Source organism: Mus musculus, chromosome X, assembly GCF_000001635.26.
Source record: "Mus musculus strain C57BL/6J chromosome X, GRCm38.p6 C57BL/6J".
In the NCBI taxonomy this organism is placed as follows: Eukaryota; Metazoa; Chordata; class Mammalia; order Rodentia; family Muridae; genus Mus; species Mus musculus.
This window is the reverse complement of record NC_000086.7, coordinates 112591439-112735617: the sequence shown is the minus strand read 5'-3', so window position 1 is coordinate 112735617 and position 144179 is coordinate 112591439. Positions and strand designations below refer to the sequence as shown.

Sequence of the window (144179 nt, the reverse complement as noted above, 5' to 3'; positions counted from 1 at the left end):
AAAAAACCGACAGGGACAAAAACTGAGAAAATATGGAGGTAAAAAGAGGTCCCGTGACAGGCCCAACTTGGGATCCATCTCTTGGGAGGCGCTAAGGTCTGATGCTATGGTGTGCTTACAGACAGGAACCTAGCATGGCTGTCCTCTGATAGACACAACAAGCAGCTGACCAAGACAGAAGCAGATATACCCAACCAATGGACTGAAGTTGGGGAACCCTGTGGTTGAATTAGGAAAAGGCTGGAAGAAGCTGAGGAGAAGGGCAACCTCATAGGAGACCAGCAATCTCAACTAACCTTGACCCGTGAGATTTCTCAGACACTGAGCCACCAGCCAGGCAGCATGTACTACCTTGTCCGAGGCCCTCAACACATATACACCAGAGGACTGTCTGGTCTGGCCTCAAAGTGAGAAGAGGGGTTTAACCCTCAAGAGATTTGAAGACTCAGGGAGTGGGGAATTCTGATGCAGTAGCGGTTGGGGAGTGGGGACATCCTCTTGGAGACATGGGGAGGAAGAATGGGATAAGGAACAGTCACAGTCACAGGGCAGACTTGGAGGGCAGTAATGACTGGAATGTAGAAAAGTAAATAAATAAAAGAAAAAAAAGAAGAAAAATAGTATAATAAAATAAATAAGTACAACAAAAAGGATAAAGCTATCTGAGCAGGATCTCTCATTATTCTCATCTTTCTGACTATGAATAATACATAATTAGCTCCCTCAGTGTCTTGCCATAAGGATTTTCTCTTCGTGTTAAAAGGTACACTCAAATTCTGAGCCAAAATAAAGGCTTTATCACAGAAGCTGATTTTATTGGTGCATTTTGTCACAGCAATGGGAAAAGTAACTAAAGACATTGGTTTGAATGAGAATGGCATGCATAGGCTCATGTATTTGAATGCTTAATCCCCAGTTATTGGAACTGTTTGGAAAGAGTTAATACCTACAGGTGTTGTCTTTGTTCAGGCATTGTTTATGCAACAGGGTTGTTAAGATTGCATGGGTACAACTCAGTCATACAGATAACACTGTCTTGAAATAGTCATTCTTTCCATTGTCTCTTTTTTTTATTATGAATATTTTTAATTAGGTATTTTCTCCACTTACATTTACAATGCTATCCCAAAAGTCCCCCAATACCCTCCCCACACACACAACCCTACACACCCACTCCCACTTCTTGGCCCTGGCATTCCCCTGTACTGAGGCATATAAAGTTTGCAAGATCGATGGGCCTCTCTTTCCAATGATGGCTGACTAGGCCATCTTCTGATACATATGCAGCTAGAAACACGAGCTCTGGGGGGTACTGGTTAGTTCATATTGTTGTTCCACCTATAGGGTTGCAGACCCCTTTAGCTCCTTGGGTACTTTTACTAGCTTCTCCACGGGGGGCCCTGTGATCCATCCAATAGCTGACTGTGAGCATCCACTTCTGTGTTTGCTAGGCCCCGGCATTGCCTCAGAAGACACAGCTATATCTGGGTCCTTTCAGAAAAATCTTGCTAGTATACGCAATGGTGTCAGCATTTGGAGGCTGATTATGGGATGGATCCCCGGGTATGGCAGTTTCTAGATGGCCCATCCTTTCGTCTCAGCTCCAAGCTTTGTCTCTGTAACTCCTTCCATTCTTCTTCCACTTCTGTGATATTTCTGATCAGCTTTGTCCAATCCAAGCGCTCAACCACACACACACACACATACACACAGCGAGAGAGAGAGAGAGAGAGAGAGAGAGAGAGAGAGAGAGAGAACATCACTAAATGGACTTACATATATATATATATATGTATGTATGTTGTATTAGTCAGGGTTCTCTAGAGTCACAGAACTTACAGATAGTCTCTAGATAGTAAAGGAATTTATTGATGACTTACAGTCGGCAGCCCAATTCCCAACAATTGTTCAGTCGCAGCTGTGAATGGAAGTCCAAGGATCTAGCAGTTACTCAGTCTCACGCAGCAAGTAGGCGAAGGAGCAAGAGCAAGAGCTAGACTCCCTTCTTCCAATGTCCTTATATTGTCTCCAGCAGAAGGTGTAGCCCAGATTAAAGGTGTGTTCCTTAAACTCAGAGATTGAATCTTCTGGAATCCATAGCCACTATGGCTCAAGATCTTCAAACCAAGATCCAGATAAGGATCTCCAAGCCTCCAGATAAGGGTCACTGGTGAGCCTTCCAATTCCGGATTGTAGTTCATTCCAAATATTGTCAAGTTGACAACCAGGAATAGCCACTACAATCCACCCCTTGTCAACTTGACACAAATAATATCTCATGTTCACATGAAACAATAACAAGGTTGTAAATACGCCTAACATGATATAACTATCCCTCGTACAATCGCAAACGCATTAGTAAATTTACAATGGGCATTCATATTACTTTATAATCCTCGTTTCTGCAACTGGTTACGTGGCCTTAATTGGTATTTATAACTACCTTCCTCTACTACCCATTCTGTATTTCCTTCTCCTTCAGCCAGCACCTCAGCAGGTCTTGGCTCTTTTCCTGGAGGACTGACCCATACCTTCATTCCTGATGGGTCTGTGTCCTTTGTCATCCTGCTTGGATTAGGCTGTTGTAGTTTCCCATTGACTTTAATCACAGGACATGGTAGTACTAAGAGACGCCCTAAGGGATCTCCTACACTCCAGACATAGTCTTGCTTACCACCATTGTGAAGAGGTAATCCAATTTCCCCATGGTAATCTGGATCTATCACCCCTCCTAACACTGTTATTCCTTTTTTAGCCTGTTGGTTTAAGGGCATTAGAAGCCCAAAATGACCAGGGGGAAGTCTGAGCTTCCAGTTCAATGGAATGTTTGTTGTAGCTCCTGGTAGAAGCACTCCCCTCTCTGGAGCCAAAACTTATAGGCCAGCAAAACCTAGAGTTATGGGGACAGGAAGCAAAAATTTTCCTAGAGGGTCACTAGGAGTGATAGTAAGTGGAACTATTCCCTTTTCCACCCCTTGATTCCTGGACCCATGAATCCTGGCTATGGGTGAAACTGTACCATATATCGAGTGCTGATTCAAAGCATATACTGCCTTCTGAAGAACTCTACCCCAGCCTTCCAAGCTGTTACCACCTAATTGGCGCTGTAACTGCGTCTTCAAAAGGCCATTCCATCTTTCTATCAGACCAGCTGCTTCAGGATGATGGGGAATGTGGTAAGACCAGTGAATTCCATGATCGTGGGCCCACTGTCTTACTTCTCTGGCTGTGAAATGAGTTCCTTGGTCAGAAGCAATACTGTGTGGAATACCATGACGATAGATAAGGCATTCTGTCAGTCCGTGAATGGTGGTTTTAGCAGAGGCATTACGTGCAGGAAAGGCAAATCCATAACCAGAATAAGTATCTACTCCAGTAAGAACAAAACGCTGTCCTTTCCACGAAGGAAGTGGTCCAATGTAGTCAACCTGCCACCAGGTTGCTGGCTGGTCACCTCGAGGAATGGTGCCATATCTGGGGCTCAGTGTTGGTTTCTGCTGTTGGCAGATCTGGCAATCAGCAGCAGCTGTAGCCAGGTCAGCCTTGGTGAGTGGAAGCCCGTGTTGCTGAGCCCAAGCATAACCTCCATCTCGACCACCATGGCCACTTTGTTCATGTGCCCATTGAGCAATGACAGGGATGGCTGGGGAGAGAGGCTGACTGTCCACAGAACGGGTCATCTTATCCACTTGATTATTGAACTCCTCCTCTGCTGAAGTCACCTTTTGGTGAGCATTTACATGGGACACAAATATCTTCACATCCTTTGCCCATTTGGAGAGATCTATCCACATACTTCTTCCCCAGATGTCTTTCTCACCAATTTTCCAATTGTGATCTTTCCAAGTCCCTGACCATCCAGCCAATCCATTGGCTACAGCCCATGAGTCAGTGAATAATCGTACATCTGGCAATTTCTTCTTGCAAACAAACTGTAATACCATGTGCACTGCCCGAAGTTCTGCCCACTGTGAAGATTTCCCTTCACCTGTGTCTTTCAAGGTTGTCCCAGAAAGGGGTTGTAATGCTGCAGCTGTCCACTTCTGGGTGGTGCCTGCATAACGTGCAGAGCCATCAGTAAACCAGGCTCTAGTCTTCTCCTCTTCGGTCAGTTGATCATAGGGAACACCCCATGAGGCTATAGGCGCATGCTTGGCAGCAGATGGCATTGTAACAGGAGTAGAAACCATAGGCATTTGAGCAACTTCTTCATGTAACTTGCTTGTGCCTTCAGGACCTGCTCTGGCCCGATCACATATATACCACTTCCATTTGATAATAGACTGCTGCTGTGCACGTCCCACTTTATGACTTGCAGGGTCTGATAGTACCCAGCTCATGATGGGTAGTTCAGGTCGCATAGTAACTTGGTGTCCTATTGTCAAACGTTCAGTTTCCACTAAGGCCCAATAGCAGGCCAAGAGCTGCTTTTCAAAGGGAGAATAGTTGTCTGCAGATGATGGTAGAGCTTTGCTCCAAAATCCCAAAGGTCTTTTCTGTGATTCACCTACAGGGGCCTGCCAGAGGCTCCAAACAGCATCTCTATCAGCCACAGACACCTCAAGTACCATCGGGTCTGCTGGGTCATATGGTCCAAGTGGTAGAGCAGCCTGCACAGCAACCTGGACCTGTTGAAGGGCCTTCTCCTGTTCCAGGCCCCACACAAAGCTAGCAGCTTTCCGAGTCACTTGGTAAATAGGCCTAAGTAACACACCCAAGTGAGGGATGTGTTGTCTCCAGAATCCAAATAGACCCACTAAACGTTGTGCTTCTTTCTTGGTTGTAGGAGGGGCCAGGTGCAATAACTTATCTTTCACCTTAGAAGGAATATCTCTGCATGCCCCACACCACTGGACTCCTAAGAATTTCACTGAGGTAGATGGTCCTTGAATTTTGGTTGGATTTATTTCCCATCCTCTGATACGCATATGTGTTACCAATGAGTCCAAAGTGGTTGCTACTTCCTGCTCACTTGGTCCAATCAGCATAATGTCATCAATATAGTGCACCAATATGATATTTTGTGGAAGATCCAAACGATCAAGATCCCTTCTAACTAAATTATGACACAGGGCAGGAGAGTTATTATATCCTTGAGGCAAAACTGTGAAGGTATACTGTTGGCCTTGCCAACTGAAAGCAAATTGCTTCTGGTGGTCCTTATGGACAGGTACTGAGAAGAAGGCATTTGCCAGATCAATAGCCCCATACCAGGTGCCAGGAGATGTGTTAATTTGCTCAAGTAACGAAACTACATCTGGTACAGCAGCTGCAATTGGAGTTACTACCTGATTTAGTTTTCGATAATCAACTGTCATTCTCCATGATCCATCTGTCTTCTGCACTGGCCAGATAGGAGAGTTAAACGGAGATGTGGTGGGAACCACCACCCCTGCATCTTTCAAGTCCTTGATAGTGGCAGTAATTTCTGCAGTGCCTCCAGGAGGAATACGATACTGTTTTTGATTCACTATTTTCTTTGGCAAAGGCAACTCTAAAGGCTTCCATTTGGCCTTTCCAACCATAATAGCCCTCACTCTACAGTTCAGGGAACCAATATGAGAATTCTGCCAATTTCTGAGTATATCTATCCCAATTATACATTCTGGAACTGGGGAAATCACCACAGGATGTGTCCGGGGACCTACTGGACCTACTGTGAGTCGGACATCAGTCAAAACTCCATTAATCACCTGCCCTCCATAAGCCCCTACTTTAACTGGAGGGCCACAATGTTTCTTGGGATCCCCTGGGATCAGTGTCAACTCAGAACCAGTATCCAGCAGATCCCGAAAAGTCTGATTATTTCCTTTTCCCCAGTGTACAGTTACCCTTGTAAAAGGCCGTAGGTCCCTCTGGGGAAGAACTGGAGAAAGGGTAACAGCAAAACCTTTGGGTGTCTTATCAGGATCCTTCCTCAGCGGAACCTGGCCACCCCTTCATTCAAGGGGTTCTGGATCTGCAAACTGTCTCAAGTCTGGAAATTGATTCACTGGCCGAGATTGCTGTTTACCACGATCTAATGTAGCCTTTCTTTCATTTGGCTGTTTACCATGATCTAATGTAGCCTTTCTTTCATTTGTTTGAGAATTTTTCTGCTTATACAGATCAAACAAATATGCAGTAGGCTTCCTATGTATTTCATTCCTGGAAACACCATGATTGGTTAGCCAGTACCAAAGGTCCAACCGAGTCATGCCATTATAAATTTCACCTCTCCTGTGCTGACCATTACTGGGTATGTTATTATAAACATTCTTTTGTCTACACTGTCCATTATAATAACTAGAATCACCTTGTCTCCGGCGATTCAATGCTGCCACCTGGCCCTTGTTACCTCGGAATCCAACTAAACCCAGTGAATTCAATTCATCTAATTGAGCAGAAGCATCTCCAATGCTAAGATCTGGCACAAGGAAAAGGGAAAGAACAAAACCCTTCAAATGTGCTGGTGCCCCTCTCACCAATTTGCGTCTTATAGAGCTAGTGAAAGGCATATCTTCTGGACCTTCCCATTGTGGACAATTATGCTTTACACAATATATCCACTCTAGCATTGCAATTTCCCTAAGTCTTAAAATCCCTTCATCAACACTAAGCCACGGAATATCAGGCATCTCCAAGTCATTTCCAGTAGGCCATCTTTTGATAAACACCTCAGCCAACCATTCAAACAAACTTTTGACACCTTTTTTAACTATGCGAGCTTCTGTATTAAACCTAGAATCTCTACTCAGAGGACCCATGTCAATAAATTCAGCCTGCTCTAGTCTTATGTTCCTTCCACCCTTATCCCACACCCTTAAAATCCATTCCCACACATATTCACCAGGTTTCCGCTTGAATGAATTAGCAAACTCATTAAGCTCCTTAGTAGTGTAGCGAATTTCCTCATGGACTACACTTTCTACCTCCCCTCTAGGAGCCTGTTTTGCTTTGAGTCTGGTTACAGGTCTAGAAGAAACTATTGGTGGGCCTTGAGAAACATCAGTAGTGAAAATCATTGCTGGTTTATCAGACTCTGCAAAATTAATTTCCTCATGTGGGGAAGGCATTATTTCAAGGGGTGGGGCTGAGGGTACTACTTCCTCAGGTGGGGCAAACCCTTGAGAATCTGAAGATTCAAAATTCTCAGCTTCAACATGGTCTTCCCACACATCCCCGTCCCATGTTGTAGGATCCCATTCTTTGCCAATTAGAGCCCTTACTTTAACTGTCGACACACTCTGAGACTGAGACTTGAATTTTCGCTGTAGTTCAGCCAACCTTACAATGAGAGTTTCTGTTTGATTTTCTGCAACTTGAGCTCTATTGCTACAAGAGAGAAGATTCTCCTCAAGGACACACTTAGCAACTTTTAGATCGTTTACTTGTGTCTGGAGCCTTTCGATTTTATCACACAACTCCTTCCTTTCATTCATCATTTTTTCCACAGATACTAAGAGCAGCCAGCCAGTAAAATCATTTTCCGATTTTTTCCCCATCTTGTAGAAAGCTTTGTGCACTGAATCACCTAATTCATTAAGAAAATCAAGGTCATTAGCTTCTTTAAGTTCGGAATATAGTTTCAACCATGGGTCTTCAAAATTCTCTGAGCTCCCAGGAGGGAGAGAATCTGGAGAGGTTTCAATAGTTGAAAGTGCTGGTGAATCAACAAGCCAATTCCAGTATTTTAAAAGATTCATCCTTGTACTTCTGTTACTCTAGAACCACTCCTGGTACCAACTTCTGTATTAGTCAGGGTTCTCTAGAGTCACAGAACTTACAGATAGTCTCTAGATAGTAAAGGAATTTATTGATGACTTACAGTCGGCAGCCCAATTCCCAACAATTGTTCAGTCGCAGCTGTGAATGGAAGTCCAAGGATCTAGCAGTTACTCAGTCTCACGCAGCAAGTAGGCGAAGGAGCAAGAGCAAGAGCTAGACTCCCTTCTTCCAATGTCCTTATATTGTCTCCAGCAGAAAGTGTAGCCCAGATTAAAGGTGTGTTCCTTAAACTCAGAGATTGAATCTTCTGGAATCCATAGCCACTATGGCTCAAGATCTTCAAACCAAGATCCAGATAAGGATCTCCAAGCCTCCAGATAAGGGTCACTGGTGAGCCTTCCAATTCCGGATTGTAGTTCATTCCAAATATTGTCAAGTTGACAACCAGGAATAGCCACTACATATGTATATGTATAATAATTAAAGATCATGAATTTGAGAGTTTGTATAAGACATGAAAGGAATTTGGAGGGATAGAAGATCAGTTAGAAATGACATAAATACAGGATTTCTATATGAAATTTTCAAAAAAATATAATAAAAAGTTTAAAAAATATATTTTGAGATTGCATTATCATAAAAGTCTATTACTTTTGCTTGGTTTCACTCTTGATCTACATTATATGGGTTTGGACAAATATATGTCAACATTGTATATCATACAGAGTAATTTTTTTGCTCCAAAACATCTACTTGCCCCTTCTATTAAACCCCTTCTCACCCTTCCAGTGGGCACCTGAACCTGGTCACCTAGGGCGTGGAGTCAGAGGATAACCCAACAGTCCCTATAGGACTCGCCACGTAATCTTAGGATCACCAGACAGCTTTACAGTCCTCAAACGAGACACCACTTCCAGGCACTGAACAAGCCTGGGATCTTAGAACAACAGGATCCCAGGATAACAGGAGCTAGGTCACACCAGTATTTCAAGGTCTCAGAGGAAGCTTGAATTCGAAAAACTCTGACACACCCAGAATCTCAGGTTCACAGGAGTCCACAATCAAAGGATCACAAAGAGAGCTGGACTATGAGGAGTCCTGAATCAACTGGGATTGTAGGAAGGACAGGCTCCAATCAGATATATTGAGGGCAGAAGGCACTTGAAATAATCAGATGGCAGGAAGCAAGCATAAGAACAGAAGCAACAGAAACCAAAGTTACTTGGCATCATCAGAACCAAACTCTCCCACCTTAGCAAGTCCTGGATAAACCATCACACCAGAAAAGCAAGACATGGATCTAAAGTCACTTCTCATGATGATGATGGAGGACTTTAAGAAGGAAATACAGGAAAACACAGGTTAAACAGCTAGAAGCCTTTAAAGAGGAAACACAAAAATCCCTTAGAGAGTTACAGGAAAACACTACCAAACAGATGATGGAATTGAACAAAACCACGCAGGATCTAAAAATGGAAGTAGAAACAATAAAGAAAACCCAAAGGGAGACAACTCTGGAGATAGAAACCCTAGGAAAAAAATCAGGAACCATAGATGCGAGCATCAGCAACAAAATACAAGAGATGGAAGAGAGAATCTCAGATGGAGAAGATTCTATAGAGAACATCAGCACAACAATCAAAGAAATGCAAAATGCAAAAGGATCCTTACTCAAAACATCCAGGAAATCCAGGACACAATGTGAAGACCAAAGCTACGGATAATAGGAATAGATGAGAATGATTTTCAAATTAAAGGGCCAGCAAATATCTTCAACAAGATTATAGAAGAAAACTTCCCACACCTAAAGAAACAGATGCCCATGAACATACAAGAAGCCTACAGAACTCCAAATAGACTGGACCAGAAAAGAAATTCCTCCCAACACATAATTATCAGAACAACAAATGCACTAAATAAAGACAGAATATTAAAAGCAGTAAGGGGAAAAGGCTAAGTAACATATAAAGGCAGGCCTATTAGAATTACTCCAGACTTCTCATCAGAGCCTATGAAAGCCAGATGATCCTGGACAGATGTTATACAGACACAAAGAACAAAAATGCCAGCCCAGGCAACTGTACCAAGCAAAACTTTCAATTTCCATAGATGGAGAAACCAAGGTATTCCATGACAAAACCAAATCCACACAATATCTTTCCACAAATCCAGTACTTCAAAGGATAAAAACAGAAAAAAAAAGCAATACAAGGACAGGAACTACACCCTAGATAAAGCAAGAAAGTAATCCTTCAACAAACCTAAGACAGCCACAAGAACAGAGTGCCAACTCTAACAACAAAAATAACAGGAAGCAATAATTACTTTTCCTTAATATCTCTTAATATCAATGGACTCAATTCCCCAATTAAAAGTCATAGACTAACAGACTGGCTACACAAACAGGACCCAACATTTTGCTGCTTACAGGAAACACATTTCAGGGAAAGATAGACACTACCTCAGAGTGAAAGGCTAGAAAACAATTTTTCAAGCAAACGGTCTGAAGAAACAAGCTGGACTAGCCATTCTAATATCGAATAAAATCGACTTCCAACCCAAAGTTATCAAAAAAGACAAGGAGGGGCACTTCAACACATCAAAGGTAAAAACTTCCAGAATGAACTCTCAATTCAGAATATCTATGCTCCAAATGCAAGGGCAGCCACATTCATTAAAGAAACTTCAGTAAAGATCAAAGCACACATTGCACCTCACACAATAATAATAATGGGAGACTTCAACACCCCACTTTCACCAATCGACATATCATGGAAACAGAAACTAAACAGGGACACAGTGAAACTTACAGAAGTTATGAAACAAATGGATTTAATAGATATCTACATAACATTTTATCCTAAAACAAAAGGATATACCTTCTTCTCAGAACTTCATGGTACCTTCTCCAAAATTGTGCATATAATTGGTCACAAAACAGGCCTCAAGAGATACAAACATATTGAAATTGTCCCACGCATCCTAAGAGATGACCATTGACTAAGGCTAATCTTCAGTAACAACATAAATAACACAATGCCAATATTCACATGGAAACCGAACAACACTCTCCTCAACGATAACTTGATCAAGGAAGAAATAAAGAAGAAATTAAAGACTTTTTAGAGTTTAATGAAAATGAAGCCACAACATACCCAAACTGATGGAACACAATGAAAACCTTCTTACGAGGAAAACTCATATTTCTGAGTGCCTCCAAAATGAAACTAGAGAGAGCATACACTAGAAGCTTGACAGCACACCTAAAACCTCAAGAACAAAAGGAAGTAAATTCACCCAAGAGGAGTAGACAGCAGGAAATAATCAAACTCAGGGGCGAAATCAACCAAGTGGAAACCAAAAGAACTATTCAAAGAATCAACCAAACCAGGGCCTGGTTCTTTGAGAAAATCAACAAGATAGATAAAACCTTAGCCAGACAAACTAGAGGGCACAGGGACAGCATTCTAGTTAACAAAACAGAAATAAAAAGGGAGACATAACAACAGATCCTGAGGAAATCCAAAACACCATCAGATCCTTCTACAAAAGGCTATACTCAACAAAACTAGAAAACCTGGATGAAACTGACAAATTTCTAGACAGATACCAAGTACCAAAGTTAAATCAGGAATAGATTAATGACCTAAACAGTCCCATATCCCCTAAAGAAATAGAAGCAGTAATTAATAGTCTCCAAACCAAAAAAAAAAAAAAAAAAAAAAAAAAAAAGCCCAGGACCAAATGGGTTTAGTGCAGAGTTCTATCAGACCTTCAAAGAAGACCTAATTCCAGTTCTTCTCAAACTATTCCACAAAATAGAAACAGCAGGTACCCTACCCAATTCATTCTATGAAGCCATAATTACTCTGATACCTGAACCACATAAAGACCCAACAAGGATAGAGAACTTCAGACAAATTTCCCATATGAATATTGATGCAATAATACTCAATAAAATCCTCGCAAACCGAATCCAAGAACATATCAAAATGATTATCCATCATGATCAAGTAGGCTTCATCCCAGGGATGCAGGGATGGTTTAATATATGAAAATACATCAATGTAATCCACTATATAAACAAACTCAAAGACAAAAACCACATGATTATCTCTTTAGATGCTAAGAAAGCATTTGACAAAATCCAACAATACCCATCCATGATAAAATTCTTGGAAAGATCAGGAATTCAAAGCCCATACCTAAACATAATAAAAACAATATACAGCAAACCAGTAGCCAACATCAATGTAAATTCAGAGAAGCTGGAAGCAATCTCAGTAAAATCAGGGACTAGACAAGGCTGCCCACTTTCTCCTACCTATTCAATATAGTACTTGAAGTCCTAGACAGAGCAATTAGACAAAAGGAGGTCAAGGTAATACAAATTAGAAAGGAAGAACTCAAATTATCACTACTTGCAGATGATATGATAGTATATATAAATGACCCTAAAAATTCCACCAGAGAACTTCTAAACCTGATAAACAGCTTCCGTGCAGTAGTTGGATATAAAATTGACTCAAACAAATCAATGGCCTTTCTCTACACAAAGGATAAACAAACAGGCTGAGAGAGAAATTAGGGAAACAACACCCTTCTCAATAGTCATAAATAATATAAAATAACTTGATGTGACTCTATGGAAGTGAAAGATCTATATGACAAGAACTTCAAGTCTCTGAAGAAAGAAAATGAAGAAAATCTCAGAAGATCAAAAGATCTCCCATGCTCATGGATTGGCAGGATCAATATAGTGAAACTGGGCTATCTTGCCGAAAGCAATCTACAGATTCAATGCAATCCCCATCAAAAATTCCAACTCAATTCTTCAACGAATTAGAAAGGGCAATTTGCACATTCATCTGGAATAACAAGAAACCTAAAATAACAAATTTCTTCTCAATGATAAAAGAATCGCTGGTGGAATCACCATGCCTGACCTAAAGCTGTACTACAGAGCAATTGTGATAGAAACTGCATGGTACTGGTATAGCAAAAGACAAGTAGACCAATGGAATAGAATTGAAGACCCAGAAACGAACCCACACACCTATGGTCACTTGATCTTTGACAAGGGAGCTAAGACCATCCAGTGGAAGAAAGATAGCATTTTCAACAAATGGTGCTGGCACAACTGGTGGTTATCATGTAGAAGAATGCGAATTGATCCATTCTTATCTCCTTGTACTAAGCTCAAGTCTAAGTGGGTCAAGGATCTCCACATAAAACAAGAGACACTGAAACTTATTGAGGAGAAAGTGGGGAAAAGCCACAAAGATACGGGCACAGGGGTAAAATTCCTGAATAGAACAGCAATGGCTTGTGCTGTAAGATCAAGAATTGACAAATGGTACCTCATAAAATTGCAAAGCTTCTGTAAGGCAAAAGACACCATCAGTAACACAAAAAGGCCACCAACAGATTGGGAAATAATCTACCAATCCTAAATGAGATAGGGGACTAATATCCAATTTATATAAAGAACTCAAGAAGGTGCAGTACAGAAAACCAAATAACCCCATTAAAAAACGGGGCACAGGGCTAAACAAAGAATTCTTAACTGAGGAATACCGAATGGCTGAGAAGCACCTAAAAGAAATGTTCAACATCCTCAGTCATTGGGGAAATGCAAATCAAAACAACCCTGAGATTCCACCTCACACCAGTCAGAATGGCTAAGATCAAAAACTCAGGTGAGAGCAGATGCTGGTGAGGTTTTGGAGAAGGAGGAATACTCCTCCATTGTTGGTGAGATTGCAAGCTTGTACAACAACTCTGGAAATCAGTCTTTCGGTTCCTCAGAAAATTGGACATAATACTACCAGAGGATCCAGCAATATCTCTCCTGGGAATATATCCAGAACATGTTCCAACTGGTAATAAGAACACATGCTCCACTATTTTCATAGCAACCTTATTTATAATAGCTAGAAGCTGGAAAGAACCCAGATGTCCCTCAACAGAGGAATAGATACAGAACATGTGGTACATTTACACAATGGAGTACTACTCAGCTATTAAAAACAATGAATTTATGAAATTTCTAGGCACATGGATGGATATGGAGGGTATCATCCTGAGTGAGGTGACCCAATCACAAGAATTCATATGATATGCACTCACTGATAAGTGGGTATTAGCCCAGAAACTTAGAATACCCAAGATACAATTTGCAAAACACATGAAACTCAAGAAGGAAGACCAAGGTGTAGACACTTCGCCCCTCCTTAGAATTGGGAACAAAACACCCATGGAAGGAGTTACAGAGACAAAGTTTGGAGCTGAGACAAAAAGATGGATCATCCAGAAACTTCCCCACCTGGGGGTACATCCCATAATCAGCCACCAAAAGCAGACACTATTGTATAAACCAGCAATAATTTGCTGAAAGGACTCTGATATAGCTGTCTCTTGTGAGGCTATGCCAGTGCCTGGCAAACACAGAAGTGGATGCTCACAGTCATCTATAGGATGGAACACAGGGCCCCCAATGGAGGAGCTAGAGAAAGTACCCAAGTAGCTGAAGGGATCTGCAACCCTATAGGTGGAACAACAATATGAACTAACCTGTACCCCCAAAGCTCATGTTTCTAGCTGCATATGTAACAGCCTAGTCGTCCATCATTGGGAAGAGAGGCCCCTTGGCATTGCAAACTTTATATGCCCCAGTACAGTGGAAACACCAGGCCCAAAAAGTCAGAGTGGGTGGGTAAGGAAACAGGGGGTGGGGAGGGTATAGGGGACTTTTGGGATAGCATTTGAAATGTAAATGAAGTAAATACCGAATAAAAAATTGGAAAAAAATAAAAAAAATAAACTCCTTCTCCCTCCTAACCCCCAAACAATAACTGACAGCTTTTTATTAGTTCTATCTTTTTTTCACATACCAGAATTGGGGTCAAATATGAGGCAACCTTTCATATTGGTTCTTTGTTTTTGAAATAAGGATTTCCAATCCCTTTAAGTCTTCCTATGAGTTGGTAGCTTCTTTCTACTTATTGCTGAATATTCCATTATATGAATACCACAGTTTATTCCATGGTTTATAAGTGAATTTACTTACTGATAGACACAATGGATGCTTCTGTTTTAACAATTAAAATAAAATTCATAAACACCACTCTGTATCTTTTGCATGAATGTTTCCAACTCTTTTGGATAAATACCCTGGAGTGAAGTTGTTAGTTCCTATGATAAATTATGTTTAGGTTCATAAGAAACTATAAAACTATTTTCAAAAATGGATGTGCCTTTTTCCTTATCAACAAAAATGGGAGCTTCTATTACTCCAAACCTTCACTGGCATTTCGTTTTGCCAGTGCTCCAGATTTTGACTACTCTAAAAAATATGTAGTTGTGACCCAGTATTTTGATTTACATTTTTCTAATGGGATAAATTATTGAATGTTTGTTCATAGGCATATTTGTCCCTCATTCATCTTTGATATGTCTGTTTGATGAAGTGTCTATTAAAGTTTTGGGTTCACTTGAGTTGGGGTTTTATTATTGAGTTTCATAATACTTTATTTATGGTGGCTTTTGTCAGATATGCATTTGAAAAATATTTTCTCCCAGTCTGTGGGCTGAGTCTTCATTTTTTGATGGTATCTTTTATAGAACAAAATGTTATGGTTTTAATGAAGTCTAGTCTATCAATTCAGTCTGTAGTAGATTATTCCTTTGATACCATATCTGAAAAAAAATCACCAAACCCAAGGTTATCTACATTTTTTACTTTAAAATATTATAGAAGCTCTATAGCTTTGCATTATACATTTAGTTGTGTAAAGTCTTTTGAAATAAATTTCTTGTGCATGTAAAACCTTGGTATATATCATTTTTGCACGTTTGAATATCAAGTTGTTTTAGCACCATCTGTTAAATATGTAATTTTTGCTACAGATCATTCCTTTTTTTATGATTTGAAAATGGGATATACTCTGTAGGTCACTGTGCTAAAGTTTGGTCTCCATCTAGCACCATTATTTTGAGAGATTGTAGAAATTTTAACTGATAAAACCTACTTAGAAGGTGTATGGCATGACACATCTTTGATTCTTTTTTTCTTATTAGGTATTTTCTTCATTTACATTTCCAATGCTATCCCCAAAGTCCCCCATGCCCTCCCCCCACACACCCCTACCCACCCACTCCCACTTCTTGGCCCTGGTGTTCCCCTGTACTGAGGCATATAAAGTTTGCAAGTCCAATGGGCCTCTCTTTCCACTGATGGCCGACCAGGCCATCTTTTGATACATATGCAGCTAGAGTCAAGAGCTCCGGGGTACTGGTTAGTTCATATTGTTGTTCCACCTATAGGGTTGCAGATCCCTTTATCTCCTTGGGTAATTTCTCTAGCTCCTCCATTGGGGACCCTGTGATCCATGCAATAGCTGACTGTGAGCATCCACTTCTGTGTTTGCTAGTCCCTGGCATAGTCTCACAAGAGACAGCTTTATCTGGGTCCTTTCAGCAAAATCTTGCTAGTGTATGCAATGGAGTCAGCATTTGGAAGCTGATTATGGGATGGATCCCTGGATATGGCAGCCTCTAGATGGTCCATCCTTTCGTCTCAGCTCCAAACTTTGATTCTTGGTGACCATGAAGGAATAACTTTTCTTATTCATATGTTTCTTTCCCTACCACTATGCTCTCTCACACTATATAACCACACCAATGGAACATGCCAACCATGGGAATTTAACACTCTGAATCCATGTCCCAAATTGTTTATGTCATGATGGGTTTTTGTTGTTTTGTTTTGTTTTGCTATGTCAGAAAGGTGACTAGCCACATCTGCACCTGTGTCAAAATTCAGTTGGATATATTTTATATTGTCCATTTCTGAGCTCTCACTTATACCTATTAATATATCTATCTGTTCTCTGACCAATGGCCCATTGTCCAAATTAATGTGTCTTTATAATAAGTCTAAATGTTAGGGAGTATACTATTCCAGATTCGTTCAACTCTATTAAAATTATACTAGCCTGTCTTCTTCATTTTCATGTAAATTTATGAATATAGCATTTCACTTTGTTGATAGCCAAAAATAACTTGTTAGGAGTTTTGATTAGGATTTTATTGATGTTATACATCAAATTGGGTGATGCTGACATCTTGAAAACATCTATCTCCCTATCCATGGGTATGAAATTTCTCTTTATTTCTTTAATTATTATAATTTACTTCATCACAGAATTGTGTTTTTTTCTCATAAAGTTTTAATATATTTTTAACAATATCTAATATTTCATCTTAGTGGTAATAAAGTAAATGGTAATTTTAATTTCAAATTCCACTATTAATTTCTTTTAAATAGTAAAGTGATTAACATGATAACACACATAGACACACACATATAGATGTACATATTTTCCTGTAATCATTTATTAATATAGGAACCTTTTTTATTTCTTGAAAAATATATCTATCCCTCAAATTCTCCCTGTATCTTCTCCTACTTGTATAATTCCCAACTTCTATTAAGGCAATTTAGTATTGACCAACAACTACCCCTCCACTCTGCACCAGCTTTCCATTGCCAATAACTCCTCAATTAGGACTAGAGCCTGTAGATTGTCTTTCTCATCTATGCTAAAATGTTTTGTCTTGATCCTATGCTGATAACAGTTGTCCTGATTTCACTGGTACAGTAACCACGTCCAGAATACAGTATTTCACAGAACTTCTACCCATCCTTTGGTTCTTATGTTTATTCTGCATCCTTCTCTGCAATGTTTCTGGGATTTGTCAGTGGGGTGGCTCGATTCAGAGTTGGTAAACATGTTCTGACTCAGGCATAGGACTCACAGTCACTGATTCTTAGCACTTTGAACACTTATGAGACTTTGCACTGACTTTTGACTACTGTAAAAAGAAGCTTCTCTGACTAAGGTTGAGAACAAGGCTCTTTGAAAACATGACAAGTTAGCAAAATAACAATCGTAGGGCCAGTGACTTCCCCTGTCATGGACTTTTGACTATATTTACAGTATGAGGTATGAATTCCTTCTGATGAAGCAGGCCTCAAATATAACCAGAAATCAGATCATCCCATAACATTTACAACACTTTTGTACCAATACTTATCTACCAGGCAGGAACCTTGATCTACCAAGTAGGAACCTTAGATTTTCTTCACTTTTTCCCCTTGCCCTGCTTTTTCTCCCTTTTCCCTCTTGTCCTACTGGATTAACTAGAACCCTCAGTTAAGCAAGTATGAGATAGGACATCCTTGTGCTGTTACTGTTTCCAATCTCTCTCTCTCTTTCTCTCTCTCTCTCTCTCTCTCTCTCTCTCTCTCTCTCTCTCTCTCACACACACACACACACACACACACACAAACATATATGCCATGTATGTGTATGAAATACATATCATATATATGATATATCTGAGTCCATTGCTTTTATGTACATTATATTTGTTATTACACCATTGAAGTTTCTTGACAGATATTGGTCTATGATTTTCTTATAATACCATTGTCTACTTTGGGTATTAAAGTAATTTTTGACCCCATAATTTTAACCCAATAGGAATATAAATCAAGTATTTATAACAAGATAATTCATTAAGACTAAGTTTGACTTAGCCAATGTCTTCAGCTTAATTTAATATTGATAAGGCAAGCAATAGTAGCTCAGAAGAGAGCTCAACTGCGTAACATGGGAACTTAAGTTCACACCCCAGCACTCACATTAAAAGTTGTGTATAATGACAAGAGTATGAAATCTCAGTGCTACAAAACCAGAGATAGGCATATCCATAAGTATCTATGTGAGCCAACCTAACATAATTGGCCAGACACAGACAACTGAGCGTTACTTTTAGACAAACAAGGCAGATGGTATTTGGAGAGCAATACCAAAATTTTACTTTGGGCTTCTACATGTACCTATTCACATAAAAAACACACACATTCACATGTAGAATACAAATCAAGTACTATAATTCATAAACTGTTAAATTAATCCAGGATTTGGCAAACAACATTCAACCAGGAAACCCAGACTGCTACATAATTTTACAATCCTTTTTGCTTATAGTGAAGGTACATAGAAAATGCTAAGCATGCACTTTGCCTCCTACATCTCTAGCTTCAATTCAATAAAATTTTATGAGACTAGAACTACAGCCTGTTTCTTTTTAATGTATTACTCTGTAACAGAGTAGTAGATAAACTTTGACACTAATCTTGGCTCTTCATATAACAATAAAATTTAGATTAAAATTACCTAATATTATCAAATTTCCAGGTTTAGGCCTTGCATGTAATTAGCTTGACAATTGGCACTCTAAGTAGCAAAAACATAAAACAAATCAAAAACCAAACCTGAAAATATGTGTAAGCTACTATACCCAAAACTTGTGAGATAGGTAGATGTAGAAAATGGCAACCTGCCAGAGCAGAAATATATAAATATATCCATGAGAATCCTTGCCAAAATGGAAAGCACACTATAATCAATGAGTTCTTGTAGGCTGGGTTTATAAGACTGAGAAATAAAACCTCCAATAGGAATCAATTATAAATGGAACTGACAATAGTGTGAGTTTTACTACCTGTCTTAGTTAGGTTTTACTGCTGTGAACAGACACCATGACCAAGGCAACTCTTATAAGGACAATATTTAATTGGGGCTGGCTTACAGGTTCAGAGGTTCAGTTTATTATCATCAAGGGAGGAACATAATAGCATCCAGGCAGGCATGGTGCAGGCAGAGCTGAGAGTTCTACATCTTCATCTGAAGGTTGCTAGTGGAAGACTGACTTTGAGGCAGCTAGGATGAGGGTCTTTTTGTTTTTTGTTTTGTTTTGTTTTGTTTGTTTTGTTTTGTGTGTGTGTGTGTGTTTTGTTTTGTTGATGTTTTCTTTTTTATTGGATATTTTCTTTATTTACATTTCAAATGTTATCCCCTTTCCTGCCCACCCCCGAAGCCCCCTATCCCATATCCCCTCCCACTGCTTCTATGAGGGTGCTCCCCCACCTACCCACTCACTCCTGCCTCCCCGCTCTCCAATTACCCTACACTGGGGCATAGAGGTTTCACAGGACCAAGGGCCTTTCCTCCCATTGATACGCTACAAGATCATCCTCTGCTACACATAAGACTGTAGCCATGGGTCCTTCCACGTGTACTCCCTGGTTGGTGGTTTGGGTCTTAAAGCCCAAGCCCACAGTGACACACCTATTCCAACAAGACCACACCTCGAAATACTGCGAGTCCCTGGGCCAAGCAATGCAAACCATGACACTGTCTGAATGTTCACTAAATTCTCATACTGAATACCAGAGAATTTGGCAGGGGGGAGGGCAGGGCATTGTCAAATTGTAAAACTTTCAAAGAACAGAGAGTACAAATTTGGCCTTCTGGTGAAACTATTTGACTAACCACAACTTAAACTGCTGCAGTTAAAATTAAATCCTAATATTCCCATGGTAGGAAATATCCAACTACAGATCATTTGCCAGTATTAGCAGATTATGCACAACATAAGGAAACTCAGAGGTAAACAGTGTGTGAATTTTTATCTTTTTTATCATTACTCTGTGTGTGTATGTGTGTGTGTGGACATGCACATGTTTACACATGTGCAGGTGCATGTGCTCCATGATGTGTATAAGTTAGACTATTTCATTTGTGAGTTTGTTTTCTCCTGTCATCTTTTGGGATTGAGGGATCAAACTTCATCTGACAGATCTGCTTGTAAGCTCCCTTACACACCAAGCCATTTTGCAGCCTTAGTGTGAGAATTTTTTAAAAATATTTTTATTACATATTTTCCTCAATTACATTTCCAATGCTATCCCAAAAGTCCCCCATACCCTTCCCCCCACTTCCCTACCCACCCATTCCCATTTTTTTTTCAGCACCTAGTCTGAATCCCAAAAATTGAAAAGAAAGGAGCATCAACAACATTGGAAAGATAATGACAACCTTTCTGAAGATGACTGAAGGGCCTAGGTCTTCTACGTTAGTGCACCCAATGAATTTAGTGAGGTGAAATTTTAAAAACCTCACTGAGTTCGAGTTCAGGGGTAGAACATCTGCCTAGTGTGTATAAAACCCTGTCTAATAACACTTAAATTAGTAAATACTGAAATATAGTACAATGAAAGTACAAACAACTGACAAAACAGAAAAAATAAAATACATAAGAAAAAAGAATTACCTAAAACAGCACATTAAAATGGCAACTGATTATCTCTATACCCAAAAGACAAAAAGAAAAAGGCAATTATATCTTCAATATACTTCAAGAAATTTACTGTCTATATGAACTTCTACTACCACTGAAAATGCTTTTCAAGGAAGTGGGAGAGTTGTTTCCATGCAATTGCATATGTATATATTAAAATAACTCCCAAATTAGGAAATTTCAGATCAAGATGCAGAACTCTCAAATCTTCTTCCAGCACCATGCTTGCCTGAATGTTGCCATTCTTCCTGCCTTGATGATAATGGACTGCACCTCTGAACCTGTAAGCCAGCACCAATTAAATGTTTGCCTTTATAAGAGTTGCCTTAGTTACGATGTCTGTTCATAACAATGAAACCCTAATTAAGACAGTCTTCTCTAAAGCAATAAAGTCTTTGGAACTGGGCAAGGGGGATGTTCTCTGGCTTCTACATGACAACACGCATACATGGAACCACATGCTTCTGTCATGTGCACCTTGTCTTAGTTATGGTTTTCTGCTGCTGCAGTGAAACACTGTGACCAAAAAGCAAGGTGAAGAAGACAGTGTTTATTCAGTTTACACTTTCATATCACTGTTTATCACTGAAGGAAGGACTCAGGACAGGAACTCAAACAGAGCAGAACATGTTGGCAGAAGCTGATGCAGAGGGCATGGAGCTCTGCTATTCACTGGCTTGCTCCGCTTGGATTCTTATAAAACCCAGGACCACCAGCCCAGAAATGGACCCACTCACAGTGAGCTGGACCCTCCCTCATCAATCACTAATTTAGAAAGTGCCCTCCAGCCTGATCTTGTTGAAGGCATTTTTCTTTCAATTGAAGGTTCTTCATTTCATATAACTCTAGCTTGCATCAAGTTGACATAAGTTTAGCCAGTATATACCTCTACCTGCACACACACACACACACACACACACACACACACACACACACAAATATTAGTGGAGACTCAAAAGGAACAATACTACCAAAACATTCAATTCATAGGGAAGGTAATGTGAAATTTGAAGGTACTTGGTGTGCTGGCTAGATTTCATAGTGCTGGAAATTGCTATGCAGCCTGCTTTAAGAAAAGACATCAGTAATCTTACCCCAAACTGGTTCCATACAATAATAATCTGCAAGGCAGTATGTGTTTATTAGTATAATAATTGCAAGATTATTTTGGGGGTGGTGATCATTCACTTGATTGGATTTAAAACTTGGATTTGAAGTTTGCTCCACAGGAGGGAATTCATATTTGGTACTGAAAGCATAGCCAAATTTATGGCTAAGGAATCCATAGGTGATAAGAGAGAATCTATTGATGTTTTGCTAAGTGATCATGTCTCCAAACCACCTTCTAAATATTTGTGTTTATACCTATATTATTTCTGCTTATTATCAACCTTAGCTAAGGGAACTTCTTGTTGCAGAAGGCAGTGGCTAGTGCAAAGTCATAACTGCTCCAAGTGATGAGAGTAAACAACTCTTGACTGCTCAGCTATAAACGGAGAATCTATATTAATCCCATTCCATGGCTCAGGGGACACTGAAGAAGAGGGGACAGAGGAATGCAAGAGCAGGGTCATGAGAAGGAGGAATGCTAGGAGATGCTGTTTTCTTGGCATAACATAGCTAGCTATTACACACATGAACTCCCACAGCTGTGTTTACTTCCACAATACCTCTACCCAATCAAGAAAGTTAAACATTTCAGTGTGGAGTGTGATTCCTGATAACCCACCCATAGCTGAAGAACTAATGGAAGTTGATGGAAGGGAGAGGTAGCCGTTTTTCTTTGTTGGGAGTGGGCATTGGTATGGTGCCCTACCTCAGTGGATGACCTCACATTTGTGAACATATGTGTGAGTTATAATTATTTTTTAAATAAACTATAAATTTAGGAGGTTAATAGGAGATATCTGGATGATGTGGAAGGAGTTGGAAGTAAATAGAGGACAGATGTTACCAAAATACAGTGTGTGTGTGTGTGTGCGCGCGTGCGCGCGCATGAATCTGTGTGTGTATATTAAAATATAAAGTATACTGCAAAGATAAATAAAAGTATTGAATCGAAAACTTCTTAAACTGACATTTCATTCATTTGAAACTGACAAATGAAATATCCTCAGGAACAATTTTAATATCCTCCCTCTCTTTTTTATTAATAGGCTATCTTTTTATTTACATTTCAAATATTGTCCTCCTTCCTGGTCTCCCTTCTGCAAATCTCCCACCCCATCTGCCCTCTCCTTTGCCTCTGTGAGTGTGCTCAAGCTTTCACAGGACCAAGGGCCTCTTCTCCCTTTGATTCCAGATAAGGCCATTCTCTGCTACCTATGTAGCTGGAGCCATGGGTCCCTCCATGTGTACTCTTTGGTTGGTGGTTTAGTCCATGGGAGCTCTGGAATGCCTCTCTCTTTATAACAAATGTGTGAGGAAGAAAAGAGCCCAGATATGTATTGTTTGACTAATGCAAATAACAAGCAGAACTAACACACACATAAAATACCATATTCCTCAAGAAGCACATATGCATTTCCTTCGTACATATAATTCTAAATATTGGGTTTATATTAGGTCATAAAGAAAATATCAAGTTTTTAAAAATTAAAATCATTTACATCATGTTCTGTAACCACAATACTTTTAAGCTAGAAATCAATAGTAAAAATTTAAACAAAAGTCCATATATTCTTGTAAATCAATAATCACGTCTATAAATAACCTGACATCAAAGAAAAGAGCATTTAAGAAGCAGACAATTTGGGATGTGTATGTAGCTTAATGGTAGAGTGCCTAGAATGTCCAAGGTCCTGGGTTTGATCTTCATCTTCCCCAAAATGAAAATGAGATCCAAAGTAAATAATAAAAATATTGTTCTCTCTCTATCACAACTTGGTTTATACCTCGTGTATTACTTCCAGGGGATTCTGTGAGTCGTTAAGCATTAAAGCATAGTTCACACACAGGAAACTCATCATTTACAGTGTGCAGTTCCACAGTTTTTGACAAAATTTTTATGTCTACTATCAAAGTTGATACTGAAAATTTTTCATGCTGACATTTTATAATTGCCATTCCCTTACAAACATTAATCTTTTTTCTAACTTTCTGATTTTTTAATCTTCCAAATGTCATACAAATAAAACCACATATTACATTGCTTTTTGAGTCTGATTTCTTTTACTTAGTGAAGTAAATTTAAGGTTCTATTTATGCATTCAGTATACAAATATTTTATTCCTTTTTTTTTCTGCTGAGTACAATTGCATTTAACAAATGTTTCAAAGTAGAAGGGTATCTGGACTATTGAAAGATTTTAGTCTCATGAATACAGCTTCAATAAGTATTTAATCACAGACATTTGGGTGAGCATAGACTAAAATACCTAAAAGTATGGTTGATGGATCACATGTTAAGTATATGTGATTCTATAAGAGACGGCCTGACTTCAGAAGTGGCTACCTCACAGTTTGCCTTTCTGACAGCAAATGGCAGTGAGTTCCAGGTGCTCTTAACCCTTGTCTGTAGTTGGTAAAGTTTTCACCATTATTTCTTTCCATCTTAATAGCTATTTAATGATACAGATTTGTTGTTTTAATTGTAATTTCCCTAATGACTCATGCATGATACTCAGCATCTTTCATATACTCACTTCCCACACCCCCATTGTTTGTGAATGGCCTATTGAAATACTTTATTACAAAAAATGAAATTGTTCGCTTTATTGTTAAGATTTGGGTGTTTTAAGGTTTTTTTAAATTTTGATTTATGTGTATTTGTGTCTGTGTCTGTCGTGTTTGAGTACGTGAGTGTGAGGACATGAGCATGTGCAGCCATGGAAGCCCAAAGAGGGAATTGAATCCTGTGGAAATCCAGCCAGCTGTTAGCCACCAGATGTGGGTTCTAAGAACCCTGTTCAGATCCTTTGGAAGAGCAGCAAGGTGGTCCTAGCAGCTGAGCCACCTCCGCAGCCCGTAGAGAGCTTTTAAATTCTGTTCTGGATACAAAGACTTTAATCATAAAATCATATATGCAATTTGAAAATATTTCCCACAGTATATGGCTTATATTTTTATTTTCCTCACTGTGTCTTTCAAAGAGCAGAAGATTTTTAATATTGATGAAATCCGTCTGATTTTTATGTAACAAAGCCATTGCTTAACCCAATATTATAAAAGTTTGTTCTTATGTATCAATCCCTGAGTTATATACTTTATGTATTAAATTTATCCTGATAATTCATTTTGAATTAAACTCTGTATAAGGTAAGGTGTTTTGGTTTAAGTTCATCATTTGTTGCTCAGGAAAAATGAGGTTATTGTTGCCTACTTGTTTGAAATGACTTTCTTTTCCCCATTAAATTATATTTACAACTATATTTGTTTTAATACACACACACACACACACACACACACACACACATATATATATGGGCATTCTCTTCCAATTCCACTGATCTGTGTTTTTAACATGATTGTTGTAAGTTTACAGTTAATATCATTATTGAATATCTGGTTACAAGAACTTTGGAGTGAGGGTGCTGAGTATTTAACCAAGGGCTTTGAGCATGCTAATCATTCACCCTGACTCTGCGGTACATCCTCAGCTCCCTTGTCTTCCATGCTTGTGAATTTTAACTTTTTCTTTTTCAAAATTGGTATGGCTACTCTTAGTTCATTACTTTCAAACAAAATTTCAGATTGAACTTTCAAATAATCTTGTTTTGAATTACTCAGGAATTGATTTAAATTTCTTACAATATTATAAATATTAAACACAAACCAACTTGAAGAAATTGACAAGTAATCAGAATCTTCTAATTTACACTAGAATGTTTTTCCATTTAACCGTATCATTTTTTGTTTCTCTTATAAGAATTTTATAGGTCTTAGTATACATATTTTACACATATTTGTTGGTATATACATTAATATTTTACTGAGAGTATTATAAATGTTATTGTTGAATGATTTATATTTCCAGTTGTTCAGTTATGATTATTTCTTGTTTTCCATCTACTCTCACAATTAGCACAGGCAAATTTTGTGAGATCAAATGTGTAAAGATTTCACCGCACCAGCAATCAAGCAATCAATTTTGTAGTGGACCCCAGCTGGGTGTTCTCTATTCCAATTTAATTCTGACACCACCTGGAAATGGTGTCAAATCTTACTGGTTGAGGACTCAATATTTAAGACTGTTCCTTCCCACTTTTGATGCCAGATACAAGCCCCAGGCTATTTTTACCTGTGCTTATGACAGACTTGATATACAATTGGGATTTCCACAATACACTCTTTGGGCTCAATTACTTTTCTAAAGTAGCTCACATAACAGGGAAACACACATGTCTATTATGAAGAATATTGTAAAATATGCTGATAATGATGTGAAATAGGTCTAGGACTGGAAGAAAGATCATGGTGTTCCCACACTCTGTGTGTGCCATCGACCACAAACCTCACCATGTTCCTCTAGCAGAAAACTCATCAAACATTCAACTTTGAGGTTTTATGGAAAGTGCATTGTATAGATATGATTGCTAAGAGAATGGTTAAGAGAATACATAATAACTTGTCTATTTCTATCTGTCTTGGTTTCTCTGTGTAGTATTTATGTGTTCAGGTTAAGTCAGCTAAATTATTTATGGTCAGCTCCAAGAGTAAAAAAAAAATGGAGAAAAGATTTCAGTTTCTATGACCCATCTTCGGGAGGATGCTACAGGCCAATAAATTTGTTCAACACATGTCTTATGCCACAATGGTAAATAGTCACCATTTACATTGGTAACTTCATTTTCTATCCTGAAGTCTTTCAAATTAATTTATTATTTATAAGAAAGTTTAGTTGCATTCCTGGGACTTGTACTTGGACAGTCATTTTATGTGTAAATAAGTGCAGTTGAAAACCATTTTATTTTCATTTACTCTGTCATTCTATAGGATTTCAAATACAATATTGAATAGGAGTAGTCAGAATAGATATCTTGCCCATTCCTTAGTGTAAAATATAGCATTCAACCTTTCATCATTAGGTAGATAGGATGTCTACTATAGATGGTGTGTGTGTGTGTGTGTGTGTGTGTTGTGTCTCTGTGTGTGTCTTTCTGTCTGTGTGTGTGTTTCTCTCTGTGTGTGTCTGTGTGTGTCTGTCTGTATGTCCGTGTCTGTATGAGAGAGGTGGCCATAATTTATCAGAATGAGGCTCATTTGTTTTCTTAGTTTAAAGAATTTTTTTTATTACACAATGGACATAGGATTTTGACAAATATGCTAGTTTCCATTTAATAAGAAGACCATAGACTCATTTTTTCAGCCATTAAATTATATTAATTTTTGAATGTTCTATTCAACATTTCTTAGTGACTTAGTTACTTATGTATCACTTTGAAGAGCCATCGTGATCAAGGCAACTTATACAGGAAAACATTTATTTTTTAATGGCTATTTTATTTGTTTATATTTCAGATGTTGTTCCCCTTCCCCATCTCTATGTATAAAAACCCATCCCATCCTCCCCTTTGCATCTAAGAGGGTATTCCCCTACCCATTCCAGCCTTACTCTTCTAGCATGCCCCTACCCTGGGACATTAAGCCTCCACAGGACCAAGGGCCTCCCCTCCCATTGTTGCCAGAGAAGGCCATCAATCCTCTGCTACATATGTAGCTAGAGCCATGGACCCATCCATGTATACACTCTTTGATTGGTGGTTTAGTCCCTGGAACTGTGGATGGTCCAGTTAGTTGTTTTTCCTTTGGGGTTGTAATCCCCTTCTTAAGTCCTTCTGCTAACTCTTCCATTGGGGTCACTGGGCTCAGTCCTATGGTTGGCTGTGAGTGATTGCATTTCTATTAGTCAGGACTGGCAGAGCCTCTCATAGGACAGTGATACCAGGTTCCTGTCAGCAAGCACTTCTTGGCATCAGCAAAAATGTTAGGGTTTGGTGTCTGCATATGGGATGAATCCTTGAGTGGGGTGGTCTCTGGGTGACCTTTCCTTCAGTCTTTACTACATTTTTTGTCCCTGAATTTCCTTTAGACAGGAACCATTCTGGAGTAAAAATTTTGAAATGGGTGGGTGACCCCCAACCCTCAACTGGGCACCATGCCTATTTACTGGAGGTGGTCTCTTCAGATCCCATCTCCCTTCTGTTGAGTATTTCAGCTTATGTCTTCCCCACCTCTTGCTTCCCTGGCATCTGGGAGTTTCTAGTGGTTCCCCTGTTCCCCACTTCCACTACTACATATTTCTATTCATTCTCATGATCCTCTGGACTTCTCTCTTGTTTATTCCCGTACCTGATCATGTCCCCACCCCCTCTGTTTTCCTCTCTTTCTCCCATGTCCCTTCCTCCCTCTATCTCCTGTGATTATTTTGTTCCCTCTTCCTAGTAGGATTAAAGCATCCAAACTTCAGTCTTCCTTCTTGTTAAGCTTCATATGGTCTGTGAGTTGTATCATGGTGTATTCTGAGCATTTGGGTTAATATCCACTTATCAGTGAGTGCATGCCATGTGTGTCCTTTTGGGACAGGGTTATCTCACTCAGGGTGATATTTTATAGTTCCATCCATTTGCCTGCAAATTTCATGAACTCACCAGTTTTTAATAGTTGAGTAGTACTTACTTGAGTAAATGTATCACATTTTCTGTATCCTTTCCTCTGTTGAGGGACATCTGGTTTTTTTTCCAGCTTCTGGCTATTATAAATAAGGCTGCTATGAACATAGTGGAGCATGTCTCCTTGTTATATGTTGGACCATCTTTTGTGTGTATGCCTAGTAGTGGTATAGCTGAGTCTTCCAGTAGATCTATTTCCAATTTTCTGAGAAACTGCCAGATTGTCTTCCAAAGTGGTTTTATCAGCTTGGAATCCCACCAGCAATGGAGGAGTGTTCCTCTTTCTCCACATCCTCCTTGCCAGCATCTGCTGTTGCCTGAGTTTTTGATCTTAGCCATTCTGATTCATGTGAGGGGGAATCTAAGGGTCCTTTTGATTTGCATTTCTCTGATGACTAAGGATGTTGAAGATTTCTTTAGGCGCTTCTCTGCCATTTGAGATTCCTCAGTTTAGAATTCTTTGTTTAGCTCCATATCCCATGTTTTTTTGGGTATTTTATTTATTTACATTTCAAATGTATCCCCTTCCCTGGTTTCTCCTCTGCAAACCTCCTATTCCATCCTCCCTCACCCTGCTTCTATGAGGGTGCTCCCCACCCACCTTCTCCTGCCTCCCCGCCTGGCACTCCCCTACAATGGGTCATTGAGCCTTCACAGGACCAAGGGCCTCTCCTGCCATTGGTCATCCTCTGCTACATATGCAGCTGGAGCCACAGATCCCTCCATATTTATTCTTTAGTTGCTGGTTTAGTTCCTAGGAGCTCTGGGGTGCGGGGTCTGATTGGGTGATATTATTGTTCTTCTGTAGGTTACAAATCCCTTCAGCTCCTTCATTCCTTTCTCTAACTCCTTCATTGGAGACCCTGTGCTCAGTCCAATGGTTGGCTGTGAGCATCTGCCTCTGCATTTTTCAGGCTCTGACAGAGTCTCTCAGAAGACAGCTATATCAGGCTCCTGTCAGCAAGCACTTCTTGCATCAGCAATAGCATTTGGGGTTGGTGACTGTATATGGGATGGATCCTCAGGTGGGATAGTCTCTGGATGGTCCTTACTTCTGTCTCTGCTCCACAGTTTTTCTGAATATTTCCTTCTTGAGTATTTTGTTCCCCCTTCTATGAAGTACTGAAGTATCCACACTTTAGTCTTCCTCCTACTTGAGCTTCATGTGGTCTATGAATTGTGTGGTTCAGCCATTAAAGGCTAAGCTTATAACCAAAAACATATCCCATTTTTAATAGAGTTATTTGCTTCTCTGGAGTCTGACTTTTTGAGTTCTTTCTATATTTTGGGTATTAGCCCTCTATAGGATGTAAGGTTGATAAAGATCTTTTCCCAATCAGTAGGTTGCTGCTTTATTCTATGGACAGCATCTTTTGCCTTACAGAAGATTTGTAATTTTATGAGGTCCCTTTTGACAATTTTTTACCTTAGAGCCTGAGCCACTGGTGTTCTGTTCAGGAAATTTCCCCTTGCTGATGTGCTCGAGGGTCTTTCCCAATTTCTCTTCTATTTAGATTCAGTGTATCTGGTTTTATGTGGAGGTCCTTGATCTACTTGGACTTGAGCTTTGTACAAGGAGATAAAAATAGATCCATTTGCCTTCTTCTACATGCTGACCACCAACTGAACCAGCACCATTTGTTAAAAATGCTTTGTCTTTTGTTTTCCACTGAATGGTTTTGTCTTCTCTGCCAAAGAGTAAGTGTCCATAGGTATGTAGGTTTATCTGCCTGTCTGTTTCTGTATCAATACCATGCTGTTTTTATTTAATGTGGGGGCTTGCCTAGAGTTTCAGAGGATGACTCCTTGAGCATCATGGTGGGGATCATGGCAAATGGCAGGCATATAGGCATGGCACTAGAGAGGAAGTCATTCACAAGTAGAGGGAGCAACTGACTGGTACTTGTTTGGGCATTTAAAATCTCAAAGCTCACTTCTAATGACATATTCTCCAAAAAGGCCGCACCTTCTGCTCCTTCCCCAGTTCATATATATGAGTCTATGGGGATCATTCTTAATCAAACCACAAACATTACATAAAACCCACTTGATCAAAATACATTAAGTTGTGTAAGTTTTTCAGTTTGTTCATATTTTGTTGGATTTCATTGTATAGGTTTCTTATATTATCTTTTCCTGGTGTTAGTATTGGATTAATGTCTTTATATGTAAATATAAATCCCTGAGTTTAGGGAGGAAAAGAAGAATAAAGAGGAAAGAGGGGAGAGAAGAGACACAGACAGAGTCAGAGATATACTTTTCTTAAATGTTTAATGTTCTCAGGATTTTTCTTTGTGAAAAGGTAATAACTGTGACTTCAAACTCTTTTCATACATTTCATTTTGGGTAATTTGTACTAATATGTGATTTACAAAGAATTGCTCCATTTCATGAATTATACAGTGTATATGAATAGAGTTGTTCATAGAATACCTAATTATCCTTTTAGTTTCTATGGGGTCAGTAGTTATATGGCCAATTTCATTGTGTGTTTGTGTGTGTGTATGTGTGTATCACCAGAAGTTTGTAATTATTAGGAAGGCTTATTAGAATCAATGTTTGGAACACAGCTCTCAAGTTTTGACTTGCTGGCTTTGGGATAAAGCATTAAAAACATTTCCGATGAGATTGATGGTTTTGGCCCCAAAAGTTCTCTCTTTGAATATGACAGATATGCTTATACAGATGGTCAAGTGTTCTTTGATATATTTTTATGATATCGTTAAAATTAAATACCAACTATGGGTTCTCATTTACTTTCTAAATCCATTCAAATATATCCAGAATAAAAAGTCATACAGAAAAATATGAACACACACTATTCCATAAATAATATATATTATACATAAAACATGTTTTATTGTCAAGAAAAATTTGATAAACACCACACACAGTAGATCCATTTGAAGATTATGTTCATAATGTATATCATCTTTTTTAAAGGCTATAGATATTATAGCAATAAAGCTATTCCACATATTACATTTAACCAGATACATATTCAACCTAGGAGGTCATAAACCACTTCTTTGTAAAGCTAGTGGTTTTTGACACATTTGAGAAATGCTGCATCCCTAAAAATCTTCCAGAATCATAGAGCCTACTCCACTGCATGTGCACACACAGAGAGTTGGATAACCTGTCCAGAACCCAGGTCTTATTTTTTCTAACAAGTCAATTAGTTTTGGATAGAAATATATCACCAGTAAAATTTATTTTAGGAAGAGAAATTGATACTCTGATGCAGCGATGCTATAGGTTTTATAAGGGAATATCTACTTTCATTTTGTTTGCATATATTTGTTAGACAACTGTCATTTTGATGTAGTATTTTAACTTGAATTCACTTCAGATTAAACTTGTTTTAACAGGTTAAACCCGTTTCTAAATGCTGCCTTTAATTTTTGTTCAAACTAAAACAAATATCTTTTTCATACCTCATATCCTGAAACATTGCCCAGTCAAAAATTTCCCAACAGCAGTTAAACAAGATCCGTGTTAAGTCCTGTCAGAAGGCTGGAATGGAGTTCTGCCAGATCAAATGAATTGGGCTTAGTTAATGATACACAGCTGCTTTCATATACTCATACAATGGTCTCACCTACCTTGGGATTTACCTCCTTCTCATGCTTGTTGACCTTTTATAACATGAACATTCTTCTCTTGGTCATAGACAAGGCAGAAGCAAAGAGGCTTAAGTAACTTTGTGTTAAATCTTTCTGTCGTTCTTGTATCATTAGCCCCAAGCTATGAGCCCAGGAAGAGAGAGATCTAAGCATCAGTCTCATAAAACAAAAGGTGGAGTAAAGGATTAGTAATGCACATAAAAACTGCTGATGCCGATGAAATGTATTTGGTGACAAATTGATAATTACTTTTGCTATTTAATTGTTTAATAAAGTTCTATATGTCAATTTTGATAAATTTACTGGTGCTTTGTTTTATCTTAATGACTTCAGGTAGCTAACGTTTCAAAAATTAGGACCATACCTCACTGGGACATTTAATTTGATTTTCAAATTGACTAATTTACAAAAATTACACTGAATGCTATGAAAAATTGTATTTTAAAATCTCATGCCTCGGTAGTATATTGCAAATAGCAAGCATTTTCTTATTTAATGCTAACAAGTTTGTGAAATGGATATAATATTTAACACACACACACACATACACACACACACACACACACACACACACACACGTAGACGTACACACATGTACACCTGTCTTCTCCCTCTTTTCCTAGCATATAATTCCTAAAACAATTTGCGTTTTTGGCATGCTAATTAGTTGATTAATCACTGGTAGCCCTTGGATACCTACATGATCATCACTGGCTTCAGGAAACAATAAAGTACAGAGATTCAAGGCTTTCAGACAGCCTTGTAGGATTGAGCTTCCAATGTCAAAATTAACTAAATTAAAGGACTTCCAGGTGGTGTCCATGAAAGAAACTGCCTGCTTAGCATGCAGAAGAAATCCCCACCTCCACCCCCACTCTCAACACAGACACACAGACACACACACACAGACACACAGACACACACACACACACACACACACACACACACACACACACACACCAGTAGTGACAAAAGTGTTTTGAGACCATAAAATATTCTGAGTTTTCTGAGTTTGTTTATCCCAAATCCTTTGTAGAGCAATTGAGTACTTTTAAAATGACCCTCAAAACAGCTCATCTAAAATGGAAATTATTTTTATTGTTTTTAATGTATTTAGCTGATGTTTCGATCCTTATGCTTATCATTAATATTGGAGTTTTGTTTTCTATTTTTTACCCATACTCTCTTGAATTTTGAACATTTTTTCTCTTTTTTGAGATTTAAACCATTTTATTTAGTGTGTCTGAATATTTTGCCTAAATGTATGGATGTGTACATGTGCATGGCTGGTGTCCTCAGAGGATAGAGGACAGCATCAATTACCCTGTACTTCAGTTACTGATGGCTGTGAGCCACCATGTAGGTGCTGGGAATTGAACCCAGTCTACCGCAGGAACAGCAAGTGCTGTGAACTGCTGAGCCATCAGCCCAACTCCTTCAGTTACATTCTTGATAAATGAATTGTTTTTATAGCTAGGAACAGTGAATAAAATTTTTAGCTCTATTGCAATTAAATTACCGTCTAAGGGAATATCTGTTCTATTCCCCCAAATCAAACATTCTAAATTAGTTTTTTTGGTGCCAAATATAAAATATCTATATTACAGAGAAAAAAGACTGCTGAAAATATAATCAAGAATTCTCTGAACACGTCTAGTGCTAAAAATAAGTAATGAACTCTTATTACTCCGTATACTATAGACAAAAGGAGAGTACAATCATGAAATTTGTAGAATACATTGTCAAATCCTTTGGATTTTCAATTGTGACATGGTGCAGGTACTATTGTTACATAGATAACTGCATTTATATTTATTTACCAATACAAATATTTGGCACTGCAGATCACGACTTCACAAGGAAGTTCTCAGAGAAGAAATTGAATCTTTCTTGAGAATGATTGATTAGATTCTTGGACTTGAACAAGGATGCTCAGTATCTGCTTTGTAGTTAGATGTGATCTGTCTGTCAGATAATGCTTAAGTTCATTTCTTTATTCTTCAGCTTCAAGCTGTATTCCTTATACCCAGGGACAGGTATGACAAAGATTGAGGGAACACATCTATTTCACATATTAATTGTAGCCCAACTATATCAAGGTTGACAGCCTGCATTTCTAAGGAACAGAGAGGGCAGATACAGTCAGCATTTTATGCGAACAATACTTTTTTATTCTTCACCTCAACTTCTTTACACACAAGATTACATATTGACTGGCAGCAGATACTAACAGCAGTGTGTGTGTGTGTGTGTGTGTGTGTGTGTGTGTGTGTGTGTGTGTATGTGTTAAATTCAGATTTTAATCAGTGTTAACCAGATTATACCATTTATACCCAGATCACATTCACAAAAAGTTTCTGCAAAACGAGATAGCCAATGCTAGCAATGAGTTATGGATCTAATATAATACCTGGTTACTTGGTAGGTCATGTATTTCTAATTAATGTATAATTAATTTTTAAATTATTTTTTACTTTTTTCAATTCTTATTAGATATTTTCTTCATTTACATTTCAAATGCTATCTCAAAAGTCCCTTATACTCTCCCCCCTGCCCTGCTCCCCTACCTACTCACTCCCACTTCTTGGCCCTGGTATTCCCCTGTACTGGGCACATAAAGTTTGCAAGTCCAAGGGGACTCTCTTCCCAATGATGACCGACTAGGACATCTTCTGATACATATGCAGCTAGAGATACAAGCTCTGATTAGTTCATATTGTTGTTCCACCTATAGGGTTGCAGACCTCTTCAGCTACTTGGGTATTTTCTCTAGTTCCTCCATTGGGGGCCCTGTGTCCCATCCAATAGAGAACTGTGAGCATCCACTTCTGTATTTGCCAGGCACTGGCATAGCCTCACACGAGACAGCTATATCAGGGTCCTTTCAGCAAAATCTTACTGGCATATGCAATGTTGTCTGCGTTTGGTGGCTGATTATGGGATGGATCCCTGGTTGGGGTAGTCTCTGGATGGTCCATCCTTTCGTCTTAGCTCCAAACTTTGTCTCTAACTCCTTTCATGGGTGTTTTCTTCCCAATTCTAAGAAGGGGCAAAGTGTCCACACTTTGGTCTTCGTTCTTCATTCTTGAGTTTCATGTGTTTTGCAAATTGTATCTTATATCAGTGAGTGCATATCATGTGAGTTCCTTTGTGATTGGGTTAGCTCACTCGGGATGATACCCTTCAGGTCCATCCATTTGCCTAGGAATTTCATAAATTCATTCTTTTTAATAGCTGAGTAGTACTCCATTGTGTAAATGTACGACATTTTCTGTATCCATTCCTCTGTGTAGTGACATCTGAGTTCTTTCCAGCTTCTATTATAAATATGGCTGCTATGAACATAGCAGAACATGTGGCCTTATTACATGTTGGAACATCTTCTGGGTATATGTCCAGGAGAGGTATAGCTGGGTCCTCAGGTAGTACTATGTCCAATTTTCTGAGGAACCGCCAGCCTGATTTCTAGAGATTTTGTACCAGCTTGCAATCCCACCAACAATGGAGGAGTGTCCTTCTTTCTCCACATCCTCGCCAGCATGTGCTGCCACCTGAATTTTTGATCTTGAATCACTTGAATTTCTGACTGGTGTGAGGTAGAATCTCAGGGTTGTTTTGATTTGCATTTCCCTGATGACTAAGGACATTGAATGTTTCTTTAGGTGTTTTTTTTGGCCATTCAGTATTCCTCAGTAGAGAATTCTGTATTTATCTCTGTACCCCGTTTCTTAATAGGGTTATTTGAATGGGCTCTGGCACATAATAAGTGACTAGTAAATTATAACCCTTTGTTTACTTATCACAAAAGATGGCTACTCAGATGAAAGACATCATTTTCTTACTCTCTGAAATAGTGGTCCTATGGTCCATATACATATAAGGAAGACCCTCTCCTCCTTTTTAAAGGAGTACTCATGTATTATTTTACTGTTCAGTTTCTTGCTGGAGTTTCTTGCAAGGGATTACCTTGTGGGTAAATACCTTTATGATTGGATTTGCAAGTAGTTGTAAATAAGTGCTGAACACATTTAAATCTCATTTTGTCTCAAAAGGCCCCATAAAGGTTTACAGTGCCTTTAACAACTGGAAATTAAGAAAGCAATGGAACTCCATGTTTCCTGGGGCACAAAAACGTCAGGGCAAACCCCTTTGTAAAAATGTAAACCATGAAAAGCAAAAGGCAAAGCACAAAGTTCTTGTGGAATGGGTACCTTTTTCCTCAACCCTTCCCACAGCACATCTCCAACTTCTAGACAGAATTTCCATCGTTTGGATACATCTGTCAGAGTCTTTCAAAACACATACTATGACTGAAGCCAGATAAACAGGTTCACAAATTAGAGAAAATTTCTTGGAGTCCCCATGGCAATCTGGTTTATCGGCATTATTACCGGGGGTTTGTGAAGAATGCAAATTTATCTCTGAAAATTAGTGTGTCCCTAGGCTTTAATTTGGTCTGAGGTTCTGGAATGAGTACTTAGGCTTGAAACTACCTTTGCTAAATTTACAAGCCATGGGAAAGTGGTGTTGTTTTCTCTAACAGGTTTTGACACTGGTATCTTTTGTCTTCAAATTTCCAGTCCCAGGAGCTGGCTCCTGCCCTGAACTTCTGTGTCTACTTTTTCTAGACTACTTTACCTACTGGGAAGTCCTGTTGCTATCTCTGTGGCAAGGCAGGGCCTCTCCTGGCACGCAAACCTGCCAGGTGAATCCGCCCCTCAGGGGCGTGTCAGTGCCATTTCCTGGAGCAATCTCCCAGGGTGGCTCCTGTTTTCTTTTGAGCTCAAATACTTTGCTGTCTACTCTGCAGCTGCCAGACCTGCTCCTGCTGCTGTTCGGGTAACTCATCTTTTACTGGTACCACCAGGGATACAAGGTGCTTGATAAAGGTCTTCTTTGCGTGTCCCTGCATGCCTGCTCTCCCTGTTATCTTTTTAATGTTTTTTTTTTCCTTAGGGAGAGCACCTGGGAAAACTCTGGGGAAACTGTTTCTGACCACCATCGAGAAGATGATGAGCTCAAGCTATTGGAGTGAGACCAGCAGCAGCAGCTGCGGGACCCAGCAGCCCACAGAGGTCCTGCAGTGCCAGCCTCAGCATTACCACTATTACCATCAGCCAAGTCAAGCCCAGCAGCCTCCAGAAAAAAATGTAGTGTATGAACGAGTGAGGACCTACAGTGGGCCAATGAACAAGGTGGTGCAGGCCTTGGACCCGCTCGGCTCACGGGAAGTGCTCTCCCCTCTCAAACCTGCCTCCTCCTACCAAAGTTTGGTTTGGAGCGACCATTCCCAGGTAATAAAAGCTATTCCAGATTATCTTGAAAAAGGAAAACAAATCTTAAATCTCACTTCTTTTCTGCTTCATTTGCCATTTGCTGTAATCTATGGGATAGCTGTTGGTGGATTTCGGTTATGTATGTGTTAGACAATCTCCCAAATTCTGTCTCTTAGCTTTTTTCCCCATTTACTAGAGCCTGTGGTTGGTTGGTTGCCATTCTAATGATTTACATAACTTAGCCAGAGTATAGAAAAGCATATTTTTTTTAAATTGAAGTTGATTGAAAGATGTGTTCTAAGTGGCAAGCCATTTTGCCTTTAACGACAAAAGTAGTCATCAATTTGAATGCAATAGGTTTATTTTTAGAACAGTTCCCCACTAATTCACATCATATCACGAGCAAACAGGTGTTTTGTGCCAAATAGAATGATATAGAGACAATAGTACATATGGAGTGATGTGTAGTTATTTGTGTTCAGCTAATAGTATGCTGATCCCAGATAAGTGACAGGTGCACATGTCTTAGAATTTTTTTAGGTGTCAAAATGACACATTGATTCTTATACGTACTAACTGAACAATTTATGGAATGTTGGGAGAAGAAAGGTTATAGAATTTGAAAAGCAAGAAAGAGGTATACAGGCATATGAAAGCTACAAAAGATTGATCTGTAATAACATCTTGAAAATGAGATAAATTGGTGTTTTTTTTTCTTACGACCAATACCTGTGCTAATAGTCTTGAAAGTACATAAAAAGTAACATGGAAAGATGATTTTAAAAAATGACAGCTTAAAGTCTGTCTCTAACTCCCTTTATATTAAGTGTACATAACTTTAAGCTTTCTGTGAGCTTCTATCCAAACTGAAATTGTATTTCCATGGTATTTATACTGTGAAGACCTCATAAAGGAATGACTAGGGTCTTATCCTATCTTATATTATTATATCAACTGCAAACAGTACATGTTCTTTCTCTAAAACCCATAATCGAGTAGAATATAAAGCAACATTCTTAAAATGTACAGTAAAACTATGAAAATATTTCCTCAAAGATACAAATGGTTTCCAAACTATGAGCACAATTATTTTACTATTGTCTTATTTAGCAGTTTAAATGCAGGGAAAATACAGAAAATTTAATACCAGTAATTTTATTTTTCTTTTAGTGCCTCCCCCAACTCCTCCCATCGGAATCCACACCTTTTCTGTCTGTAGCTAGGAAAATCCTTCATCTGTATTGTGTTCAAAGTGTAGAAAACTATCAAGGTTAAAAAAATCCCAGGTTGTATAAGTGATTATTCCAATATTCCAATTTACATTCCAATATTCAACATTAGCATGTTAATGAACAACAAACCTGATACCATCTTAGCTCCTGAATATATCCAAAACAATTGTTAAAAACAATTACAATTATCATAGGAATGCTGAAGTCATCCTACTTTTCAGTTAATTCAACCCACAGCCTTTTGTTTTTTCATGTGAACATGCTAGTAAAAGAATGATATAGATGCACATGTAAAAGCAAAATTCTTTTTAAAAAGTAATACTGAATATAGGACATTTTGAGAATTGTATTCTACTGTTTATTCCTTGTTTCAGCTTCCATTCTTAATAATAATGTCAGGGTTAAACTAAGATGGTTAAGCTTTTTTATAAAACTTTCTTTCTTTTATACAGAGTTTGCCAAATTGATCTCTTTAAGACTCTTTTCATCCTGAAACTTAGTTCCTTTTAGAAAAGCCATATAACACCTTATAGCCTGAAAGTGTGACTTTAGTAGCTGAGTTAAGAGTCTGGAATGGAGTTCATTGTGAGGTATTGGGTTATTTATGACTAGAGAAAAATAAAAGTAATGAATGAATGGACATGAGAGAGATGAAATTAAAGCTATTTGGTAGAGGGAAAGAAGAAGCCTTAGTTCCTTGGTAGAAAAAAAAAAAAGAAACTTTGACTAATAAAATTTCCAGTGGACTTGGAGATAAATTGCACTAAAAGGGCCTATAATTAAACAGCTTTTAAAGTCAGCGACCACAATGACCATGAATAGCAAGCCCTTCTATTTAGTTTTTCTTCCTTCCTCCCTCTTTGTTGGTGGGATTATGGCAGTATGTAAAGTCGTCCTAGATGTGACCTGAAATTACCTTCCTGCGTACAAAGTGGACCTTTACTACAGGACCATCTGGGCAGTTTCAAGAATTTTTCTTTCTTAATGTCTTGAGTTTTAGATGAGTTGCTATGTGGCAATTATGCTAATTTCAGAGTTTACTACAGGGGAAGACAAGCCAGTGAGGATTAGCATTCAATTTCTGGCCACAGTGGATTCAGTTACACCTTTTACTTTGTTTGGTTAATGTATGATACTTAGAGAATGTGGATTTTAAAATAAGTCTTGCCAGTTATAAAATATATTTCCTTTGAGAAACAATTCATGCTACTCACATTGTTTCCCAAATCTTAATTTTAGACTTAACTAAACACCATTTATGATTATTTAGTATTTTCTATCTTTGGCATTTTAGAATGTTTTCTACTATTCTTCTCTTGTGTATTAAAATTATGTTGATAGATATCAACAGATTCATATTTCTCTCTATACGATATATAATGTTGCTTTCACTTCTCATCTATAATTGATGAGACATACTTATGGTTTTCTTGGTTATTATTTTGCCTGATTATTAGGGTATTTCTCAAATAAAATTAAGTGTAGATACCAGTTGAGCTTACCTTATCTTAATTAATAGTAGAATTTAAATTACTACGTTAACCCACAAGAACAAGTATACTCACACAAGGTCAGAAACACTTTTAAGCCCCATGTGATTTTACAAATAAATGAGTAATGTTTTCAAAGTTATTTAAAGCCAAAGAAAACAATACCAACAAAACCCTTTAGAATTCAATCCTTAATGCTTAAATATTAAACCACCATAATTAACTCAAAATGGTAGACTGCCGTAAATGAACAACACTGGTGTGAATTATTCATTGGACTTATATTTTTTCCTTTGGCTAATTTAAGTATTCATAAAGGTCAAGATATTTTCCATGAATACTGAGTTTTGAGAAAGAAAAATGGATCAAAATTAAATATGTTAAACTCCAGTCTTTCAGTGACCAGTTCCTTCTTAAGTGCCTATTTGACGGGAAATGCCTTGATCTGGATAAATACCATTTGTTTATCCAAGGAAAGTCCACTTGGAGGATAAACACACAGTTTGGGATGTCAGTGACCTAGCTAACATAGAAATATGAGTTTATATGTTGTCATAAGGACTTTCTCAAATAAGATATTGGGGTTTAATGTATGGCTTTAAAAGTTTGGCATTATTTTCAATTTGAAAACTTGCAATAAAAAAGTCTGACCTCAGAGAGTAGCCTAGAGGTAAATGTAAATTTGTAAATGACCTTCATTGCCAATAATTATTCACTTGGGGCTTAGGTTTGTTTACATTTTATTTTCCTTTGTCTTTGGTTGCAAAGACCAAGAGTGACTTCCCTACTGTGTTAAAGTTTCTATTTACTACTAGACATTTTTTCTGTTCTGTGTGGAGGGGTGTGCTGCTTGAGAAATTGTTGTTCAAGGGTGTGGTCAGTAAAGGGAATGATTGTTCAGGGAAGTAGGTTGCCTGAGTCAAGAATGAGGTCATGGGATAAAGGGGTTTGTGTTTTCAGAGTCGGTCATCCCCTTTGTGCTTACAATTAAATGAAGCTTTAGAAATTGTTAGTGCACCTAATTGCTGGGTGAAAATGTTCATGGCAATTGTCTCTTGTTAAGGCAGGTCTGATAAATCTGTGGGCCAGTTTTCAGGCTGTGACACTCACAAGCTGTCCTTGTGATGTGGTGATGGCCAGGGAATGCAGCCAGTGGAAGAAGAGAAGAAACATTGTGTCAACTGTTCTTTCTTCACAATTTCTGCTGAAACTACTGAGAGATTTGTCATACTCTGAAGCTTCATTTAAAAGTTAAAGCCTTTCTAAATAAATATATTTAAACTGACTTTTCATATCATCAGCTATCCCAGTACAAGCTCTTCTTTACTTTTCTGGAGAATATATCCTGGTAAAAGCTAAAGACAACATGAACTGAAAAGAGAACTGTATCTTTTGTTCTCTCTCCATTTTATAGCTTTCTTAACAAAGATTGAGAGCGAGAGAGGGGAGAGAGAGAAGGAGAGAATGAGAGACAGAGACAGAGACAGAGACAGAGAGGGAAAGGGAAAGGGAGAGGGGAAGGGAAAGGGAAAAGGAGAGGGAAAGGAGAGGGGGAGAGAGAGAGAATAATAATCAGAAACAAGCATTTTAAGTGAGAGATTTGGGCTTGAGGGAAGAAAGGAATGGAACTACTTTTTTTTGTTTTCCTTTCATGACAACATGATCATAGACTTCAGTTTTAATTGAATGAAGTGTTTGTCTCCTCTTGAAAAAAATGTTGCTGGTATTTACATATTTCTTATTTTGTAAAGCATTGAAAATATCTCAATAATAACCTAAGGCAAGTGTTTGATAATGATACTGATTTTGAAACATTCTAACAAGTTTTCTCCACACTATTCAGGGACTTAATTCAAATAATAGTTTACCTTGTGAAATTCCATCAGGGTAAATGCCAGATAGTCTTAAATATGTTATGTTTTCAGATTTTGTGGTTTTGTGGTGTGTGTGTTTCTAATCTTTTTATCTTATTTTTTTTTACTTTAGTAAACTGTGATCAGAATGTATTGTGTGAAATTATTTTCAATAAAAAAAAGAACTAAAAGATGAAAAATACCTCCTTTGAAACTATTGTTCCTATACCTAGTCTAACTCAATACTACTACTTTCCGTGATCGTTGTTATGTATTGGGACTAGCAAGAGGGCCATAATACTCCCAGGATCTTTGTTGGGAAACATCATGTATTTGCCTCTAAGAAAAAATTTAAAACTCAAATTAAAAATCATGAAGAAGTTCCATGTTCATTACAGTATAGTTCCAAATATATAGCGAAAAAAATCTTCCACTGTACATATAATATTCTCTACTACCTAATTCATTTTTTTCTCTGTTGCTTGAATATCTTGAGCTCTTTGGCCAGATCCACAGAGAGATAAATGAGAGTCAGATAGAGATCCTTGAAGAGGTTCAGATTTGACAGCCTAAACAGCTGTTACTTAGAACATTCCCCAAAAATTGCTCTCTATGGAGTGTTTTAGGCAGAGCTGTAGGTACTAAATGGTCAGGATTTAAATGTTCACATAGTAAGTGTTCAGGGGGACTGTAGTAGACTGGAACTCTGAAACAATGTAGCTTAGAGTTTAAGCTTGAGTTTAGTACCAGGTTCAGGAACTCATTAGCTGTATATGTCATTTTCCTCATATAAAGTAGGACAACAATACAAAGGAACTTATAGGTTATTGTTACAGTTATAGGATTACATACAATGGAAAACACATAATACAATACCTGACACATAGGTGAGTGTTAAGTATTGTATTACCTTGAATAAGCCACTGGACTTGTTAGAACCTCTGTTCATTTATTTCTTGAGACTGTATTGATTACTGAATGAAGTATATGTAAAGGTATCCAGTAAATAAAATTCTATTTCATTTCCATTTTTACAGACCAGGTCCATGAAATGGAGAGAATATAACCTTTGGAATAAGGCTAGTGCATACTAAAATTGGGATTTAAACTAGCAGTTAGTTGCAGGTCAACAATATGCAATATTCTTGGCATGTGCACTTGACTCATTAACATTACAAAGTTAGTGCTAGCTGATTCATTGTTGTATTTCATCACCAAATGGTGTATGTACCCATTATAAACCGCCTAAGATAATGTAGATGAACATTAAAAATAAAATATGATAGACTTGGTATATAGTCTCCTCATTCAGGAGCCCAAGGTAGGAGGATCACAATGAACTTGAGTCCAGTCTTAGCTACATAGTAACTCTGATGCCATAATGGACTTTCTAAGAAAATGTGGCACAAATGCCATTCTATCTGAAATATGTTCTTTCTCAGGAATGAAAATTTTGCTGTCATTCAGAATTAATATTTAAAATATTTCTCTGTAATACTTTTACTGTTTTTAATACTTTTACTGATTTTTAATCAAAATATATGATGATGCAAGAAATTAACTTTATTTATTTCAAGGGTCCAACTGCCCTGGGATAACTTTGATGGAAATGCTGAAAGGATAAGATCCCCCCTTTACCTTCGTGTGAAGTCTAGGATCTCAATGACACAAAACTGTCTTTAATGATGCCAAAGGAGTATTTCCGGACCTCCCATCCTGCTTTTTAGTCTATCCTCCATTTGCTACAGCTTTCCATTCTGTTGCAGATGCCACCCTCTCCACTTCCACTGTTGTTATTTGCATTCCAGACTTTGTAAATAATTCATCTTGATCCAGACCTTACTAAGTCATTGTTAAGGTTTTTTTTTTCTCACTCCGAATTTTTTGACCTACAGCCACCCCAGATGTAGCCTACTATATTATTTTGCATTAACTAGAGGGTGACACACATAATACTGAGTACTATAATACTTCTTTTCTCTCTTATGCCACCCAGGCTTTACAGCTCTTAAAGGTTGACAAATTATTTCTAAAACCAAGACTCAATGACAAATGGAAACAGACTGTGTATACTTTTCCTTTCTCTTTATCCTGCTTTTCTGTTCCTTCTTTTCCTCCCTTTCTCTTCCATTCCTCTGGTTTTCCTTCCATTTAGATGATTATGGCTTCCCTAATTCCTGAATATGTTTTTTGTAAAGACGTAGTTCTTAACTGGAGTTGTTTCAGACTGTCACTCTTGCACAAGCTCTCTTTGAAATTAAACTAGAGCCAGGCATGGTGGCACACGCCTTTAGTCCCAGCACTTGGGAGGCAGAGGCAGGTGAATTTCTGAGTCCCAGGACAGCCAGAGCTACACAGAGAAACCCTGTCTTGAAAAAATAAATAAATAAACTAGAAAGTCAGATATTGCTTCTTTTTAAGAAATTGAACAACACATAAACTAAAAATAATAAATATAAAGAAGTTATTCGATGAGTTTTCCAGGTCTTAGGCCTTATGAAGTATCTGAAATTGACTTGTTTATATTTGGCTTGTGGTTTTGATGGATAAATATTTTTCACAATTGTTATGGCATGTGATGTTGAAGGGCAGGTATTTTGACTGGTCATGGCATCGGTTCCCTGAGCCATTGTTGCTTGAAGACATTAATTAGGTTGCTTTTAGATATATTTCATGTTCTTGTCCTGATGATGAAGTTCTGTCTAAGAGAAGTGCTTTTGTTTATTAAATTTTATTCCATAATCCTCTAATGGTTTGACATACTAGTTGTGAACCCAAAGATTCTCTTATAAAAACTATTATAACTTTTCATCCACAAACCAAACTATATTTGAAACTTTCTTTTTTCCTTTCTTTTAAATTAATTTATTTTTTACATCCTATATTCCATTCCCTGTCCCCTTTCCACTCTCCTACTGTTCCACATCCCACACCTCCTCCCCACCTCACCCCATCTCCACATGGATATCCCCAACCCCCACCCCACCTGACCTCTAAACTCCCTGAGGTCTCCAGTCTCTTGAGGGTTAGGCACATCTTTTCTGACTGAATCCAGAACCAACAGTCCTCTGCTGTATATGTGTTGGGAGCCTCGAATCGGCTGGTGTATGCTGCCTGTTTGGTGGTCCAGTGTTTGAGAGATCTCGAGGGACCAGATTAATTGAGACTGCTCTTCCTCCTACAGGATTGCCCTTCTCCTCAGCTTTGCTGAAGAGATGGCTCAGCAGTTAAGAGCACTGGCTGCTTGCTCTTCCAGAGGTCCTGAGCTCAATTCCCAGCAAAGACATGGTGGCTCACAACCATCTGTAATGGGATTTGGTGCCCTCTTCTGGTTTCTGAAAGACAGTGACACTGTACTCACATTTGTAACTTTCTAATGAAAGACTTTGCTTCATATGGAGCATTTACCCATTTATCTTCTTCCACAAACTTTAGCTTGGATGTTATTGTGCCTCAATTATGAAATGGCAGCCACAAGGCTCGTGTTTTAAATATCCAATCCTGCGTTGAAGCGCTATAGTTTGAAGAGTCTAAAAACTTTGAAGGAAATGTGGCCTGACTAAAAAAATAAGGTCATTTTGGATAGGTTCTTCAGTGAATATTATCCCTAGCTAGTTTCTGAATAAATTCTCTCTCTCTCTCTCTCTCTCTATCTCTCTCTCTCTCTCTCTCTCTCTCTCCCTCCCTCTCTCCCTCTCTCCCTCTCTCCCTCTCTCCCTCTCTCCCTCTCTCCCTCTCTCTCCCATAGTGCTATCAACTTCCTTCCACCACAGGTTCCTGCCACCTTGTTCTTTTTGTCTTTTGTTGTTGTTATTGTTATTGTGTTTTGTTGTTGTTTTTTTTTTTTTTTTTGAGATAGGGTTTCTCTGTGTGTGCAGTCCTGGCTGTCCTGGAACTCACTCTGTAGACCAGTCCTGGCTGTCCTGGAACTCACTCTGTAGACCAGGCTGGCCTCAATCTCAGAAATCTGCCTACCTCTGCCTCCCAAGTTCTGGGATTAAAGGCCTGTGCCATCACTGCCCAGCCACCTTGTTCTTTTTATTTTAAATATTTTTATTAGGTATCTTCCTCATTTACATTTCCAATGCTATCCCAAAAGTCCCCCATACCCACCCCCCACTCTCCTACCCACCTACTCCCACTTTTTGGCCCTGGTGTTCCCCTGTACTGGGCCATATAAAGTTTGCAAGTCCAATGGGCCTCTCTTTCCAGTGATGGCCGACTAGGCCATCTTTTGATACATATGCAGCTAGAGTCAAGAGCTCCGGGGTACTGGTTAGTTCATAATGTTGTTCCACCTATAGGGTTGCAGTTCCCTTTAGCTCCTTGGGTACTTTCTCTAGCTCCTCCATTAGGGGCCCTGTGTTCCATCCAATAGCTGACTGTGAGCATCCACTTCTGTGTTTGCTAGGCCCCGGCATAGTCTCACAAGACACCTTGTTCTTTTTAATCACACGTATCTGCAAGCTTTCTGAAACTGTGAGCCAAAATAAAATAATTTTTACATTAGCCTATTTTTGTACTTGATCAAAATTTTGCAAAAGTGACTGGATCAAATGTGAAAATTCCAACATAAAAACTATTTTAAATTCATCATAAATTTAATTACACCTAAAATGTCTTTTCTAGAAAAAATTTCTCAGGTTTTTTACAAATACCTCATCTCATTCTTCTCCCTATTAGACTTTTGGTGACATTCAGCCTATAAATTTCTTTGTTTCAGTTTCAGATCTACTCCTTGATCTGCTCCTTCTGGCCTATTTTGTTGAAATTCTATTCTAGTGCCCTGTGCTTCAGACAAAGTATAAGATACCATTCTGTAAATAAGGTCCCAGTTCCTACACCTCCCACCAATACCTAACAAAGCTCTTGTGGCATTGCTATGTTCCTCCTATGTTTCCTTGTGATCCAATCTTTAATTACCCAGAGTTGACTTCACCTCTTAACACATGAAGCTCCTTATAGTTCATACTTCACTGTGATTTGTCAATTTTTATCTGCTGCCCAATTATAAGTTTGAAGAGAATAGAGAGTATGCTCTGTTAATTGTTAGACTTCTCTGTTACATAACAGGTAATATACATTGCATGTATATAAAGAGGGCTGGAGATAGAGCTCAGTTGGTAGAGTCCTTGCCTAGCACGCGAAAATCAATGTGTGTGATATCCAATACCCACATAGACTGTGTGTGGTCCATATGTACATTTGGGAATCAAAAGTTCAAAGTTATTCTTGGCTCAGTAGCAAGTTCAAGACCAGCTGGGATTACTCAATACACTGCTCTCTGAGAAAAACCAAATTTAATAATCCAGTATTCCAACAGTCCAAGACAATAGCACAGCTATTTTAAGGAATCATGACTCATTGCATTTAGACACTTACATTTGAGATTTTCATTATATTAATTGTCTACTTTAGTTAATTTTGATTACATAATAAAGTGTTTCACTTTAAACATGTTTCTATTTTTATTATAAGTCACTTGTTGACTATGCTATCTTTATCAACTTAGAACAGCATAAAATATATTAGAGAACAAAAACATCTATTCTGATATTCAATTTCATTTCTCAAATAATCCTTAAATTCAGAACATAGCCTATGTTTTGTAGGTCTAGAGGGAAATAGCAGCTTGCCAGCTTCTGATTTTCTTTCTTTTTCCATTGCACTGTGATACTGAAAAGCACTGTGATTAGAGTAAATAACTGAGAAACTTGAGCCATTTATACTTCAACTGATTTAACTCTGAAAAACACATATCTATTTTAACAGCTGAAAATGGATACATTTTTGTGAATAGTGAATTCTCTACTGGAAACCAAAGTTCTTGGCTCTGATATAGTATGTGCTAAGATGCAGAAAATTATCTTGAGTGATGTGGTGAAATTCTCTCAGAAAGCCAACTGATTTCAACCCACTTTGATTTTAAAATTGTCAATGCAGTGCCTACTTTATAAAAAGTAAATGAGGAAGAGAAGGAAGAACACTGTTACAACTTTGTAAAAAGCTAAAAACGCATTACTTGAGGCAGCACAGGACAAACAGACCTGGGTTTCATACCAGACCTAGCCTGTGTAATGATGAACACTGGTTTTACCAGACTTCTGTGTAAAGTAAGTTGAAAGCAAGGTAATGGTTATCATTTCTGGGGCAGAAGACTAGATGACTCAATAATATAGTGTATATTTTATATGAAAAAGTGGAACCATCCTGAACTATTAAGGGGATTAACTGACATAAGTGGTAAATAGAACTTTAGTGTGTTATTTGATTTAGAGCCCCGTGGCTATACTCTTCAGATATATCATGCAGTCTGCAGATAGCCTCTGTTGAATTTAGAGCAACTTAAATCTTTTAATCAGGGTTTTCTCCTCATGCAATCACTTTTAAGTATGTATAATGTTTTCAAAATTACTAAAGTTGCTTTGTAACTGGGTATGATGAAGCACACCTATCCCGCATGCTGTGACTAAAGTAGAGGGATCTTGAGCCTGGCATACATACTAAAATTCTACCATAGAAAACATAGAAAACAATAGCCAGGATATAATATAGTGGTGGAACACTTTTTCTAGCATGTACAAAGACTTCTACTTATTCTCCAAGCACTAAATATGTGTTACTTTCCTCAAGGACTAATTTGAAAGAGAGAAATAAAAATATATTTAGGCTCCTCATGTAATACCTAATCACAATTTATCTTATAAGTAGATTCTATAATTTGTAAAACTGAAAATATAATCAAGCAAGTTTAAATGTGGCAAAATATAGAGGAATTAAAAGCCTGATTTCTGGAGTCATTGCCATTGTTGTTGAATTCTAGTACCTAATAATATCTCTATAATCATCATCTATTTAAATTAGGCTGTTTTGTATAAAATGACTTATAAGTCTAATAGAGTTATACTGGTACCTTCTTTATGAAGTTGTTTTAGGTACTGAATCTCAAAGCTCTATAAAAGATGTTTGATATAGGAAACTTTTAATATTTGTTAGCACCATCATCAGCATTAGCAACATTCTTATTGTCAAAGGAAAACAAGATTGACGAGCTTAAATAATTTAAAATCAGCTTCCAAACGATGACACCATTGCACACACTAGCAAGATTTTGCTGAAAGGACCCAGATATAGCTGTCTCTTGTGAGACTATGCCGGGGCCTAGCAAACACAGAAGTGGATGCTCACAGTCAGCTATTGGATGGATCACAGGGCCCCCAATGGAGGAGCTAGAGAAAGTACCCAAGGAGCTAAAGGGATCTGAAACCTTATAGGTGGAACAACATGAACTAACCAGTACCCCGGAGTTCTTGTCTCTAGCTGTATATGTATCAAAAGATGGCCTAGTCAGCCATCACTGGAAAGAGAGGCCCATTGGACTTGCAAACTTTATATGCCCCAGTACAGGGGAACACCAGGGCCAAAAAGTGGGAGTGGGTGGGTAGGGGAGTAGGGGGGAAGGTATGGGGGACTTTTGGGATAGCATTGGAAATGTAAATGAGGAAAATACCTAATAAAAATATAAAAAAGTTATTTTCTTTTTTTTTTCCATTTTTTATTAGGTATTTAACTCATTTACATTTCCAATGCTATACCAAAAGTCCCCCATATCCACCCACCCCCACTCCCCTGCCCACCCACTCCCCCTTTTTGGCCCTGGAATTCCCCTGTACTGGGGCATATAAAGTTTGCAAGTCCAATGGGCCTCTCTTTCCAGTGATGGCCGACTAGGCCATCTTTTGATATATATGCAGCTAGAGTCAAGAGCTCCGGGGTACTGGTTAGCTCATAATGTTGTTCCACCTATAGGGTTGCAGATCCCTTTAGCTCCTTGGCTACTTTCTCTAGCTCCTCCATTGGGAGCCCTATGATCCATCCATTAGCTGACTGTGAGCATCCACTTCTGTGTTTGCTGGGCCCCGGCATAGTCTCACAAGAGACAGCTACATAAAAAGTTATTTTCTTAATACAGAACCGAAATGCAAAAAAATAAGGTAAGAATTATCTCTTTTGTTTATATAATATCAGAAATAGAACAGAGATTAAGGATTGTCTAAGCCACACTTACACAATGACTATAAGTAATTTCCCGCATGCAGAAACTGAAGCTCATGGAAGAGACATGAGATAACCAATATCACAATCTGAGTAGTACTATACCTAGGTTCCAACCCAAGGAGCCTGACTCCTAGCCCAGGCATCTTTCTACTATACCATGATAACCAAGCACCTCATCTGTGCCTTGAACTACTTATCAGGAATGAAAGGCTCTAAAAAGGACACGTGAACCAAAATATCACTGCTCATCGAATTAATGATATATATATATATATGTATAGCGAGAGAGAGTGTGTATGTATATGTATATGTATATGTATATGTATATGTATATGTATATATATCGAGGGTGTGTGTGTGTATGTGTGTGTGTGTGTGATTTATACAAAGCTAAACACTTAGAAAGTCTACTAAAAAGGAAATCCCTCTTGGTGTGACCTTAAAATTATGACATGCTTTTCTTTGATTCTTTCAAAAAAATTTTTTTCACTTCTTCTGGAACAGGAAATGGCTGTTTCCAGGATTAATAAAAGGGGATAAATATGACCTATTACATTATAGGCATGTACTCTCATGATGAAACCACTTACTTTGTATAGTTAATATGCTAGTAAAACATCTCACTAATCTTTAAAAAAAAACAGAATTATGTTCATGTAGAACAAAACAAAACAAAACAAAAAACCCCAAATCTCATTTTTTCTCCATGATCTGTGGGCCTCATCCATTAGTACATGGTTGTATTTGGAATCGTTTTTCTTTTTTTTTTTAATTTTTTTATTGGGTATTTTCCTCATTTACATTTCCAATGCTATCCCAAAAGTCCCCCATACCCTCCCCCCCCCCCACTCCCCTACCCACCCACTCCCACTTCTTGGCCCTGGCGTTCCCCTGTACTGAGGCATATAAAGTTTGCAAGACCAATGGGCCTCTCTTTCCACTGATGGCCGGCTTTCTGAAGTGAAGGATATGTGCCCATTTGCTTTATGGTCTGTAATCTTCTGCATTCATCTGAAGAGCTTTTAGCTTCTAGCAGGACATCCAGGAACCTATTTAGAGGCATCCAGAAAATACCAGATCTATAGTATTTGAAGTTAAAATAAAGAAAGGGGAAGATGGTAAAAATAGTGCCTAAGTGTTCAGAACATTCTTCAGTTTGAGCGAATGTCTTGGCTTCTGATAAACTGTCAGTGTTAACCTTGTATACCTGTAATTCTGATTTTAATTATCCCTTTCTTAGAAAGCCTTTTTTTTTTCTGTTTGTGGGAATACATCCTGGAGGCATGTCAATCCTCTAGAAATTATAGGAAGGTGTGCGAAGCTTGAGTAATACTATCAAGTCTGTGCAATCTAGTGATGGGGGAGTTGCTCAGTGGTAAGCCCATGAGTTAACATATGAGGTCTTGGGTTTGATCCCCAGTACCATGAAAAAAAAATGCTCTGTACACACTAACGAGGTAGTGCATCTTTCCTAACTTGGGGAGAAATATAAGCAAGGATAGCACAGTAATCATTTTGCCTAATCATTGTGAATACCACCTTCATTCCCTTTTGTGAATCATTTTAAAACAGCATCGCTGACTCTAGAATTAAGTTGGTAGCAGCAGATAAAGTATAATGGAGTCAACTTGAAGTAAACTAAGAGTAATAGTCAACTTTTCAAAGGTAGCTTCATCTATTAGTTTGATAATTTTTTTTTTCTTTGTTTTTTCTCTACGAAATTTTCATTTGCTCCACAGCATATATATGATACTATTGTGGTATATTTTAGCACAGTTGTCAAAGAAGGAAAAAAGAAAACTTAATAATAGAAGATGGCATTGCTATAAAAGGGCTCTAGAAATTATTTTATTATTAGGTTACTTTAAAAGTTGTCCAAGTAATTCAGTAAATGTGTCCTTTGGATAGACATCATCAGAGAAAGTCCACACACAATGTTCTTATTTGTGACTAATAAGATTATTATAAAAACAAAGGACACCTCATCCATTCAATTGAATGGGCTAGCAGTCTCAGTAACTGAAGACTTTCAAAATGCAGGGGTCAGAAACAATTTCTGAATGCTTTGTTTTGTTTTTCTCAACAGGAGCTCTATTCTCCAACTCTGAAAATATCTACTTGTGCACCAAGCACTCTCCACATAACACAAAATGCTGAACAGGTAAACAAAGTTGTGTTAACTTGGTTTTCTTCTTTTTATATAAGTCTTGTTCACATGTAGGGACAATCTTTATGTCTTTATATAACTACACCTTCACAAAATGTCAGTGCTCACAAACAAAAGAGGGTATTCTCATACATGAATATAAACTGCCCATGAGAAGTTTGTACAGCAAGTACCATAATTACATCATTTTTATATCCATCATTCTCTCATTCATACTGTTTCTAGTTGAGGTGTAGTTTAATTTTAGCTGAGAATATTCTAGTGAATGCAGATATTTTAAGGGTCCGTGGTTTGAATACCAAGAAAATACATAAATTTGGATTGACCAAGGAACTGACTTTGTGAATGATAGTACTTTAAAATTTATACTTATGAGGCAAAAAAAGTATCCTTTTTATGAGTTTATGATTTCAGTGGCACACAAGACTATTATTTCCTTTCACCTTTATGACCTAAGAATCCTAGTTATTTTATTAGGTTTTAATGTGAGTATTGTATATCCAAATGTAAGCTGTAATAATAATTACTACTGTAATATAATGTTTAGTTAATTGACATGTGTAAAAAATTAAAGTCCCGGGAAACAAAATATAAAGCATATTAAATTTTTAGTTGCATGGGAGAGGAGTATACAATTTAGGGTGTTGACAAGAGTGAAGTTTCTAGAAAACACGAGGTATTTTGTAGTTGTTAAACTCTTAATTCCTACTTTGGTTGAATAGTTTGAAGTTTATTAACCACTTCCTTTCTTCTCATATTTTAATTGAGAATCTCATACTGCATATACTGTGTTGTGACCGAATCAGCTACCTATTCCTTCCCCCTTTGCTCACAACACTTTTTCCTCCCACCTTTATGTATTTTGATCATTTTGTATAGAGTTCTCTGGGTGCTTCCTATATAAGCATGGGTGTTGGACCCTCTGCATGAGTAGTTTCTTAGCAGCCACATCCCTGACAAAAACTTACTCTTCATCCCTAAGCATTCATCAGTTCCCAGTAGCTACTTAGATAGGGGCAGGACTTCATGAACCCTTCTTCCAACCATGTTGGTGTTGTGGCTTGTTTGATCTTGGACAGATATTATACATGCAGTCAAAGCCACTGTGAATTCATGTGTTCAATGATTTTGTCATGTCCAGCAAATAATGCTTTGCTGCAGATATCCATGATTTCTGGCTCTTACAGTCTTCCCACACTTCCTTCTTGAGGAATCCATGAGCCTTACTTTATTAAGTTATACATATATTTGATCATTCTACGAATTTACAAAACTTTTCTCTTGATGTATAACAACTCTTATATTAACAATGTTGACTTTTTCCATTAAAAGTTTACAAATGACTTTATTCTAGTGTTTTCTCTTTTTCTTTTCTTTTTTTTCTCGATAAATTTCTGAGACAAAGTCTTAGTATGTACATCAGGCTAATCTGGAAATCTAGATTCTCTTGCTTCAGCCTCCTAAGTACTATAATTACAGGCCTGCATCACCACATACAGATTTTTTTGTTTCTTTTAATGTCTATGGCTCTCTATCTCCAACCCAAGGAATATTTAAAGGTGTATGCTACTATGCCCAGATACAGCTAAAATTTTAATTGGCTCCCTTCAAGTAATATTTTGTTCTAACCCTATGGTCATGCATCCAAAAAGAAAAAAAAAACACCAAATACTTAAAAAAATATCACCAAGTGCAGTTTAAAAAGTATGGAGAGGCACTTAGTCACCAAGCTGCTGCTGTTGCTTTTGGAGTTACTCTTGGTCACACTGTGTGGTTTCCAATGTGCCTGATGTTGCCACATCAGATAGCCTTAGCTGAAGAATAGCCTTATTCCAAAAGTGACTCCACATCAGCAAAGGCTTTCACTCTCCCCAAAGAAGCACCAGAAGACCATTTGACCACTGAGCAGGCACCATCATCTCTTCCCCAGAAAGCAAACCAGACAAGAGACTGGGCATTCTCCTTGATCTATGAAACTTCCTAGATTTTCAAAAAGCTGATATCAATGGGAAGAATGCAACCACCCGAGTCATTGTAGAGGTTGTCCTTCCTTGAAAGACTTTAAATATCCCTATCTGGAGCTTAAGATAGCCAGTCTCATTCTTTGATTTGCTGTGGGAGTCTCTACAAACACCACAGCCAGCAGGATGTCCCTGTGAGGCAAAAAGAAAGTCTGATTAAACAGGACTCAGTAGCTGGTTAAGGTTCAAACTTTGAAAATCTGACACTGGATGGTTTATTTTAGGCATATTTAAGCACAGCACAGCTTGGAAAATATTTTCTGATGATAATTAAACCCAAGCCCATGTGTACAGCAAAGCTTAAAACATGATTACATTGAAACTCTTGTAAAACACAAGTGACGTCTTCCATAAAGATGGGTTCTATAAATTAACTAAGGAAGAAGGCTCAAGGTAAACAATGCTCATGATAAGGGGCTCTGGGAAGATAGCACCATAGATTGACTGAGATAAACATAAGTCTGTGAGAGCCAGTGTTGCCTGGCTATACAGATAGAGCAGATGTCGCCAGGCTATTAACCACATCCGTTCCCAGCCTTCTGGCCTAAAAAAGATTATACATCTCTCCTTTTGAAAAGATAACTCTTTATGTTTAACTGTTTGACATTCCTTCTGGTTCCTCTAGTGCTTATCTATGGGCACAAGTACCTACGTGCTTCCTACGACTTACAACACTGCTGGCAGAAACCCTTTTGTTGGTGAGGGAAAACAGTGGGGGCTGGGACTATAAGGAGGAATGATAATGGTTTACGTGCCATATATTAGAGTTACTTGCCTGTTGCTATGATAAATCACTATAACCAAAAGTGACTGAGAGAAGTGTCTTAATTAATATTACTATTGCTGTGATAAAACACCATGACCAAAAATAATGTGGGGGTGGGGGGAAAGGGCTTATTTGACTTGTGCTTTCCCATCACTGTTCATCATCAAAGGAAGTTCAGGCTGGGAATTCAAACAGGGCAGGAAGCTGGAAGCAGGAGCTGATGCAGAAACCAAACTGTGGAGGAATGCTGTTTACTCTCTGCACTGGCTTGCTGAGCCTGCTTTCTTAAATAACTCAGGACCACCAGCCCAAGCATGGCCCCACATCAGTCACTAATTAAGAACATGCCCTACAGGCTGATGTTATAGATGAATTTGAGTCTTCTTTCTCTCTAATGACTCTAACTTGTACCAAGTTGACATAAAACTAGCCAGCACAACTGACCACTTGTCAATGTGACACACAAATAACTTACTGTTAAGCCACAACCTTCTTTGTCCTGTCCATCCCCAAGGTCGGACATGAATATTGATACTTCAGTACAAAACATTTTGCAAACTTAAAGTCTCACGCAGCCTTGAAAAATTCAAACCCTTAAATATTCAATTTCTTTAAAATACCCGATCTCTTTTAAAAATCAAAAGTCTATTAACATCAAATGTCTCTCAATTGTGAGGGCCTATAAAATAATAACTATGTAAAATAGTTCCTCACTTCAAAAGTGAATAACCAGGGCATAATCACTATCTGAAAAATGCAAAAACACTCTCCAAATATAAATAAATTCGTCTTCGATGTCTGGGATCCACATATGAACTTCGGGGCTCCTCCAAAGGGCTTAGGTCACTTCTCCGGCTCCACTGTCTGCCCCACACACAGCTTATCTTCTAGGTTCCAGTTGACTCAACACCAACTCCATTGCTGCTGGGGTTCTTGGTGGTTATTCCATAGCACTGGCATCTCTAAAATGTTGGGGTCTCTTGCTGCAACTGGGCAGCACTTTCACCAATAGCTTCTCCCAGGCTCCTTTTATGTTGCCAAGCCTCAACTTCTCTTCATGATCCCTGAAATTCTATGGCTTTAACTGCTTCTAAGGTTGCACCTTCATCAATGGACACTCCTGACTTCTCACAGTGCCAAACCTCAGCTGTTTTCTGTGATTCCCTTCATGCCTTCAAAACTAGTACCACCTGGGAAACTCTTACACCATGCTGTTAACCGAGGCCACATCTAAAACACAGCTTCTGTGCGCTAACTCTTAGGAAACACTTCCTAGAAGGCTTCACGTCAATGATACTGTCTTTCCTTGAGCACAACTGATTCTTCAGCCCCAGCTGATCAGCATCTATTGTCACAGAGAAGTAAAGGTTTTACTATAGTGGTTCTGGTCTCTTGTTCAGTCACAGTTGATTAGTCAGCTTCAGCTGACCAGATACCGCAGATCCTTCACACATGTGACCTGATAGAAGCTCTACTTTTCTCTGAAGCCAGGCCTTCATCATATGCACTGCTCTCAACATTCTTAGCGTTCAAGCTCTGGCAGAAGAGCTCACTAAGCTCTCAAAATCCAATGACTTTTCTAGCCTAAAGTTCCAAAGTCCTTCCTTCCACAGTCCTCCTCAAAACAACACAGTCAGTCCTTTTTCAGTAATACTCCACTATCCTCGTACCATTTTCTGGTTTTGTTAGGGTTAGAATTGCTGTGATAAAACACCATGACCAAAAGGAATGGATTTATTTAGTTTACACTTTCACATCGCTGTTTATCATTGAAGGAAGTCCGAACAAGGACTCAAACAGGACAGGAACCTGGAGGCAGGAGCTGATGCAGAAGCCATGGAAAAGTGTTGCTTACTGGCTTGCCCCATGGATTGCTAAGCTTGCTTTCTTATTGAACTCAGGACCACCGGCCTAGGGGTGGTGGTCCTATCTATAATATATTGGGCCCTTGCACATCAATCACTAATTAAGAAAATGTCCTAATGACTTACCTGAATAGTGATCTTAAGGAGACATTTTCTCAATTCAAGTTCCTTTCTACCTTGTGTCAAGTTGACAAAACTGGGCAGCACAGGAAGAAAGAGTTCATTTGGCCTACAGTTCCAGAGGATGAGTTCATAATGGTAAGAGAGCCAGGACAGCAAGTGGCTGAAGCAGGAACCTGAGAGATCACATCTTAACAACAAACATGTAATAAAGAATATCGTGGAAGTACAGTGAGGTTATAAACCTTCAAAACCCATCTTCACTAAAGTACTTCCTGAAGGAAGATTATTCCACCTAAAGATTTCATCATCTATCCAAATAGTACCATCATTTGACCACAAAGTTTTCAAATAACTGAGTCCATAGGAGAAATTTCTCATTTAAATCACCAATCAACCACTCCCCAAGATTGAGCCATCTACAGTCAGGACAACAGATTTTTGAAAGCAAAGAGCAGCAAGAATATGAAGAGTGAATGCAGTTTCTGGTCTGTCTGTAGTATCACCTGCAATAATTGCAACCAAAAACATCTTAAGTCTGGTGTGCCATGAAAATATTTCAGTGAAATCTAGAACTTTCATGATCCTACCTGTCCATGAGTTGAAGGCATTTTCAAAGGGAATGGATCCCCAAAGTGTTAGATTTGGGGAGCTATGAACCTTTTGGAAAAGGATACAGCTGTGAGTGATGGATGACTTGAAAAATGAAATCCTTAAAGAAGTAAGCATATAAGGTAATCAATGAGCCTCCAGTTGCCCCTGCTCCTTTCCAAGCAAGTAGCCAGTAAAGTATTTACTGAGTCATTGGGTCTAGAGAATTATTCAATCTTAAAGACAAATAAACTCTCAGATCTTCTAGAGTTTTTACTTACCAAACTTTAATAAAAATGAATATGTAATGAAACCATAACAAATTGTGAAAAGTATGGTAAAAATAGAAATTAGTAAATGCAATTACTTACAATAGAGCTGAGCAACTGCAGCTTTGCAAAAGTACTTTCAACACTAACATTAAATAAAGTATAAAGTCATATATCATTGTTCATAAAAGGGACTGTATAATGTTCACTATGAAAAATGTTCCTTATTTTTATTTTTGATAGATCCAAGACACCAAATAATGATAAGTTTATATAGTTATATGGATTTAATTTTTCTTCACAGGAACTCCATTCTCCAACAGTGAAAGTTACTACATATCCACAAACCACCATTAGGAGATACATAGTACAAAACCCTGAACAGGTAAGGGACCATATGATCTCTTTTTCTAGTGCATAAGTTATCAGATCCTTGAACACTGATTGATGGCTGATCTTCCAGTTAGAAAGTGCACCTCTAACCATTAATATAAAACTCTATTTTTAATTCCAAGTAGCCATACACCCATACAGTCTGACAAAGAGACCAAAAGTTCCAAGCAGCTTGGCTGTTAGAATACTTTCATTTCTATAACCCCACCTGAGCACTATAAGGGACCTTTGTGTACTTTGAAGCAGAGCAAAAAGGGACAAAGGTCTTCACGGGCTTCCCATAAAATCTACCAACCATCACATCAGGAGTTGGAAGATTCAGTTTATTTGAATTTACCTTTCAGATGTGGACTAGAAAGAAGAAAATTAAAAAGTAAAAGTTCAAAAATGTTTCATGTGCTTGTAGCCTGCGAGGCATGAATTACGTACCTAGAAATAAGCTTGTTAAAATTTTACATTATTTTATTTTTACTAAAATAAACAAGCACATGTTTTACAGACTATATATTTTTCTCTGTCTAATTTCAGAAGAATATTAAGACAACATTTTCGATAATAACAAACTTTTCTGAAGGCACACACATACATGTGCATGCACACGTGTATCTATAGTGGCAACACAATGAGCTTGTTTTTTGTTGTTTGTTTTAGGGAATCAGTCTCTCAAAAGGAACACTGTGGTATGGATAGAGATATGACATTTTTTTCCTTTACACTTTATTTCTCCATTATAACAAGAAACAATCTTTCTCCTGAAAGATTATGTATTTCAGCTGCAGAAAGAAAACTGTTAATCCAGAGTCTTTCTCATTCGCCACTAATCTAGGTGGTGTGGAGCATATACTTATACTACTACCTTTTTCCACCTCTTATTTTTTAATTTACTCATTAAAATCATGTTCTCAGGTCTCCTTAGGTAAGGAAGCTGCTGGTTGTGTATGCATGTCTGTGTGGATTTGTGTACACAGAGGATCTGAGTAAGGGGATGATTGCTTTGGATATTTGCTTGAGTTTTCATAAATTTGTGTAAACATTGAAAGAGGATGTGATTATAGCTAAAGCAGTTGCCTGCTCCTTCTTTTGCATAATCAAATATTTAAGCAGCAAGTATGAAAACAGGGGCAAGGTGGCTGGACAAGGGGCAGTGAAGAGAACCTTAGTAGGGGACGGATATTTCCCTACCTTTGTCCTTCTGCTGTGCCCCTTCTCAATATAATATGTGATGGGAGTTGAATGCATTCTACCTGGATACACATATACAATTGGTTTCTTACAAAGGCAGCATTTCTTGTATGTTCTGTATTTACATACACCTCATCTTCTGCTTTCTTACCCATATAGTTGTCCTTATATTTACACAGGTATAAATCCTTGTATATGTGTGTTTATGTGTATCCATGTATGCAAGTTAACATCAGGTGTCTTCTTTAACCACTCTTTGCCTGATTTTTTGAGACAAAGTTTCTCACTGAACCTGGAGCTCATGTTTAAGACTAACCTGTCAGGCCAGTGAGCTCTGGAGCTGGCCTGGTCAGTGAGCTCTGGGCATCTATTTGTTTTTACTTCCTCAGAGCTAAGATTACAGATCTGATAACAGGGCCAGATTTTTAGTGAATGCCAGGCATCCATACTCTGGTTTTTATGTTTACACAATAAGTGCTTTATCAACTGAGCCATCTCCCCAGCCTGGAACTCACATTCTTTAAAACATATTTTCTTTAGTCTTGAGAACACTTAAATTGTTAAGTGCTTCAGGAACACGGAGCTACAAAGTGACAATGTAGAGAGATTTGAATACTGCAGAATAAGAAGTAGCAAATTAAGGACAACACACAATGGACCTTAAATGATCACCAGATAAATTATGTAGCTACAAATTTGCTTATACATGTTGTTTACAAAGGCAGCAAAATTAGAAGTATGTGTATAAGTAAGGACATGTTAATAACACTGGGCTTGCTTCTCTAAGAATTCATTATCTCGGGCTATTTTGAACTACAAACATTTTCTCAGGAAGATCTAACAGAAGAATGAAGAAAAATACTCCTTTAAAGATTCAAACTCTGTCCTTTATTGAGCAATAAAACAAATTTCAAGCCACATGCTTTGTAAACAAAAATAACCTAACTGGTTTTGCAAAATAACTTTAACACTATATATATATATATATATATATATATATATATATATATTCCTAATTTTAAGTGTATTTCTTTTGTATTGTGTACTTTTAAATGTCTCATGCAGAAGACTTAGTTTAATTGCAATGTTTACAGTAAGTTGAAGCTCTTAAATTGTAACCTCATCCTCTTTCACTTCCTAGCTTTGCTAAGCTTTACTTCTCCTTGGAATTATACTGATCTTGAGCCACTTCTCTAATTATGATTCCTTCTATCTCTATTCAGGCTTTTCATTTGAAGTTATTCCTAATTTTCTTTATTCTCGATTTGTCTTTGTACTACAAAGATTTATGAATGCTGATTTACTTTTTATTCAAAAAAATGAAGAAAACACACTCATTTCATTAGGGGGATGAAATCCAGCTGATATTTATCAATTTCATTAAGTTTCTCATTGTAATGCTCCTGATGTGGAGAAAATACTCTATAGCAGCGGTTCTCAACCTTCCTACTGCTGTGACCTTTAATACAGTTCTGGGTACTCATATGTGGGTTTATCTGCATGTGGACAAAGCCTCCTCGAGATGAATGGAGGAGCAGTGTCTCTGTTTCCAAGACCATTGGAAGTATGTGTTTTCTGATATTCTTAGGTAACCCCTGTACAGGTCTACAGTAGTAATTTGGGGGGGGGGGGTTGCTACACCTCTTTTTAGTCATACCTCCCAAATAAAAAATACAGAAACCTGGTATTTTTAATAGCATACTGCAAGCCTAAACTGGGCAGATTCTGAGCTATTCTAACCTACATTCCAGCCATAGCCTCCGTGAAACTTGCCAACTGAGTTTTGCTCTGTTCCATGTGTGTCCTCAGAGTGAGCTTCTCTCATGCCAAACTTCTTCTCCTGGTCCGTACCTGAGACTGCCTACTGGATCTAAAGTTCTACCTTCCTCTCTCCCCTTCCCAGTCACAGGCTGTAGCTTTTGTTTTTTTTTTTTTTTGAAACCCAATCAGAGATTATTGGGGAGCACTTTTTACAGCACATTAGTCAATACAATGTCCATGTCTAGACTGTAACCTGATCTTGGGCTACAGAACTAAGCATCTGAATACACATAAGACCAACCCCAGCAGGGGTCACAATCCACAGGTTTCAAGCCACTGCTTTAGAGCCTTAAAATAGGAATAAGGAAATAAGGCATGTTTCCTAAACCAAAGATGCTTACATTTTTTTAGAGTGTGAAGTAAAGGTATGGCGATATTTAGCTGTGAAAATTACATGGTAAAATACATGGTTGGGTGGATGACAGTCACTAGTAGAGAAATGCAAAGTGTCTTAGTTTTCTGTTGTAGTGACAAAATACCTTGACCTAGGTGATATATAAAAGAAAACATTTACTTGGGGGATTTCATATAGTTTCAGAGGGTGAGTCCATGACCAACAACATGGCAGGAGGCATGGGAGCAGGCAGGCAGTCATGGTGCTGGAGCAGTAACTGAAAGCTTATAACTGGGTGGGCTCTCACCCTGCGGGTATCACTGCTTTTATTGTATTGCTCCATATCTCTCATCACAAACTAAGGCTCCAAAACTACATTTTCTAGTGCTCTTTCTCTCTCCCTCTCTCTCTCTCTCTCTCTCTCTCTCTCTCTCACCCTTTCTCTTTCTCACTTTAGGTCTGCACAGGAGAGATCGTTCATAACCACATGACATAGTCAGTACTAGGCTGTACCAAAATCTTCTCTGCCAACTAAACTAGTCTGAAACACTTCAGTTAGCCTCAGGCTCACTCTTAGCACAAAGGCAAAAAGCAGCCACATTCATTGCTAAAATATGCCAAGAATAACTCTTTGCCTAGTTCTTAATACTGGTCACCTCTGAAACCAGTTGATCTGGGCCTCCACAGTCTGAATTGCTCTGAACCCTATTGTTTCCAGCATCCTACTGGGATGGATTATTAAGCTCCACTTAAAGAATTCAACTGCTTTTCCAGTCCAAAGTCTCAAAGTTTTCCACTTTCCTCCCAAAACAACAGACAAAAATAAATTAATAAATAACTAAATAAACACAACAGATTCCATAGTTAGGTATGTCACAGCAATAGCCTACTTCTGGTACCAACTCCTGTTTTAGTTACTTTTCTATTGTCATGATAAGAAATTATTACCAAGGCGATGGTAAAAGAATGAGATTAGTTTGGTGGCATACAGTTCCAGAGGGTGAGTCCAGAGCCATCAAGGCAGGAAGCTTGGCAACAGACAAGCAGTTATGGCAGTAGAACAAGAGCTGAGAATTTATAACTTATCCACAAGCACTAGGCAGAGAAGGAGGGAGGGGAGAGGAAGAGAGAGAGGGAGAAGAAGGGAGAGGAGGAGAGAAGGAGAGGAACAAGGACAGAGACAGGGAGAAGACAGAGAGCTAACAGGGAATAGTGTGGCCCATCCACAGTGACATACCTCCTCTAATAAGGTCACATCTCTTAATCTTTCTCAAATAGTACCAGTAATGGGGACCAAGTATTAAAACATATGAACCTAGGGGACATTCACATTAAAACCACCACACGGCTATTTGACTAGAGATAGCACATTTGCTGTGTGTGGGAAATCAAGGAAAGATTTGTTTTGACATATAGTGTATTAGTACAATTTACATGATGTTAGAATCATTACACTTATAAGGAAATTTTAAATTCAAATATGTGGTTCTTTGTTCAGGTTTTCACAAATTCTTTTCTTTTCTGACAGCTAATTTGGGAATAGTTTTAACAAGATTTAAAACTTACTGGCTAAGGAGGTTGGGGTTATGGTGGCCTGCAAGAAAAGATTAAGAAGAGTTGTGAAATAGGTTTATTAAAGGGAAATACTGTAAGGTTTGCTTGAGCTAGTAGGATCTGAGGTACATAATAGAGAGAGTACTAGTAGATATTTAAAATGACATTACTAAAGGTCACATTTTAGATAGAAGTAAGAGGGTTGGTATCTAAATTTTATCACCAAGGATAAAGGCAGGAGTCGGATTGCTGTGAGGTAATGGAGAAGGTTAAGGAAAATATCTATTTCAAGTCAACAGAAAGACAGACCCACTGCAAGAAAATGTCTTCTGAGAGAAGGTTCTAAAAACAGAAAGAAATAGAGCAAAGAGAGGAAAGTATTGACTAACCATATGAAATTAACACAAAGCCAAAGAGAATAGGGATGAGAGAGCTTTGACTGTTAAGAAAGTGACAGTGGTATTTAAAACAACAGTTTAAATATGCTTGTGGGGGCAAAATCCAGATACAGGAAGTTGATGGGTAGACTTCTCAAAAGGAAGCAGAGGAAATAAGTGGGGGATGCATTTCTGAAAAGGATAGTGGTAAAAGGCAAGAAGGGAGGTATCACTGGAGGAGAAAACTGGATCTTAAGGAGCCTGGAAGATTTGTAGATAGAATGAATCAGTAATGGAGAAGGAAAGAGACAAATGAGATAAGATTCTGAAGGAGAAAACGGGGTAAAATTTCAAACACGCATAGAAAATAAAGGTATGAATTCCTCTTTGAAGAGCTGGAAGGAACGGAAACCAAAAAATATTTTTTGCAGTGTGGAGAAAGGTAGTGAGATCTGGAAGGAAAAGGACTGGGTGAGCAAGAGGTCAGAGGCTGTGGAAAATACAAGGCTTTAGAACCACAGTGGTGGAACTTGATTAATCCATGTGTGCTCATACAGCTTGGAGGTGATGCTTGAAACGGAATAACTTGAACTTGTAATCAACAAATTTTTATTTTGGTTTCAAAAAATGTTTCTCTATTATAGCTTTGCAGCCTGGGAACATTGCAATAGATGCTGGGAATTATATACTTTGTTAAATGTGAGAACTACTGCCAGAGGTTTTCAAAGTAACAATTAAAGTTATAACATCAACCGTTTGGAAAACACCTGCTAATTTTTAGGGTGGATTTGGCAGCGAATCAAATGTAGAGACTGAAGAAAAGAAGATACTGAAGCAGTAAAACTGTTGAGCTCCCCACACACTAAGAACTCTCAAATGCTTCGTTAAAGTTAATAAGCTGATTTGTTTTTCAACAGTAATTATTCATATGAATATTTTTACCTTCTTATAAATTTGGTAAAGTAATAGTCTAAATTTAAATTCGTTTTTATTGTCATGTTGTCTTGAAAAACACTTGTAATAGACAGATTAAAAATGAATTGCATTTCACACAGAAGAAAATCTTTTATTTTCATAAATTCATTTTTATTTTTTAGAAAATTCTAAATCATCAAGATCAGAGTAACTACCATCCCCTTTCATTCAATAATCTGTTCATCTACTATGGAATTAGGGCCAATAATTTCTTTGCCTTCAAAACAGTCTGTATTGTATAATTTAAATTGATAGCCTAGAAATATTATAAGTTTTCCAGAAAGCATTTTTAATATATTACATATTATGATAGTACATATTAAAAAATGTACAAAATTAATGGTACTTTAAATTTTTTTGCTTGATCCAGGATACCATGTATACTATTCTTGTGTGTGATAAGCACACTGAGGTTCAGAGAAGGTTAATTCCTTACATGAATCCACTGCATATAGATGGAGAAAGACTTGCATCTTTTGTTTCACGACACCATACCTTCCTTTTATACTTGACCTGTTTCCACTGATTATTTGAAGTCAGATTCAATGTATTCATAGCAGCTAAAATCCAATCTACTTTGTAGTTCTTATACACTGATGTTTCAAGTATGTTTGTGTTCAGTTTCTTACGAACTTGCTGGAATTTTCTCTCTCTGGTTTTTATGGTATTTTTCTGTCTTGATTCTAAAATTTTGAAAGACTTCCCTAGTTTTTGGGGTGTTTATTTGTTTGTTTGTTTTTGTCTTCACTCACATTTTGAACTATTGTGTGATTACTAACCAGAACTTCTTCTAATCTGTTCATTGAGAAATCTGGGTCTGCAGACTTAAGCTAAAGAATTTCTTCACTTCATAAAAGTCTTTTAGGTCAGTTACTTTAAGAACTGAGAATAATTACAATATTTTCCAATCAACAATATTTGCCATATAGTAGCAGTTTTATCTACTATATGTACACTAAAAATACATTTACACATTTTTTGTTTTGTGGCAAATCAATGACTCAAATGAAAATCAGAAGGAAAAACTGGACATGGTTGCACTCATCTTTAATGCCCTAGTGCTTGGAAGCAAAAGTAGGCGGATACCTGAATGCAAGGCCAGCAAGAGCTAATGAGTTCTGAGGCAGCCAGGGAGGGCTACAGCAAGACCCTTTCTCAAAACAAAAGAAAAAATGGGGAAAAATAATGTGATTTACGTTACATTTACGTTGAACTCCTTGTGTGATTTTTTTTCATTAGTCTTTCAATCTAATACACGTCACAGGCCTTTATTTCATTGACTGATATCTTCTAAGTACTTGGCTAATGTTATAGCAATTTACTTGATTATATGGAGATACAGTGGCTCTTAAAGTTTCTGCCCTGTTCTCAGTACTCAAAACATATGTTGTACTGAGAATCTTAGTCTTGATTATCATCACAAATAGGGATTGTATACTTCAATGACATGCAAATTGAGTCCTAGAAAAGATAGGTCAATGCAGTTCTCCCCACTTTATGGTTTATTAAATTCTATGGTTCAGAATGAATTCTGTTTATTCTAAAGTTCTCTAATAATTTCTTTACATAGAAAGAAACCTGCCTGTGACCCCAGTTTAAATGCTGTCAATTTTAAGCAAGACTACCTTAGAAGACAGACATTTTACTTGTGTCCTGTCTTAGAGCAGGGATACAGCAACTCAAGCCCCATCTACTTTATACTTCACCCCCATTTCTCACCCAGAAAAATGAATACTATATTTCCTACTTTCTTCAGTTCTTCCCTGGAGAACCAGTAAAAATAGGAGGAATTCAAATTGTTCTCATCAACAGACTATTTTTTAAAATTCTTTCTTCCTCCTGGAAGAAACTTATTAATGAATTCTTCCATTATCTTCCTAAAATCTGTTACTACATCAGAGCCTAGTAGATACCATGTATTTGTTGGAGGGCCTATGAAAACAACACTTTTCAAATCAAAACATATTATTTAATCTCTTACTAGGAACCATTGTCTCCTTTCCTAAGAGGAAGTCAATTCTTCCCAGGAAACAATGTAATTTATGAAAAAACAATAAGAAAAGTGGAGAAGCTCAACACAGATCAAGTAAGTAATATTTATTTTAAAACTTGTTTTATAAATATAAATCTTGAATTATGAATATTTTAATAGAATTGAAATTGTACTTAATTATCAAGTACCAGGCAAGACTACTGTGTTATAGTATGACATCTTGTCTATGGTCCTCCATTCTATCCTTAATATTTTTATATTTTATTACAAAGCTCATTTGTTTTCTTTTATAGATGTATATACATATGATATACATGTTATACGTTAGAAGTATATAATATAGCTTTAAAAACTAGTTTACAAAAATAAAAGGCTATAATGTTATCTAAATTATTTGAAGATGCTCAGATTTAAATTCGTACTATGTATTAACAGGTAAGTAAAATATTCTGAAGGATATAAGAAGCTGAAGCTTTAAGTCATACTTGAATTAGGTGGTTTCAGGTGAAAGAATTTTATTGTCTCTCAATTCTAAAAAGCAGAAATTGAAAACTCCAGTTTGCAACAGGACCATCATCCTTCTGGAACTGTCAGGAAAGAAACCTTTTCATTCTTAGTTTATTTAGCTTGTGGCACCGTCAGGCATTTTTGATTGCATAATCACATTCCAAACCCCGTCTTATGACATGGCACCCTACATGAGCATCTTTACAGCAGCATCCCTCTCTGCATGGCTGTCTCAATGTAAAATCTCTCATTTTTATGAGGACATTGCTCATATTGGATTGGATCACATCCTAGTAACCTTACTCTAAATGGATTCTATCTGAAAAGACCATATTTTTTTAAAAAGTATATGCTATATTTCTGGAACTTAGAACACCACCATAAATTTGGAGCATGGGTAACAATTCAGGACATAATAGGCAGTGAAATATTATAAAATCAGTCTGGAAAATAAAATTATCTTTCTCACATGTAAATAAAACACACTGAAAATGTATTGGATTTTGTTTTAAAACTTCTTGGCATGAGAACATGCTCTATTTTTATAAGCACTTATTGGCAATTGTTAGTAGACTCGTAGGAAATAACAGGCTATGTATCAAATATCCCTTATTTGATGCCTAGTAAAAGTGAAATGACATAAATTTTCAGAATGATAACATCAAAATGTCTCCCTTTTGGTTTGCCTGTTATGCTGAATAGTGTCTAAAGCCTTGGTAGATTAAACAGTTTTCAAAGAATAACCCAACATGCTAGCAAGTAGAAAAAAAATCACTGGTTGTTTTTGATGTTCCAAATAATAGTTTCTAAAGCTGTTAATTTATACTTATATTTATTCAACCAGGATATCAAAAATAATGTTTTACACTTTTTAAGTAGCTTGGGAGAATTTGGGGTACATTATTTAATGCTGCTTTCAAGTTTCTGTTTTATTTTTCTTTGTTTGTTTGTTTGTTTGTTTGTTTGTTGTCGTCTTTCGAGATAGGTTTTCTCTGTGTTGTCCTGGCTATCCTAGAACTCACTCTATAGACCAGGCTGGCCTTGAACTCAGAAATCTGCCTGCCTCTGCCTCCTGAATGCTGGGATTAAAGGCGTGTGCCACCACTGCCTGGCTGAAGTGTCTGTTTTAATGAGAATGAATAGTTTTTCCACTTTATAGCCTCTAGAATACAATGTTCTTTATAACATTGATTGCCTTACCACCCATGCAGCTTAAAATATTAAGATTTTTTTAAAGAACACTGCTTTGGCTTACTGTTGACATTAGTATTTATTTGTGCTACCTTTTTTTCCCACTAATGATTTTAATCATTTGGGAGTTTTATAACTACCATGTGTGCTGTCCAAAGTATAATTGCCTGTACCAAAGAACAAAGCATAATTTTTTTGTTTTGTTATTTCCTCACTGATAGGGGCTATACCATAGCATGCTAGATGAAGCCAAGGTCCAATCAAAACAATGTACTGGCACTTGTCCAAGAAAAAAAAGAGGCCTCTGTAGTAAAAAGTTGGTACGGTAGTTCTAGTAGTAAGTTAACTATACTTTCAAACTACTTGTATTTTATATTATTCTTTTCCCCCCTCTATCTAAAGGAATAACTCATGAGAGATAATTACTGGTTAATATTCTATACATTTATATTTAAATTATGCTATGCTTCAAAATATGATTACAATATGAATATTTTCCTTTAAAACAATGATTTCAGTACTTGAGTATAAGAACTAGAGCTGTAACTCAGGGGTAGGCATTTGTGTAGATGAAGATCTAGATTCCACCTTAATGTCAAGACTAAAAATAGTAAATACAATTCTTTTTAATATCCCATCACAACATGGTGACATTTTATAACATAAAAGAACAGATAATATATGTATCTGTTAATTTGTAGCAAAGTTGATTAAAGCATATGTTTAGTTTTCTAAACTGTAAAGATCTCAGTGCTATCACACTTGTAAAATGAGTCATATTTAAACAGTCTAGAGAAAGGAATGCCAAGAACTGATTCTATGGCCTTTATATATCTACAGAGGCAGTTTTTATTCATAATATGGCCTCTTCATATATTTTTCTTTATTTCAAAATATTTTATGCACATAAAATGTAATTCATATAGATTAAAATTTTTCTAACTATAAAAAGAATATTGAAAACAATACAAATAATATTAATGGTAATTGGCTTCTCTATCTGGGCTGTCATGCATCTAGTTTCTTTTTGCAGATAGCCACTCTTGAAAGTTTATTACTCTATTCATATAAAAGGACATATATGGCAACTACTTAGGATACCCAAGATATACAATTTGCTAAACGCATGAAATTCAAGAAGAACGAAGACCAAAGAGTGGATACTTTGCCCCTTCTTAGAATTGGGAACAAAACACCAATGGAAGAAGTTATAGAGACAAAGTTTGGAGCTATGACGAAAGGATGGACCATCTAGAGACTGCCATATCCAGGGATCCATCCAATAATCAGCTTCCAAATGCTGACACCATTGCACACACTAGCAAGATTTTGCTGAAAGGACCCAGATATAGCTGTTTCTTGTGAGACTATGCCGGGGCCTAGCAAACACAGAAGTGGATGCTCACAGTCAGCTATTGGATGGATCACAGGACCCCCAATGGAGGATCTAGAGAAAGTACCCAAGGAGCTGAAGGGATCTGCAACCCTATAGGTGGAACAACAATATGAACTAACCAGTACCCCGGAGCTCTTGACTGTAGCTGCATATGTATCAAAAGATGGCCTAGTCGGCCATCACTGGAAAGAGAGGCCGATTGGATTTGCAAACTTTATATGCCCCAGTACAGGGGAATGCCAGGGCCAAAAAGTGGGAGTGGGTGGATAGGGGAGTGGGGGGGGGAGGGTATGGGGGACTTTTGGGATAGCATTGGAAATGTAAATGAGGAAAATACCTAATAAAATATTTTTTAAAAAAGGACATATATGTATATATACATATACATATGTGTGTGTGTGTGTATATATATATATATATATCATATATGTATATAGATTACTTTACATGTTAAACCAGAGGGGGAATGCTGTATTCATTTTTCTGCAATTCGGTATTGTTTTCATCTGACATAGTTTGAAAATTATTGCATCTAAGAGTCTAAACGCTTGAATTACATTACTTTTCAATAAGTCAACTTTTTACAGTCAAAAAGAAAATTTATACTGAATTTATACTTTCAAACCTGACTATATGTGAGTGAATATAACATTATGAATAAAACTTGAGTGCTGTTTCTTTGAAAGCAGGCTTTTATTAGCTGTCTCTTTTCAAAGCAGAATAATAACAACATACTATAGAAATGTTCAAGTATGCCTGAAGCCCTCCCAATGGATATATGCAAATATCAGTTCCTTCCTGTATTGTTCAGGATAACATAATGACAAAAACAAGCAGCTAAAATAGATTGGGTTTAAAAGCAAATTCCAGATTTTCCTGCAGTCAATATAAATGACCTTTATACCCTTAGATTCTAAGGAACAAATCATGTATTCCACTCACAGTTTTGTCATTATTTATTTTGTCATTAGAAGTACATAATTTGACTTGTCATTTTTGGGAGGGTACTAGTTCTATGTTCAAATTTAGTGAGATAAATGACAATAAAATTAAAGTTTATGGTGGCAGCAATGTTATAATAATAGTAATGCACACTTCCTACAGGCAATTCATTTACTCCACACAGAAACTCAATAAAAGCAGTATTTGAATAAAAGTATCTGGTAGAATTAAAGTAAGGGCTTACATTTCCTAGATCAAAAGCACCAATCAATGATTCTCAATGGTTTTTAAATAGCCTGTTCTCGAGTTTCATAAGCATGAGTTCATTGCCTCCCCAATAGGGATACAAACATACTTAATATTGAAAATCACTGAATTGTATTTTTTCCTAATTTTAAATTCTTTTAAACCTTCAGCATCATAGAATTATTATATAATTAGATAGTAGAGTGCCTATTGAGTCATAAAAGAACGGTTAAAATATTCATAATAATTTTAGATTTAAGTACAACTAAAATATCAATTTAATTAGAACATGAAATTTTATGACTTATTTGAGTAAGTATTTTGATGGCCATAGCTACTGATTAAATAAAAACAAATTCTAATAATTTTTTCTTAATGGTTAAATTAAAAATATCACTAGTTAAAATTACAAATTCTATACTTAATTATTTTGTTGTGGTTTTCAAATTTGTTTCCAATCTTTTCTTGATTTGTAATAATTGGTTTTAGATGGCTATTTTTTGACATGTATATATGTTTTAGGAATGTTGTCCTCAAATTCAGTGCCATCATCATGTCATCCAGCAACCCCAGATCATCCACTCGCCACATTGTCAACAGTCCCATTCTAGCCATCAAATCCAGTGTATAACAGAAAATGATTCAAATATTGGGCATGAACTCTGTCATGGCGGGCCAAGCCAAATACACGAACAGGTAAGACCAACCAGTTCAATACTTACCAAATTTAGTAAGTTCTTAAACATGTCTTACTTTAGTAGTCTAACACTCACATTCAATTTTCATCCAAACATTGAAGAATTATACCAGTGTGTTTTAACAACATTTTAAAAACAACTATCCAGACTCCTTTCAAGAGATTAAAAATCATTCAGGTTCATTAATTAAATGGATGAAGTTATGACTCAACTCATGAATATTTAATTGTGACTGATAACTGATCCTTAGAAATGAGCCCAACAGTTGTTCAGCATTACTCATTTTCATGAGATATAATATTCAAATGAACAACGAATTAGAAATGCTGTCATCTGAGATGATTGTTAATGATAGCATTTCACCAGCTTTGAATTAGTTGCTGTATATATTCTTTGAGAATATATTATACTAATTCAAGTCAGACTATACTTATACTTTATTGTGTATTATAACAAAATAGAAACCAAAACTTAGTTGCTAAGGCAAAACCTCCCTGGATACAATCTTGAGTGACTAATTTATGTTGTAAAGACTTTGGAGTCTTGTAAACATCTGCTGCACAAGTGATAATAAGAAAATAATGATTTTCTTCAATCTGGTAAAAACTAACAATAATGACTGAAATAACGGAGAGTCAAACATCATTTGTACTTGCTCCACTTTTAAATTGACCTCTCTCATAGACATCTCTTAAAAGATAAAAGAATAAGAAAAAAGAAATTAGCTTCCAATACAGGAATTGTATTGTTTTATATTAAATATACATAGTATTATTTCTCAGGACTGATGCTTAGAAATATATATGTTGGCCATAATGATAGTAAAAGTTCATGTAGTTCCAATTTTTTTAAAAAAGCCTAAAATGACGCTGGGCGTGGTGGTGCACACCTTTGATCCCAGCACTCAGGAAGCAGAGTCAGGCGGATTTCCGAGTTCGAGGCCAGCCTGGTCTACAGAGTGAGTTCCAGGACAGCCAGGGCTACACAGAGAAACCCTGTCTCGAAAAACCAAAAAAAAAAAAAAAAAATCCTAAAATGATCTTTCCTCTGACTGTCTGAATGGAAACATTAACCTCTAGAATAGTATGTGAAATTTCTTACATTATATAGATTAATAATAACATTTCTTACATTATATAGATTAATAATGACAAAATCCATGTTAATAGATTAAATCATTTGAAATCGTTATTTTATAGATCAAATACAAGTACTTCTGTCAACTTAATCTTTAATTTTTCTTTGCCTTAATTTCCTCTAATAGAGGAAAGTGGTAGGACCTAAAATTTAATGCAAAGCAAAATGTCGTCATCTTACTTAGGAAGGTATAAACAATATGTTTTGGGAGCAAAAGAAAAAAGAATGATCTATCAACTGAATACTTATCAAGGGTGTATTGAGGTAGGAATTGACTTAGACTTTGAAAAATAAGAAGAATCTCATATATATATATATATATATATATATATATGCATTCATATATCCACATATTTGTAAACATATAGTTTTATAGTTTTAGAGGATTCCTATTGTTCAAACAAATGTTTCTCTGGATGTACATGTACCATTCATGTTTTTCTTTGACTCTGTTTTTATTCCCTTTGTTTTGTCCTATTCCAGTTGGTTAGTTCTTTTTTTAATCTTATTTCATTTCATTATTATTCTTAAGGTACACATTTGTTTAATAAGGAGAAACAGAAAGCATGTGGATTCCTATGGGAAGGAAGGTGGAAGGAATTTCAGAGGAGTTGTGGAAGGGACAACCATGATCAGAATATATTGTATGAAAAACATCTATTTTTAATAAAAGAAAGAAAAAATGAATGCTTTTCAAGTTTTGCACTTACTAGATCATTTAAAATTGAGTGAAATGAAATAAATTGAAAATGTTTCAATGTTGATATATCCTTTCAATTCCTTGCCTATTGAAAATATACACATCTAATGCATAAAAAATTTGGTGACTTGATTCAAGTGATGATTTTAATCATCTTTTATTCTTTAAAATTTCATAGCCTCAGTGATAGAAGATGCACCTAAACCTCGAGAGACTTGAGGCCCCAGGCAGTGGAGAGACTTGGTGGGGTGGGGAGGAGGTATGAGATGGAGAACAGTTGCGGAGCGGGGAACAGGCTGGGACGGGTATGAAGCCTGGACTGTAATAAAGGATTAAAGAATAAAGATAAATTAAAAATTTTCATATCAATATATCTATGAACTTAGAAAATCAATATTGCTTATAATTGCAATTGATATTTCCTTCAGGTGATAATTCAGGATGATGGCCCTGAAAAATTGGATCCCAAATATTTTGGAGAGTTGCTTGCTGATCTAAGTCGCAAGAATACAGACCTATATCACTGCTTATTAGAACATTTGGAGCGAATTGGAGGAAGGTATTATAAATATATAATTCATCTTGATGTTGCACTTGTCAAGTATTTAGGTACAATTTTGTAATTTTAGAAATAGATATTTCAAGATTTACATGCATATGTGTGCACCTCCATGAATTTATTCCACCACATGTGTTTGGGTACCCATATAGTCCAGAGGGACTTGAAGACCCTGGAACTTGAGTTACACACAGTGGTAGGCTTTCCAGCATCATTTAGGGGAATAAAACTTGGGTCCTCTCCAAGAGCAGTATGTGGTCTTAATCACTGAGCCATCTCTCTAGCCCTTAAGAAAGTCTTTTTTGAGGCTTTCTGCTCCTCAGAAATTGTTGCCATCAATGACCCCTTCATTGACCTCGACTACATGGTCTACATGTTCCAGTATGATTCCACCCATGGCAAATTCAGCTGCACAGTCAAGGCTGAAAATGGGACGCTTGTCATCAATGGGGAGCCCATCACCATCTTCCTGGAGCAAGATCCAGCTAACATCAAGTCGGGTGATGCTGGTGCTGAGTATTTCATGGAGTCTACTGGAGTCTTCACCACCATGGAGAAGGCCAGGGCCCTCTTGAAGGGTGGGAACGAAAGGGTCATCATCTCCCCCGCTTCTGCTGATGCCCCCATGTTGGTGATAGAAATATGACAACTCACTCAAGATTGTCAGCAATGCATCCTTCACTACCAACTGCTTAGCCTCCGGCCAAGGTCATCCATGACAACTTTGGCATCGTGGAAGGGATCATGACCACAGTCCTAGCCATTACAGGCACTCAAAAGACTGTGGATGTCCCCTCTGGAAAGCTGTGGTGTGATGGCTGTGGGGCTGCTCAGAATATCATCCCTGCATCCACTGGTGCTGCCAAGGCTGTGGGCAAGTTCATCCCAGAGCTGAACAGGAAGCTCACTGGCATGGCCTTCTGTGTTCTTACTCACAATGTATCCATTGTGGATCTGACATGCCTCCTGGAGAAACCTGCCAAGTATGATGACATTAAGAAGGTGGTGAAGCAGGCATCCAAGGGCCCACTGAAGGGCATCCTGGGCTACACTGAGGACCAGGTTATCTCCTGCCACTTCAACAACAACTCCCACTCTTCCACATTTGATGCTGGGGTTGGCATTGCTCACAATGACAACTTTGTAAAGCTCATTTCCTGGTATGATAATGAATATGGCTACAGCAACAGGGTGGTGGACCTCACGGCCTACGTGGCCTCTAAGGAGTAAGAAACCCTGGACCACCCACCCCAGCAAGGACACTGAGAGCAAGAGAGAGGCCTTCGGTTGCTGAGGAATCCCTGTTCCAACTTTGCCCCCAACACTGAGTATCTCCCTCACAATTTTCATCCCAGACCCCCATAATGACAGGAGGGGCCTAGGAAGCCCTCTGCACCCCTCCTCCCCCAAAAGAAAGTCTTGTTGATAGAATACATTCAGGTTCACAGCAAAACACCAGTACAGAGCATATAGGGTGATTATATGAGAAAACTGAGCAAATGTTTCATTTTAAAAGTGAATCACACTGATGTGGTGGCTTCCCAACCTGTGATCACTGCCTTCAAGAGGCTGAGGCTAGAGGACCTCCTTCATTTTGAGGCCATCCTGAGCTACATATCTTATCTTGCCAGCTGGTGCAAGACTATGTATGTCTCAAAAATGTCAAAACCAAAGAAAGAAGAGTTACTGTGTTTGTAAGAGTTGTTTTTAGCATAATTACACTTATAATAGAATATATATTTTTACTACCAATACACTGCTATGTGTATGTTATTGATGTGTTCTCAATTTATAAATTTTATCTATAAATATTATATTTTATAAATAAATCTCAGTATATTAATTTATATAGTATACTGTATGTAACATACATTGTGGAGGATTATGTTATTATAAATATAAAACTGCATAATATAATAAATAGCATACAATTATGTATAAATGCATAAATTTACCTTTTTATGTGTACATGTGTGGGTATAGCATGGTTACAGGTGCCTACATAGACCACTAGCATAACGATTCCCTAGAATTTGAGGGTATCATTTATTTGTAGATGACAGCACATCTTATTAACTGAATTACCTAATGCTGTGTAGTCAAAGCATGGATATGACAACAAATTAAAGTAATCTAGAAGATAAAGAAATGTCAATAGATTTACCTTTAATTCAAAATTCTCACTGATTACATTCTTTTGCTTCTAGATAAATACTTTTATTATAGAACTTATAAACTATATAAATATGGAGGGTATGATATTATATATATATATATATATATATATATATATATATATATATATATATATAATTTGTATACTTTTTAAGTTAAAGAAGGCATATGTTTTCCAAATCAATATTTATGTTTAGTGCCTTTAATATATTCATCTCATATCCATCTCTTTTCTATAAATTTTATTACCTTCCTGCAACCATTCTCTTACCATTTTCCTCAACTATATTCTATTATCTAATTGTTCATCCCACTTGGCAAAGTGCTAACTCTAGAGAAGTCTAGTCCTCTTACTTGGCTCTCTGTCCTCTCTCTCTCTACTGCCATCTCTGCTATTCACCTTCCATTGTGTACTATCCATAGAATTTAGAGTTATACAAGGGCCCTTTTATGTAGTTTGGAATTCATGCTACTTAATACAGGACTTAATATTGTTGACCAAATGTATGCCTCCAGTACTGTTAATTCACTCAGGATACATCAGAGTAAAATACAGCTAATTATTTAAGTCTATTCCAATATAAACATTTTCTCTTTTGCTATGTTTTGATCATTATACCTAATCAACATCTTCTTGCATTATCTGAAAAACTCTCTTCTCTTGCATAGCCCAAAGAATTATGCCGTGCATTCAATTATTTTTGCACAAGTTTACTATTTTAATGTATTTTGCTTCCTCTCACTAGCCTATTGAGTGACCATCATGTACCAGAAACTGTATGCCTATCTATATTATAAAATTTGAAAACCAACTGCATAAAATTTCAGATAAAGTAATTAATTAAGAGCATACTACCAAAGGCTAGAGATGTATTCAAACATTTTTGGGTATTCTTTCACCTATGTATAAACTATTACTTTTCTATAATCCATTCTTCTTTTGTATTTTAGTTATACTTTGTAGATATTTCATTTTCTCCCTAGGTCTGTTCCAAAATATCTATTTGGCACAACACAGCAAATACCACATGCATACATGCAAACCATTTTACATGTATTAATCATGCCTTAAAATAGAAACCTGGAGTTCCCATAGTAGCCTGCATATTTTTATAAATGTATGCAAGATGCTTTTCGCAATGACCCATTTAACTCTACAAGCACAATATTGCTCATAAGCAATTACATAATGGATAAAGTTAGAGACTACTGTACTAAAACTAATACCTTAAAATATTATTTCTGCTTTCTTGTCAAAACCTGTTCATTTCTGTTTGTTTGACATATTCACCATCCTTGTTCATATCTCATTCTTCTACTGTGTAGAGAGGAGGTAATTAGACAAAATAAAGGTCGGTCTGTTGCCCTTGACAACACGTTAACTGTATTCTTCCCAGATTTCACAGTTCCTACAGCAGCATATTTCAGACTTGTATAACCACTGGCAATCCCATAAGATTTACCTTCTTAATTTGACTCCACAAATACTCTCTCAACCTCTCTGTCCAAATACTCATTTTGTTGCTAGAAATTCTCTTATGAAACTAGAATTTTGACTGTTTTACTTTGTTAGGTGTAGATTCAAATCCCATTCTTTCTAGTATACATAGATGAGGTGAGTTGACCTCTTTTTAAAAAGCTTTTATTTTGATAAAATGAAATAAATAACATGAAAACAGTGGTAGAGGGAAACTAGCTCAGTCCTGAAAGTGAGACCCAGAGAGGGAAAATGGAGGGAGAACAAGAGAAAACCTGTAATTGTGGTTTGGTTCACCAAACACCATTTCCTGTCAAGCCCTTCTTCATCTATCCTCAAATGCACTGGTGAAATGGATGCTGTTCTAATTCTGCATACTTTATTACTTTTTATTTAGATGTTACTCATTTTAGTATATCAGCTAATTCCAGAAAAATCATTTTAGTCAAACTAAGTGAAAGATACATTTTTGATATTTAAATTTCTTTATTTGTGATTCCAATTTAAACCAGTACTATTGTGATATACAAAGTAAAAAAATAATTAGAACAGAAATATCTGTATGTGGTTACAGAATACATTTTTTTCTAAAATTGTCTGTTTTTTGTCATTTTTGCAGCAAACAAGATTTTGAGTCCACAGATACAGTAAGTGCAGAAATCATTCAGTTAGAGAATAATGTGCATTTTGATTGTGGTACTAATAATATCCATTTATTTAGTTTATTTATCAGACTGGAAACACAGATTAAAAAGGAAACTATTGTTTATACCTTTGTAATGACTATAAATAAAAATAATAACCACAAGGAATATTTTATCACTATAACTAGGATTTAGGTTGTCATCATTTAAAATACACTTAAAATTTACTTGGTAGCAAAACTGTCTTAGAAGACAGAAATTTATACAATAAAAATAAATGTTATTTAATATGTTTCAAAACCATATGCAATAGCCACTTGAAGTAAAAAAAAATCTTTAAGTAACAATTCTATTACATTTGTAATTTTGAAAACCAATTTATTTTAATTTAATAAGCAATCAGATAAATAGTTTATTTTATCATAATAAAAAGAACTGTCACCTCTTGTGCATTAATTTTATCATTTATCTATGTTGTTATTCTATATGCACTAAAGTAGTTTTGTAAGTTCTAAATTGTCTATGAAAAGCATTTATTCTGAATTCTTCCTTAATTTAGTTGAAGCTTTAAAATGTTGCTGTGGTAAAAATATAATCTCTCAAAAGTCACAATAGCCTCAAGCCAATTTTCTTTAAGTTCTATAATAGCTATAATTTTATTTCACAGTTTTCACTATTTAAAAATGAAGCTTCCTAAACATACCTACCATCCAACAAAACTTAAATTTTGGAGGATACAGTGATGCTATTTCAAGTAAAATTTGAATCCTCTGTTATTGTTATATCCACCATCATCATTAATTTCTCTTATGAGGCAGGATTTGTTTATATATCACGTCCTGTTCTTGAACTTACGTGGCACATGCTAGCCTTGATCATCTTGCCTTAGATACTTAGGTATGAGGAAATATGGCATGTATTACTACACCCAGGTAAGTAATCACTTTGTTTTAAATTGCTATTGCACCCACCCCCTTCGGTTCTGGAGTTCAAAGACAGGACCTTGTAGCACTATGCGAGCATTGTGCCTCTCAATCCTAGCCCTAAACTGGTCTTTTAAAACACAAGTGGAATGTTTAAATGGTTGCCCAAATCTTTTCTCTATCAATCTCTGGAATTTAGTATTATTTCCAAGTCTATGTAATATAACTGAGTAGTTAAACTCTTTGAAAAGTGATTTATCTTCTGCGATCCTCCCAAAATATGCTATTTTTATGCAAAAGTCTTTGAAGTACAGCCCATAAGATTAAAGTGCTGATGTTTTCAAAGGATAAATTCCATTTTCTTACAGTCAGAAGACATTGAGTCATTGATTCCCAAAGGACTGTCAGAGTTTACAAAACAGCAAATTCGTTATATTCTGCAGGTAAGATGCAATCAGTGTCCAACTTCGATATAATAGTTTTTGTTTCACCTTATTATATTTCATTTTGCCATGTTTGGTCATTATCTCTTAGAAGTCTGTTCTTTTATAATGAGAGACAGAAAGGGAGAGGATCCAGAGGGAAGGGGAGGTGTGGAACTGGGAGGAACAGAGGGTGAGGAAACTATAAACAGGATACATTGTATGAGAAAAAAAAATCTATTTTCAATTAAAAATAATTTAAAAAGTAGTAACACTCCATTTCAGATCATTTTATTACATATATTAATTTAAAATTTTTCATAATAAACTTAAAATGTGTTTTTAAAAGTAATTACTCCTAGGAGACTGCTGCTGTGCATGCTTCCATAAGAATAGGTAGCGTCAAATAAAAGCTATGTTCCACGGGAGATGACTGTATTTTAATTAGTTAGTTGACTATATTTTAATTAGATAGAACCACATTTTAGCTTAGTCAGACCACCAAGACTTGAACTGCTAGCATTCAGAAAATTGATCTCTATGTGTTGCCTGCTGTAAACTATTCTTATTAGTCAATACTGTATTCTTATTAGTCAATACTTCCATACTTTAGTAGAACCTGATTCTAAATCAGTCTTTCCCTTCTCTTCCTTATGCCCATTTCATACTCCACTTCTCTCATTCCAAGTACAGGCAGTGAAAGATGGAAAGGCATTGCCTTATCTTTCCAGTGTTATGTAAGGATAGACTCCATAAGAGCAGGAAATTTTCCTGTAATAAGGGCAAATCCACAAATCGAGATAGAAGCCAAGGAAATATGACTGAAAGTAGTATGTGTTAAGAAAAGAAACAATAGCAAATACTAGCCAGGATGCAGAGGAAAGGGAACCCATATATATGGCATACGGAAAAGCAAAGTTATGTAGTTACTATGGAAATCACTAGGAAGTTTCCTCAAAAACTAAAATAAAACTACTTGGGTTTATGTTACTGTGGTGAGGGTTTATTTAACCTTATACTTCCAAGTAACAGTTTAGGAAGTAAAGGCAGGAACTCAAGCAGAAGCCATGAATGAATGCTGCTACTGCATTACTGCCTCTGGCTTGCTCAATCTGCTGCTTACTTAAATAACTCAATATCACCTTCCCAAGGGTCACACTATCCACAGAGATCTGGGCCCTTCTACATCAATCATTAATCAAGACAATATCTCACAGAATTTCTTTAGTCTTTATTCTGCTTCCTTATAAAATACATGGCATTTTAGAATTCCATTTAGATTTGTTATTATTTTGGGGTATATCTGTTTTAGTAGTTTCTCTAGCTATCAAATTATATATCCATTTCTTAATCCCATGTGTGGATTTGAGTGCATTTTACCAAGTTCAGAAGCTGTAGAAAGCTTTGAGGGTTTTATGTCACTTTACTATATATTTATATTATTTTGAAACATTTCTTCTCCAATCATATACAATATATTAGTATCATAAATTTTGTTTCATCTATCAAATATAAATAAGAAAGTTGAACATAATTATAGCCTGTTGTATTTTCCCATATGATGTTTATCTTTAATGCCAAGTAATTTAGAATTTTATTCTATTTAGAGAAATTCCTTTAGCTAATCTAAAAGTAGGTCTAATAGTGATTTGTTATTTCCAGTCTCCTAGACCTGAAAAATACCATAATTTGTTTTCTTCATTTGAAAATGAGTTCTATTTCTTTTGATATAAAATTCATATTTGACATTTCTGTTCTTTGAGCATCTGAAAAATATTTTATCAGTTTTTCTTTCTTTTTCCCTCTTTTTTAAGTTTTATTTTAAAAATCATTTTATTTATTTACATTTCAAATGTTGCCCCACTTCCCAGTCCACTCTCCAAGAGTTCTTCACTACATCCATCCCTTTACCTCTAAGAGGGTGCTTCCCCACCCTTCATCCCTGCACCCCCATATCCTCATTCCCTGGGGTATCAATTCTAAAGGATTAGTCTCATCCTCTCCCACTGAGACAAGGCAAGGCAACTCTCTCATACATATGTGCAGGGTTGAGGGGAAAGAGTTGGGGGCGGGGCTGAGGAGGGAAGAGCACTACAGACCAGTCAGTGCATGCTCTTTGGTTGGTGCCTTAGTCTCTGGGAGCTCCCAGGGTTCTGGATTAGTTGAAACTTGTTGGGCTTCCTATTTAGCTCCTTCAGCTCCTTACATCCGTCCCCTAACTCTTCAAAAGGATTCCCTGAACTCAGTGTCTGCATCTTGTCGCCATGATTTCTACCATAACTCTGCTACTCTTTTACCTGTTTTCCCCAATAACTAAGGATTTTCTTGCACTTTTCAGTTTTTGTCTTTTGATTTAAGAAGTTTTTGTTTTGTTTTTATTTGATTTGATTTCTCAAGGAATAGATTTCTTTGAATATATCCTGTTTGGTATTCATACTCTTTCTCCACATCCTCCCCCCACTTCTCTTTATATAAACAGATATATTAATGAAGATTGCTAATATGGAGAACTTATTAGCCACTGAATAGTCTTTCAGTTTCTGACTTCCTCTTTCCCTTCCAGGGTTCTAATTGTGTGACTATTAGACATGCATAAAGGCATAGAGAATTCTTGGATTAGCTTCATTATTGCCATTATTTTTTACTGGTGCTTACATTATGAACTTTCCTTTGTATGTTTATGGTTACTTTTCTCTGTCCTTTCTCTTCATTTTTATAACCCATTCACTTTGATTTTTCTTGTTGCTGTTTTCTTGTTTATTGGGACTGTTCTAAAATTTTTATTCAGTTATTCTTTTTATTACCCATTTCTTTGCCAAGACTCAATAGTCTATTGTAATCTGTTTTAAGCCTATTTCTTAATTTCTTCATTATTTTATTATGCTTTAACTTTTCAAGAATTTAATTAATGAAGAAAATAATTTCATTAGGAAATTTTCACATGTATCTGCCATTGTACTTTGTATTCATCTGCTTATTCATTATTTTTGTCCTTGATCCTCCCACTGATGACCCTTCCTACAACTTCACCTCCCCCAAAAAACTACTTCTCCTTTTATATGATTCTCTCTCTCCTTTTATATGATCTTCTCTCCCCATGTTAGAGAACACAAATGCTTATATATATATATATATATATATATATATATATATACACACACACACATATATATATATGTGTGTGTGTGTGTGTATGTGTATAGATTTATACATTTCATACATAAGAGGAAAGATATAAAGTATGTTTGTCTTGTTTTGCTTAAATGATCTGACATTCTAGCCACTGCTTGAAATAGCAGTTTGATTCTTCTTTATGACTAAATAAAATTCACATAAACATAGTATATACCTAGGAGTGTTGGGCTAGATTATATGGTAGTTTCTCTTGTAATATTTTGTGAAATCTTCCATATTGATTTCTCTAGTGGCTATACAAACTTACATTCCTATGAGAAATATATTTACATTCCCATTCCCCTGCATCCTGTTCGGAGTCGGTTGTTTATTTCTATACAAGTTTAAAAAAAGAAACTGTGATAGCAGTAATTACTGGATGGCAGTAATTACATTTTATAATTTGAAATCTATTGCTCCATGATTTTCTATATTTTATGTGTTATTTTTTGTTTAGAGAGATGATATTTTTGAATAGCTTTGGTTCTGTAAGTTAAATGGCAATATTCTTATAGCTTTTAATACCATGAGAACTACACCTTGTGTGTGTATGTGTGTGTGTGTGTGTGTGTGTGTGTGTGTGTGTCTATCTGTCTGTCTGGGACTGATATTCAATCACATGTTTTATCAGGCATTCCTGGCTTAATTTATGGAAAAGTTTGTGACTTCCTCTTTCACAGTGTTTGTAATTTCTTGCTAAAGGATTTTATGGTTGCTTAAAAGCTTTTGTTGAAAAATTCTAACAATCCCTTTTAGCTTGATATTGATAGCTATCAATTGATTTTCCTTATCAGCTTGAGACTTTGTTTTTGTCTTTCAGTGGTCAGTGAATCTAGATGAAAGCCTGACCATTTGGTTACTGCGTTATGAAACTCTTAACAAATGAAAGTTTTATTCAGATATCTTGTTTTAGAAGGTTACCTGCTATGGTAAACAATAAGAGGAAATGAGACAGTTTCTATTACTGCCAAGTGGAAGTGAATGCTCTTCTAATTGGCCTGTCTTCACATGATACAGCAGAAGACTTTATGGTATCAGTTGATATGACAGCTTGGAGTATCATTTTTGCACTGTTAGGATGAAAGTCTCATCTCTACTTTTCCTGACACAGACCTAATAAGTAGTATTGATGTAGCTCTTTAAATCCTGATAATGGCAGAAGTCTGGGCTCATTCTCCTCCTCTTATCCTTAGGTGATATAAGAGTCAGAATTTCCCCAAACCAACCTGTTGTGGAATTTGGTTTGAGACAAATATTGTCTAAAGGTTTTCTGCATTGTTTCTTTCATCATCTTGAGCTTTCAATATTTTTATGTATAAATGCTTGTGATTTTTATTCCTACTAAGAAACCATTAAAGAGACTATGAGATTCAAAGAAGTCTAAGTAAAGACCTGGACACTTATACAAATGCAGTGAGAGCCACTGGGGATAGTTAGGGAAGATATTAAGAAACCCTGTCCTGAAGGAGTTTTGTAAGACAAAATCTCTCCAAAGTCTACATGTTTCAACAGGTATTCATGTTCTAATATAGTTCATATGAAGTTCATATATGATAGTTCATATCCTAACTAATATCAATTACATTGAACATGTCAGGAAGATAGGACTATTATGAGCTGTAGTTCTCAGGTCAGACCTGAACTTTTTTCACTTGTTGATAAACATGATGCATATACCACATGATCTGATGATATGTCAATAAGCCTGCACCCCTCATTGTGAGGTTTATTACCTTTGATAAGTGTGTTGCATCATTCTTTAAGCTGGTGTGTATGATAGACATTTAGACCTGGGCTTTGTTTTATATGGTTTTGATATGCTGATATTCCCATGTATTCTTTTTTTCTTTCTTTCTTTCTTTTTTTTTTTTTTTTTTGGTTTTGTCGAGACAGAGTTTCTCTGTATAGCCCTAGCTGTCCTGGAACCCACTTTGTAGACCAGGCTGGCCTCAAAACCAGAAATCTGCCTGCCTCTGCCTCCCAAGTGCTGGGATTAAAGGCGTGTGCCACCACCGCCTGGCCATGTATTCTTTTATTATTATTATTAATTAGGTATTTTCTTCATTTACATTTCCAATGCTACCCCATAAGTCCCCCAACCCCTCCCCCCACTCCCCTCCCCCCCACTCCCACTTCTTGACCCTGGCATTCCGCTGTTAATTTAATTTTAGTTGTAGAAGTTCATAGGTAGTGGTATTTGATTCATCTAATTAAGTAGTTCTGAACCTTCCTAAACTTAATAGAGTTCTTCATATTCTGGTGACCCGCAACCATAAAATTATTTTGTTGCCACTTCCTTATAACTATAATTTTGCTACTGTTCTGACTTATAAATGTCTGATATGCAGAATATCTGATAGTCTATCCCCAAAGGGATCGCAAGCCTAAGGTTGAGATCCTTAACAGATGACTTATTTTTCCTCATAGTTCTTGTTGGGTAGGCAGGTGGTCATTTGCTTGAAACAAACAAAAACAGGCTGTCGTTGGCATCAGAGTTTGTATTTAAAATGCAGCAGTCTAGTTCTGTTCGCTACTCTGTCTCAAGAGCCCGGTGTGATTTTGAGGGACGGGACAGATGAACCACTTTTTCCTATAGTAGAGAACCAGAGTTGAGTTCCAAGCACCCACATAGAAGTTAACAACGTTCAGTAACTACACTTGCAAGAGATGTAATGCCCCTTTCTTGCCTCCATGAGCACCACACACTCATGTGATGCATATCTATATATGCAGGCATATACTCATACACATGATGTAAAATGAGCACATTGTTTTGAGAACTGTGTTGTGACATAGCCTACATTTTAGATGTAACAATGAGCTAGGGGATGGTGTGGTAATGGAGTCACTCAAGGCAAGTTATTGCCTGAAAAAAACTCAAATTGGAAGAGCTTAGGGCAAAACAGCCTGTACTCTACATAAAACTTAATTCTTTACACCTCAGGCAGAATCATTGGACAGCACAGCACACTTAAAGTTCTTTTTTTTTCAAAAATTTTTATTAGATATTTTCTTCATTTACATTTCAAATGCTATCCCAAAAGTCCCCTATAACCTCCCCCCGCCCCCTGCCCTGCTCCCCAACCCACCCACTCCTGCTTCCTGGCCCTGGCATTCCCCTGTACTTGGGGCATATGATCTTCGCAAGACCAAGGGCCTCTCCTCCCACTGATGGCTGACTAGGCCATCCTCTTCTATATATGCAACTAGAGACACAGCTCTGGGGAGTACTGGTTAGTTCATATTGCTGTTCCTTAAAGTTCTTTTTATGGCTTGAAGATCAAGTGCCTCAACTCTTCAAAAGCAAAAATCTGATGATAGAATTCTGCTGTGTAAAGAAGATAGTACCTTTTTCATACAAATGGAAAAAAAGAAAAGTTTTCCAAAGGATTAGTTAAAATCTTTTCAGGAATGTTGCTTGACTTGCTTACGAGAGAATTCAGAGAGACATGGGTGGGGTACTAAACATGGATAGTCTAGAGGGAGCAAAAAGAAACGGGAAAGTGATAGAATTGTTTTGATTGAAAGCATGTATAAAATGCTGGGTGTTGTGGTGTACAAGCCTTTAATCTCAGCATTTGTGAGGAAGAAGCTTGCAGATCTCTTGTGAATTCAAGGCCAGTCTACTTTAGCTACAAAACAAGTTCCAGCCAGTCACGGCTACACAGTGAGCAATTATCTCAAAGAAAAGGTATTAAAAATAAAAAAAATTAAAGTAATTTTGTAGCACTAGAATATAAATACAAATAAATAAGCTACACTTGCTAGTGTTGCCTATTTTGAAGCATTAGTAAAAAGAAACCCTGGATGCTTTTCTTCCTTCAGATGAGGGGTATGTCTGATAAGTCCCTGAGACTAGTGCTGTCCACGTTTAGCAACATACGGGAGGAACTTGGACATCTTCAAAATGATTTGACAGTAAGATTTATTTTGATATTTCTTTCCCATGTATTTCTGATGGTTAGCTTCTCCACACAGAAATGAAAAAAAAATGTTCAATATACTTTTACAAATATATTGTAAAACAGTAGTATTACACATCCATAGACATGACTTACTTTGTGAAACAGCTAATTAGCATTGAAAGAGGAGAAAAGAACTGCCTCATGAGTACATGAAAGTATGTTGATAGGCATGAATCATTTAATCTCCCACTAAGGTAATTAATGCTTAAAGGCAGAGTTGTCTACAAAATTAGAATAACTGTAGTCATTGAAAAGGAATTTTCCTCTTTACTGTAATGATAAAGAATACTTAGAATTTCTTTTTAAATAGAAAACTTGAAAACCTTTTCCTCCCAATGCTTAACTTTTCTATTATTTTAATTGATATTTTTGGTGCCATCGGCTAGATACATTCTGGTGAAATTTCACTATAGTAAAAAACACCTCGAGGAATTTTGAGTGTTTTCCCTTACTTTTCTGGTTAGTTTCTGCAGTCTCATAAGTGTAGCTAGATTTTAATTTGAAGATTCTCCACCTGCTGAGATTAAGAAGTCTTTGTAGATTGAAATAAAACATAAAAATTATACAGAGCATTCTGCTTCATTGCACTTAGCAGTAGCCAATCCGTCAAAATAGTCCTTTCAATAGAGGATTTCAAAGTTTGTGCCTTTGTATCTCTCTTGACTTTGAAGAATTCCACTTTGTTAAGCAATTACAGATGAAACAAGTTTTTATTGAAATTTTACAACATAATCAAGACATTACCTGTTAACAATTTTATGTAACTCTGAGTCCTAATAAGTAATTTATGCCTTTAGTCACTGGAAAATGACAAGATAAGACTTGAAAAGGACTTGGCATTCAAAGAAAATCAAATGAAAGAGTATGAAGAACTCTTGGCATCAGTGAGAGCAAATAATCGCCAACAGCAAGTAAGTTGATGTCTTTTGTAGGTGATATTCTAGATTGATAGCTTTCCATATGCACAATCACTGGCACATTGAAGTCCTGAGATATAATCCAAATGGTATTAAAGTGTGATGGAACAATTTGTTCATCTGAGAATTGAACAGCTTTGCATATTTTCAACAACTGAATACCCTCTCAGAGAAATAGGCAACCTTATGTAGTATATAGCATACAAAATACACAGTGCTCTATATTTTGGGGCAACAAGAATTGTCACTGAAAGTCTAAGTTGATGCAGTCTTTGAATCTAACGATGAGTTAATTGGAAAAAATGATACATCTTATGTCTGTGTACAGAATAAACAAGGAAATGGACTCTATAGGCATTCTGTGTTTTTTTGAGCAGAGATTGTTCTAACCAAAACTATGATAAGCTTTCAGAGTTCATTCTCTCTGTTTGGTCTCATGACTTTCCCAAAGTTTTTACAAACTTAATCTTTTAACCACAGTGAAGGGCAAGGTCATTTTAGAAACTGCTAGTATAGTATGATGTACTCAGACTAACAAGGATCTAATAACTAAACTGGGACTGAAATTTTTACAAAAATGGTATTCATTTTTACACATTAGACAAATAAGATTAGGGAAAAGATTAAAATGTAGTATGATGTTCAAAATATCATAAGGCAAGAGTCTAAAAGATTGAGTTTGAAATTTTTTTCTTCATATTTCTCAATGAGTCACTTAAAAGGACACTTACTTTGTAAACTCAAAATGCATTTTTCTTATGGATTTGTATCTTTCTTTACAGCAAGGACTTCAAGACTCAAGCGCAAAATGTCAGTCATTGGAAGAAAATAACCTTTCTCTTCGACATACACTGTCAGACTTGGAATACAGACTGAAAGAACTTGAGTATTGTAAACGCAATTTAGAGCAAGAGAATAAAAACCTTAGAATACAGGTACTAGATTTTATAGTATTGTTCTAGTTATATAGCTATAAAGCTATCATTGTTAATAGAATATACAAACTTCACCTTGAGAAGTACTTCAACTCCTTTCTGTTGACCTTACATGAAAGTTGTACCATGCTGACACCTGAGCTTTATAAAACAGCCTCTCAAGATTATTTTTATTATTTCAATGTCTTATTTAATAACATGGTATTAATGTCGTAATAATTTTGAAACCTAATATGTATTTCCTTCTTAATAATCCAATTACAAAAAGTTATTTTGGTTTTATATAGGTGTCTGAGACTTGCACAGGCCCTACACTACAGGCTAAAATGGATGAGATTGGCAATCATTATATGGAGATGGTAAAAAACTTGAGACTTGATAAAGATAGAGAAATCAGCAAGCTAAGGGTATGTTGATCCTACATTGTATAAAACTGTCTACAGAAGCTTTTTAAAACAATAGTGGTTGTTGGGCCTTGAGAGATAACTCAGAGGATTTTAACAAAACCTGTTGTTTCATCATGAGGAAGAGAGTTACCATCAACCATATAACAAGTCATGAATTCCATCCTTCAAATGTTTGTAACTATAGCTCTGTGATATCTATTACATTCTTCTGGCCTCTGCATACACATACAAGCATATACACACATTTATCATGCATGTATGCATAAATTAATAAGGTAATTTTTAATTAAAATAATAACTATCACCACCATCACCACCACTCCCCTGTCCAGCCACTATTAAAAAGAAAAATAAATATTGTTACAATTTTAAAACTATAAAGAAATAAATAAGTTGAACATTTTAGTATTTTCTAATTTTTTTTTCTTATAAATATACTTCTGTCTATTAAAAAGCAGTGAAACTTCCAACTAGTACTTCAAGTTAAATTATTTTATACTTTATTTTTTTCTTCTCAGTTGTTTAGAAAATCATTAATTTCATTGTCTTGATTTTTAAATTTTTAACAATTTATGTTTGGGAGATTGCTTAATGCATGTTTTTTCAGAGAAGAGTCATATATAACATCGTTAAGCTAAGACATAGTTGAGCTGGGTGATGATATTTTGGTTAGCTTTTTTTAATTAAAAAATAGTTACACCATTTCTCCCTTCTATTTCCTCTGTCCAATCTCCTCTGTATACCCATCCTTTGCTCGTTCTCCAGATCCTTGCTTTTATACATAAATACAACCTGTTCAGCCCATTTAGTGTTAAGGTATAATTTTGAGTCTGATCATTCAGTATTGAATAACCAATTAAGGGATGTATACATACAGAAACCTATTTCTCCCATTTCCTGCATTTCTTGGTTGCCTGTCATTCTTTGTCTATGGATGGGGGGGGGGGTTAGTGAGATTTTTTTCCCTATGTTAGCATGCCTATTGATATTGTCTTTCTTCAGGTCTTGTTTAGGCAGCCATAGAGGCATCATGGGTGAAATTACCCTGTCGTTGATACAATTGATACAGACAGGGTCAATCTCACAGAAAATTTACTTTTCCTGTGGCTTACTTACTGCCCCCTCTTCCTTGATATTCCCTGAGCCTTAAATTCGGGATTTGAGTTTTACATGTATCAGTTGTGGCTGAACACATCACGATATTTTGTTTCTAAATGTTATCATTTATTCATATAAAGAGTTTTCATTTTATGACTATGTGACTTGACCTAACTATACTACATTGAAATTAAGTTTTTTAAAAGCATTATAATAATTGTTTTTTCTAAATCCTTAGTCCCAATTAAACCAGTACCAAAAAGATGTTTCAAAAAGAGAAGGAAGTTGTAGTGATTTCCAATTCAAACTTCATGAATTGACAAGTTTGCTGGAAGAGAAGGATTCTCTAATAAAGCGTCAATCAGAGGTAAGAAAAAGGATAGAAAATGGAATGGTACAATTAAGTTCTGTATGATAAATAATCCCCATGGATTAGGAAAGGACACATTGAGTGGGAGCAATGGTTCAGCTGTTAAGAGCTCCTAATCAAAACACCAAGGAAAGGACACATTTCAAAGATATACTTTACTACATATCAATGTATGTATATGAATAGTACGATTTACACTTAATGAAATGAAAGAAGGAATTGAAGTTAAAAAAAGAGATGGGTGCTCTACGTTTACTATTTCTAAGACAGTGGATTTATATTTTATTAACAGTGAAATTCTCTAAAGCCTGTGAGCTCATTCTTAGATCATGAACTCCTCCTTCATTAAGGAACATGTAGCCCAGAATCTGGTATATGATAAGTTCTTTAAAAAAACTACTATTATTTTAAAAATGGCACTCATAGTGACATTCATAATAAATTTGTTAGAATGCTGAATTTACTTTCTTATAGAAACCACTATTATTATTATTATTATTATTATTATTATTATTATTATTATTAGGCCATATTTTCAACTACTCAGAACAAAAAAAAGTCATATCTTCATACTGACATCCATGTTCATCCAATTGTCAACATCCCACCTCAGTTAGTAGCCAGGTTAAAGAGTTATTATTAATATTAGGTTGGAAAAAATAAAACTGGTGGAAAAACTTTGGTAAAAGGCCTGTATAGCATTTTGACTACTGTGTATCAACATTAGTAGAATTACAAAACAGGAGGAGTGGTGGATGTTGTTCTTAGTAATCTTATTACCAAATGCTTATATTTCTATTTAAATGATTACTGTGTTTTATTTGTAAGGAACTCTCAAAGTTGAGACAAGAAATATATTCATCCCATAACCAACCCTCTTGTGGTGGAAGGACTACAATCACCACAAAAAAGTAATGTACTTTAAAATGACTTAATGTGCCAAGTTATTATAAAATTTAGTTTTTATTCTCTTAGTTGATGTGCATACCATTAAAAAGTGTTCCGATCATTTTACTTGTTTGATCATTCTACTGGAGAATGAATATTCAAAAAAGACATTAATATCATGGTTAGGATAATTGTGTATCATATTTAGAGTATGTTAACTACTATAGAAATAAAAACAAAGTTGTTTATGACATTGGGGCCATCAGTTGATAGATATTTAGTTGTGGTAAGTTGTGGAAAGCAGTCCTGATTATTCAAGTTGATATTCGTAACCCTTTATGTGAAAGGTATGTGTTTCACTAATTACAGTGTATGCCTGAAACCTTGAATAATATAAACTCTTATATTAACTTTGTCTTTTATTTGATTTTAAAACATATATTATGAAGATCATCATATAATTTCCATCATAATTTTTCCATTATTAAGGACAGATGTTTTAAGTTTGTTCACTTAAATAATGTATACATCCGAATTTTCAGCATCACTAATTTTGTGCTTTAGGAAATAAAATGGTTATGTGTGATATCACCAGTTGACTTAATAATAAAGAAAGCTGAGTCAGTGACTGAGTAGCATATAAAGTATAGATACATTAAGGAATAATTAACATGCTAAATGTAGTTCAACAGCACAAGATTTTATTAGCCTACTCATAATGGTATAATATTTGTAACTTAAGAATTATATATTTGGGGAAAATTTTAATTAGTGTTTTGGAGCATATTTGGGAAGGAATATCTGGAAGTGTTGGTAATTAGGGCAGAGGTCTGTTACAGCTTTTTGTCTATGTATAAAACAGTATTAGATAGTTTTACCACACAAGATACGACTGTAATATACATTATTGTGTCACTTTAACTTGATAAACTTTCTAGAATCCAGTTAATTCTCCTTTCCCTATCTTTCCCTATTGTGTATACACGAAAAACTCTTAGTAGTGATCTCAGCAATTATGATACTTAGTTACTTTGATTTTTTTTCTGTGTATTATTGTCCTGTGTTACCAGTGATCCATCATAATCAGAGGCCACATCCTCCCTGTATTTAACATAAAAAGAGTTGCACTTTTATATTTGAGAAGGCATTTCATTTGAAACTAATTATTCAGTGATAAATTGATTTAAACAGGGGAGAAGAAATGGAAGTGACTACAAATTAAAGTTATTTCATACTACTAGTAACTCTGTTTTTGGTGTATAGGTACAGAACACAGTATCCAATCCTAGGTCTCCTGTACGATGACTATGAATATATACCACCAGGTAGTGACACACAAACGATTGTGATCGAGAAAACTGAAGACAAATGGACTTGTGTAAGTTTATTTGGGTATTTCTAGCCTGTTTTAATTGCATATTTATAGCTTTTAAAAATTAGGTAAAATATCAGATGTCATAGGCAATTTGAAGTGGAATGGAACATGAATGTGCATGTATCGATAGAATTTGTCTTGTAATCTTGAATGTGGATACTTACTACCTTTTATTTATTTAAAAATGGAAAAGAGATTTGTATCTATTTTATATCTAGGCTGTAAAATCCTCCAATTTTAAATTCTGGGGTTTAATGTGAAGCCAAATAACCATGCAAGTAACATCTACTCTAAAATTTACTTACTTCAATTTCCTCCTCCAACATGATCAGATAACATAGATATCAACACCATTCTAAATACTTCAACCCATTACTAAAATCTCTTCTTGTACATGGATGCCAGCTACATTCTTCGGAGTTTCACTGCTTTCATTGTTAACCTTTAGAATAGTGATCATCACAGAGGAAATATATATATTCCCCAGCAAAGTAGTTCTATCCAGTGGCATCTACTTTCCAACTCCAGAACATTTACTGTATTTGAACATTTTCAGTTTGCAGTAGAGGTCAGCTATATTGACATCTACTGGGTATAGTCCTGCCTATGGTGTGCAGGACACTCCTTAAAAAAATCATCTGATCCCAAATTTTAATAGTGCTGAGCTTGAGAAAACATGCTAATATTAAAGAATGTTTTTGAGTTGTTCTTAGTTATATACTTCTACAATCTTGAAAGGTATCTTAATAAGCACTTCAGTGATCATAAGCGCAGAAATGCGAAACATTCCTCCTGTAAAATGGACCGAGAAATTTCAGATTCTCAGCTTTCTAACCGTACATAATTTTATTCAAAACAGTAACTTCAGTGTTGTTATCAGCTACCTGTCAAATGGCTTATATACTAAGATAAAGCAAATCCATGGCTAGTAAACTCAAGTAAGTGCTTAGTCTGAGAAAGTAGAGGTGGATTGAAAGGGGCATGAGGAGGGCATCCAGTTTACTAATAATGTTTTGTTTTCTGAGATTTGTGATTTTGAGCATATGTGTGCAATTGGAAACAAAGGTCTGTAACATATGTTTTTTCACAATTTTATTGTACTTTGATACATATATGTTGAAAAATATTACACCTCAAAATTGCAGTTTACTTATGCTGTTACTAAAATTAAATAGTTGTTAAATAATGCATTAAAGATATAGATCTTGGGCAGTGGTGCCACATGCCTTTGATTCCAGCACTTGGTAGGCAGAGGCAGGCAGATCTCTGTGAGTTTGAGGCCAGCCTGGTCTATAGAGTATGTTCCATGACAGACATGACTACACAGTGAAAAAAATAAGGGTGGTGGTGGGGAACAGAAAGAAATAAAGAAACGAAAAGAAAAAAGAAAAATATGTATCTTATAGCCAAATAAGCTCAAATACTTCAGTAGCAATAAAAAAAAATCATGATGATTTAAGTTCTAATGTTCTTTTACAGTAATAGGCACCGGTACTTTTTTTTTAAAGATTTATTTATTATATGTAAGTACATTGTAGCTGTTTTCAGACACACCAGAAGAGGGCGTCAGATCTCATTATGGGTGGTTGTGAGCCTTGCTGGGATTTGAAATCAGAACCTTTGAAAGAGCTGCCAGTGCTCTTAACCGCTGAGCCATCTCTCCAGCTCCAGGCACCAGTATTTTAACTAATCAGTGAAAGTAAGCAGTGTGTATTAAATCTCCAACAAAAATAGAAATACATGCCTAGTTTAATCTTTTTCAAATCATTTCTCAGGCCATCAACTTGTTAAGAAATATTACTAATTATCAAGTGAGAAAAGTACTTGATAACTTAAGAATCATATTAGTACAAAAATGTGTTTACACAGGATAAAAAAATTGATCCTAAAAGTTAAAATTCAAAAAAAAATTGCTTGATGGGGCTGGAGAAATGGCTTGGTGGTTAAGAGCACGGACTGCTCTTCCAGAGGTCCTGAGTTAAAATTCCCAGCAACCACATGGTGGCTCACAACCACCTGTAATAGGATCTGATGCCCTCTTCTGGTGTGTCTGAAGACAGTGACAGTATACTCACATACATGAAATAAATCTAAAAACAAAACAAAACCAATTGCTTGACTACATGCAGTGACAATATTTTATGTGGAATTGAAGGGTCTAGTATAGCTATTTCTTCTGTCTGCAATGAAATACATAAAGTTGGAAAGCTGTATAGAGGAAGAAGTTCCAAATTATTCAATAAGTTCATAAATGATAGAACTGTATTTATTGACTCACATATTTCACCACATATTTAACCTTTAAATATGACAATAAGAACAAAATTACCCAATCTCCATCCCCCTTGCTTTACAGTCATTTAAAACACATTCCTTAAGTTGGAGATTATCATTTTATTGAATATTCTATAAAATAGTGTATAAAAGTGAGATACATTTCTGTTAGCAGTATACATACCCAACTGAATATTTTTAGTAACTATGTACATGTAAAAAAATAACTGTGAACCAATTTTAAGATGTATTTTTTCTTTTCTAGCCATGAATGGACCCATTCTACAATACTACAACCCAAAGGAAATTTTCTTTGTCTGCATCAGTATTTTAATTGTTATTTTTCTATTGCTAATGTGCAATCAAATTGTGAATCATGTTACTACGCCATGGATCTAGTGGGACGATTTAATTCTAGAGATGAGTTCCCCCTCATTCAGGAGAACTGAGTCTTTAAAAAAAACACACACACATTGATGTATTTGAAATTTAACACCGTGCAAATGAGAGAAAAAAAATGACCTTTGTGTTTAAACCCTGGTTGCAGACAGTGTAGAACCTAACCTGTTATTTTTATATAGGGTGCTTCCTATATGTTGAACTTATTCATACAATAGAGCCTTTACAAGTTATTCTATTATGTTAATGTGCAACTTAGCTATAGGATTCAGTCCTGTTTTTCAGCAAAACAGAGGCAATTAAATTTTAAAAAATAGGCTAACTAGAACATAAAATATACAGCCTTACTTTTCTCACATTAAGCTTGTGACTAATAGGAGTACAGCAGTGCTAACATATCTTGGAAACAGCTAAGTCAAAGGTGGAGGTTAATTTTGTTAATCATGGAAATGAGCTAATATCTTTTAAATAAATGCATTAATTGAATTATACATAGTTCTAAGTACATGTCAGTGCCTGGGAAAATCTGTTCTTTCAAAACATATTTTCTGCAAGTGGTCCAATTCACTTTGTAAAAAACGCAATACTGTACTGTAGTAGTGGGCATAAGAATGTAGAATTTTTCATAGTGATATACAGACATAACATTGCTATATTGCATAGTCATAAAATCTTTAACAAAAATAGCAGTAAAAGATACTTGATAGCTGTATCTTGGAGAATATTTTATAGTAGAGTCTTTGATGTAGTTAGAAATTTGTTACTTGAATTGTAATGGCGTTACAAAGTGATACAAGTATTTGTTTATTATATTATAAATAAGGAAGTTTCATAATATAACCCAATCAAAAGGTACAAAACATTGCTCATCAAATTAGGATTAAGGTAACAAATATATTCAGTTTACATGTTTAGTTCATAGTTTTGTACTAAAATATCTACAGAAACCTTTATAAAATTCTTCAATGCTTTATAAGCATATTCTAATTATTCTAAGAAGCAGTTAGTATAAGCATGGCTGTGGCACTATATGCACTAGAACTATGAGTTAGAAATATTTAAAAGGTCTTGATATGAAATTGAGTCTTATTTATATTCTTATAACACTTAAGATAAACATTAAGTTCTCTAACATGAATAAAATTTCTATTTTATCAATATTTTATGATATAAAATGTTAATGTTTCATATTTTTACAATTCCCCTCTATTTTCTGGACAGACAAGTTCTCTCCTCTGATAGATACCCATATATGCAATTATGGCAAAAGTGTATTGTTTTTGTCTATTACAAAAGTTACAATGGAATGCTTTAATTACCTTGACAGAAAAATGCCATAATTACAGTTTGAAAATGAGAATGTCTTTTTCAAAATTACAGAAAACTAATAATATCCAGAATTAAAGAGCAATTAAGAAGACAGTCTGTTTGATCTAAGATAGTGATTTAGAGTCATATAAATGTTTCCCATTTTTTTTTTACCAACGTTTTAAGATCAATAGAAATAAGAGGAATAAAAGTGATATTAAATTATACATTTAGTTCTGGAGATGGGTTCCCCCAGTCATTCAGGAGACCTGAGTCTGTTTTTTATACATTGATATATTTGATATAGCAACACGCAAATGAGAGGGGGAAAAACCTTTGTGTTTGAACTCTAATTGCAGGCAGTGTAGAACCTAACCTGCTATTAGGGTGCTTCCTATGTTCATCAATTCTGTGTAGTTACTCAATGAAAACTCTAGTGTCATCAGGTGAAGATGTCCATTCATCTCATTTCTATCTCTATATGTTTTCACTTCAGATTTGTCAAATAAAATGGAAACTGGAGAGTGTCATACAAAATATTCTTATGTATCTAAATAAAATATGTTAAGCATCTGTATTGTCTTTGTGAAACTTCAAATAGAAAGAACTTTAGCTTATCTTCCTATTTTACCAGGAAATATTTTATCCTTTGAATGTTTATATAGGAGCTATGAGGCAATTTTGTAAAACAAGCACAAAAGAAAATTCTTCTTGATATAGCCTACACGAGGTAGAACTTTAACAAAAGTTTGACATCCAGCTGGTGCAAAATTTAGTTTTCTAAGCCCACACATGGTTTTCTAAGATATTTTCTTCCCATCTTGGTACTGGTACTTTAGCCATATTACTTTTTTCAAATTTGAACAATATGAAAAGAGTGCAACTTTTAAAAATATTTAACTATCAAATTTACATCAGTTTAACAAAAGTCTGTCTTTGCATTTCTTTCTTTCTCATTATTGTAATTTATAAAGATTACATTTCTTTAGAAAATAGAAATTCTTTTGAAAGTAAATGTTTTCAAATGATTTCCTCAAATGACCCATCTTCACCAGGAAACACTGTTACAAAATTTACTTGATTTTGTAGTAATTTTTGTTCAACTGAAAAAATACATTATTTCATGCTTACTCTAGGATAAATAGTAAAAATAGTATTTCAGTAAAGAGTATAATAAGCACATCTTTCATTGATAAAAGTGCCTAATATTTACTCCAGAACAAGACATAACTTTTTATTCTATAAAGGAATAGTGGGATTGTTATGTGACGCAATTACACGATAGACAGTATCAATTGCCATTCTCAGTAATTTTCTTGAATTCATCTTATTAATAATGTGCTTATAAACAAGCAGGCATGGTGGCATATACCTTTAATCCCAGTACTTGGGAGGTAGAAACAAAAAGATCTCTGAGTTTGAAGACAGCCTAGTCTAGAAAATGAGTTCCAATATAGCAAGGGCTACACAAAGGAACCATGTCTCAAAAATTTGTTTTAAACAAAAGGTGCTTTAAACTCCCTGGGGCCTCCTGTCTCTTGAGAGTTAGGTGCATCATCTCTGAATGAACATAGACATGGAGGTCCTCTACTGTATGTGTGTTGGGGGCTTCATATTAGCTGGTGTATAAACCTTGTTTTCCCATCCCAACATATTAAATGTTTTGAAATTCATGCTACAGATATCCTTTGGGTGGGGGGGAACTTTACAATATAATGCCTCATTTCTATACCGTGTTTGCTAATACAATCAGTGAATACTCTATATGGCTCAAGAACCTAAAAAGCAAACCAGTATATTTAAATGAAAGAATATATAGGTATTTTAATGTAGTTTCCTAAAGGAGTCCAGTGAGACAATCATATTGTGGAAAATATCTGTTCCTAGGATAAGAGTTTGTAAATCAGATGGGAGGTGAATAAGACTTGCAAAATTACTATCAGTAATGCCAACTTTTCCAATTTTTAATGAAACAAAATTCCCTTTAGAATACTTACTTGCAAATGTAACATTTATTCACCAGATATAATTTTCACCTCATAGCTTACTGCTGAATAAGCTCACCCTTCCTAGTTCTTTCTGAACTCTGGCTGGCTGATTAAACTGAGCTGTTCTAGCTCAACACTCTCCAAGCTGACTAATTCAAACTGGCTTCTCTCAGATGCTGACTGAATTTCTTTGTCCTCAAACTAACTCTGCTGAGCATCACTGCATGGACTTTACAAAGTGATCTCAACTGAACTCCATTGAATTGCCTAGACTCAAGTGAACTTCACTCACTGAACTTCCCCCACTCCAGACTCACACTGCACTCCTTCAATTAGCCTCTCTTTCCTGTCCTCTTGCAAGCTGGGCATCTTATCTCTGACCCATTCTGTGAAATCTTTCTCAGTTTCATCACTTTATCTTCCCCTTTATAAAATTTCACTTTCGAAAAAGGTTGCTTCCTTCTACAAACTAACTTTACCTTCATTGTTAGGGGAATAATATAAATGAAACAAGCTTTGTCAAATAATGTTAATCATTAAAGATGTTAAAATGTCTAAGTGGGTCCTGAAAATTACTCTTGAATTTGTATATATATATAAATTTTATGAATGGTACAAAGCTGATATTGAAAGTTTTCCTGTTTGAGACATGAGTAGAATTTAAGAGCTCTTTCTGGGAAAATAATTCCCAGATACATTGTTCATACCATAGACCACTTAAAAGTGAGAGTTGAGTGAATCTATCTGCACACGATGGCTATGAACTAGTCTGTGAAAGGAACTTTACAGTTAAGTCCCCTACAGGTATTTTAGGGTAGTCATGTGCCAGGGAAACCTGTTCTTTTAAGGACATTTTTTAGTTTATAATGTGACTTCTATTTCGTTTGCACTGAAGTTTCTTTTAGGGACTATTTATAAGTAAAGAAATAGATCTTATTTAGTTCAATTCTACTATAAACACAAACACCTTATATGGTACCTTACTTCCCCCAAGAACTGTGATAAAAAGTCTTTACATTCTCCAAAATGATCTTCAAATATAAACAACGACAACAAAATGTGTTCCATTCTTTTAAACCTACAATGATTTTCTACTAGAAACTTCTAAGACTCCCATCTCTTATGAGTCCTACTCACTCAATGTCTCACAACAGGTTATTTTATCTCAGGTTGTTTGTATTTACAGGTTTCCTTTCCTTGTTCTCAGTGGCATGTCCTTAATAGGGATTTTCTTTATCCACGTACCCAGTTATTTAATCAAGAGCAGCACAGTTTTCTGGACTAATACTTGATGCTTTTTACCTAACACTTATTACTCAAAAAGCACAGCAAGTGAACTTGCTAGAAGTGTAAAACTTTAGTTACGACAACTAAATTCAAATTAATAAGATCGCTAGGTGAACCTTATAATTTGTGGAGCACTAGTCTAATGTATGAAGGTAAGAGATTTCTTCTGCTGCTAATGGGCTTTAAAGAATAATCATTCAACTGGTAAGTGTTTAACATATATGGCAGTATGATTCCTGTTAAATAAAAACTATTGGAAATAGCAAATTATTGTATGCTTACTTTCAGAAACAACTCCTAAATCCACGAATCAATACTTTACTTTTAAAATGTATATTAGGAAAATAAATATTCTCACTTCTCTGAACTCATGTAAACAGTTTAAAAAATTTTTAATTTCCTTTCTAATAGTCAATCTCAGGTCTTAAAATGAGCACTTTTATTTATAGCATTTAATCATGGTTTTATCAAATGACACCTATTTTTGAGGTATAAACATGATGGAATCATGACTGTTTAAATCCATAACTCACATTAACACAAAAATTCAACAAAATATTTTTAAATGATCAAATTGCCTAAGAGAAACTTTAAATGAAAAGTCTTTAATGTGGAATAAAAATTATAACAGAACTTTAAATAAAATTATAAAACTTTGAAGTGCAATAAATGCTTTTTATTGTATGCTCATTTCAATGAGTAACATTTAGAAATAATAAGTCCACGTAACAGTAACAATCTTATTTTACAGCGTGTACATCATTTACAGCCACATAACACACAAGTTTAGTAGATTTTCCAAATTTAGTATTCTGAAGTTAAGAAAGATAAAAAAATTTGTTTTCAAGTAACAGATTCTTATCTGGTGCAAAAACAGAAAGGAGAATATTACTTAAAACACAAAGCCACAATATAGCGTGAAGGAAAATTACACATTAGTTATGCTGAACAGCTGAATATAAACTAAATTTGGGGACTAGAACTTAAAAGTACACATCATATGCATTACATTTATGAACAGGATTTTCATTAAAATTCCCTACACCAGGTTTTAATATTAAGCGCCATTTTGATTTGCAGCATGCTAACACAAAGCGTTGTTAAGGGATGCATATTTTAAATTTATACACTGTAAACTGAATACCCACCTCCAAACTCTATTGGCAGCATATTGTTCTGTTAAATACTGCATAAATACCACCTCATTGAAAATTTATGTTAAGAATATGGTATATAGATTTTAAAAATCAAAATTTTCAATAATGGCATAAAATTGCACCTTTAAACATTAGAGCAAGTAAGACTTGAAGAGTCATACTTACTAAAAATGCCCTAAAAATTCTAAATATTTTCATATTTAAGAAAACTGTTCTCTCAATTTAACATTCAGATTATAAGAAACATAGTGTTGACTTTTTAACATACTTGCATCCATTTTAGAAAGCCACATTTGACTCAAACACTTTTATCATATATGCCATACTGAATCTACTTGAACATCAAAACTGGAACTCTTTATTTCTTATATTTCCCTTCAGGTTTCAGCACAGAATGCTATGTCTTAAACTTCATGTCCTGTGATAAAATATCAACAACTCTGAAGTTCTGCCTTTTTAAAACTAGGACTGAATCAATGTAACTTGTTTTACCAGAGTGAGATTCCTTGTAACAAATACACAAAACATTTGCTGTTTCTGGAATCCAATGTCCAGGTACAATATAAAAGGTTCAATGACTAAGTGACTGATGGATGACTGCATTTTCTTTCCCCACCCTATTTCTAAAATTGCATAAAAGTGAGGCTGCTTGCTACAGCAAAGCATTTCTAAATCAATTATGTATTCTCCTTCCAGAAACACTTATCTCTAGTGTAACCAATCAAATAAGGTGTCTTAACTTTCCCCCTCTGTAGTTTAGTTATGCATATAATACTGTTAATGACAGTTAAGTTCCTCTGCAACCGTCCTATGGTACTCCTTAAATTCTTTAGATAATTTTCAAAGGGCTATGAGACTGCCTTTCTAGTCCAAATATTTCAAGATCTTTAATACAAAGAATGTAAATTTATGATTTAATATCAAGCTTTGAAACCAGATCAAACAGTGAGATTTTCCTCCCAAATAGTATATTTTATTTTGTAAATGACATCTTTCCTTATTTCGATCTTACTACATAAGAGTCTCCTTGTGGTGCCTCATTATATGCTGCTTTTTTTCTGATGGTCTTCGGAATCCCTTTTTGCAGAATTCACACCTGTGTGGATAGTCTTTCGTATGTATTGAAATCACATGTCGTTTGAATCCAGATGCATCTGTGGTGCTGTATTCACAATATTCACATTGGTAAATCTTCCTTCCAGTATGAGTCTTCATGTGCTTTTTCAGCTCATTCTGTTGTCTGAATCCTCTCTTGCACCTTTTACACTTCAATGACTGATCTTTAGTATGAACTGAAAGGATATGACCACTAAGAATAAATGGATCTGAGGTTTTAAAGTCACAATGCCTACACTGGTGAATCTTCCTACCCTTATGAATATCACTATGTTTTTTAAGCTCTGAAGGACGATGAAAACCTTTATCACAGACTTCACATTTGTGAGGAAAGTCCTTGGTATGGACAGATATGATGTGCCGCTTAAGGTCACTTGAGTTGGTGCTCTTATGATCACAATGAGGACATTGGTGTGTTTTATGTCCTTGAAACAAATCCAGATGGCGCTGAAGCTCTCTCTCATCACCAAAGGCTTGAGGACAATGCTCACATTTATAGGGCAAGTTGCTACCATGCTTAGACTTAATGTGCGTTTTCAGGTTTGATTGATCTGCACATCTGAATGCACAGTACTGACACTGATATGGCTTCTCACCAGTATGGGTTCTCATATGTTTCTTGAGTTCAGAAGGATGACGAAAACCCTTCCCACACTCAACACAAACATGAGGAAAACTCTTGCTATGAACAGCCAGCAAATGTCTATTTAACAGTCCTTGTTCGGCAGTTTCGTAATCACAGTACTTGCACTTGTGCATCTTCGGTTCCTTGTCTCTTAAAATGAGTTTATTTGAACTCAGTGGACTAGCTTCTCTGTATCTTCGAGTGTATTCTGTAAATTCATGGGTTTTATCAACCTTGTTTATGAGCTTATGGCTTTCTAAGTGGTTATGGAAACTCACTTTCTTGTTAGTTGTGAAATCACAATCTGTACACTGGTACTTCTTTCTCATCAAATGATCGGGATGATTCTTCATGTGTCTTTTTAAGAATCCCCTGGATTTAAACTTTTTTGTGCAAATATGGCAAGGGTATACTGTCAAGGGCTGTCCATCAGGACCTATTATAACAGCTGAAAGGGGGAAAAAGGAAATTGTAACATTTGATAACACTTCTTTAAAACAGTCTTTAAAAACAATACCCTGAAAATAACTAAAATTTACTATGTTAAAATACTAGTTGAATAAAAGCCTTATATAATAAAAATGCATACTATAAAATATTTGTACTAAAGTTGTTTACTGAATAAGTGGCTCTCTCCTTTAGACTACTCATCTATGGCATGAAATATAAAAAAAGAATCAAGTATCTTTATAATTAAACCCATCTGAAGATTGTCTTTAAAATATCTTTTGAATAAGGAGACAATATGCCTTTTTAAAGCATCAATCATATACTGTTAAAATATAATTATCAGGGATGGAGATATAGCTTAGTTATTAAAAAATACTTGATGTTCTCATAAAACATAAATATCTTACCTGTTTGCCACTGCCTTGTTTCTCCCCTTCTCCTCTTCTTGATTTTTTGTTTAAGAACTTTATTTGTGTTCATGCTATCACAAATTTGAAGGTACTGTGCTGCTGTAGTGTTTCTGTTTTCTAATGCTGAGTCAAAAGTGTTTCCTGAAAACAAAAAAGAAAAAATGTTCAACTGCATATATTTCTATTTGGGGGATTTTGGTATGTGAATTACTACAGAAGACACTGTGATAAATTATGCTGTTAAATTTCACAAAGTATACACATTTTCTCACTAATTCTCATTAATTTAATACTCTTGTGTACATGCAAGCACACTGGTATGATAGTATATAACATGAGTTATTTCAACATGAACATCCTAAAGGAATAACTGGTAAGATTAATGTAAGAAACATTTTAAGATCAAATCTAAGTGGATCAAGGAACTCCACATAAAACCAGAGAAACTGAAACTTATAGAGGAGAAAATAGGGAAAAGCCTCGAAGATATGGGTACAGGGGAAATATTCCTGAATAGAACAGCAATGGCTTGTGCTGTAAGATCAAGAATCAATAAATGGGACCTTTGCCTTGCAAAGCTTCTGCAAGGCAAAAAAGACACTGTCAATAAGACAAAAAGACCACCAACAGATTGGGAAAGGATCTTTACCTATCCCAAATCAGATAGGGGACTAATATCCAATATATATAAAGAACTCAAGAAGGTGGACTCCAGAAAATCAAATAACCCCATTAAAAATGGGGCTCAGAGCTGAACAAAGAATTCTCACCTGAGGAATACCAAATGGCAGAGAAGCACCTGAAAAATGTTCAACATCCTTAATCATCAGGGAAATGCAAATCAAAACAACCCTGAGATTCCACCTCACACCAATCAGAATGGCTAAGATCAAAAATTCAGGTGACAGCAGATGCTGGCGAGGATGTGGAGAAAGAGGAACACTCCTCCATTGTTGGTGGGATTGCAAGCTTGTACAACCACTCTGGAAATCAGTCTGGCGGTTCCTCAGAAAATTGGACATAGTACTACCAGAGGATCCCACAATACCTCTCCTGGGCATATATCCAGAAGATGTTCCAACTGGTAAGAAAGACACATGCTCCACTAGGTTCATAGCAGCCTTATTTATAATAGCCAGAAGCTGGAAAGAATCCAGATGACCCTCAACAGAGGAATGGATACAGAAAATGTGGTACATTTACACAATGGAGTACTACTCAGCTATTAAAGAATGAATTTATGAAACTCCTAAGCAAATGGATGGACCTGGAGGGCATCATCCTGAGTGAGGTAACCCAATCACAAAGGAACTCGCACAATATGTACTCACTGATAAGTGGATATTAGCCCAGAAACTTAGGATACCCAAGATATAAGATACAATTTGCTAAACGCACGAAACTCAAAGAAAAACGAAGACCAAAGTGTGGACACTTTGCCCCTTCTTAGAAGTGGGAACAAAACACCCATGGAAGGAGTTACAGAGACAAAATTTGGAGCTGTGACGAAAGGATGGACCATCTAGTGATTGCCATATCCAGGCATCCATCCCATAATCAGCTTCCAAACGCAGACACCATTGCAAACACTAGCAAGATTTTGCTGAAAGGACCCAGATATAGCTGTCTCTTGTGAGACTATGCCGGGGCCTAGCAAACACAGAAGTGGATGCTCACAGTCAGCTATTGGATGGGTCACACGGACCCCAATGGAGGAGCTAGAGAAAGTACCCAAGGAGCTAAAGGGAACTGCATCCCTATAGGTGGAACAACAATATGAACTAACCAGTACCCCGGAGCTCTTTTCTCTAGCTGCATATGTATCAAAAGATGGCCTAGTTGGCCATCACTGGAAAGAGAGGCCCTTTGGACTTGCAAACTTTATATGCCCCAGTACAGGGGAACGCCAGGGCCAAAAAGGGGGAGTGGGTGGGTAGGGGTTTGGGGGGGGATGGCTATGGGGGACTTTTGGGATAGCATTGGAAATGTAAATGAGGAAAATACCTAATTAAAAAAAAGAGAAAAAAAGAAACATTTTAAGAACCTATACAAAATTATGGCATCAAACCAACTTTTTGTGAATAGAATCTGATAATATTGAAGTAATTTGGCAAGAAACATATATAGGTAAGTTAGCCAATATTTGTAAAGGAATTTTAAACCAACAACATGGCTACTGTGGCAAGAGATCACATCCAAAGACCATCTAAGACTCTGTGATCCAGGTGGAATGATACACCTTTAATTATTATTGCTGGAATATAGACATGTCCTTAGTACACACCTTTAATTCCTAACAAGGAAGGTAAGATTAGCTGTAGAAGGAAGCAGCAACCACATTTAAAATTGAGGGGCAGACAAAGTAATGAATCCGGAAGTTTTTGGGATAGAGTGAGAGATAGGATATGTCCAACTCTCAGAACAGCGCAGAAAAGAGAGGCTCCTTAAAAGAACAGCACAGGAAAGAGAGGCAATTTAAGAGAGAAGAGCAGAGAGATGGGGAGAGGAGGTAATTTTACTAGGACACTCTTACAGAGACTGGTGGCAGGTGAAGACAGAAGCAGCCAAAGAATAAGGAGCCAGAAGCCTAGAACAGATTGTCAGAGTTAGGTTCAGAGTTTAGAAAGAACTAGAAAGGATAAGCTTATGCAGTAGTAAACCTCTGGGAGACAATTACAGCTGTCAAATAAAAATTACCTTCACAAATGCAGTCATGGTAGTTTTATGTAAAATAGAGGATACATGTGTATTTTAGATTAATACATATGATATGAAATGTATTCTTTAGACTAACTTCTAGCATTAAAACAGACATGACAAGTAATTTGCTGTTGTTTCAATGTGATCAGTGCATACAACATAAAGTCTTTAATAAGACAAGTTCTTGAAAGTCTATCCTATCATATTATTGCATTATGGTTTAAATGAGCATTGCCCTCAGAGACTACTATGTTTGAATGTTTGGTTCTCAGTTAGTGAAACTGTTTGGGAAGGACTAGGAGCTGTAGCCTTGTTGGAGACAGTGTGACCTTATAGGAGAATGTAAGCGTGGGCTTCAAGGTTTCAAAACTCTACCCTAAGGGCAGTTTCCCTCTCCCTCTCTCTGCTGGACTGCCTGCCTGTAGATCAGGATGTAAGTTGTCATCCCCAAGTCTGATTGCCCATTTGCCTGGGGTCATGTTTCCTGACATGATGATAATGGACTAACCTCGGAAACTGTAAACAAGCCCCCAATTAAATGCTTTGTTTAATAAGAATTGCCTTGATCACAGCTCTTCACAGCAACAGAACAGGAACTAAGACACACAACTAGCCATGGGAAGAAACTATAATTACATACTTTGTAATGAAAAAAAAAAAGTCTCCTTTAAGGAAAAGAAACCTATCTATCATGGAATAACATTAAAGTGTATTAAACTAAAAATGTTATTACGCTGGGACATAGATTTATGATATATACATAGTAGATGTTTATCATAAAATTAGGAAGATAGTTTTAAAACCAAGAATGATATTAATAAATGGTTGATATGAACACTTGCTCTTTTTCTCTTCAAGTAATTTGTATAATTTTTTTCTATAGCAACCTTTTATTGCCCATGTGGTTAAACTGTCTAGTACTTTATCATTAGAGAAATCCAAAGTGGATTTCATTCACAAATTAATACACATTGTATTTATATGTTGGTTGTTAAAAAGAGGCAAACTCCTATATAAGTTCTATAATAGGCGAAGTCCAACAAATTCGTCTAGAGCCACAAGTTTTTACTCATCAGATAGGACATTTAATTTATGTCTCTTATACAATGTTCTCTCACCTGGTGCTTGACATTCTTCATACCTTCGAGAAACTCGTCTCTCATCTATAAAAAAGGACTAGTTATAAACTGATATACTGCCTACAGAACTACTACCAGATTATATTTTAATCTATAAAATTCTACTTTTGCTACCAATTTCTCATTAAAATACACTTGTTATTGAAAGCATCCCAAAATTAAACAATCCCCCTCCACTAATAATAGGGACAATTATATGCCTCCTTAGAATTGGTAGTATCTAGAACAGTTTTACATCTTAAGTGAAAACTCAGTAGCTGTTTCTGCAAAACATCCTTAGCAATGAAGATGTTAAAATACATGCATAACTGCTGATGAAAGAAACTTTGAGAGAACTTTAAATAAATTAATGCATTGTACATTGGAAGCTTGGAAAGTGTAAGCTACATAAAAATAATGAAATTAACAAAAGACATAATGTGGTTTAAAAAAATTAGTGAATACATTCTAAAGAATTTGATTTTCTTCCAGAACCTCAACTTTATTATTTGTGTGTCAACAATTGATATACATTTTTGTAAAAGAGAAAGGATTAACTTTTTTAAAGGTCACTCCTAGTTTAGGAAAATAAAATATTTTATGTTGCTCACTCATACAGGCAGGATTTAGAATATATTCTAACAAAAATGCATTAAGCAAGGTTTAGTAGTATAAGATATGTGATAAAAAGCCATGAAAAGTAACGTGTGATCAATCAATTCACTGCAGAATATTTTATTCACTTAGCTAACACACCGTGGCACTATAACACAGAATATTTAATTGCTCAAAGGCATAGTCAATGCATACTTTATGTACTTAGGTAAAAGTACTGGTGTCCTACCATATGATGCAGGAGAGAGAACAGGGGAACCTGTTTTATTAACATCACAGTCCTGAAGCGGAATTTCAAGGGGAGTTCCTTCCTCTTCCCCTATAATGACTTCCATGCACAGTTCATTTGATATATCAGCATTACCTAAATTTTGGAAATAATTGCTTACTTACAATCTCAAGTATTTAATAAATGGGCAAAAATTCCAAACAATTTAAATCTTTAGGTTTTAAAGATTTCATCTTAGTTGATTTCAAAAGTATAAATTTAAATTAAGCTTATATTCAGTATTTTTGGAAAGTAGTGCTTCTAGAAGACAATTTTTTCTCCAAATTATTAGTGTCCTATATTAGAAGTGAGTGCCATAAAAACAGTTTTTCTTTATAAGACAAGATCTTGATTTGCAGCCAAAGCTGATCTAAAGCTTGCAATCCTATTGCTTCAGTCTTCCGTGTCCTAGAATTACAGCCATGCACCATCATGCCTGGCTCTGAAAAGGATTTTTAAATGTATAAAACATGTATGCTTGAAGAGGGTGTTATAACACATATTGCACTGAAACTTATAAAAAGGGTGTTATTCCATAAATTATCCTGATAGATTTTTGGAACTCAGAAAGTATGTTCAATATAATATAGAGTAAGAAATGCTTTCCCATACTATTTTGATAGAACTATTAGTGTAATGATTAATAATCAATATACTAGTCATTGAATAAACTTTTAAAAACAATAATAATCATATGTGATTATACATATATAAATATAAAATGCTGTTGTTCAAGAATTAGACACTCTTCAAGAAGCTAGACTTTTTTTTTTTTTTTTTTTTTTTTTTTTGGTTTTTTGAGACAGGGTTTCTCTGTGTAGCCCTGGCTGTCCTGGAACTCACTCTGTAGACCAGGCTGGCCTCGAACTCAGAAATTCACCTGCCTCTGCCTCCCAAGTGCTGGGATTAAAGGCGTGTGCCACCACGCCCGGCAAGAAGCTAGACTTTTTAAGTATACTACTGAGAGTAAAAAAGAACATATTTAAAGATAATAGTATTGAAGTTTAAAATTTTTAATCATAAAGGAAAAATTTATATACTTTTGTGAAAAATATTTCTATTTAAGGTCATAAATACAACATCAAGTTTAATTTATGCTTTTCCTACAATTCAAAAACGTGTATTTCTATTTACTATAAAAGAAATGTATAAAAACAATTGAGGAAAGGTAACTTCTTTTTTCTCCTTTTTAATAACCACAGATGCTAGTCTAAGTTTTCCATGTTCCTATCAAATTATGGCATTAGATAAACCTGTACCTCAGTTTCCCATAGCCTATCATGCCTCATTTAATGAGTGAGTTAAAAATTTTAAGATTTCAGATGAAATAAGCATAACTTAAATAAACGCTTTTGTTCCCTAGCACTAAGTGTTTTGATAGTTTCAGCTGTGACATGGAGGTAGAATTCAGCTCTCTGTGGTTGTTAGAGAAATACATAAGGAGTAGTTGTTATAGTGCAGCATAAATAGAACATAGCACTATCGAGAAAATTCTATGAAAAGGAGGGTCTTGCTCTTGTGTGATAAAATAGCATTTTGTCAGCATGGCAAGGAAACAAATACAACCTCAGACAAGACTGAAAAGTGAGATGAAGACAATGTAGGAAAAAAATAAAATGTCTTGAAAAAATAAACAAAAAGCATGAAGAATGACAAAAGAAAGCCTATGAATAGAATATTTCACCCTGTGATCCTGAGTCCCAGGAAGCCCTTTACCCCAATTACCCATGAACAGCATAATAAATTAACATCCTAGCAGAACGGCTTGTATAAATACTTACCCACCCAACTTCTCAGTGACAGGAGATCAACCAGTTAGCCCTTTCACTGCTAAATCCAAAGAGGCCAAAAGTGCTTACTGTCATGTAGACAAAACACTGGCAGTAGTGTTAGACAAGTACTCAAGTTTTAGTGTTGTCTTGGGCAACTTATTTTCCCTGAGGATTTACTTGTCTTATAAAAAAGGAATAATACTTTCTACCTCAGAGATTAATTATTAAAATGAAATAAAACTTAACAGATATAAATATTTCTAAATTTATGCCTATGTGTCTGTATGCCTTGTGAATTTATGTGCACTACACATGTCTATAATATATATTTAATATATGATTCAATTTCTATGTATTTTGAACTTCATTACATCAAAACTATAAACTCTTCATCGCTTTGTAACATATGACTTGAGATGTATTGTTCATGTATTCTTATCTGAGTAATAATATATTGGTTCAGGAATGTCTAAAAGGACCCATACTTTTAAATATTTGCAAGAACAGGCTTATTGCTTTTAACGTAGCTGATATTCAGTGCATCTATGGTTGCTATCAATTGCATTTAAAGTTGTGTTAGTGTTTCTTGTAAGTCACTACAGTGCCCTTTATCTTACTGATATCATCCTGTTCCTGGGAAGAATCTTTCACTGCCATGTAAACCATTTTCTCTCGCTGCATTCGGCTCTGGTCAAGCACTCCAGCTACAGAATGGCCACTGCTGTATTCACTCTCTGTGACAATTTCTGTCCCACCTTAAAATTTAAAAACACATATAAACTCAAAATATATCATGGAATAAATCCCCGAATTAATAAGGATATACAGGGTATATAAATATTCTAACAAACTTCAAAGTGCCATTAAAATATGCATGTAAATTATACCTTAGACATTCATCATTCATTTCAGTTAACAGCTATACCATATTTATATGACAAGCACTACAAAAATTTCATACATATTTACCCATTCATTTCTCATAAAAACCTTATTGTACCATTGCCATTATGGCCATCATACAGATGAGGACACAAGGAAGTAGAAGAACATAAAAGTTATTGAGGATTTTTCTCAGTTAAGTGCTAGAAGTAGGTTTAAAATACAAAATATCTTCCTCTGTCTTCAATGCTCTTACACACCCATCATAATTTTTTCTCTAATTCAAATTATTTTCATTTGTTTGAAAATTTTCTGCCATAATAGTTTCATATCTGAAAAAAATCTGAGTGACATTTTTCCCATTCCCACTTTATATGTAGATATTCATATACAGTTTTAAAAATACACTTAAGAAGCCTATGAATATTTTTTGTCTTTTGAGAATTTTAGAATAATCCCCATGAAAGATAAGAATTCTATCATGGAATTAAAATTGTTTTGTACCTATTTCAACATCATCTTCAGCCTCTGCTTTAAAGATATATACTTTTATCACTTCTGAACCAAATGCATCTTCTTTAACATCTTCTTGTGAACCATCGCTAGCGATTTTCAATGGCGTGTTCCCCATATGCTCTAACTTCTCTCCCACATCATCCACTGCAAAATATAAAGGAAACTATTTCAGTAAAAGGACTACTGACATTTAATGAGTGTTAAGCATAAATGACAAAATGTTTTAAACACCTACCTACTATATTCCCTCAGTGACCTATTTGCAGTCACTAAAAATGGTATGTTTCATGGAAAAATAATACTCAAGATCAAAATAATACTCAAGTTATAACAGGATCAAAATTACATTAAAATGTTATTTATAAAATTAACATTACCCAAACCATGTTTCTGTATAAAAAGCACTGAAATTTAGTGTAGCAATATAGCAAATGTATTTATGTGGCCATTTATTTCTTGAATGTGACTTGTGATTTTCACAGTTTATGAATATCTATTCACTGCAGTTCATATATACTGCCTCTGTGTTATTAATATGATTCTTAAAACTGCAGAGAATACAACTTTAATATAAATATAAGTGGTGACTTCAAATAATATATCTTCACTTTTTTGTATATGATGTTTTTATATTCACTGAATCATTAAGCTATCTAGTTAGGTATTTGTTTCACATGCATTTAAGATAATAAAATATGTGATATTGTTTAATTGTTTTTCATACACACACACACACACACACACACACATATATATATATATATCAAATAAAATAAAGAGATCATAGAAATACTAAAACAAACTAGTAAAATATTAAGGAAAAATAAGTTGTTCATTCATTGATTTTTAAAACAGTATTTATAAAAAAAACTTTCAAAAGGTCCAAAATTACAAATTTTGGAGTTTGGAATCATTATAAGTTGACAATAAAATACTCTCACTTAATAAATAATCTGTTATTACATGTAAATAGGTTAAGTAGATATATTTCCATCTAGATCACACTCATTTAAAATTATAATTGAAATCTAAAGTTCATGTAATAAAACAGATTTTGGGGGTAATTCTAAACTATGTACCACAATTTTAGCTTTAAATATTGAAATTATACTTGATTTGTCCTCACTGCTTTTTCTGTTAGCATTTATTTTCTAATTTTACTTCTACTTTAAAAAAAATTTCATACTTTAAGTTTAATGTATCCACTGTTTTCCACTTAGATTAAGCATCTCAGAATGAGCAATTTTTAAATGTATGGAACAACTGAATTTGTTCTGTATTTTCATCTAATAAATAATAGGTATTTTTTAAAACTAGTATGTACTTTGAAGAGTTTAGCTTTACCAATATTTATTTAATATTATTAGTTACAGAAACTATAACATTAACAAAGTTTTACTAGGAAACCAAATGACTTAATAAATTCTAAAATATTTTTCTTCCTATTTTGAGGACATAGAGCTAAGTAGCCCAAGCAGGCCTAGAGCTTGCAAACTTCCTACCTTCCCTCTCTAGTACTGAGATTATAGGAAAGAACCTTGACTACAGGATTAACACTAGACTTTCAACAACTGTTCTTAATAGAGATTAAAAAGTAAATACTTAATATTCAAACTTAATTTTTTGCGTATCTTAAGGCATACCGCACTGTATTGATTCTTGATCCACCTTTAAGTGAGCAATATAACACCCATAAAAAATCCATTAGCATTAAAGACAATGTAAGTTACACTGTTTGGCAACACTGAAAAGGCTGGATGTTTTCAATGTTTTTTGTAGATCACTGGCACAATCTGAGTAAAATATACAGTATAATACTAATTTTGAAAATTTAATTAAAATGTAATTACATAATTTCCTTCATGCCTCTTATGCCTCACATGTAAACCCCACACCCTCCTAAATTAATGACCTCCTTTTTAAAGCCACATAGGCTTTTGAGTTTGCTCCTGTTTATGGTACATCAGTAAAATTATGCTGTGGGTATTATATAACTTAATATATTATTGTGATTAGACAATTAACAAAAAATCTCTTTTATAATGCAGAAAAATGAGTAAACAAAAATCATACTTAAATTTCAATGGTATATCATGCTCAGGTACATAGCCAAGGAAGTAAAAAATTTACACCCAGAAAAACTTCTCCACACTTTTCCTATTATACTTAGTCATACTAGTTAAGAAGTAGAAACTAGAAAAATATACATCAACTGATGAATGGGTGAACAAAATTAGTATACATGTATAATAGAATATCTTTTGGTAATAACATCAATGCCACACATGATCAATACTATGATATGGATGACCTTTGAGAAACACAAAGAAGACAGAAAGGAATGGTCATATACTACATGATTCCATTCACATGAAATATATAAATGAAATCAGCAAAATTTATATGCCATAGTTATTGTTGCCTAAGAATGAATAAAGCAGGGATTAACTTCAAGAGCTTATCAGGTTCAATTTTGGCATAATTAAATTTTAAATTGTTTGAAGTGGTGATAATTCAAATGTTGATATATGAACAAACAATTTAAATCTTTAGATGAGTGAATTTTGTTGTATATAAGTAATGTCTTGGTAAACTTATATTTTTAATGATGCAAAGATGTAAACATTTTCTTTTATTGTTAAAATTTGAGAGATTTGAATGGTATTTTCCTATATGAATTCACTTTCGTAAGTAAAAAGTCTTTGTTACATTATAGTGGATCATTATGAAGGAGATTGCTCATCCCAGTGAAGCTTTTCAAAAAGGAAACAACCACCCATGAATGTCTTAAATAGACTTAAAACAGAGTTCAACCAGTACATAAGACACAGTTACTGTATATTCATTTCAATGCTACTCAGCACAAGTGGACAATGTTAGCCATGTGGTAGGATAAAGAAGGTGTAAGCTTTAGCTTGAATATGGATTGAATTTAGATACAGAGAAAAGCAATTCTTTAACTCTAAAGCCTATCCTAACAAGATCTAAAAGTACCCTAACAGGAAGCTAGAATTTGAAAAAAACTCTTCAACTTCAGCCCTTAAATATTTTGGAAAGTCTACTTTGAGGCCAAAAAGTAAAGGACATCCTGGTTAAAATGAATTTTTTTTCATGGCAATTTATTTTATAATTATTGAAAGACTCAATGGCCACTGGACACCAAAAGGTAATCAAATGAAGATTTAAAAGAAGAGAAAAAATATTAAGAGTAACTAGAAGCTGGGCAGTAGTGGCTCACACCTTTAATCCCAGCACTTGGGAGGCAGAGGCAGCGGATTTCTGAGTTCCAGGACAGCCAGGGCTACACAGAGAAACCTCGAAAAACAAAAACAAACAAACAAACAAAAAGAATAAATAGTTCAAATGTAAGTATGTAAGTATAACTATAAAAAATGGCTAGGAAGACCCAACAAGCAGCTGAAAGAGTCAGATGCAGATATTTGCACCCAACCAAAGGGCAGAAGCAACTGACCCCTGTTGTTGAATTAGGGAAAGGCTAGAAGAAGCTGAGGAGGAGGGTGACCCTGTAGGAGAACAAGCAGTCTCAATTAATCTAGACCCCTGAGATCTCTCAGACACTGGACCACCAACCAGACAGCATACACCACCTGATATGAGGCCGCCAACACACATACAGCGGAGGACTGCCGGGTCTATGTTCATTCAGAGATGATGCACCTAACCCTCAAGAGACTGGAGGCCCCAGGGAGTTTAGGGATCAGGTAGGGTGGGGGGTGGGGAGGAGGTATGGGATGTGAAACAGTCAGAGGGTAGACAGGGGGGAATAAAATATGGAGTGTAAATAAATAAATATATTTTTAAAAACTGTCAAAATGTGGGGAAATTCTGAGTAGTCAGACCTTAGATGTTTTCTATGATGTATCTGCAATTATTTTTCTGAAAAAAAAATCTCAACTAGACTTAGAAGCACATACCTAGAATCCCTTCACTTGAGGGTATAGGTATGAAAATCAAAATGTTCATGAATAATATAAGAAAATGTATTTTTTGTTTATTTGTATATATAACAATTTTATTAGTATATACTAATTGTACACAGTAATAAATTTCACAACATGTCCATATATGGACAACATGTCCATATATGTATATAATGTACCTTGATCATAATTACATTCTCTATCACTTTTAGAAGTATACCCCATTCTCTTAAGGAAAATGTAAATATTTACTGGCATAGTATCTACAGGCTGGGCTTGATGGCATATACCTACAATCTTAATGCTCTAGCCACAGAAGCAAGAGTTCATAGGACCAGATGTTCAAGGGTAATCTTGGGTCCCTAACAACTTTAAAGCCAGCTTGCAGTATGTGAAAATCTGCCTCAAAAGACATCAATAGAATAGAATTGAAGACCCAGAAATAAAACCACACACTTATGGTTGGTCACTTGATCTTTGACAAAGAAGCCAAAAATATACAATGAAAAAAAGAAAGCATCTTCAATAAATGGTGCTGGTCTAACAGGCTGTCTGTATGTAGAAGAATGAAAAATAGACCTTTATTTGTCACCTTATACAAAGCTCAAGTCCAAGTGGATCAAGGACCTCAACATAAAACCAGATACACTGAAACTAATAGAAGAAAAAGTGGGAAAGAGACTTGAACTCATTGACATGATGGGAGGCAGGGATTTCCTGAACAGAACATCAATGGCTCAGGCTCTATTAGATTAAGAATTGGTAAAAAGTACCTCATGAAACTGGAAAGTTTCTGTAAGGCAAAGGACAGAGTCATTAGGACAAATCCACAATGTACAGATTGGGAAAAAATAAACTTTCATTAACCCCACATCTGATAGAAGTCTAATATTCAAAATATATAAAGAATGTAAGAAGCTAACCTCCAAAGAAACCAAACAACCCAATGAAAAAATGGGGTATAGAGCTAAACAGAAAATTCACAACATAGAAATCTCAAATGGCCAAGAAGCACCTAAAGAAATGTTCAAAGTCCTTAGTCATCAGGTATATGCAAATCAAAATGACCCTGAGATTCCACCTCACACCAGTCAGAATGGCTAAGATCAAAACCTCAGGTGACAGCAGATGCTGGCGAGGATGTAGAGAAAGAGGAACACTCGTCGATTGCTGGTGGGATTGCAAGCTTATACAACCACTCTGGAAATCAGTCTGGTGGTTCCTCAGAAAATTGGACATAGTACTACCAGAGGATCCCACAATACCTCTCCTGGGCATATATCCAGAAGATGTTCCAACTGGTAAGAAAGACACATGTTCCACTAGGTTCATAGCAGGCTTATTTATAATAGCCAGAAGCTGGAAAGAACCCAGATGCCCCTCAACAGAGGAATTGATACAAAAAATGTGGTACATTTAACACAATGGAGTTTTACTTGGCTATTAAAAAAGAATGAATTTATGAAATTCCTAGGCAAACAGATGGACCTGGAGGGCATCATCCTGAGTGAGGTAACCCAATCACAAAGGAACTCAAATGATATGTTCTCACTGATAAGTGGATATTAGCCCAGAATCTTAGAATACGTAAGAATACAATTTGCGAAACACATGAAACTCAAGAAGAACGAAGACCAAAGTGTGGACACTTTGCCCCTTCTTAGAATTGGGAACAAAACACCCATGGAAGGAGTTACAGGAACAAAGTTTGGAGCTGAGACAAAGGGATGGATCATCTAGAGACTGCCATATCCGGGGATCCATCCCATAGTCAGCTTCCAAACGCTGACACCATTGCATACACTAGCAAGATTTTGCTGAAAGGACCCTGATATAGCTGTCTCTTGTGAGACTATGCTGGGGCCTAGCAAACACAGAAGTGGATGCTCACAGTCAGCTATTGGATGGATTACAGAGCCCCCAACGGAGGAGCTAGAGAAAGTACCCAAGGAGCTAAAGGGAACTGCAACTCTATAGGTGGAACAACAATATGAACTAACCAGTACCCCCCGGAGCTTTTGTCTCTAGCTGCATATGTATCAGAAGATGGCCTAGTCGGCCATCACTGGAAAGAAAGGCCCATTGGTATTGCAAACTTTATATGCCCCAGTACAGGGGAATGCCAGGGCGAAAGAGTGGGAGTGGGTGGGTAGGGGAGTTGGGGGGAGGGTATGGGGGACTTTTGGGATAGCATTGGAAATGTAAATGAGGAAAATACCTAATACAAAATATTTAAAAAGAAAAAAAAAGAAAAGAAATACAAAAAAATAGAAAGAAAAGAAAAATGGAAATAGATTTATGTGAAGCCCCAGCTACACCGCTCCTGGGCATACACCCAGAAGATGCCCCACCATGTCACAGGGACACATGCTCTACTACATTCATAGCAACCTTATCTGTGATAGCCAGAACCTGGGTACAACCCAGATGTCCCACAAAGGAGGAATGAATACAGAAAATGTGGTTCATTTACACCATGGAATACTATTCAGCTATTAAGAACAAGGACATCATGAATCTTATAGGCAAATGGATGGAACTAGAAAATATCATCCTGAGTGAGGTAACACAGATCCAAAAGGACATGCATGACATGTACTCACTAATAAGTGGATATTAACCAAAAAAAAAAAAAGTACAGAATGCCCAGGATACAATCAACAGAACTCAAGAAGGTTAACAATCCAAAAGGGCCAAGTGAGGATGCCTCAATCCCAATTCAGAGGGAGAAGAAAGGAATCATGGAGGGCAAAGGGAAGAAGGTACCTGGTTGGGAAGAGGGATAAAGAGACGAAAAGGGGAACATGATCAGGTATTGAGGACAGGGAGTAAATAAGAGTGAAGTCCTAAGGGCCAACAGAAAGAATGAAAGCAGGCAACCTCAGGAGATAAGGGGGGTGGGCTTCAGAATGTATCAGAGACCTGGGAGATGAGAGGCTCTAAGTACTCAAAGGGAGGGACCTTAGATGAAATGCTTTACAGTGGGGAGAGGGAACTTGTAGAGCCCACCTCCAGTAGGAAGACAGGGCATCAAGTGAGGGATGGGTTTGCCATTCCACAGTCAAAACTCTGACCCAGAATTGTTCCTGTCTGAAAGAATTGCAGGAACAAAAATGTAGAAGAGCCCAAAGGAAAGGAGCTCCAGTGACAGGCCCAATAGGGATCCATCTCAAGAGAAGGCTCCGAGGCCTGACACTTATTACTGATGCTATGATGTCCTTGCAGACAGAAGCTTAGCATGGCTGCCCTCAGAGAGGCCCAACAAGCAGCTAACTGGGACAGAAGCAGATAACACCCAACCAATGGACTGAAGTCTGGGAACCCTGTGGTTGAATTGGGGAAAGTCTAGAAGAAGCTGAGGAGGAGGCGGCCTACCCCACTGGAAGACCAGCAGTCTCAATTAAATGGGACCCCTGAGATTTCTCAGACAATGAGCCACCAACCAGGCAGCATACTTTAGCCCCTCCCCCCAGCACCCTTGACAGATATATAGCAGAGAACTGCCTAGTCTGGCTTCAGTGAGTGAAGTGCCTAATCCTGGAGAGATTTAAGGTCCCAGTGAGTGGAGGGGCATCCTTTTGGAGACAGGAGCAAGGAGGAATGGGGTGAGGAACTGTGGAAGGTATTGACTGGACTATAAAAAAATAAAATTAAATTTAAAAAACAAAAGTGCATATAAAAAGAAAGGTAACAGTAGTAGAGTTCAGAATTATATTTAAAACTTAAATCTCGTTTGTACTCTTTAAGCTTTAAAATCACTAACTCAAATATATCATAAAGTCATTTTACAAGTACACGGGCACACATATACAGACTCTCTACATGGTTATTCCCTTCCCAGCATTTTATTTTTACTTTTCAAAGGAAAAAGCACATCTTTTGGAAATGTTAAAAGCCTTCATCTAATCTTTTCTATTTGTAGAATGATTCCTTCAAAATTTATGAAGAACATTTCCACTCGTTTTGCACAGGCCTATGTGCATGTGTGCATGTGCATTCATGTGTGTGGGGAGGGTGGTTGCATTCAAGGCAAGTGCTCTAGCAGAAGGACTCCCTCCTTTTGTAAACATCAAAATCATGAGACTTATTATCTTTGATAGTTTGTGTACCAAATCTATCACCCAAAATGATAGTAAAATATTTCTACACTCTTCTTTCAAATGGAATACTGTAAAGACCTCAAAGCAGTCTGAAGTAAATGCATCAAATAGTTTTGCATATATTACACATAATCATTCAATAAAAATCGAACATGAATCTGGAAAGAATGGTAGGACACATACTAAGTTTATGCTTTAACTGAAACATTTTAAAAATTCATATAACCTATACCTAACCACATTATGCTTAAGTTCTTATGTAAATGCTTATTGACAATACCAGTACCTATTGTTTTTAAAAAGCACTGATAACATAATTTACTACTTATTCTGAAATATCATAATTTATCATTAAAATGTTGTATTAGTCGATGTTTCTGTTGAGCCTTTCAAATATATACTTTTATTCTAAGACTTTAATTGACTTCTACTGGTGTGCAATTTCAGAGTGTATTAAAAGTATAGGCAAACCCAAAAAGCATCTCAATACCACAGCTTTGAAATTATTTTCAAAAAGACTTTTTTCTATTACTTCTATTGAATCTACCTTTGATCCCGGAATGCCTTTAGATATTATAGAAATTAATATCTCAAGCAATTGATTTTATGTTTCACTTACAAGATATCATTAAGTAGTCTTCGGAAGTGCTCTTGACATCATCATCATCATCTTCTTCCGTTTTTATGGTAACAGTAGAACCAGGAACACCACCACCTGCTTGAATCACAGTTTCTGTATCTGAATTAGTTACAAGAACTTCTTCTGACACCATTGTGGGAGAGTCCACACCTGAAACACAATCTTGGACCACATGTTCCAAATGTCCATCAGGACCAGAAACAAGATCAGCCACAAAAACCTGCTCAGGTACCCTAACGGTTTCTGTAATAAGCTCAGAAGTTAAGATATGATCTCCATCATCTTCTTCCAAATCTTCTTCAATGGCAACATCGGCTTCAAGCACAGCTTCAGGAACAATCACCCCTTCTGTTACCACATCAGTCTCTGTAATAATATCAGGCCCATGGACAACTTCAGCTGCAAGGCCATGATCGAGAGTTATCCCATCATCTGTGACAACATCAGAAACTAATACAGCTTCAGGAACTGAAACTACAATATGGTCTCCATCGATATGTGCAGTACCAGCCATTCCAGCCACTACAATACAAACAATTATTCAAAAAAAGGTAAAGTTATTTTATTAATAAAATATTATGTTTAATTGATATGTACTTGCATAAAATAGTTTAAATATGTACTAGACATCTTGATTAAACATTTAGAAGCATTGTTGATAACTGACTTGGAACTGGGCTAGAGGTCAGTGTAAAAAGCCAAAAAAAAAAAACAAATAAAAAATTAAAATTGATGCACAAATAAGTGGGCATCTTACCAAAAGCAATCTACAGGTTCAATGCAATCCCCATCAAAATTTCAACACAATTCTTCACAGACATGGAAAACTTTAAATGGAAAAACAAAAGTACAGGATAGCCAAAATGATTCTCAACAATATAAGATCTTCTGGGGGAATCACAATCCCTGACCTTAAGCTGTACTACAGAGCAATAGAGATGAAGACCACATGGTATTGGTTTAGAGACAGACAGCTCGATCAATGGAATAGAATCAAAGACCCAAACATAAACCCACATACCTATGAACACTTGATCTTTAATGAAGATGACAAAACATACAGTGGGACAAATTATGCTGGTTTAATTGGTGGTCTTTATGTAGAAGAATGAAAATAGATCCATATTTATTATCTTGCACAAAGCTCAATCAAGTCCAAGTAGAACAAGGACTTCAACATAAAAACAGATACAGTGTAAATCTAATAGAAAAGAAAGTGGGAACCTCAAACTCATTGGCACAGGGGGAAACTTCCTAAACAAAACACCAATGGCTCAAGCTCTAAGATCAACAATTGATAAATGGGACCTCATGAAACTGAAAAGCTTCTGTAAGGCCAAAACCAGGCAATAGGACAAATTGGCAAAGAACTCAAGAAGTTAATCTCCAAAAACCCAAATAATCCAATTTTAAAAATGCAGTACAAAGCTAAACAGAGAATTCACAATAGAATATTCTCCAATGGATGAGAAGCACTTAACGAAGTGGAAGTGTTCAAACTCCTTAGGCATCAGTGAAAAGAAAATCCAAACAACCTTGAGATTCCACCTTATACCCATCAAAATGGCTAAGATCAAATACTCAAGTGGCAATACATGCTGGCGAGGTTGTGGAGAAAGAGGAACACTCCCCCACTGCTGGTGGGATTGCAAACTGGTACAACCACTCTGGAAATCAATCTGGAGGTTCCTCAGAAAATTGGAAATAGTTCTACCTGAAGACCCAGCTGTACTGCTCCTGAGCATATACCCCAAAAATGCCCCACCACACCACAAGGACATGTGCACCACTGTGTTCATAGCAGCCTTATTTGTAATAGCCAAAAACTGGAAACAACGCAGGCATCCCTCAAAGGAAGAATGGATACAGAAAATGTCATTCAGGTATACAATGGAATACTATTCCGCTATTAAAAACAAGGACATCATGAATTTTACAGGCAAATGGATGGAACTAGAAAATATCATCCTGAGTGAGGTAATTCAGACTCAAAGGACATGCATAGTATGTGCTTACTGATAAGTGGATAGTAGCCAAAAAGTTCGTAATACCTAGGGTATAACCCACAGACTATAAGAAGTTTAACAAGCAGGAAGGCCCATGTGAAATCCTGCTTAGAAGGGGCAACAAAGTAAAAGGAGGTAGAGGGAGAGAGAGAGGGACATGGGTGGGAAGGGAAGAAGGGAAAACAAGAACAGGATTGGATCTGGGGGTGGGGGTGGAGAAGAGAAGCTCAGAGGGACAGGGGAATGCATGGAAATATGCAGCCCCTGGGGGTGAGAAGTGGAGGGATCCTCTAGAAAGTACCAGAGACCTGGGAGGCAGGCGAGAGACTCTCAGAACTCAATAGGGGAAACTTTAAACAAAATCCCCAGCAGTGGGCAGAGGGAAGAGTCTACCTCCAGTAGAGAGGCAGAGCTTCAAGTGGAGAGAGAGGGTTACTAACCCACAGTCAAAACTTTTAACAGAATTATTCCTGTCTAAAAGAACTGCAGAACCAGGCGTGGTGGCGCATGCCTTCAATCCCAGCACTCAGGAAGCAGAGGCAGGCGGATTTCTGAGTTAGAGGCCAGCCTGGTCTACAGAGTGAGTTCCAGGACAGCCAGGGCTATACCGAGAAACCCTGTCTCAAAAAAAAAAAAAAAAAAAAACAAAAAACAAAAAAACAAAAAAACAAAAAACAAAACAAAACAAAAAATACAGGGACAAAAATGGAGAAAAGACTGACTATAGGTGGTCCAGTGACTGGCCCAACTTTGGATCCATTTCATGGGGAGTGGGGGACACCATGCCTGACACTATTACTGATGCTATTTTGTGCATACAGAGAGAAGCCTAGCAAGGCTGTCCTCTGAGAGGCCCTACCAGCAGCTAACTGAGACAGAAGCAGACTCATACCCAACCATTGGACTGAAGTCAGGGACCCCTGCGGTTGAACTGGGGGAAGGATTGAAGAAGCTGAAGGGGTTAGGAAGACTAGCAGTCTTCACTAATCCAGACCCTACGGAGCTCTCAGAGACTCAGCCACCAACCAGGAGCATAAATGGAATTGGAGGCCCCTGGAACATATGTAGCAAAAGACTGCCTTGTCTGGCCTTAGTGGGAAAAGATGTGTCTAATCCTAGAGAGACTTGAAATACCAGGAATGAGGGAGGCCAGGTGGGGAGTGAAGGGGGAGCACCCTCATGCAGGTAACGGGGAAGAGGAATGGGATGAGGAACTGTGGGAGGAGGAACCGGGAGGGGAGACAATGGCTGGAATGTAAATAAATAAAATAATTTTTTAAAGTAAAATAATAATAAAAATTAAAATTCACGCACAAATATATGTCCAAATGATAGAAAATGGATGAGGTATATACTTTTAAAGTACAGAATTATCTAAAACTTTAATATTCTGGGCTTGGTATTGTACTAATGTTAAATATAATAGTAGCATTGGAGGGAATGAATACTAATTTTTCCCATTTTCTATGACTATAATTTTTGAAAAAATAGAAGCAACAGGATATTGTTATAAGTTAATACACTATACAACAAATATAGAAGATTATATAACTACAGAAGTCCCATAAGTTCTTTAACTTAAAAGAACTGCTATAGCACTTAACCTTAGAACCTTCCAACACCTGATTTAGGAAAAAACAATCTTAACTCATATTGGACTGTGCTTTAGCTAAGGTTAAGTATTAGTAAGTTTGAAAGAGGGAGAAAAGGTTGATTTTTCTCTTGAGAAGCAGAGTAAGCACCAAGTACCACTTGCTTTGTAAATACTGTAAAGAGTATAAATTCCCTTATTGAGGAATTTTAAATTCTGCCACCCTAATGAATTGAGTTTGTTGGTCTACTTAAAATGTATTATCTACATGAAATGACCCAGCACACAGCCTTTTTGACCTAATGATCACTTTCTTATAAAGTAATATCTGAAGGAATATAAACATACTATAAACGAGATACACAGTGCAATTTATAACCAATTCATCAGGAAGTTAGTTAAAGATGAAAACCAGCTTTTATTGGCAATGATAAAAAGCTAAGACTGAAATTACAGCTGACTTTTCAGCCGAGATCCTGGGATCATTATCATTATACTGACTTTTGAGACAGGGCCTCATGCAGTTTAGGCTGGCTTCAAAGCAGCTAAGTAGTCAAGGTTGACCTTGAATTCATGATTGGCCTGACTTTGCCTCAGGAGTTCTGGAATTACAGGCACATGCCAGCACACCCAATGTCCCTTTCTGCTATTCTAAATCTCTCTTAAATCACTCTTAAATTTTTACCAAAATTGTAAATTACATCAAAAGAACATAACAATAGACATGGCAAAATAGCACAAGGCCTCACCCCTTACACAAGGAGCTACAGGCAAACTAAGGAATATTCACAGCATGGGTGAGAAATAGTCTTCCTCAGAAAAGAGCACACCAATTGCTTATCCAATACCAAACAGTCCTGAAAATATATATAACAAGTAATATTACAGAGACTTAGCAGGTTATATTTAGGAATATACATGCATGAAAATATTTAGAAATATATATCAATAAAAAAGAGGTCATGAATTTGAAAGACAGCAAGGAAGGATTCATGACAGGGTTTGAAGAGAGGAAAGGGACGACAAATAATGTAATTATATTATAATCTCAAAAAATAAAAGAAATAGCTATAACCCTACAAAATTAATAGACAAAGAGGATATGTATCACCTGGGGGGTAGAAAGAGGGAGGGACCTGGGTGGTAGAGGGGAGAGGAAGGGGAAAGGGGGAACATGATCAGGTATTGGGGGCAACAGGAGTGAAGCCCCAAGGACCAGCAGAATGAATGGAAACAAGCAACCTCGGAGTTGGGGGGGGGGGCTTCTAAGATGTACCAGGGACCTGGGAGATAAGAGACTCTCAGGACTCAAAGAAAGGGACCTTAAATGAAATGTCTTACAGTGTGTTGGGGGGGGGGCGCTTATAGAGTCCATCTCCAGTAAAAAGACAGGTGGAGGGATGGGGTTGCCATCCCACAGTCAAAAACTCTGGCCCAGAATTGTTCCTGTCTAAAGAACTGCAGGAACAAAAATGGAGAAGAGCCCAAAGGAAAGGAGATCCAGTGACAGGCCCAAATTGGGATCCAGCTGAAGGGGAGGCTCCAAGGCCTGACACTATTACTGAGGCTATGAAGTCCTTGCAGACAGAAGCCTAGCATGACTGCCCTCAGAGCGGCCCAACAAGCAGCTGAGTGGGACAGACACAGATACTTACACCCAGCCAATGGACTGAAGTCTGGGATCCCTGTGGTTGGATTGGGGAAAGTCTGGAAGAAGCTGAGGAGGAGGGCAACCCCATAGGAAGACCAGCAGTCTCAACTAACCTGGACCCTCGAGATCTCTCGGACACTCAGCCACCAACCAGGCAGCATACACCAGCTGATATGAGACCCTCAACACATATACAGCAGATTACTGCCAGGTCTGGCCTCAAAGAGGCACCTAACCCTCAAAAGATGTGAAGCCCCAGGGAGTGGGGAGGCCTGGCAGCGTGGAGTGGGGTTGGGTGGGGACATCGTCTTGGAGGCAGGGGAGTAGGAATGGGTTGAGGAACTATTTGAGGGCGGAATGGTAGGGGGATAATGACTGGACTGCAAAAAAGGATTAAAGATAATTTTTTAAATTACTTTGTCATTTATTACTCCAGAAAATTAAGATATAGACACAGAGTAGGGTTTCAGATTTTGCATTTATCCAGACTGGAAATGGTAGCTTTAGCAAGAAAATTAAATATTAAGCCTATTAAATTCCTAATGATGGAATTCTCTATATGTAGATGCTAAGATTATTATTTCATAAAAAATATTTTCACAAATCAATGGCTTGATAATCAAGAAATCACAATTATTTCAGGGTCTGGTTGGAGATGAGTTTGATTTCTGATCAGCTAGTGGGTTCTGACAGAAGGATAGAATAATGCTAGTGTTGCCTTCTGCTCAGATTAACCTGGCCCAGCTGATTCTAAGAAAATAAAAGAAACTATTCCAAGTTCACCTAGCCTAGAGTAGGTCAAAATCAATCAAACCTAAAGCAAAATGAACCATCAATATTCTTTTTTACCCTGAGAATATTTCTTAAAGCTGAGACAAATCATCTTAAAGAACCTAGACCAAGAACTAACGAGTACAGCAGAATATTATCAAATTAATCAGACTTAAAAAAATCCATAATTTTTATTTTTATCAGTTAAACTGTTTTACTTTATTAAATTCCAAAACAAATTCAGTTGTATATGAGCTGTAATTCCTTTAAAATGTCATTTATTCAGATATGAGTAATATTTATTATGCACTAATAATGAACAAGCAACCTTATGCTGTGTATGTGAGGGAGCACATATATACATATACACATATTATATTTAATATTTAATCCTCATTTAATCCTCAAAATAAGTGTGAGTGTCTCCTCCATTTTCTATATGAAGAAAACATATTTTCCTTTAAAAATGTATGTATTATTGTTGTGTATATAAAATTGGGGAAACCCCAGAGGATAACTTTTTGGAGTTTGTTGTTTCCTTCAGCCTTTATGTGAATTCCAGCAATTGAAGTCAGGCTGTTGTTAGGCAAGTACTTCACCTGCTATACCATCTCGCTAGCCCCCAGAAACTACATTTTAGAGAAGTTAGCTGTATTCATTCTTTGACTCGGAGCTGTAGGGTTTTTTTTTTTCCTTCTTCTTCTTCTACTCACCTAGGAGCATAAAGTTTCGTTTCTTACCCTAGATAAGTTTTAAAAGAGAGACTTCATAAAATTAAGCAAATACAGTATTAGTATAATAATATTTTGTGAAGAATTTAAAAAACCTATCACATAAAACGTATTAAATATTATTAAAAACGTATTTAAATATTTTTAAAAATTTATTAAGCAACACCTAATGGCATAAAGAATTTATCTTACTGTTAGAAAATTACAAATGATAAACATTCATCTTTCAAATGTGAGCCAATGAGATAAACGTAGCAACAAAGACGAAATCCTGACTTCAAGTATTTTCCATTTTATGAAAAGTATTTGTTCAAATGTTATCTGGCACTCCACTAGAGTGATAGCAAAAAATGTCCTTCTTAACACTGTTTTCTTGGACCACTATCTAAAGCCATTTTGCTATTTAAGTTTCAAACCAACACTGCTTTGCAACACTAAAATCCCAAACAACTGCAAAACTCAGTGCCACTGACTGCAAGTACAATCACTTTACTCAAACATCAGCAAAAATTGTATGAGACATAAAATTTAAAAACTTTAAATCTCAACCATCCTTCTAAAGAAATTGATCTAATAACCTCTAAATTAGTTCTTCTAATTTTCTATAAAATATTAATCCCATTGTATCAATTGGGAACCTTACAGAATTTGGAGACCTTATAACACAGTCTATTTACATGGCTGTGTACCCAAACTTCTATAATTTATAACTTCAAAGATTTAAAAATCTATTTACTGAGGACAGATGGAAACCTAGCATATTTTAGGAAAGCACCAGCACAAACCAAATCCAAGAGTAAACTTTGCTCTATTAGCAATTCTTGATTTCACTATAATTAAGAAAAACAATCTTATCACAGTATAAAAATTCAGTTTGCACTGATTTATATACCTCGATTTAAGAAATCACAAAATGGATCCTAAAAAAAAAATCATTTCAAAAACACAACTAAGTAATTCAGTCTTGAATAGGCATCTAACAACAACAAAAAGTACCTCTCTACTTTTTACTGACATAAAGAGATTTATTTACTCCATTAATTCACTTTAAAAGAAAACTTCAAATAACTATGACAATGCCAACCAAAATTAGTAGTTCTCAAACTTTCTCATCTTCTTATTCCTTCCTTAAACAACAGTAGATACAGAAAATGAATTTTCCATAACATATTATATGTATTTATAGACATTACATAGCTATCTAAAACATTATATAGCTAAATCACATGTAAATATATGAAAATGACCCGCAAGCTCTGATAGTTTCAAGTATGCCTTGGCATACTGACACATGCCTCAAAGGGAATAAGCCTAAAAAAAAAGTTTTAAGTCAAACACAAAATTGATCTAAAACACTGAAATATTTCAACAACTCAAATATTTACCAATAGGGTAGTAAACAAAATATGATTATAAACCATGAAACTGTGTTAAAGTAAAAGCTATGCATGAAAAGCCATATATTACATGATTGTACTTATAAGAATTGTTTAGAATAGGTGAATCTATAAATTGAATTACTGGTTATTAAGGACTGGTTGAAAAAAAGATGGGTTAATAACTAATAATATATATGAGACTTTATTTCATACTTTTTTAAATTATAACTTTTATTATAAGATGTTTTTGTAAAATATGACTGCATAATTATCTAATTGTACCAAAATCTGGAATTATAAACTTTAAAATAGGGTCTGGAGAGATGACTCAGTGGTTTAGAATGCCTGCTGCTCTTCCATAGAATCTGAGTTCAGTTTCAGAATCTACTTTAGGTGGCTTTTTTTCTACCTGTAACTTCAGCTCCAAGGGATCTAACACCCTCTTTTCTGGCTTTCACATATATCAGCATAAATGTGGCACACGTATACACACACACACACGTAAATTAAAATAACTTCCTTAAAAACAAACTTTAAAAGGAGTGAATAGTATGGCAACTGAATTATATCTCAATGAAAAGAAATACCCCCTAGAGCTGTGGTGACTCTAGCTGCATATGTAGCAGAGGATGGCCTAGTCGGCCATCAGTGGTAGGAGAGGCCCTTGGTCTCACAAAGATCATATGCCCCAGTACAGGGGAACGCCAGGGCCAGGAAGAGGGAGTGGGTGGGTTGGGGAGCAAGGCAGGGGAGGGAATTAGGGGGCTTTGGGGATAGCATTTGAAATGTAAATGAAGAAAATATCTAATAAAAATGCTTTAAAAAAGAAAAAGAAATATACACACACATATGTGTGTGTGTGTGTGTGTGTGTGTGTGTGTGTGTGTGTGTTGCAATATGTAGCAAGTAAAAGGAAATAAAATATTACATAAAGGGAAACCTCAATGTATTGAGGAGGTCTCAAATTTGACATTTAAAATAAAACCTTTACTATATTAAAATTCAAGTGTCTGTCTATTCTAAAACCTACGTAGAAACCTAACTGGCTCTAACAGTCTAAACCCTATCAACTCTCCAGCCAAGAATTTAAAAAAAAAACCAACAAAAATTGTCTTAATCCTGTAATTCTTCCTGTCACCCTTTCTCATTCCTGTGATTTAAACATGATAGAAGAATTTAAAGGATTAATTTTAGCTCACAGTCTCAGAGATTTCAGCCTGTTTCCATTGCTCTGTGCCTGACATGTGAGGCTGAATGCCATGGCAGGGAGCAGGAAGCAGAGCAAAGCAGCTAACCTCATGGAGAAAAGGAAGCAGAAGGAAACTATGCCCATGGTAGCAGGCATTCTCCATTCTTCCTATTTTATTGCATGTCCTAAGGCCCCGTGTTGGATGGTGATGCTCATGTGTAAGCTGGATCTTTCATCCCACCCAATCCTCTGTAAAAACACACTAACAGATATACACAAGCGTGTGCTTTGATAACCTCTAAAACTCCTCTCAAACCTGGCACGTCACCAACAAAGATTAATTATCACAATCCTGTAGTCTTCTAACCCACCCCAAAGCATTTCTAAACCATTCACAAACAACAAAACTCACTCATCTTTTAGGAGAATAAATCCACAACTCCTTCATATAACACCTGAAAAATCATCTCAATCCTTACTAAGTTCAACCTTAAAGGTACCCAACTGTATTAATCTGACAAATGTTAATCATAGAAGAGGACCTTAAATGTTAGCTCAACCTCTTCAATATAACATTTTATTAGTACTACAGCCAACAACATCACTGTCAAGACGAGAATATGCTTCCTCTAATTCTTATTACTGTGAACCTTAAAACAGTGCAGCAAATGGCATATTATACCACACTGAGAACAGTAGCATCATTTTCTTAATTGATCCAAGTATTACTAGTTCTAGTCCCCCATCATTGATTTCAGCTTCACCACATCAACCTGTGTCCTTCTTACACCAATTTATCATTTCTATTTTCATTTATTCCTATCTTGTCTTCAATTCTTAATATCCCATCCCTGCCTCTTTTAATTTGGATACCTCTATCTCCTCTAAAACTCACACCAAGCTTCCCAAAATTTAGTTTATCTTCTTAAAAAAAAAACTATTAACGTAGTCTTAATATATTCATCAAATGTTTAGTCTCTTAAGGCTACTAAAAATGAGCATAAAAGTAAGGAATCTTTTATTAGGTGAAAAATAAAAAAGTGGGCTGGAGAAATTGCTCAGTCGATAAGAATGGAGGACCTGAGTTCAGTTCTAAGCACCCATGTCAGACAGTTCACAGAAATCCATAACCCTGGCCCCAAGAGATTCAATGACTGCTTATGGACTGTTTGGATAGCTACACAAGTGTGACACAGACATACATACATGCATACAGACAGACAGACACAGATACATACACACACACATACATACATAAATAAGAACAGAAATTCTTTTTAAAAAGAAGTGTATTCTATTGGTAATAACCTTGAGGAAATGATATCTGAATATGATTTCTAAGTATACGATTCACTTTTATCATTTTCTAATCCTAAATTTTTGTATTGACAGAGCACAACTTTTTAGTTTTGTGAACAATGTAACTTAGTATGATTTAACATTTTCTACATCTGAAAACTAACGTATACTATCACATGATACAATTAAGCCCTTATGCATAGTTTTTCACTTCTACTAAAATACTACTTTTATATTCAAAGTCTTTATTTCAACATTTTCACAAAGTATATAACCTTAAATAGGTTGTTTATATATGCCGTTAAGAAAATAAGCCGTACAGTTTATTTTCCGAGTTAAAAATTCATTGTAATTATAATTCCTTGGTTTATTTTTAATATGTTCTTATTTTGCAATAAGAAAGTACAACAAAGAAAATGCTTTACCAAAATCCTGCATAATCATGGTATGAGCCATTCTAGCATCTGAAGTGTGCAATCCAAGACTTCCACCACCTGACTCCATCCTTAGCAAAGCTCATTCACATGTATCTGTAAAACAAATGGTTTGAAAAACGTTTACATGCATTTATTTCAAGTTAGTTGTTTTGAGAAAAATACAATAGAAAATATGCCTTTCAACCAGGTATGCAAAGCTCATTACAGAAGAAAAGAAACATTCAAAACTGCTTAGATGCTTTATGTGAGAGCCATACATAAAAGGGGTAGGTGGAAGTAAAGCCAAGATAAGAGAAAAAAAAGGCACAGTTATGGTAATGAGCCATATGAGGAATATGACTAATAAACAAGCAAAAGAACAAAATTTCAAGTCTGGGGTCCAGTTAAAATATACTTAATAAAGAAAAAGATGATGACAGATTAATAGTTGTGATATGTATACATTACTAGAGGACTCAGGTGTCTAGCATTAGTGAATTTCATCCAGTAGCTCTGATCCATTTCTTCCAGAACCAGATCAGCCCTGCAGCGGAGCTCTGCAGATATTGTATTCACCTCTGGTTCCTGGGGCTCTACTTATAATGCAAAATGTTCTATCACAAGTTTCCCCGGAGTTCTTTGAACCAGTAGGGACTTCTGGCCTCACTCTACTACATTCTCTTGTCTCACAGTTTTGAGGACTCATGAAACATGACTGCTTCCTAAATATGGTAAAGATAAGATCAATCACATACAAATATTTAGAACAGTACACTGATATTTTCAGTAATGTTACTAAAATAATGCTATTCTCATGGAAATTTTTAAATAGTTGATGAACCCCTTTCATTTCCTATATCAGGGCAACCAAGCAATATGCAACAGAAAGCCAGAGGTTGTCACTCAATATATTACTTATAATTGCATATCAGATGTGCATTGCCCTAGCAACAAAAGATTCTAACCAAACAATAGAAAAGATGTGTATTTATAAAGGTATTTATCTTATTGTTACTCAGAAGTGTTTGTTATATTGACCCATATCACACAAAGGTATGCCCTTAATGAAAAATTTAGAACAATGACACAAAAACAAAAACTAAGTTCTTAAGCACAAGGGTATGGCTAAGCTTTTGCCCCATGCTGTAAAGCAACAGCTACCCAACAGGCTGAACAATCTCCGAGTTCTCTTTATTAAACATTTGAGCAGTATACTTTGGACACAAAAATATGCTCTATAAGTGGATAATTATGTCTAAGTACCAAAATAATTAGGTAAATTGTGTGAGAGCAAAATTATTGGAGGAGACTTCTTAGCTGTATTTTGCCTTTCTTTCAAATTAGTATGCTTTCTGGTTTGCTCTTATCCAAGACGAGGACAAAAGGCCAATGGAGTTCACCATAAATTACCTATATATCCATATATTTAAATAAAAATACCATAAGGATTTATTTTCACACTTACAATACACTATGTGGACTACAATTTGATCATTTGCTTCCTTTATCAGATAACTAATACAACAGATTTAAATGGCACTCTATGGTTTAACTTTTTATGTAATTACATAAGAAAAGAAAAAGTAATTTCTTAATCACCTTTTACAAGTAGATTGAAGAAATGAAGATTTTCTTAAGGATTATAAAGTAATTTTTGCAAAATTTCTTATTTTTTTCCTTCAAAACAATTCATTTTCTTTGGGAAAACGGTCTTTACCTATTATGGAAATAGAAATTAGATACTTCAAGACATTTTTAACCAGTCTCTTACACAACTTAAGAATGTTTTTCTTTACTTTTCAACTTGTAAGGTGAGATTTCAAAAAGCTCACATGCTCAAGCCTGTGTTTATCTAAAAAGCAGCCAAAGGGATGCCACTAGACATCCCGCAAAATAACTACTACAATACAAAATATTATTACATTCAGCCTTCAACTGCTTGACTAAGCCCAAATCTTCTTTAATTTGGGTTTTTAAAAACACCTTATTTTGGAAAGTAAAGAACAAGAGCAAGGTTTATCTTTGCCAAATCCTCACAGAAAAATCTGCCTTAGCACTCAATAGTGTAAAGATTACAACATACAAGGGAAGTATTATGGGAAGTACCACACTGTTCGAATAGCAAAGAAATAAAGTGGAATACTTTTTCACATATAGCAAGTTTCAATAAGATCAATAACAAATAATGTAAGGGAACAGCAGTATGGTATTTAATAACCAATAGCTAGCTAAGGTTCTCAGCCTTCTCAACAGTACCACAGATGCGTATCGAACCGGGATAAACCAAGCAAGTACACTTCAAGTAAACACCCTTCTATCAATGCACGGGAAGCAGAAAACACAAAAATCAAATTCTACTCTCCCATGTCTCTTCGAAACAGCTCGCTGGGGAGCTAGCTTCTCCGTGCTGTCAACGGGGCGAGGGATAGAAGAGAAATGATGCTAAGGCTGCTGGGCAAGAGAATGGGAAAGTAGTATTTGCGGAGATAGACAAAGGAGCCCTGGCAAGTAGCAATATTGCAGCTTTGGACGCTGCACTCTTCCCGCAGAAGTCTCCCTTTCCCAAGACCGTGCCAAGTTTCAATCATTTCCAGCAGAACGCACACACGTGCCCTCTCCGCTGTCGCCCAGCAGACTGATGTTCCAGCGAACAAGAACAAGAGAGCCGGCGAGCCGGCGAGCGTTCTCAGCGGAGCGCCGAGACCCAGCCTAGGAGGCGTCCCCCGCGGCGCCCACCCCGCTCACCCGCGGCGCAGCGGTCACCGGCGCTGCCCCCGCCCCACGGCGCCCGGCCGACCGGCTCACCGCCCCTCGCTCCGGCGGCCCCGCCGTACGTGGGAGCCGGCCACCAGGCAAAATGGTGGTGATGGGGCTGAGGCGACGGTGGCCGCACACGGCACCCCCCAACACACACACAGCCCGGCTCTGACGGCACCGGAGCCCCGCTCCCGTCCTCTGCCCGGCCCCGGGGCCACTTGAGCGGCAGAGCCTGCTAGCCCTCGGGCGTGCCGCCGAAGGCTCCGTCAACCGCCGCCCCGCCGCGCGCGAGCGGCTGCAACGACGTGGGGCGCGGGCGAGAGGAACATGGAGGGGGTGGGGGCTGGGGGGTCGCCGAGAGAAAATGCCAAGGGGACGCCGCACTCTCCACCGTTTTGTTTTCCGCCATTTTCCTGTCACCCTAAACCACCGACGGCCACAACGACGGCTCTGGCTTCCCCGGGGGGGCTCCGAGCGAAGGGAGCAGAGGGCTGACTGAGGAGGGGGACCCTCACTTGCCAACCTTTCCCTGGCCTCCGCCGGCGGAGGAGGAGGAAGCCAGGGCTCCGGAGGCAGAGGTGAAGCTCGGGGACTAGACGCCACTTCCATTGTTCCCTTCGCCCTCCCCGAGACGCTGGGTGGGAGCCTCTCCCCTCCCAGAAACACGCTGAGCCTGGCAGAGCCGCGGCTTCCGAGTTGCTGCTCAGGAGTCCCCTTACCTGTCACCGCCTCCGCGGGGCTGCAACCGCCACCGCCTTCCCCGCCGCCAGGCAGTCGGAGGCCGCGCTCTCAACTGCCGCGGGGGGCGGCAGCCGTGGACCTGGAAGGTCCTGGCGTTCGTTCGGGATTCCGAGGTTCCGCAGCCCGAGCCAATCACGAGCTACTCTGCGTCTGCGAGGCGCGCCGCCTCGTCCCGCTTTATAGCGCTCCTACATGCTGAGGTTGCATTACGTCACGCTACCCTTGCTGCAGGGTAGGGGGCCAAAGGGGGAGCGCGCGCACGCGCGCGCCACGCCGACCGTGGAGCCCGCGCTGGGTTCGTGCTAGGAGACCCCGCGGACTCGCAGCCAAGGCTGCGCCGCCGGTGGAGTCCGAGTGCGCAAGCTCCGATCTTGGGACGTCCCTGAGGAGTTTCCGTGGGAAGATTTTGGTTTCCAGGTTTCCCAATTGGGATAAGGAGAAAGAGGGCAAAGCGCAATGACCACTCGCTGAACCTCTAATAGATATTAGATGTCATTTAAAACTCTCTCTCTCTTTCTCTCTCTCTCTCTCTCTCTCTCTCTCTCTCTCTCTCTCTCTCTCATACATATTACTTGGCATTTAAAACTCGCTCTGTGTGGGTCTCTGTGCACATCCCACCCTGGAGACCACGGAGGAATTTTCAGTCCACCGATATGATTTGCAGGTTCCCTCCATTCACCCCTTCATTACTTTTATAATGGAGATAATTTGACGAAGAAAGTTTTAAAACGCAGAATAAAAAGGTAGACAGGGGAACTAAATGAAATGAACACTAAATAATTCCAGAATATGACACTTTTAGCTTCTGTCTGCATAAAGTAAAAAGGTGAAAAATTTGGCGATATGCAAGAAAAAATGATGAACTGTGACAGAAAAGGAGGTATGAGCTAGGTTGTAATTTTAACTTGTCTTGTGTTCTGAGAATTAAGCCTTATTATATGATCACTCTATAGCACTATTTAAACAGGGATGAAGGAGGGGTAACTCATAATTGTTGAGTAAATAAATTTTAAAGATGGTTTTGTTCTAGATAATTGTGATCATTTCTCCGTTACCTAGAACTATATACCTCTAGAGAGTTTTTAGATATCTAGGAAGATATGACACTTTTAAGTAGTATCTGACCAGGGGGCTGGAGGAAGGGGAGGAGGAGGAAGAGGAGAGGAGGAGGAGGAAGAAGAGGAAGAAGCGGAAGAAGAAAATGGTATTTGTCCATGTCTAGATTTGACTTATGAACAATGATTTGCTCATCCGTTTAGCTGTCTTTACACTTCTTACACTTCTGTTTTCTTTCCTAGATGAAGAAAGGTTTTTTTTTATGAGTGTATACAATGGCTTATTTCTGTATTTAATACTTTGCCAAATACTGCTTAATGGTCTTTTCCTGTGACAATTCCAACTGAGTACTTAGAAGAAACTTGGAGAGAAAGTGTAGTTGTGTGTGTGTGTGTGTGTGTGTGTGTGAGAGAGAGAGAGAGAGAGAGAGAGGGAGACAGAGACAGAGACAGGGAGACAGAGACAGGGAGACAGAGACAGAGACAGAGACAGAGACAGAGAGCCTTGTGAATGGCAGCACTCTGATAGATAATTTTGAAAAACTTCAAATCTATCTTTGCACCTCTTTCCTTAAACATCTGGCCAATCAAAATGTCAGGAGAATTCTACCTCCTTAACATCTGTAGAACTCTCCCCATTTCTAACAAGATCCTTTGTTCCAATTCACATCCCATCTCCTTTGCATTACTATGACACTATGCTAAGCAATCCTTTTGTGTCTGTTTAGTCATGACATTCCAAATTTTCAAGCCAGAAAAAAAATGTACAGAATTGAGTCTCCACACTCCATTCTTACTTGATGCTCTCAGCAAGTGAGATTATTGTTATGTTCTTCTGATTTCTCTTTCACATAACCCAATTTAATGAAATAAAAAATAAATCTAATCAAATCAAAACATAAAAGATACTCATTTAAAGGAGGAAAGTGACTACCACATGGAATAAAAAAGCACGAAGGAGAGTTTTTGTGATGTTTTCAAAAATATTAAATGTTGCTTATATGTTGATAGTTTAGTGCCTCTACAGTTTCATACTAGCTCCAATAATATGACTAGAACCAATAATATAATCAGGTTCTATAAATTCTATAATTCTGTACTGTGCTTTGCTGTGTAGATTGTCCAATTCACTCCCACAGATTTCTTCAATAACCTCAGCCAACTAATAGTGAATTGCTACGGTACATTTAGAAATCAAATATTTCTGTCTCCTTTTTAAAAATGATTCTGCAGTCACAGTTTGTCATCAGCTATATTCCCTTTAAACTGAATCTCGTGTATGAACTGTATTCCTCTTCTTTCTTTCTTTCTTTCACTGTAACCTAGGCAACTCCCACAGAATAATACAAAATGAATGGACATAAGCAAATTCTGGGTCACCTAGAACACTTTACAAATAATTACTGTCATGCACTGTCAACATTCATATTTCTATTTCTATTTACAAACATGTTGACACTAGATAATACTGTTTTAATTGTTCTGGGATGATTTGAAACAAGAGTCAGAATTCATTTGTAAATTATATGGTACTAACCAATGTGCTGTGCATAATAAAATATCTTGGTACTTAAAGTGATGGGTGGAGTGAGTCATCTCATACAGACAATAGGGCAAGCCACATCCAATATGCCACTGCAGTCATATTCATGTATGAACTACAATTTAGTTTCATCAAAAATATAATGTGATATTAAATTAATGCTCTTAGTTCAATAAGATTTTTATTTGTTTTCTGAATTGCATATACACAAAAACCCAAAGAATGTATTTCTATATTGCTTTAGATTTGTTCATGTTTAACTGACATTAGAATAAACCTAAATTAACGCTGAATAATACCACTTTCCTACAAAATAATTGAGAATGAAAACTATAAATTATACATAAAAGTTAAAACCTATCCTCCACAAATGGTATCAGGAAACCTTGGGAGAAATAGCTAATTCCAGGTAACAGATAGGAAATTAATAAGAAGAGGTTTTGTCAGTGTGTTATAATAAAGAGGAAACTTTCAAAGACTATTATGTTCATGTCAAAAGTACACAAAAGCTACCAAACATAATATACATCATTGATTGAAACATACTAAATACAAAATTTTCTCTTTTTTTCAGTATTCATTAGCATATGCTTTTCTTTGATTTTTTAAATTTTTAATATTTTTATTACATATTTTCCTCAATTACATTTCCAATGCTATCCCAAAAGTCCCCCATACCCTCCCCCCACTTCCCTAACCACCCATTCCCATTTTTTTGGCCCTGGCATTCCCCTGTACTGGGGCATATAAAGTTTGTGTGTCCAATGGGCCTCTCTTTCCAGTGATGGCCGACTAGGCAATCTTTTGATACATATGCAGCTAGAGTCAAGAGCTCCGGGGTACTGGTTAGCTCATAATGTTGTTCCACCTATAGGGTTGCAGATCCCTTTAGCTCCTTAGGTACTTTCTCTAGCTCCTCCATTGAGAGCCCTGTGATCCATCCAATAGCTGACTGTGAGCATACACTTCTGTGTTTGCTAGGCCCCGGCATAGTCTCACAAGAGACAGCTACATCTGGGTCCTTTCAGCAAAATCTTGCTAGTGTGTGCAATGGTGTCAGCGTTTGGAAGCTGATTATGGGGTGGATCCCTGGATATGGCAGTCTCTAGATGGTCCATCCTTTCGTCACAGCTCCAAACTTTGTCTCTGTAACTCCTTCCATGGGTGTTTTGTTCCCAGTTCTAAGAAGGGGCACAGTGTCCACACTTTGGTCTTCATTCTTCTTGAGTTTCATGCGTTTAGCAAATTGTATCTTATATCTTGGGTATCCTAAGTTTTGGGCTAATATCCACTTATCAGTGAGTACATATTGTGTGAGTTCCTTTGTGATTGTGTTACCTCACTCAGGATGATAACCTCCAGGTCCATCCATTTGCCTAGGAATTTCATAAATGAGTCTTGATCTTAAAAGAAATCTACTCACAAGCATAAACTTCAATAGAAGCTATTTTTCTTGTATCCATAGAATACCAACTTACATATTTTGAAAATAAACAATCAAGAGAAAATAAATCAACCATTTATTTTTACCATAGAAATTATTTCAACACAACAAAGTATCCCTTTTATGATCAGAGAAATTTTTTCTTGCAAGAAAACAATAAATGTAGAATAATCAGCATTTTCAAATTTTTGAATGTGGCAACTGAGCTACCAGAAAAAGGTTTAACAGACTGAGTCAGAGATAGGATATGCCCAACTCTGAAGAAAACATCACAGAAAAGAAAGGAGACTTAAGAGAGCAGTGGAGTGAGAGAGAGGGAGCGAGAGAGACAGAGACAGAGAGAGAGGAGGCAGTTTTCCTGTAACAGTTTTACAAGGAGAGGTGAGCCAAAGATTGAGAAGGACCCAGAAAATTAAAACAAGTTGCCAGGGCTAGTTGGAGGCCAAGAAGATCAATAATTTTGAAGCCAAGAGAAGTCAGTTTGAATCAGTCAGCTTGAAGAGGAACTTTGAGTCAAAACACCCAATTTTCTCTTAACTCCATCTCCCTGCCCTATCTCCACTTGATCCTCCTGTTCCAACCCTTCTCATCCATCCAGGTAATTACCAGATATAATTGTTATTTAGGAGGCTTACTGATGAACAGGCTCACCCTTTTTAGTTCTTTCAGAAAACTTGGAAAAACAGCTAAAATTAAGAGGCATTTGAGGGATAGTATGGCAATCTAATACAGTAGGAACTTTCTAAAATATATACATGCATGATGGTGATCTACGTGAAATCACCATATAACGGGGAGTCAGAGCCCAAATGAAGATTCCAGTACCAGAATTTGGTTACATCTAATGGTGTTGTTGACCAACTTGGGCTGCTGTGGATATCTCATCACAAATTGACAGAAAGGCCTCTTTGCTTAAAACAACACCTATACAACTCATTGAACGTAGAGAAATGGAGCTAATATCTACATACAGCTTTAACTCCTTTGTTCTAATATCTTTGGTACAGAAAGAAAAGTATACACTAATCCAGCCACAAACCCTTTTATCTACAATAGTATCCTTCCTGCAAGATGTGCTAGGGAATAATGGCACCAAGCTTATGGAAGTAACTTAGCAATATCTGATTTGACTAAAGTCTACTCTGTGAGAAGAGACCTATACCTGAACTGTTTGGGTGACTCAAGAACCAGAGACTAGATAGACCTGAGACCTAAATACCAAATACTCCTGGTCAAACAAACAACAACAAACACAAGTACCTTGCTCAGCAATCCTCAGAGAACTTTCCTCTTGTTTCAGAAGGAACACATACAGAAAATTACAGCCAGGCATTATCTACAGAATTGCAGACCTTGAAACACTTAGCCGTGAATGGGATGTTTCCACAAATCCCTGCCTTCAGGGCTCAGGGAACCCAGCCAAGGAGGAAAAAGAATTTAAGAGTTTGAGGGCATAGAGGACATCAAAAAGAGAAAACCCTCTAAATTAATATGATAAAGGATAAAGAGTCATTGTCATGCACAGGGTCTGTACCTGTCTGCACCAAGTCCTGGATATTATGGCTTCAAGTTTAGTTTAGTTTGTTTTGTTGTTTTGTGTAGAAAGGGAGATGGAAGGGGAGGAACACGATCCAGATTCCACCTGGCTTTAAATAGTCACAGGTAGATATGAATATCATAAGAGGATAAAGTAATTGGATAACTTGTCTTATTTAGGTGCACAACTTGTATCATTATCAATTGGCTCTAAAATTACCGTGTGGGCATTTTGTGAATTGAGAACTTATTGATATATAAATCTAACCAATTAATTATAAGATTCAAGAGTTTTGATTTACTGGGGATTTGTTAAGGGGATTTGTGATAACTAGCCACGGGGCTGAGAAGGAACTAGGGGCTCTGAGACAATTGAACCTGATCTGGGAAGACCTCTATTGGTTGCTGCTGGGACTAGCCTAGAGGCATAGGCAGGTCTGAGTACATATTTTTCAATATTTATGGGGAAAATATAATGTTAATGCAGTGACAAATCTAATTATATCTGTTAATCTAACACTTTGGGCATTGAAATACTAGGTTGCTATAGGTAGCAAGGGAATTACTCAATATCAATAATGAGTTCATCAGTGAGTAGTAGTGTTCCTACAAGGAGCCCTGGGACACAATAGTAATTTAATACATACTAAAATACATTGTAAAAATGCAGTTTTATAATGGTGATATGCATGAGTTACAGCTTATTATACACAGAGAGAGAAAAAAGTGTGTAAGAGAGGAAAAGAGAGACACACACAGACACATTCACTAAACTATTAAAGTGTAGAATTCCAATGAGAAATCTTAATGCATTTGCCAGCTCTGTATTTGAAAAGTTAGTATGTTGTTGTCAACTGTGACCTTTCTGAAATAGAAAACAATTTTGTGGAATGTGAGCTTCTGGCATAGAAGTTCTGTCTCTCATTTTGGAGACAAATGAACCTCTTTCTCTATGCCTAGTAAAATTATCAGGACTACAGATTTTCAAGAACTTTTTGAAAGGATAAAACAGTCTGGTTTTATTACAAATGCTTAATGCTATACATTTTCTCATCTGCCTTCTCATTGGATTTAAAGCCTGCTTACTCCATGGGGGGAATACAAGTCTGTTACTATAAACCTATTCAAAGAGCAGTAGCTATCAGAGTAATTGTGGCTTCATAGAATGAATTGGGTAGAGTACCTTCTGTTGTTATTTTGTGGACTAGTTTGTGCAGAACTGGAATTAGATCTTCTTTGAAGGTCTGATAGAACTCTGCACTAAACCCATCTGGTCCTGGGCTTTTTTGGTTGGGAGACTATTAATGACTGCTTCTATTTCTTTAGGGGATATAGGACTGCTTAGATAATTAACCTGATCCTGATTTAACTTTGGTACCTGGTATCTGTCTAGAAACTTCTCCATTTCATCCAGGTTTTCCAGTTTTGTTGAGTATAGGCTTTTGTAGAAGGATCTGATGGTGTTTTAGATTTCTTCAGGGTCTGTTGTTATGTCTCCCTTTTCATTTCTGATTTTGTTAATTAGGATGCTGTCCCTGTGTCCTCTAGTGAGTCTGGTTAAGGGTTTATCTATCTTGTTGATTTTCTCAACGAACCATCTCCTCATTTGGTTGATTCTTTGAATACTTCTTCTTGTTTCCACTTGGTTGATTTCGGACCTGAGTTTGATTATTTCCTGCTGTGTTCTCCTCTTGGGTGAATTTGCTTCCTTTGTTTTAGAGCTTTTAGGTGTGTTGTCAAGCTGCTAGTGTGTGCTCTCTCTAGTTTCTTTTTGGAGGCACTCAGGGCTATGAGTTTTCTTCTTAGAAATGCTTTCATTGTGTCCCATAAGTTTGGGTATGTTGTGGCTTCATTTTCATTAAACTCTAAAAAGTCTTTAATTTCTTTCTTTATTCACTCCTCCATTGTTGATGGGATTGCAAGCTTGTACAACCACTCTGGAAATCAGCCACTCTGGAAATCAGTCTGATGGTTCCTCAGAAAATTGGGCATAGTACTACCGGAGGATCCAGCAATACCTCTCCTGGGCATATATCCAGAAGATGTTCCAACTGCTAATAAGAACACATGCTCCACTATGTTCATAGCAGCCTTATTTATAATAGCCAGAAGCTGGAAAGAACCCAGGTGCCCCTCAACAGAGGAATGGGTACAGAAAATGTGGTACATTTACACAATGGAGTACTACTCAGCTATTAAAAAGAATAAATTTATAAAATTCCTAGGCAAATGGATGGACCTGGAGGACATCATCCTGAGTGAGGTAACCCAATCACAAAAGAACTCACATGATATGTAATCACTGATAAGTGGATATTAGCCCAGAAACTTAGAATACCCAAGATATAAGATACAATTTGTGAAACACATGAAACTCAAGAAGATAGAAGACCAAAGTGTGGACACTTTGCCCCTTCTTAGAATTGGGAACAAAACACCCATGGAAGGTGTTACAGAGACAAAGTTTGGAGCTGAGACAAAAGGATGGACCATCTAGGGACTGCCATATCTGGGGATCCATCCAATAATCAGCCTCCAAACGCTGACACCATTGCATACACTAGCAAGGTTTTGCTGAAAGGACCCTGATATAGCTGTCTCTTGTGAGACTATGCTGGGGCCTAGCAAACACAGAAGTGTATGCTCACAGTCAGCTATTGGATGGATCATAGGGCCCCCAATGGAGGAGCTAGAGAAAGTACCCAAGGAGCTAAAGGGATCTGCAACCCTATAGGTGGAACAACAATATAAACTAACCAGTACCCCCCAGAGTTCGTGTCTCTAGCTGCATATGTATCAAAAGATGTCCTAGTAGGCCATCAGTGGAAAGGCCCATTGGTCGTGCAAACTTTATATGCCTCAGTACAGAGGAACACCAGGGCCAAGAAGTGGGAGTGGGTGGGTAGGGGAAGGGGAAGGCTATGGGAGACTTGAAATGTAAATGAAGAAAATATCTAATTAAAAAAAAACAGTAGCTGGGAAAGTCACAGACTCATGGGAAGGTAAGCATCTACTACTGTTGCTTAACTGAATGGATATGTAGTTTAACTGGCTTCTAATATGTATGTTTATATATAGAAATTTGTATAGATCTCAGCATTGGTCAGAGAGGGCTATAAATGATCAATCTGCTGGCCATAGGGGACTGTTGTTGAATGTCTACCCTTAAACAATACATCTATATAACCCCTTAAAAGACTTAAAGGAGTTCCCCAAAGAGGGAGCAGAAAGAATATTAGAGCCTAAGGATGCACAGTACTTGCTATAAAATGCTGTCTTTTTGTGACAGGACCATTGCAATCCTAAACTCAAAGTAGCTGTGGCTACCTGAACAAGTCTTACACAATACTGAGCCCTTTGACAACCCTCATGGACAGACAAGGGGCTCATGTGGCCTCACTTTATCTGAATATGCTTGTAGTTAATGGATGTTGTGGAGGGGGAGTCTTTTTGTTTGTTTGTTTCAGTGTGTAGCCTGGTAAATTGCACAAAATCTAGTAACTGACCTACCACCAATTCTCAGGCAAGCAACTTTAATTAAACTCAGTGAGTCACATACAAAAAGATGACAGGAAAACAGAGTGGTAATTAATTGGAGAGAGCAAAGAAACAGGAATAGGAAGAGAGAGTAACCAAGATCGAACACACACACACACACACACACAAAAACACACATATGAACTTGTCAGAAATTAGAATTAAATATGAGGAAAAATCTAGATGACTGGAATAGCAGTCATTTAGGGGGCAGTGTGGAAACCTAAAGCAGTGGAAACTTTCTGGAACTGATGAGGATGACCCTAGTAAGGACTCCTAATAATGGAAGAGAAGGAGTCTGAACTGGCCATCTTTTGTAAGCAGGCTAGG

General features: G+C 36.6%; 2 protein-coding genes and 1 pseudogene across 8 annotated transcripts; 2 read left to right on the top strand and 1 right to left on the bottom strand.

Annotated features, from left to right (window-relative positions):
- The first annotated feature begins 36906 nt into the window (after positions 1 to 36906).
- On the top strand, positions 36907 to 97191 carry Pof1b (premature ovarian failure 1B). Of its 3 annotated transcripts, NM_181579.1 has the most exons (17): positions 36967 to 37030; positions 37111 to 37448; positions 52150 to 52224; positions 58167 to 58247; positions 66483 to 66584; positions 71296 to 71469; positions 73737 to 73867; positions 78139 to 78166; positions 79455 to 79529; positions 86508 to 86600; positions 87445 to 87558; positions 88347 to 88499; positions 88787 to 88906; positions 90243 to 90371; positions 91203 to 91285; positions 92526 to 92640; positions 95177 to 97191. In NM_181579.1, exons 2-17 carry the CDS (start codon positions 37164 to 37166, stop codon positions 95180 to 95182), a joined length of 1764 nt encoding a protein of 587 aa, NP_853557.1. In that variant the 5' UTR covers positions 36967 to 37030; positions 37111 to 37163; the 3' UTR covers positions 95183 to 97191. The 3 variants fall into 3 exon arrangements, with proteins under 3 accessions (XP_006528470.1, XP_006528469.1, NP_853557.1); XM_006528407.2 differs by lacking the exon at positions 95177 to 97191 and having other exon boundaries at positions 36907 to 36993; positions 92526 to 92664; XM_006528406.2 differs by lacking the exon at positions 95177 to 97191 and having other exon boundaries at positions 36907 to 37030; positions 92526 to 92664.
- Positions 74190 to 75258, top strand: Gm14921 (predicted gene 14921; annotated as a pseudogene).
- Positions 97192 to 100547: 3356 nt separating the features above from the next.
- Positions 100548 to 135092, bottom strand: Zfp711 (zinc finger protein 711). Of its 5 annotated transcripts, NM_001381898.1 has the most exons (10): positions 134713 to 134888; positions 132836 to 132953; positions 131246 to 131350; positions 120183 to 120725; positions 111511 to 111666; positions 110742 to 110879; positions 108314 to 108448; positions 107470 to 107514; positions 103649 to 103792; positions 100548 to 103239 (listed from the first exon to the last, which is right to left on the bottom strand). In NM_001381898.1, the coding sequence occupies exons 3-10, from the start codon at positions 131322 to 131324 to the stop codon at positions 102062 to 102064; spliced, it is 2418 nt and encodes an 805-aa protein (NP_001368827.1). In that variant the 5' UTR covers positions 131325 to 131350; positions 132836 to 132953; positions 134713 to 134888; the 3' UTR covers positions 100548 to 102061. The 5 variants fall into 5 exon arrangements, with proteins under 5 accessions (NP_001368827.1, NP_001368828.1, XP_017173985.1 ...); NM_001381899.1 differs by lacking the exon at positions 108314 to 108448; NM_177747.3 differs by lacking the exon at positions 132836 to 132953 and having other exon boundaries at positions 100556 to 103239; positions 134713 to 135092.
- Between the last annotated feature and the right edge of the window lie 9087 nt (positions 135093 to 144179).

What these genes read in the sequence shown, in the direction of transcription:
- Pof1b (XM_006528407.2), top strand. Translation starts at nt 37,164, where the DNA reads ATGATGAGCTCAAGCTATTGGAGTGAGACCAGCAGCAGCAGCTGCGGG. An exon ending in CAAATAATCGCCAACAGCAA is followed by an intron (nt 87,559 to 88,346) that starts GTAAGTTGATGT and finishes CTTTCTTTACAG; the next exon opens with CAAGGACTTCAAGACTCAAG. An exon ending in ATAAAAACCTTAGAATACAG is followed by an intron (nt 88,500 to 88,786) that starts GTACTAGATTTT and finishes GGTTTTATATAG; the next exon opens with GTGTCTGAGACTTGCACAGG.
- Zfp711 (NM_177747.3), bottom strand. Translation starts at nt 131,324, where the DNA reads ATGGAGTCAGGTGGTGGAAGTCTTGGATTGCACACTTCAGATGCTAGA. An exon ending in AGACTACTTAATGATATCTT is followed by an intron (nt 111,667 to 120,182) that starts GTAAGTGAAACA and finishes TATATTTTGCAG; the next exon opens with TGGATGATGTGGGAGAGAAG. An exon ending in CCAGGAACAGGATGATATCA is followed by an intron (nt 108,449 to 110,741) that starts GTAAGATAAAGG and finishes TCCAAAATTTAG; the next exon opens with GTAATGCTGATATATCAAAT.